The sequence below is a fragment of the Trachurus japonicus genome, unplaced genomic scaffold (assembly GCF_045865225.1).
Source record: "Trachurus japonicus isolate A0001 unplaced genomic scaffold, Traja_1.0 AP030749.1".
NCBI lineage: Eukaryota > Metazoa > Chordata > Actinopteri > Carangiformes > Carangidae > Trachurus > Trachurus japonicus.
In genome coordinates, this window is record NW_028220882.1 from 155,410 (window position 1) to 299,588 (window position 144,179).

Below are 144,179 nucleotides of genomic sequence, written 5' to 3' on the forward strand. Positions count from 1 at the left end.
GATGCATCTCGCTTTCTCTCCCCCGCCCTCCGCCCGTTGTCTTCGTTGTCACTTTGTTGCCGCTCCACAGAGCGCACATGGCTAATAAATATGCACGTGCTGACCATATATGGTTGTGTCTAGGCGTTCCGGGGGAGGAGGTGTGTTCACGTGCGCAACTGTGCACCATTCTTGGATCCAGTTTGATTTATCAAAGAGAAATTGCAGGGAGAGTTGTGCACGCACAGTTTGATAGATCTGAAAAAGGTGTAAATATTTTGGGTGTCTTTTCGCCGTAGGCCTAAGCAAAAAATTTAATAGCAGCAGTTTTACACTGCTTACTTACAGTTTTGATAAATGAGGCCCCAGGCCCTAAGCCCAGAGCCCAGACGCTCACAGCTGCAGCTCCGCGGCGCTGTCCGTGGTGCTGAAGGTGACAGGTTAACTTGACAAACAAACTGCAGCATAGTTCTGTTTGTTTATCATGTGTGTCAGTTTTGTTTATGACTTGATAGTTTAGTTGTTGAGATTAAGAACATCACTCCCTGATCAAACCAGTGATAGGCATGCTGAAAAGAAAAGAGAGAGAGACGCGCCTGGGTATCGCAGCTGTAAAAAAAGAAAAGAAAAAAAGACGACGTGTCGGAATAGCGGTATCAAAAAGTGTCGGACTACCGGCATGTCTAGATAGAGGGATGTCGTAATAGCGGGATGTCTAAATAGAGACATGTCGGAATAGCGGGATGTCTGAATAGCGGGCGGACCCCTTACAAAGGTTAATGAGAAAAAACATTTAAAAATATATTTTTATAAAGACATTTTTTAAGGAGAACTTTAGTCTCAAACAACAAAGATTATAAGTAAATAAATAGGGGCAACTATGCCAATTATTACAGTAAAACATGTTATTTATTAGTTTTTTCATCTATCAACAACAGTTCTAGGGGCTACGATATCATGAGTAAGTAGTCAGCATTCTATATACTAAAAAAGGAGGGAGGGAAATCCAGAGCTGAAGCAAAGGAGCGTATTTAAAAAAAAAAAAAAAGTATCTCCAGCAGCCCCTGGATGCACCAACAGAGGCAGGAGGAAAGACTGCAAAAAAGACGCTCCCTACAGATGCTCTTCCTGCAGGCAGTGGAGACTACAGTCAGGACAGACCAAAACCAACATTTACAACATTATGTTCAGCAACAATTCATCATTAAGTCCCTTTGGTGACAATGGCTGTAAGGTGAAAATCCAGAAGGCTTCCCTTCTTTTTGGTCTCCACCTCTAGGTGGCAACATAACCTGTTAAATTCCACAAAAGCAGAGGGAGGCCATGTCATATCTCATTTTGTTAAAATGGGCTGCAACTGGATAGTCCTCATCCCTGCGGCGTATCGCACTCTTGTGTTCACTGATTCGCTGTTTGAGTTTCCAAGAGGTCTTACCTACATAGGCGAGGCCACACGGACAGTGAATCATGTAAACTACATGAGTGGATGCAAAGGGGATGATGGACGTGATAGGAAACTTTTCTCCAGTGAGAGGATGACAGAACATCAATAGTTTCCATTTGGGAGCAGTCTGAGACGGGTTTGTTGTAGTTGGTTATGCTTTTGTTTAAAACAAAATTTGCATGAACCAAACTATCTTTTATGTTTTGTCCTCTTTTATTGATGAACAAGGGCGGGTCTTTAAAAATGGAGCTGAGCTCTGGCTCTGATTTAAGACCTTGAAGGTTTCATGATGACAGTGTTCACTTCATACAGTGTTTGGATGGGGTTAGGGTCTCTTTAAGCTTGGGCTGCACAATGAATCGAATTTTAATCACGATCACGATTTTGGCTGCCACGATTAAATTAAGATGATCGTCACGATTATTAACATGTAAAAAAAACTTTCTCAACCAATTGATAGTTTTCATGTGACGTCACGGCCCGTATGGAACGCCCCCCTGGCGGTCAAAACAATCCACTTCCCCGCTGTCCGCTGGTTAGGACAAGGCAGAAAAACACACACTGCTCCCTGTTGCTTCAAAAATACCGGTGTTATGGCCCAACTGGTGTCTGATTTAACTGGTTACCTACCGAACAACAGCTGTGCTGCACTTCCGTCCGCAGATTTGTCACAAATTCACAAATCAAGCCGCAGTTCACATGTTACTGCAGCCAATATGTATGTATAATATGCTTCTGTGAGTGAACCTGTTCCGCCAATCTACAGTCAGTCAGCGCCACACTACTCTCACTCTGCACAACACTGCACTATGACAAAGCCTGTCATGTTAAAGTTACGAACTAATGGAAAACACTCTGAAAATACAATAACAACATCGTCCTCGCCGCGCCGCGGTCGGTCCCGACCCCCGTTACCGTGTCGCTGCCGCCGCGGGCGGTGCTGTTGCCGTGTCCGGTGGCGGGCGGTCCCGCCGGGTTACCATCGCCGCCGCCGCCGCCGGTCCCGCTGCTATCGGACCGCCGTCATCGTTGCCGTCGGTAGCGGTGCGTAGCAAAGCTCCGGGGGGTAAAGGGGGGGCAGCTGGTCACCGTGCAGCCCAGCTAAGGGCTCTGGTTTGTGGGTGAGAGGAGCAGGGAGCCTGGGCTCAGTGAGCTGGAGCTCAGACTGTGGAGCTCAGCGGAGCTGCGGTACCAGGACGGTGTTCCCACACAGGAAAGTTACAGGTACATTTCTACCACTTCAGTTAGTTCAGAAACATTATTTTAAGATCAAAAAACTACAAAATGGGGCTTTTAATCAGAAACCAGTTGAGCCATAACACCGGAAATATTGGTTGCAAGCGGTGGAGGATGATGGATTCTCCACCAGGTAAATGTAAACATCGCCCAACTGGAGCTTCGGCAGGGAACTGGTCATTTTAAACAGCTGGTATACAGCAGCTGGTGTTGAATATGGGTCACAAGTGCCCAAAACTTCAAAGTTGTTTTTATATCTTTCTTTCTCGGCTGCTGGCAGATGATTTAAGTCATTACTCGGTTGTTTGTCCATAGAAAGTCCATTGCGGGGCCACTTTGGAATGTTGCTTTTGACCGCCAGGTCCCTGGGAAGTGACGTCACTGAAAGCTATCAATAGTCCGCCAACCACCAGGGGGCGAACGAGAGGTCAGGGCTCCATGAAGCTGCCTAACTAACAAGCGAGCGCATCCTCCCTTTACATGTTGTTTACAGTCCAGAGTGTGTGTCCCGGCCGGTCAGTCGGCACCTTCAAATGCTGCTGTACTGTGTCACCTTCTGCGCCCGGTGTTACGTCTCACTCATAGGCTGTATGGATCTCACTCTGCAGTGAGAGTGAGACGATGTCGGGAGCAGACGGTGACAGACATGACGTGTGTCTGTGTCTGGTCAGTCAGCACCTCAGGCTGTCTACTGTCGCCGTCTCGCTCTGGATCGGATCGAGGTCGGGCTGCGGGGTGGTCTCGAAGCTGGACCGAGACCCCGTCACCCCACGCGGCCGTTTTGGTGTTAATTACATACGTCGTGTAAATAAAACGTTCCGACCGTGATCATAACGGCCGGTAACGGCGATCTATGGCCGTTTTGGTGGCAGCACAGTTGAGCCAGGCCGACCTGCTGGACGCTGCCTGTGTGAAAACACTTGGTCTGTTCATTAAATGTTTTTAATTCGTTCTAAATTGCTGCTGAACCACCCGTGCTGTGCTTTGGTCCATGCTAGACAGACTCTTGCCCACACATCTCTGTGTATCATTGATGGCAAAAATTAATTTTTACCTATAGCCTATTTTGAAATTACATTTCAGAGCCTGTACTTTCTTACTTTTATTTGAGTAAAGGAGTTGAATCAGCAGCTACTTCTACCAGATTTATTTTTTATTTTTTGTTTTTTACACAAGTATCTGTCCGCTACTGTACAGAATGACACCTCTGCACTCTGCAATGACATTTATTTTTCGCTAGCCCTTTGTCTTGGGTAAATTTTATTTTAGGCTATTATTTATTTTTATTTTACGTTTTATTTTGAACTGAAAGCCTTGTTCACATAGCCTATTGTTTGTTTCAAATAGAAAGTGCAATAAAAACATGTTTTATCTAACATAATGTATAATCGTGATTTCAATATCTACAAAAATAATCGTGATTATCATTTTGGCCATAATCGTGCAGCCCTACTTTAAGCCGAGCTCCAGGCTTCATCTCTAAAACTGCTGTGATGTTGGTGTTTGACCTTCAGACAACTGGAGCAGAGGAGGAGGAGGAAGACGGTTTTACCTGAAGATCAATCTGTATTTTAGATGGTCAATGTTGTGATTATTGATAATTTATCCCCTCAGATCAAGTCCAGCAGTGCCAGTGAACAGACAACATGCTGTTTGTGCCTGTGGCCTCAAGGTGGCACTGTAACCCTTCAGTCAAACTGCTGCCTCAGCCCAGAGAGCAGAGCAGGAGGTGATGATGACCACACTGTCTGATCTGGAGTCAGTCTCACTCTGATTGATCCACAGTCCTGCTTCTTCTTGAGCGCAGCCATTTATTTTGTGTGTGTAGTGTTTATTTAATAAACACTAATGTGTAAAAGTTACTGCATGTGTTTTTTTAATTTTTTAATTTGTGTTTCTTTTTAAATTTTTGACTGTCAGACAGACTAGTGAGGACTAGTCAGACCGATGCGTTGCGAACTGATGAAGCCCTTGGATAAGAGGTGAAACGTCTTCCTAGACAAATACGTACATGTCCAGTTGCTTTCAATTCAATTTGTTGCCCAGAAAAAAAATATGCTCAGTGCAGTGAATCACACAGGTTTTAGTTGATGAAAAAGACAAGACACTGTGAGTTGTCTTGATAAAGTCCACTGAGTCAGCCAGTCTGATCTTCTGAATCTTCGGGGTATAGTGGCTGTAAATGTTGTGGTGACCTAGTGGATCGTTAAATATGCAGCTGTGGAGGATCAAAGAACAACAGTGGTTGTGTGAGGACATTAAGTTTCTGGGGAAAAAAACTTTAAAATCACTGCTTAAAGATAACAACATCCTTTCTATTTTCTGCCCAACTACAGGAACCTTCTAGGATCTTCCAGGTCTAGGAGTTCCACTAATCCTGTTATATTTCATTCTGTGGATCTCAGCCGATTTATATCGATCTTCATTTGAAAGATCCAATATCGATTCATAAAATCCTTTAAAATAGATCGATCTTTTAAATGTTTCCTCTGTTAGAGCTGCTCATTAATGCCACTGCTTTTGGGTCGAGTTTTAATGTAAAATTAGTATTTTAATACTGCAAAAGATTAGAGAGTTCCATTTTTGTACAATTTGCAGCATTAGTTCTGTGAAAATCTCTTTCATAACCAAGCAAAATTGGTATTAAAACAAAGGAGAAGGGGGTCGGTCACTGCTCCCAGATCACTGACCACAGTAGAAGACTGTACAATCATCACCACATACCAGTTAAAGTAGTTTGTCCTGTGATCCAGCAGGAGGCGCTCTGAACTTCACTATCAGCTTCATCTGTGACAAGACAAGAGAAGAAAAGATAAACTTCAGGTTGCTCCAAAATACAGTCACTTCAAAACAAGAGACAAAGCAACAGAAACAATGTAAAATGAAAAATACAAGACAACAAATACAACATGTATGAGCTGTAGAAACAGCTTTTTTTGATTTGCTTTTTGCTTTTTTACCCTTTTATCTAACGTCTTCATCTACCTTTTATTTGATATATTTATGGAGTTTTTGACATAACTTGTCAACAGTTTTAAAATCATTTTAACTTATTTTAATAAAAATCTAACATTCATTAGTCATACTGAGCAGACAGGCTGGCCCGTAGCCAAGGGGGATCGGAGGGTTCGTTCGAACTGAAAGTTAAAAGCCGAACCCGGTCTGACCCGCGGGTGTTGGAACCCGGACCCTGAATTAAATTTTAAAAAAGAGAGAGAGAAGCCGAGTAGGAGCGCGACCTGACCGAATTCATTTCTACATATTTTTGGACTGAACTGACGCGTCCGGTCTGTGAGAACTCAAATCTAAGTCCAAAAGGCCCATGCACACCTGGTAGCCCAAAAGAACAGCCAGGCAGCCCAGTCCAGAGAGCAGAGGAGAGGGAGACAGCAACAGGTGTGTGTGTGTGCATGTGCATGTGTGCGTGTGTTATACCTGCAACCTCCAAATGGGAATGGGAGCCTCCTTTCATTTATTAATATCTGACAGTAGCTACAGCCATCATACAGATGAGAACAGGGCAGAAGTGGTGGTGGTGTGGTCTTAAAGAGGCTCATGGTGAAGCAGAGGAAACTGGCCTTGAAAGGCTGGACCAGGTCAAAAGATTGAAAGAAAAAAAAGTTTTGTTTTTTCTCACCAGCCACAGCTCCCCACTAGACCAGTGTCATACAGTCCAGCCATTCTTGCCATTACAAAGATAGAAACCTCAGTCAGTAGCCTACCATTTTTTTTTATCTGAAGTGAATGTTGTCCATTATATTCTTCTCAGAGTACACCAGAATGCTTCATTTACCTCTTAAAATCATAAAAAAATGTTCCCCCCAGACCCCCCCCCCTACAGGGTTTTACTTTATCATCATTTTCAGTTTGCAGGTACCTATGTGTTTGTGTGTGTGTGTGTGTGTGTGTGTGTGTGTGTGTGGGAGAGAGAGGGAGAGAGGGAGAGAGAGATACATTTAACTACATTAAACATTATTATGATTATTGTTATGAAAAAGCTAAGACTTTATTTTTTGCGGGGGGGAACCCCCCCCCCCCTCCACAAGGCTGGCTACGGGCCTGACAGGGCATAAACTCCAGTAACCTACATTAATGTAACAACAGCAACATGAAGCCATCCAGCATCCCGGGCAAACAACTTTGTCGCAGTTTTTTGTTGTTGTTGTTTTTTAGCTACTTCCACCCCAAAAATCTTTATTGAAACAAATTTGAACAACACTGCAATACTGACATAAAATGAACAAGCATAGCCTATATGTAGTAAAGAATAATATTATTATAATTAATTAATTATAATTCAAACTTTATTTGCTTGTCTGGTATCTATGATGTTAGTTCCTTTTGGTGCAATATTTAGGACGTGCAATAGTTATAGACCTTGAAACTTTGTCCGTGCTGACCTTCTCTTCTGTTATAACTATTTTTTATGGTTCCATGTGACATGTGTTTTATGTTATGATTTTTAGCTATATAGCACTGCTATATAAGACACATTTCCTGCAAAGGACAATAAAGTTTATCCTGATCCTGAAACTTTGCTGATTAAATCTCAAAAAAAGATAATGCTGGGGACCTGAACTTAATGTCCCTTTTTATTTGTAAATGATTGATGGGGACAAAGTATTCACCATCCATCTAATTACCTTGCTGTTGAAGCAGGAAACAACACAACAACGATTCACTTCCAGTCATCTTACTCTGCAGAATTGAGGAGCTCGTGGTTGACTGCCACTCTGACCAAGATTATGTTTATAGTGGAATTACTTAATTAACAATATGATGCTAAAGGAATTCATCACCCCAGTGTATTTACTTCTTACATAACTCTTAGATAACTGTACTTTGTGTCTGTTGAAACAGTAGTGTTGTTTTCTGAGAAGCCAGACTGTCTAACTTTGTCACTTTCAAGGTTGGAATAAAAAGTACAACTGTCTTTGACCTGCAGAGGCTGAGTGTTTCCTCGTGTCACTGAAAGATATCTCACGAACATCTGATGTCTTTCAAAGCAGATATTCAAGCAGATATTTGAAACGTTTTCCAGATGTCTGGAAAGTAGCTGTGTTTACCTTCAAAAAGCATGGATCATACTGTCAGTACCAAAATTGTAAATGTAGTATTGAAAAGAATCAAAATCATATATGGTACTGAAGGAGGAAATGTGTCAACTTTTGTTTCATTTATTTCATGAAATATTTCTAGTACAGTGCAACATTACAGGATACAGCATTCTCCCATATGTCATGACCTAAACAAGGTGGTTTTCGGACCTTCTGCTCCTTTTTACTGTCTTATTGTTGTTGATTGTGTGTATGTCTTTTTTTTTATCTTCATTGATGTTTTTAAACCACATGGAGGTTTGCATTTTAAATTTCTTTTATACCTTGGTATGAATGACAATAAAAGGAATTCAATTCTCTTCACACAATGACACATGGGCATGTGATCAGTATTGAACCAATAACTTGATGAGTTCTGTATAACCAAGGGGATTGGTGATTTTTAAAAAAACATCCTGGTAGAGAATAGCTTCAGACATACTGATTTTTTAATCTCTAGTTTAACTTGTTGGACTTCACTGATGTTTTTCATAAATCATGTGTTTATTTCATTAGTCTGTAGTGCCACTGAGTTATTCAATAATTCAGATTCTTATAGTTTATACAATGTTTGCCTTACAGTAATATAGTACACAAACCTCTGTGTCATTGTTTAATAACCCTAACTGTTATTTTTAAGACTCTTTGATACAATGTCTGAGCTCTTGAATATTTTGTTCTGAGTGGCATATGATGGCATAGACAAAAGGTCTGAATCCTTCACACAACAGCACCATCTGTTAGACTCATGTCAGCTTTTAAAAGAGAGTGTAGTTCAAAGTGTGATCCTGTCTCAACTCAGTCATCTATTGGAACTGGGAGAACTTGTTTCAGATGAAGTCAGTGGGCAAACAGACTGAAAATGAGTGAAATCAAGGTAACATTGTCTGATTATAATTGGGATATAGATATAATCTAGAAATATGCAAAAAAAACAACAACTAATTACCAGTATCTGACATATTTGTCTCTAACGATAGTTACTGTACATTAGTGCTGCACGATTAATTGAATCGCAATCGCGATGTCACGCTGTGCTATTATGTAATCGCACAAAAGAGTGCGATTGGCGATTTAAAGTACATAAATGTGCGGCCGCGTGAGCCTGTAAACGGGACTATCCCTCCTGTAGTGTGTGGAGCGGAGCCGCTAATGTGTGCAGCATAACAGACTCCATCGGTAGTCATGTGACCAGCAGGTCTGATCACGTGACTACCCCTATCCCTAAAAGAAAAGCAGATGTGTAAAATCAGCCGATATAGAATTGAAGCTTCAAAGATACAAGGGCAGATTTTAAGCCACCCATTATTTGTGATAATTCAGTCATAATGTGAAAAGCCCTACAAAGTCCTGTTGTTTCATTTTCTTAGATTCAGACTTGTAACAGTTTTACCTGGTGGCCCTCGTCATGTGTCTCATTATGGTCTGTTTCATGTCGTCCTCCCTGACTCCTCTGGTTCCTTCTTCAGACCCATGGTGTCACTGAAGACAACAGGGAAGAAGTTTTTAATAACAACGCTGCCATCTACTGGTTCAGTAATTTACACAACGACTCTGGAGTATTTAAACTATTTTCTAGGATGTAAACACACTCACTTTAGTCCAGACTTGTTGGACCAAAGCAATGTTGCTCCAGGCTTCATCTATAAAACTGCTGTGATGTTGGTGTTTGACCTTCAGACAACTGGAGCAGAGGAGGAGGAGGAAGACGGTTTTACCTGAAGATCAATCTGTACTTTAGATGGTCAATGTTGTGATTATTGATAATTTATCCCCTCAGATCAAGTCCAGCAGTGCCAGTGAACAGATAACATGCTGTTTGTGCCTGTGGCCTCAAGGTGGCACTGTAACCCTTCAGTCAAACTGCTGCCTCAGCCCAGAGAGCAGAGCAGGAGGTGATGATGACCACACTGTCTGATCTGGAGTCAGTCTCACTCTAGTTGATCCACCGTCCTGCTTCTTCTTGAGTGCAGCCATTTATTTAATAAAAACTAATATTTAACAGTTATTGCATGTGATTTTTTCTTTTCTTGGTGGAGTCATGGGTTGGTTAGGATTAGTCTGGATTATGTGTTTTATTTTACAAACTGCAAATCAAGTTAGGGTTAGCACCTTCCATACACACAGTGCAGCTCAGTGCTTTATCATTCAGCTGCAGAAACAAAAACACAGGTTTAGCACCAAACACAAAGAGAGGAGATGAATGTTGGATGATGAATGGTCACTCGCTGCTCCCAGATCACTGACCTCCATTCTGTGTCATAAACTGTAATCTGTCTTGTCTGTAACAGCATCTCTGTCCCGTCTGTCCGTCCTGGGTGATGATCCCTCCTCTGTTGCTCACCCTGAGCTTTCTCCTGGTTTTCCCTGTTAAAAGGGTTTTCCATGGAGTTTTTCCTCAGTGGATGTGAGGGTCTAAGGACAGAGGATGTTGTTATTATGGGATGTAAAGCCTTTTGAGACAAACTGTTTGTAAAAACGGGCTATACGAGAAAAAAGAAGACTGTGCAATCATCACCACATACCAGTTAAAGTAGTTTGTCTTGTATTCCAGCAGGGGGCGCTCTGAACTTCACTATCAGCTTCACCTGTGACAAGACAAGAGAAGAAAAGATAAACTTCATGTTGCTCCAAAATACAGTAATATAACTTAAAACAAGAGACAAAGCAACAGAAACAATGTAAAATGAAAATATAAGACAACAAATACAACATGTATGAGCTGTAGAAACACAAATTTCATTTGAAAAAAGTTTTGTGTTGATTTGCTTTTCTTTTTACCCTTTTATCTAACGTCTTCATCTACCTTTTATTAAATATATTTATGGAGTTTTTTTTGTTTTTTTTTTACATAACTTTGCAACAGTTTTAAAATAATTTTAACTTATTTTAATACAAGTCTAACATCCATTGGTCAGTCTGAGCAGACAGGGCACAAACCCCAGTAACCTACATTAATATAACAACAGCAACATGTGTAATAACCTTATGATGACCGGGTGGTGTATATCTGGACGCCGTAACTTCAGGCTCTGGTTTAACAACAGCAGGCTTTATTGTTGACTCACATGACACTGCATACAGCCTAGTCTGCCTTCATGTTCATGTTACTAACCTAGACTTCCGGCCGCACACACTTCACTCTGCTCCAGCCTCATCACACTAGTATAAGTGCGCGGCACTATATACTACATCCCTCTTTCTTAACATGAAAGCTATACTTCAGCACTGCAGAATGTAACTGACAACTATGACTTAACTTGTATCAACACTGTAATCTTACAGCTTGCACAATTACTTATAAACACAGACTCATGAACTTACTGTTCACTGGAATTACAAATTATATTTCAGTTTCTGTCCCTAATACCAACATGGCCCTGACTACGCAGCAGCATAAGAACACATTACCTTTACTGTGCTAAGAACAGAATAACTTGTTCACAATGTTCAAACATTACATTTCAAATACTTCTGATTACAACGTATCATCCACATTCTTGTCTTTTCTTTTCCTGTTTTTTTTTTTTTTTTTTTTTTTAATACAACAGAACAGAACATCTCAAAATCTGTCATCATGACTGTCCACCATACTTCACTGATGTGCCACAATGAAGTCTTTGAACCTCTCAGGTGGTCGAACAATACGACCACTCTTGGTCTGAACAGGTTTGGGTGTGGATGGCAGAATATCAGTGTTCACTACTGTATCCGCGCCAGGTGTGCTGGTGTGCTCATCATCCAGCATGTCTGATTGTGAGTCCGTCTGGGTGATGAGTGGTGTTTTCCTCAGATGGCGCCTGTTGCGTCTGTATTTCTGTCCAGAAGATGTCACTATGTCGTAGGAGCGTGGTTCCTCTCTTTGTGTAGTGACAACAGCCGGACGCCAACCATGCGTCGTTTCCATGTGAACAGTGCTACCTGGTTGCAACACTGGAAGAGTCTTTGTTCCTCTGTTATAGTACTGTTGTTGCTTCTTGTGTAGAAGTTGAAGAGTCGAGTGTGCATCCTGTGGAACAGCTGGTTGCAGAATCGCGCTGGAACTCGGCAAAGTGCTTCTGAGGACTCTGCCCATGAGCAGTTGTGCTGGGGAATACTGCAAACCTGTCACAGGAGTGTTTCTCAAGGTGAGGAGTGCAAGATGAGGGTCAGTGTTTGTCAGTTGAGCTTTCTTTAGCATGTGTTTCACTGTCTTTACTGTTCTCTCGGCGAGTCCATTAGATTGTGCATAGCCTGGACTGGAGTGAGTGATCTTTATGCCCCATAATGATGCAAAGTTTCTCATTTCCTGACTTGCAAATGGAACATGGTCACACACAATCTCTTTTGGTATTCCAAATCTGGAAAACACTGCTTTCATCTTGTTGATGACCGTGTGTGATGATTTGTCCTTAATGTTCAGAACCTCAGGATATTTTGAGAGGTAGTCCACTATCAACAGGAATGACTGACCTTTAATTTCAAAGATGTCTGCGCCAACTTTGAGCCAAGGGATCTCAGGGATGTCGTGGGGAATCAGCGGCTCTTTCTGGTTTCTGGGCTGAAACTGTTGGCAAGTTCCACAGGCTTCGACCATTTGTTCTATTTCTCTTGTCATCCCTGGCCAGTAAAAGTGCTTTCTGGCCAGTGCTTTGGTCCGCTGCATCCCTTGATGTGCTACGTGTAGCTTCTGTAGCATTTCTTCCCTCATTGTGCCTGGAAGTATAATCCTGTCCCCTGCAAACATCACTCCTTCTCTCACTGCCACTGTGTGTCTGATTGGCCAGTACTTTATCAGGCGCACATTTAACTGTTTCCTGTGTCGTGGCCAGCCGTGTCTGTGTGTGTCTTGTAATAGCTGTAGTGTCTCATCTTTCTGTGTTTCATTCTTAAGTCTCTCAAGAGTCTCAGTGCTAAGGGTCTCTGTAGGCTCCAAAACATAAACAACCTTCTCATCAGTGATGTCATCTGCTGATGTGTGTTGTTCTTGTGTGACTGCTCGTGAGAGCGTGTCTGCGATCAGGAGTTCTTTACCTGGTGTGTAGATGACATTTAAATCATACCGCTGAAGCTGAAGTAGCATCCGCTGCAATCTGGAGGGAGCTGCTCCAAGCGGCTTTCTGAGGATGTTTTCCAGTGGCTTGTGATCTGACTGAACATCGACTCTCACACCATACACATACTGATGAAACTTCCTGACAGAGAAGACAATGGCCAAAAGTTCTTTTTCAATTTGTGCATAGTTCTTTTCCGTCTCTGTCAATGCTCTCGAGGCATATGCTATTGGGCGGCCCTCTTGTAAAAGACACGCCCCCAAACCATCCTTGGATGCATCAGCCTGTATGACGAGTTGTTTCCCCGGATCAAAGAACCTGAGCACAGGTGCATTTATGAGAGCATCCTTGAGTTTCCTCACTGCCTCATCATGCTCATGGTGCCATTGCCACACACTGTCTTTTCGCAGCAATTGTCTCAGTGATGCTGTGATCGTGGCTTCGCTGGGGATATATTGTGCTAGGTATTTTGTCATTCCCAGCATTCTCTGCAGCCCTGCTTTATCAGTGGGTGGGGGCATCTCAGCGATGGCTTTGACTTTTGAGCTGTCAGCTTTGACACCCTCTGCGGTGACCACGTGCCCCATGTAGTTCACACTGCTGACCTTGTACTGTAGTTTTTCTCTGTTGAATTTGACGTTGGCCTCTTTTGCTCGAGCCATCACCTTCTGCAGTATCTCGTCATGCTCCTTCTCTGTGGAGGCAGCGATGATCATGTCGTCAGCTATGATGTAAACACCTTGAATGTCTCCAAAAGTCTCACAGTTGCGTTGCTGGAAAACCTCGCTTGCAGACCTGATCCCAAATGGCAGACGCTTGAACCGGTATCTCCCCCATGGAGTGTTGAATGTGCAGAGCAGAGATGACTCCTTATCTAGCTTTATTTGCCAGTAGCCATCCTTTTCATCTAGCACAGTGAAAATCTTTTTACCAGCAAGTCTGCTCAGGACCTCATCTGTTGTAGGTATGGAGTAATGTTGTCTCAGAATGGCTTTATTTAGATCGCTGGGATCCAAACAAACTCGTAGTTTCTTTTTATCCTTTTTTTCCGTTATAACCAAGCTGTTCACCCATGGCGTTGGTTCTGTCACTTTTGCTATCACATCAGCCTGTAGTAGGTCTTCAAGAGTAGTTTTAAGTCTGTCAGTTACAGCCAGGGGTATTTTCCTGCATCCATGAATGACTGGCGTGACAGTGGGGTCTGTGTGGATGTGATAGTCACCAGCAAACTCACCTAGTCCTTCAAAAACTGTAGGGTGTTGAGCAATCAGCTCCTCTTTCGTTGTTGGACTGCTCACGTCCACTGTGTCCATGTCCATCCTCTTAACCAGACACAGGACTTCACACGCCTCCTTCCCCAAGATAGGTACAGAAGAGTGCCTGGATACAAAGAATGTTAGATTTGCTTGGGCCTTAGGTGTGGAGCATTTGAGTGTAAGTGTGCCTTCTGGCTTTAGTTTCATCCCTCCATATGCTACCAACACCGTCTTTGTCGGCTCAAGCTGCAGACATGTTCTTGTGTTATGCCTAGCTTTTCTTTTCATGGACATGAAAATCTTCAGTGGCAGGACGTTGGCCTGTGCACCGGTGTCCAACTTGAACTCAACAGTCACATTGTTCACACATATCTTTGAGTACCAGGACTTTTCTTCTTTTGAGTCCAGCTGATTAATGTCTACCGTGCCCATAAACAGTGTATCAATTCCAGGATCCAACTCATGCACTTTTTTGTTTACTTGTGTTTTGTTTGATCTACACACCTTTGCGTAGTGGTTTAGCTTACCACATTTGTTGCAGGTTGCTCCATATGCTGGACACTGCTGCGGCTGGTGCGATTTTCCACATTTAGAGCACGTGTTCTTTTGGCCGTTGCTTTGAGAATATTGAGGAGACTGTTTCCGTCCTTTACTCCACTGTTGACTGTCTTTTTGTCTTTGTTTGTGTACAGCATGTACAGCTCTCTCGTGGTTAGCTGCACCCATGGCTTGAATTTGAGCCTTGGCAGTCTCAGTAGCACGACATGTGTCTATGGCCTTTTCCAATGTGAGATTTGGTTCTCTTAAAAGTCTCTCTTTGAGTCGTTGGTCATACATGCTGAACACGATCTTGTCTCTAATCATGTCATTTTCATGAGATCCAAATTCACAGTCTTTGCTCTTTTGTCTGAGCTCAATCACATATTTCTCTATTGTGATGGATTCTGCCATTGGGTGGGCCCAAAACTGATATCTTTCAAAAACTGTATTTTTCTTAGGCAAACAATAGGATCTGAAAGCATCTATGATGTCTTCTACTGTTGCTTTATCATCCTGTGAGATATCAAATGTATTGTACACGTCGAGAGCCTCTTCTCCCAGTGCGTGCAGCAGTATGGCTACTTGGACCTTCTCATCCTTACCATCTGCGCCACTCGCGGTCATGTAGATTTGGAAGCGCTGTTCCCATCGTCTCCAGTTCTCTCCCAAGTTGCCCGTCAGCACCAGAGGTGATGGCAATCTGAACTGATCCATGCCGAGCCGCGATAACTCCCCCGCCGATGTCCGCCGTAGCTTAGCTTCTGTTAGCTTTAGCACCGTGGCTAGCGGTAGCTCCGACGGTCGTCAGCTTCGGCAGAAAGATGAACCGGACCCACTTCTGACACCATGTAATAACCTTATGATGACCGGGTGGTGTATATCTGGACGCCGTAACTTCAGGCTCTGGTTTAACAACAGCAGGCTTTATTGTTGACTCACATGACACTGCATACAGCCTAGTCTGCCTTCATGTTCATGTTACTAACCTAGACTTCCGGCCGCACACACTTCACTCTGCTCCAGCCTCATCACACTAGTATAAGTGCGCGGCACTATATACTACAACATGAAGCCATCCAGCATCCCGGGCAAACAACTTTGTCGCAATTTTTTGTTGTTGTTGTTTTTTAGCTACTTCCACCCCCAAAAATCTTTATTGAAACACATTTGAACAACACTGCAATACTGACATAAAATGAACAAGCATAAGAGTTCATCAGAATAATATTATTACAATTAAATATAATATTGAAATGTAAAAATGAAAAAGGCATAGGGGGATTTTGATGCACGCGCACGCACACACACACACACACACACACACACCTTGTTCAAACTTTATTTGCTTGTCTGGTATCTATCATGTTAGTTCCTTTTGGTGCAATATTTAGGATGTGCAATAATTGTAGACCTTGAAACTTTGTCCATGCTGACCTTCTCTTCTGTTATAACTATTTTTTATGGTTCCATGTGACATATGCTTTATGTTATGATTTTGTTTGCAACTTAGCTATATAGATAGCACTGCTATATAAGACACATTTCCTGCAAAGGACAATAAAGTTTATCCTGATCCTGAAACTTTGCTGTATAAGCCTCAATAAAAAGATAATGCTGGGGACCTGAAGTTAATGTCCCTTTTTAGTGGTAAATGATTGATGGGGACAAAGTATTTACCATCTTTCTACCTTGCTGTTGAAGCAGGAAACAACACAACAACGATTCACTTCCAGTCATCTTACTCTGCAGAATTGAGGAGCTCATGGTTGACTGCCACTCTGACCAAGATCATGTTTACAGTGGAATGACTTAATTAGGGCCACGGGCAATCGCACCGGGCACTGGTCCCAACAGCTATGAAATAGCTGCAGGGACCAGTGCCCGGGCAAAGCCCGGAAATGAAATTAAATATGAATATGAAATTATATATCAAAATGTGCGTCCTGATCGGGATCAGTGTGCTATTACTTTTCTCAACAGTGTACGAATTTTTCGCGACGTAGGTCGCGAAAAATTAGCAAAATTTTTGCATTGAAGTCAATGGGACGGGCGAAAAAAAAAGAGTGAAAAAGACCAATCATCGGAGTTTAACAAATGTCTACTGCTCAGGCATACTTTCACCTAGAGACACCATTTAAACTTTAAACAGTAGACACAAGTCTTGTGTATTGTCGTATTACTCCACGTTTTGATAGGTCATATAATTTTTGATCAATCCCTGATCAATGACCATGATCATTTTTGGAGAAATTATGAGATTATAATGGGTGTGTATTGCACGGAATGTTCGTGTCAGAGTGCGTGACATCATCGGTTAGAGTGGGAGAGAGTGAAGAAACATTCTGTATTTTTTCTCTTTCCAAACTCCAAACGGCCACAATTAACACTCTACACACATAATTTCCGCCACGTTTGTAGACGAGCTCATCCTTGATCTCTTAATCTGCTCAAAATATCAGAGAGACTTACAGAATTTAAACTCTGAGCCTCTAAGTGCGGCCACGTCTGTCTCTGCTCCTCATTGAGTCCAATACAAATATTTTCTGAGAGAAGCAGAACGGCCTGATGTTTTAAAACTGCCAGCGTCGCCAAAATATTTACTGTAGAAACACCAAATCGTACCAAAATTTTCAGGAAGTCCTTAGAGCAACGTTGATCTGTGTTTTGTTCTGATAGGAGTTACCGTTTTCTCACCCTAAGCCTAAATGTGAGACCGGTGCAGAGGCAGAAAATGGCTCTTTTTCTCCACGTTTCTGTCTGTCTCAGCCTGCGGGGGCCCCTATCGCCGTGGTAACCTCTTTGATCCTCAGGCCAGAGCTCGTTAACTTCATAAACAATCCACCTGGCGCTCGTTTAAATGTTTATAAACACAGACACAGCTAAATCAGACTGACACAGGATGCAGCTACTAACTAACTATGTGTCAAGTCAGTCACACACACACACAGACTCTAGAGCCAGCTTCATGTGATTACAGTCACACACACACACACACACACACACACACACAAACTGTAGTGGCAAACGTAGATTTTAATTCCTAAGCCACTCGATTTATTAGCAGTAGGCTGGTACAGCCGGCTCGACTCGTATGTTACTGTCTTGTGTTCCTTAACTACTCACAAACCACCGGAAAGTCAGGTTGTAGTTTTGTTGTTTTATTTCTCGTTGCAGAATCCAGGTATTTCCATTAATACACAGCATTCCAAGCTTCTCCTGGTTTTCACAACGGTCCACAACATCTTAAAGTAACGGTAACATCTGAAAGTGACGGTCAAAAAACCTTTTTTCCCTGTACCTATTACCACTCTGCTAATCCACTTCTTGTACTTTTTACAAGTTCTTCAAAACAAAACACAATGCGCATGTGCAGCGCCTCACGCAGTATGCATGAGCAGCGCCTACTTCAGGTGCTGTGGTAAATTTGACCTCTATGCAATAAAAGGCAATAATGTATAACACAACTAAAACTAATATAAAACACGCTGGAAACTACAGTAAAACTCTAAACTTTCTTTAACATAATATTGGCTCCTACACAAACACACACACACCTTCATGTGATTAAAACACAGTTAACGTGCAACAGAATTTAAACTTAAACCATGATTTAATCTGGTTTTAAAGTTAAACCTTGTTGGTGTCAAATGCGTCAAATGCCTCTCGTGGGAGCAGCTGATAGAGTCCCCCCCAGCTGAAAGCAGCCCACCCCACCAGCCAGAGGGTCCAGGACCATAGGGACTGCAGTGGAGGAAGGCTGCCTTAACACCCTGCACAATGGCACCCAGTACACAGAAGTTAGACAGGACCAGTCAGTAGGCTTGGGCGGTATCCACATTTTGATACCGTCAAACTTACTCCACATTGTACCACGGTATACGGTATTACCGTGACTAATTAAAAATGATGACGTAAGTGGCATTACCAAACATTGGCTTGTGTATTCACCATTCAGAAACTGAATACTAGGGCTAAACATTAGCAGACCAAAATCTCATTGGTCGATTGGTCGCAGGAAAAAAACAAAAACATTTGGAGCCCTGTCTTGTCAAAATTAAGTCAAAATCAATATGACCGAACTGTATATGAAAGGCTATAGGGCTTTTATTTTGAAGGGCCAGATACAGGAAGTCATGACACGCACTCGCTGTATTTTTTTTAAAGTGTTTAAAAGTAGGCTAAAACATATTAAACTAACTCAAAATTCAACCACACGTAAGTGCTACTGGACATATAATTAATTTTAGACATTAAATTACTTTTATTTAATATTTAATCCTTATCTCCTGTATAAGTGCATTGCATTTTTTCATGACGGTATTGAAACTGATACCGTTGCTATTTTTAAATACCTGCAGTATACGGTATTACTGTAATACCGCCCAAGCCTACCAGTCAGCCCATCACCTGGTCCGTTCAACAAATCAGTTTATGCTACTGTGATTTATGTAGCCTAGTTGAATACTACAGTAATCATCATAGTGTATTGGCAGGAAAGACCATTTAAATCTGTATCAAATATCGATTAATGAATTAATCGATAATTTGCATGTTGGTCTTGGTTAAGTACCACCTTGAAAAAAAACCAATGTTTTGTTGCTTAAGCTATTCAGTCATTCAATGGTATACTAAAGTGAAAAAAATGCTTCTCACTGTTCTCAGGTCAAATATTTATATGCGATTAAAATGCAATTAATTGTGATTAATTAATTACAAAGCCTCTAATTAATTAGATTAATGGTTTTAATTGAGTCCTGGCCCTATTACACAAGATAAACACACACACACACACACACACACACAGTTAACCTAATGTGGTTACAGCTCCTCCATATCAGTGCTTATAGAAAGATGATCATGTGTCTGTCTGATCAGCTCTGTCTTGACCTTAAGATCGTGGGTTTGATTCCCATGTTGACAGAGATGGCAAAATCGGCAGTAGCCGTGGCCCATTCAAAATTTCCCGAGAGGAAATTTTCTAGTTAACAATATGATGCTAAAGGAATTCACCACCCCAGTGTATTTACTTCTTACATAATTGTTAATAAATGTTTTCTGAGAAGCCAGACTGTCTAACTTTGTCACTTTCAAGGTTGGAATAAAAAGTACAACTGTCTTTGACCTGCAGAGGCTGAGTGTTTCCTGGTGTCACTGAAAGATATCTCACGAACATCTGTCTTTCAAAGCAGATATTCAAGCAGATATTTGAAACGTTTTCCAGATGTCTGGAGCATCTCTTAAAGTAGCTGTGTTTACCTTCAAAAAGCATGGACCAATTGTAAATGTAGTATTGAAAAGAATCAAAATCATATAAGACAAAAAGAGGACCACGAGGGGTTGAAGATAATTGGTTGGTTGGTTTACTTTATTAATCCCTCTGAAGGGAAATGGATTGTCACTGTACGTGTAACATCCAACACACAATACTACAACATGACAAGCATTGACAACTCAGGCAGTACAATAAGATAATGATGTTTTGGTTTTTATGTGAACTCTTGAAACAAAAACTTACTTGATTCCAAATTCTCTTGGTTTATCATGTGAAGCTGTGGCCCTGAAAATACCAATATCATTAACTGGGCGTTCACACCAAAAGCGACCGGAGCGACCTCGGCGACCAGCTGCCATTCATTTTCAATGTACACTGGCGACGAGGAGCGATGAGGAGCGACCGGCGGCGGGAGCGACGCGATGGGAGCGACGCGACGAGAGCGATGGGAGCGACGCGACGAGAGCGATGAAAGTTGGGAGAGATTGAACTTTATGCAAATGAGCAGCGGCGCGACCGCGGCGACAGCCAATAGCGGACTGGGATTCTCACAGCCGGAGAAATTGAGAGAGCCTGAATGGACACATCTGCAGCACAGCTTGAAAGTCCCGCCCCTTTGGTCGCTTGGTACAAGGGCCTGCTAGAGCTGACAAGCGACGCGATAGGAGCGGCCAGGGCGACTACAGGCAATTTAATCGCTTTCGGTGTGAACGCACAGTTAGATGGAGAGTTAACAGCCTTACATTTTGCAAGTTATCATCAATTTAATAGAAGAACAAACCTAACAAAGTTCCAGTTCCAGTTCTGAATGGCTTTGACTGGAAAGTTTGGACCCCACAGTGACAACACATGGATTTGTGAGAGCATCAGATTCTTTGTACTTACACTGAATGATACACTGAAGGAGTAAATGTGTCAACTTTTTAGGGCTGGGCACCGAACTTCGGTTCTTTTGTGGCACCGACCGAAATGCTTCAGTAGTACCGAGTATCAAAACATGCCTCGTTTTTCGGTGCCAAGTTTCGGTACCCAGAGGTTAATCACGTGCTCAAGATGCTGTCGGTGATCAGCTGTAACATTACGTGGTTGGAGCATGCAGGGTGAACGTCCTCTTTTACCCGCACATGTATTTTTAAGTCCTGTCCAGGGCGTTTGTTTTTTTAAAAATATATAAATTCATTAAAATGTCCGGTTTTCATTGTTTTTCATGTGCTTAAATTGACTGGCGCTTTGCACAGAATGCTCCGGTATTTCGTTGCGATTGACGTAATTCCCGAGAGGCTGCCTCTCCGTGCGGCTCCGCAAAGCGCACATACAGATTATGATCTCGGCTATTTAATGTTATCAGTCCCTCCTGCCTCTTTCTGTCGCCTCTGTATGTGCGGCTCCGCGACGCGCACATACAGAGGGAGCAGACATCGGAGCAGCGTTGCCTCTCCTCGCAAAATGCTGGGGCGCAAGTGTAGCTGTACACAGGGGCGGACTGAACATATCTATGTTCTGGAGGATCACAACACGGCCGGCGGCCACCACGTGACCGTTTTTTTTTTAAAGGCCTACCTGACAGTAATGTTTAGCGGAGACCAGGAACAGTTGTTAACACTTTTTGAATTTTCCCTCAAAAAAAGCAAAAATCTTCGCACATCCACTTCTCAGGCAGGTGCGTCGGAGGGCGACAATCAAGTCCAAATAAGAAAAAGAAGAGTTCCCGCACACTAAGCCAACTTGCAGAATTTTATTGTGCAACGTTTCGGTACTAGACCTTTTTCAAGCAAATGTTTGCGCCACCACAGGAAGCCATCTTAAATAGGAGTGGCTGTGTGACACAAACCAATCACTTTCCCACACGTCTGGATGTGAGGAATTCAAATATTAAATATCAACATATAGACAATAGAAACAGCATCAATGTAGTAGGTAAAGAACAATGAATATACAATAAATATTAGACTGCCGTGACTGGATACATTAGGTCCTAATGGAAGGTAATAGCAAATAATCACAGTCAGAAACAATAAATACGACAGATACAATAGTAAAATAGAAGACAGAGGGACTTGCAATAAAAAATGTGCAAGGATACAATAGAAATCTGAAAAAGTCTAAACAAATCATGCAGGGTCTACCTACATATGTAAATGAGCACAAGACCAGAGGTCATAAAAGTTCAGAAGTCTGGTGATGTGGACATAAACATACGTGGCTGCATCTTCTATAGCTGGACAAAACCCCACCAATAGACATAAAAAGATGTTAACAATAGCAATGTCAACATGAAAATCACAAAAAACAGGTGAACAACATTTCATCACTAAGGGATCAAAGGAAACAGGTAAACAACATTTCATCATTAAGTCCCTTAGGTGCCAGTGTTTGGAGGGTGTCGATCCAGAACACTTCTCTCTGTTTTAATAATTTGTCATGATCACCTCCCCTGGGTGGTAAGGTGACCTGCTCAATGCCACAGAACCGTAAGGAGGAGATGTCATGATGAGAATTATTGAAGTGTATGGCTATGGGATAGTTCGGGTCATTTCTGCGGATACTGCTTTTATGTTCACTTATTCTTTGTTTGAGTTTTCTTGTGGTTTTCCCAACATAAGCCAGACCACACGGACATCGTATCATATATATCACGTGGGTGGACGCACACGTGATAACACTATTGATTGAAAATTTTTTGCCCGTGTGGGGATGGGAGAACTGATTGGTCTTGTAAGTGTTGTTACACTGTGCGCAGTTACCGCAGCGATAATTGCCATTAGGAAGCGGTTGGAGGAGTGTCTGGGTGAGTCGACTGGATCGAACATTTTTATCAAAATTGGCACGAACTAAATGATCCCTTAAATTTCTCCCTTTTTTATTTACAAACAGAGGAGGATCTTTAAAAGTGGATGCCAACTCCGGATCGGACTTGAGGATATGCCAATGTTTCTTAAAACAGGCTTTAATGGTAGTGGAATGTATAGAATGTTGCGTGATACATGTAACAGAAAACTTTTTTTGTTTTTTTACACTCTTTGTGAGTAAATCAGAGCGTGCCTTTCTGAGAGCCAGCTCATATGCTTCATTAATCCACAAAGGTGGATATCCACGCTGTGTAAATCTTTTTTTCATCTCCACTGATTTTTCTTTAAAATCCTCCGTGGAGTGGCAGATCCTCCTCAAACGAAAAAACTGGCTGATAGGGAGACCTTTTTTCAGAGAAGTGGGGTGAAAGCTTGTAGCCAGCAGAAGAGTGTTTTTGTCGGTATCCTTTCGATAAAGAGTTGTGTTGATAGATCCATTATTTTTTATGACCCACATATCTAGAAAGCTCACCTTTTCGTCACTATAATTTGATGTAAATTGCAGATTACTGTCAAAACTATTCAATAAGGTGACGAATTCTGCCAGATCATCTGAGCTTCCATTATAAATACAGAAAATGTCGTCAATGTATCTGTACCACTTTACAATCTTAGAGATGTGTGTATTTATCACGGGGTTGAAAACAAAGTTCTTTTCAAAGAAACCCACGAATAAATTTGCATAATTAGGTGCACAAATAGTGCCCATACTGGTACCTGAAACTTGCAAATAAAAATCATTTTCAAAACTGAAATAGTTGTATTTCATCACAAATGTAGCTAAATCGAGGATGAGAGTGTTGGGAGGGTTAAGTGTACTATCTCGATCTTGTAGATAGAAACTTAGTGCCTCCAGGCCACCTTCATGAGGTATATTGGTGTAAAGGCTCGTGATGTCAAGAGTTAACAAAAGGACATTATCTGGCAAATCATTAATGCATGACATTTTATTAATGAAATCCGTTGAGTCCTTGATGTAAGCTGGCAGGGTCAGAACAAAAGGCTTAATAAAGGAATCAACATAGTTAGACAAAGGAGACAATAGGGAATCTGTCTGCGCCACAATCGGGCGGCCAGGAGGGTCCGTGAGTGACTTGTGTACTTTAGGCAATGTGTATATAACGGGCCGTATAGGATGCTTGCAAAAAAGAAAACCAAATTCAGATTCAGAAATCCAACCTCTCTTTTTGGCGTCTTCCAGGTAAGAGAGTATTTCCTGTTGAAAGGAAGTAGTGGGGTCATAATTGACCTTCTTATAGAATCTCGTATTCGACAATTGAGAGAGGATTTCATTTTTATATTTATCAGCATCTTGTACACATATCCCACCCCCCTTGTCACACGGTTTAATGATAATGTCTCTGTCCATCATCAGCTCATCCAGAGCAGACTTTTCTTTTTTTGTTAGATTGGGTGTGTTGCTGTGTGGTCTGGATGTCTGCTCCATGATGTCATGCTCCACCACTCTACAAAAAGTATTTATAGATGCGTTGTTGGTGTATGGGCAAAAAGTACTTTTGGCTTTAAAGACGGGAGCTTGAATCGCTGGACCCGTGTTGTTGGAGAAAAAGTGACGTAGTTTGATTCGTCTAAAACACTTAAAGAGGTCCACTTTAAGGCCAAATACATTAAGCCCACTATTGGGTACGAAAGACAACCCCTTGGACAGGAGAGACATCTGATCATGAGTTAATTCCTTAGAGGAAATGTTGATTACCGTGTCTTGGAGCTGCTCCGGGTCCGGGGACTTAATGATGAAATGTTGTTTACCTGTTTCCTTTGATCCCTTAGTGATGAAATGTTGTTCACCTGTTTTTTGTGATTTTCATGTTGACATTGCTATTGTTAACATCTTTTTATGTCTATTGGTGGGGTTTTGTCCAGCTATAGAAGATGCAGCCACGTATGTTTATGTCCACATCACCAGACTTCTGAACTTTTATGACCTCTGGTCTTGTGCTCATTTACATATGTAGGTAGACCCTGCATGATTTGTTTAGACTTTTTCAGATTTCTATTGTATCCTTGCACACTTTTTATTGCAAGTCCCTCTGTCTTCTATTTTACTATTGTATCTGTCGTATTTATTGTTTCTGACTGTGATTATTTGCTATTACCTTCCATTAGGACCTAATGTATCCAGTCACGGCAGTCTAATATTTATTGTATATTCATTGTTCTTTACCTACTACATTGATGCTGTTTCTATTGTCTATATGTTGATATTTAATATTTGAATTCCTCACATCCAGACGTGTGGGAAAGTGATTGGTTTGTGTCACACAGCCACTCCTATTTAAGATGGCTTCCTGTGGTGGCGCAAACATTTGCTTGAAAAAGGTCTAGTACCGAAACGTTGCACAATAAAATTCTGCAAGTTGGCTTAGTGTGCGGGAACTCTTCTTTTTCTTTTTTGAATTTTCCCTCAACAAATCAAAAACCTTAATATGTCAACTACAAAAAAAAATTTGGTTTAAGTAATATTTTCTGGTTGCAAAATTCATCTAGGCTTAATAAAGTGACTGCAATGTAGTTATAACACATGCCAGGGTGATCTACCTGTTGACCCTTAAATCTGCTGGTTGAAATAGAATACAACTCAAGATTTGTAATTTTGTAATTTTAATGTAATTTTAATTTTTTTAGAACTGATATTATAAAATTGGTATCGAAAAAAGTATCGTTCAGGAACCGGTATCGAAGTGAGGGTATCGGTATCGGTACTGGTATCGAAAAATTTTGATTGATACCGAGCCCTACAACTTTTTCATTTATTTCATGAAATATTTCTAGTACAGTGCAACATTACAGGATACGACATTCTCCAATATGTCATGACCTAATCAAGGTGGTTTTAGGTCCTTCTCTTCACACAATGACACATGGGGCATGTGATCAGTATTGAACCAATAACTTGATGAGTTCTGTATAACCAAGGGGATTGGTGATTTTTTAAAAACATCCTGGTAGAGAATAGCTTCAGACATACTGAATTTTTAATCTGATTTAACTTGTTGGACTTCACTGATGTTTTTCATAAATCATGTGTTTATTTCATTAGTCTGTAGTGCCACTGAGTTATTCAACAATTCAGATTCTTATAGTTTATTCACTGTTTGCCTCACAATAATGTAGTACACAAACCTCTGTGTCATTGTTTAATAATCCTAACTGTTATTTTTTAAGACTCTTTAATTGTATTTTTCAATGTCTGAGCTCTTGAATATTTTGTTCTGAGTGGCATATGATGGCATAGACAAAAGGTCTGAATCCTTCACACAACAGCACCGTCAGTTAGACTCATGTCAGCTTTTAAAAGAGAGTGTAGTTCAAAGTGTGATCCTGTCTCAACTCAGTCATCTATTGGAACTGGGAGAAGGAGCTCATCTTCCCTCTCCCTTTGTGGAGTTATCTGTAGAAGAAGTATGAGTAGTTCTCATTTTGACCATACATAACATTTATTTTTCTTTATCTTCAGTTAAACTCATGACTTTGTGGTTCATCAATGGAGATTAGAGAACAGTCAAAAGTCATCAAAAGTACATGCATCCATAATCAGTGATCGATGGTCAACACAACATGAGCCTGTTCAATAAGATTTGTAGCGGTGAAGCTGCTCTGGAGGATCAACACCTGACTGAGACCTGACACTGATGGTTTGTGTACGTGTGTAGATGCCAATACAAAATGTAACGTGGTGGTAATGACAGAGCATTAAAGCAGATATCATCGGCACGGCCGTTTCGGCTAATGCTGTGTTCAAGGCAGGCTTTTGAAACCGTAAGTTACAGCTTCAAGTCACAACTACGACTTGGTAGCGTTCCAGGTAACCCGTAGCTCGTGTTTTTACCGTCCTGTTGTCTGTGAAAGTTCCCTATAACGGCCACTCGTAACTTCCGACCCGTGAACTCGTACCAGATCGAACTGGTATGACTTCACAGGAAGGAAAAACACAAAGTACGAGTTTCCTTGAACGCACCATGAGTTAGCAGCCCCCGCCCTTGTCAGGCATCAATTGGTCCTCGTGCTACGTCACCACATTCACGCGCATCCCTTGGCTGCACACACAGCCCTTCATGCCGTTCTCTCCCCTCATTGGATAACACTTGTATCCCACAAGGAAAATTTTCTCCTCGGGTTACAGCAGAGCAGAGTGACGGAGAGACTCGTGTTTAGGCTGAAATACTTCATGTAAGTGATTGCTGACGGAAAATAGGACTATTTAGGACTTATATTAACAAAAACATTCCACTGATATCTGCTTTAAGGCTAGGGATGGGAATCAAGGTGGAGAGGATGAATGACCGTGGAGGAAGTGACGATAGTAACAGGAGGCACAAGTTCCCAAGTGTCTCATTTCATTTCACATTAAATGATGCTATTAGCTCAATGCTCAGTGTCTGGCTCTAAGATTCAATGCATGCTTTCGATGAAGTCGTCTCCAAAGTCAATGATGAGTTTCAAGGCACTCAGGATCAGAGAGTCCACTTCATCCCTGAGCTCGATCTCGTCGCTGTAGTTCTTCACCGGACAGACGCAGTTCATTGGGATTCCCACGGCTGCACTGAACTCACTCATCTGCAGAGAAAAATCAAGCTTCAGCTCAGAGAAAATGTTCAGGCCTCGGTCACTGACAAGACACTCACCTTCTTCTTCAAGAGTTTGCTCCTGTACACGTTCTTCAGATCCTTCTCAACTTCACCACAGACCAGGTCAATGTTGGTCACCATCGCCATCTGAGGAATTCCTGCAGAAACAGGAACCGGCTCAGTTTTCTGTTGGACCTGAACAGCTGACTGAAGGTCATCTGGGTTCTCTTACCCAGGTCACTGGCCATCTCTCTGATGGCCTTCATCTTCTGCAGAACCGAGTCCTTGATTTCTGCTGAGTTTGCAGAAATCACACACACCAGAACGTGGACCTTGTCGTCAGGACAGGGAGTCCGGTTGTATCCTAGGTCTCGCTCTGACAGTGGAGACCGTGCGTTGAACTGGAAAACAAACCCACAATCACCAGCTGAGTGTTGAGGGAGACACTGTGTTGTTGTCAATAGACTGTATGAACATGTGCTCTGCTGCATTAGACCTTAGTGTAACTGTTGGAGACAGTATTTCATGAAGTTAATGAAATGTTTAAAAATTAATAAATAGACATATAAATTTGTGATGATAATAAGAGAGTTAAAAAGAGCTTACGTTTATAAATAAGTTGATAAAAAATGATTTCAGTTGTTATTTAGAAAAAGAACCTTCATGTGAGGACATTTTATTTTGAAAGTGTGTGGTCACATGACCCCCTGGTCTGTTGAGGGTGAACTGTGGGATTGTGGGTCAGAAGTAAAATGCGGGACCACAGAGAATGGAGGCAGGAAGTAATGCCACTGAACACTCAGAGATAAATACACTGCGTTCAAGAGGCGCAAACGGTAATTATGTTTTGGGTTTATATATATTTTATTTGTGGTTGTATACAAAATGCTTTGAGCAGACAGTGGACACTTCATGTGTTTGTTTACGTTGAATTAGCATTTAGCTACAATGGACTCATATGGACTCTCTGTTTTATTTGTAGTTTTCACTGTGTTCTATGATTTAACCAACGTTGGTGGAGAAGGAGAATAAAAGAATGAAAATCAAGACATCAGTATGAAGCGTGGCCTTTTGTTGAACCGGTGTAGCTACACTTAGTGACCACAAATATGTGTTCAGACTAAACCACCAATATACTGCTCACAGGAGACACCAGAGGAACAACAAAAACCAATACAATCTCATCACAGGCACATTATGTTGATCATAGGTCATAAGTCATGCTCAGACCTTCTCACATGATCTAACCATTTGATTGTTCTGTGACGTTACAGGTCGACAGGGAAAAGATCAGATATCAATAGACCGAAAGGTTCAGATCAACACCATCGTAAAGTCAGACAGACTTCATCAATAAACCCCTTAACAGCCTCATCAAGCTGTACCTTACTGAAAACGACTCTGTAACAGTTTTACCTTGTGACCTTCTCTCACATGTCCCTTCAATGCAAGTTTGATGTCATCAGCACGAACTCCACTGTCAGAGCCGTCCTCCAGACCCATCACATCGTTGAAGACAAAAGAGTAAAATTTCTTTGGGTTTCCTCTGCCTTTTCGGATTTTAAAGGTTTCATACTGTGAAACACACACACACACATGCACAGATAGATTAAGTGTCATCTTTACTCTACACTACAGAGTCCTTAAGTAAATGCCTTTGAATACATTTAGACTAAAGTTCCTAATAAATGAAACATTCATTGATATTTGAGTCACATATTAAGTCACGGATCAATCACTGAAGGTCATGAGGTCATGACCAGTGATGTGGCTGATGAGTGTGTGAACAAATGAACTTGTCAGTGAAGGGAAGAATAACGCTTTGATACGACTCTCAGGTTTTCTTACTCTTGTGGTGAAACTTTTGTCGGAGGTGGTTGAACTGGCCAAAGCTGGAATGGTCATCCGTCCCCTCAGGACGTTGCTGACAGAGTTAATGAAGCTGGACTTCCCAGCTCCAACAGATCCGTACAGAAGAACTCGGAGATGAGAGATGCTGTCATGTTCTGGTTTGTACTCCTGCACATACTGAAGGGCCTTCTCTTTGTCTCTGTTGGAAAACACAGTAACACAGTAACTGTACATATAACAGGATTATTCTAACATCAATTGATTAATGAACAAGAAAAGAAACTCTGGTCCCACTGGTTTGGTTTATAAAACAATAACACATGTGTCTCAAAGTTTAAACCAACAAACAAAAAGAAACACACACTGAGTCAACTTAACATGAAACACTAACAAAACCCAGGGACCTAACCTGTTCCCTGGTGAAGCCTTGAGTCACCAGGAAACAAAAACAACTGAGCCCTTTGATCTTTCTGTTCTGACCCTCTCAGTAACAGGGTCCCAAGTCCAGGTCCAGGACCAGGAAGGTACTGCTACTACCTGGAACCAGAACTCTCATGTGCAGCCCTGCTCTCTGCAGACTTCCTCTTCCTTAATGGCTGCACTGTGAGTGTCTGCTTTAAGGTTTATCAGGAAGTCTACTTCAGCTGCAGCTCAAAGTCAGTTAAACCTCCCACAGCCAGATAGGACTTCACTCCAGCACAAAGTAACACAACTCACTGCATCTTACAGCAACACTGTGAAGAACTCATGGGTTGATCTCATAGGTCAGAGTTAAAAAACTAGTACACAGTTTTCTCTGCCTCCACCAGTGATTCATCAAAACTTTAACTCATTTCCCTCAGTGATTCACACAAATGCTTCATACGTGGCTCGATGGTCACAGCAACTCTTCTGTGGTAAACTGAGAAATGGAGTGCAGAGAACAAATCATGCCTATTCGCACATTCTGTGACATAAACTTTAATCTGTGTTGTCTGTAACAACATCTCTGTCCCGTCTGTCCGTCCTGGGTGACGGATCCCTCCTCTGTTGCTCACCCTGAGGTTTATCCTGGTTTTCCCTGTTAAAAGGGTTTTCTATGGAGTTTTTCCTCAGTGGATGTGAGGGTCTAAGGACAGAGGATGTTGTTATGATGCCATGTAAAGCCCTTTGAGACAAACTGTAAAAACGGGCTATACAAATAAAACTGCCTTGCCTTGCCTTGCCTATGATATCTGAAACACCTTTATAAACACACAGCCTCTGCAAAAAACTGAGACTGTCATGATGTCATCACAGTGTTCTTGGAGTTAGATTTGTCTCCTTAATACCTGTTAATTCACAGAGGGTGATTTACAAATATTCCTTGATTTGCACATCTGTTTTGCTATCCACAAATACAAATGTTTAATCTATAACTTGTACTTTAGTTTTTACAAATAGATGTGTATTTGTAAATATAGAATTTTCCATTTGTAAAAACAAAAAAGCCATTTGTAAAACTGAAAATTCTATTTGTGAAGTGTGATTCAGCATTTGTGGATCACCAATCACACACACACACACGCATCTCTTTCCTCAATGTAGTTGAGACATTCTTGTCGAGATCCACAAACAAATAGCTTGTGATTCACAAAGGGCCCGCTCTGATGTTTTCGTAGAAGTGAAGCTCCATGTGGGAGCAGCGACCGGGACCAGCGGGTCACCTCAGAGGCAGCAGCCGGTCTGCTGCGGTGATCGACCGGTCAAGCTGCGTCCTCATCCCGGAGAAACAGGCATCATAAACTAACTGCTTATTAGATATCTAAACGGTTACTTGCTTGCATAAAATAAAAAAATATTAAAACTTAATAAAGTAAGATATTAACAGCACTACAGCAAGAATTAAAATATTATTTCTCAAGATAATCTTCTTTGTTTAAAGTCAATTCAGGTACTTGCCAACACTGCCCCCTACTGGCGAGGAGGGTGGGCCCTTTGTGAATCATGAGCTATTTGTTTGTGGATCTCGACAAGAATGTCTCAAAATTACGTCATTGAGGAAAAAGATACATGTGTGTGATTGGTGATCCACAAATGCAGAATCACACTTCACAGATTGAATTTTCAGTTTTACAAATGGCAAATTAAAAATTTCCAAATACACAATATATTTACAAATACACATGTATTTGTAAAAACTAAAATAAAGTTACAAATTAAAAATTTGTATTTGCAGATGGCAAAACATGTGTGCAAATCAAGGAATATTTGTAGATCACCCTCTGCACATTTACAGGTATTAATTAATCTAACTCCTTAGTGTTCAGTTTAAATGGGATACGCAGCATGTGATCCAGATCCTGTAAAAGAACCTCACCCCCAGCATATTGGCCTCCACGGTTCATCCAGAACTGAGAAGGAAATGAGAGATGGGAGGAATTAGTAAAAAAAAAAAAAAGAAAAAAAAAAGTTAATTAAAACTGTACATCATTGAGTACGACAGATGGTCAGAAATACTGTACACATACTGTAGGTACATAGAAGAGAGTTGATTGTCTTACTGGAAGAGGGTGAGGGAACAGTTTCCCCAAAAAAGACTTTCAGAAAACAGGTGTGGTGGCAAAAGTGTGTCCATACATTTCAATTTTTTGCATGGTAAATAAGGCTGAGAGGGTCCTATAGACCCTTTCAGAGAGTATAAACAAAGACAGGTGTGGCTCATTAGAAAACGCTCTGGTACACTAAATGGAATGGAGCCTTAATTAGTATCCTTGGTAACACCTGTATTTGTTTATACTCTCTGAAACGGTCTATAAGGGACCTTCATGTCTATCTATAGGAGGGAGGACAATGCTCCTGATTAAATACCAGCAACAGAGGTCACAGTGGGTCCAGGGGACCTGGTCTACAACAGAAAGTGGAATAAACCAAGGACAGAAGGCCAAAACAAAGTGCTCTGTGCAATGCCAATGGCCATTCTCCCTTCATGCATGTGTGGTAAGAATAATATGATAAAACTCACCACGCAACATAAGGTCTAAAACCTAAGGTAAGGAGCTGTAAGGAGCTGCTAAGCAGTTAGAAAATGTACACTCCAAGTAAGTGTATGAACTCTTCCTCTCTTCTCTCAGGACATCATCACAATAGACATTATTCCACATAATAATTCTGTGACAGATTACTGACTGTGTCAGGGATTGGTTAATTTTATGTTAACATCTGTATGTTCTTTTAAAGCAGAAAGCCTTTAGAGTAAAGACTCAGATAATTCAAGAGAAGTAAAATCTAAACATGATATAATAATGACAACAATAATACAAAAGATAATAATAATAATTTTTTTTGTGATCAAATGTTTTTTATTTATATTTTATATTTTCTTTTTCATTTGCAGTAGTGACATCAACAGTTATGTCAAATAAGCATTACAACACATACTTACATATACCCCCCACCCACCCTTCAGACCTTAACCATTTAACAATAATAATTATAATAATAATAATAATTATTATAGTAATAATAATAATAATAATGATTATTATAGTAATAATTAATAAACAAATAATGACAAACAAAAACTACATAGATCCGGTAGTCACTGCTTGAACTCTCACTTAATTCTTTGAATATATTGAAATACATTCAAAACTCTTGGTCTTACAATCAAAACAGCATATTAGTGAATAATATAAAAGAAAAAGTCCTTATACATACGTGGCATGTCCATTCCCTTCCTGTTTAAGTTCTGAAGTAAAGTGGAGTCAGTTGTTATATAAAGGTTCCTCCTCTTTTCTAAACCATGTGACTTAAACACACACACACACAGTGAAAGTGAAATTAAATGATGACTTGTAAGCCGGTGGTTTACTGTTTGTGACATGTAGGCAGAGGGAGAAGGTTTGTCTCGTGGATAGTTGGGTGGGATTACTCCTAAATTACAATGTGGCGCTTCCAGCTGTCCTGTTCTTGACTTCACCAAATATCTATAGGCTACCTTTAATTTTTTTTTCTTTTTTTCTATTGAGCATTCATTTTTCTTTCTTTTAATTTTGTGAAGTGAATCAAAAGGGATATTTCAACATTTTGGCAAATTTGCCCTTTGCCATAATGCCTGGGAGTAGGGTAATAAACGCTAAACGCACGGGGGGTGATTTTGGCTAATAACTTCATAAACACAATTTACACAAGACACAAAGACAACAGAGAATGCTTTAAAATAACCAAAAAGTCTTGTTGGAGGGAGACTTTAGTTAGTCAGTCCTCTCGCTCATAGACGGTAGAAAATGTGAACACACTAATGTCAGCGTGTCATGTGCAGTACTGGGCCAGCTTGCTCATAGACGGTAGAAAAATGTAACATCAGCACGTCACTTTCAGCACCACACCACACCAGGCTGGCCCATACACCGGGAAAACTCCTGGTACTCCCAGTGGCCAGTCCGCCCCTGGTATGCACACACAATGCTGACCTGCCCTGCTCCCCAGCTCAGGTGATTACTCATTTTCTTCACCTGTGGAGCCTCACACACTGTGGAAAGGCTTGGCGCGGGCGAGCGATCACTGGTGTTGGCGTACGTGAGCGTGCCCCGCTGCGTACACAGTGGGACAATCAGCCTCCACCTGAACAGCAGGAGCAGAATGCTTGGAGTCACCTTTGACTCGCTGCTGTTCTCTTCAGTCCTCTTCATCATGCTGTTCACATTCTGACATCAGACCAAGACGACGTATAACGACCCATCAAAAGTACCTGGCCATGTCAAGACTTCAAACGGGATGATGAGGGAAGTTACCACTGAGCTTGATGTGTCATAGAGTATCATCAGCAGGTGGAACAGAGAGACTGGAAGAGTGACTACAGGAGCTAAATGTGTTATGATCTTATTATTTAAAAGGAAGCAACTGGGTAAGATGCTTGTTATGCTGGAGTTTTGTTTGTTCATTTGTTTATTCATGGAAAATGGGAAGAAATAGAGTTGGACAATATGCACCCACACCGAAGAATAAATGTAACTGTGCTGCATCTGAAGAACAGCGTTTGGACTTTCGCTGAACACAAACGGTAGTGTATGACAGCATTGAACAAGCGTGGTATGTCAACCAGGTATCAGACTTAGCTGCTTTAATAGTTACAAATACATGGATGCCCTTTGGCCATATGATATGTTACTGAGATGTCAGAATTACTCACATTTCTTTGTGGTATACCCACGACTATTGTTAGATGAAAAAATGACCATTCCATACTTATCCATACTTACTTATTTTTTTATTTATTTTTTTTACATTTTCCATAAATTTCATCTGAAAGTCAAGTCCCTAACTTTTTGGGAGTAGTGTATGTGATTAAAAGGGAAAGGCATAGAAATAACACAATGTGTTGTAAAATTGGTTGAAATGATTTAAACTCAAGTCATTGGGAAATTTTGTTTCATCACTTTTATTTCAGCAGACTTTTTACTCAAAGTCTTGTCAAATCAAAGAATTTAAACTCGGAGCCTCTGAGTGCAGCCAGTTCCCTCTCTTCCTCTCATTGACTGCCATTCAAAAGTAGGAGCTGATTTTCTGAGAAAAGCAGAGTCTTTTTCATTTCAAAATATCTTTTTAAAAGGTTTTTATTTCATGTCAAGTTTTGTTTAAAGACAAATTTTCATTGTGTGACACTAAACTACACATCATATATATTATATATGATTTGTTGTACTTGGCAACATGGTGATCGATGATCTATTTAAACAAACATCAAATCTGTTACAATTGATTTTATCAACTATCAATAAGACAGTCGTGGATACCAGCAGAGGAGCACCATCAGCAACAGACTGCGGTCACTGAACTGTTCAACCACAAGACACGCGAAGTTGTTTGTCCCCCAAGCCATCAGGCTGCACAACTCCTTGAGTGGGAGGAAGAGGCGGGAGGGGGAGTAGTAGGAGTAGCAGCAGTCAAGCGGGTGTGGGGGGAATCTAAAGGCAGAAGTGCTGGAACACTTCTGTCCTCCTTGTTTCTGTTTCTGCTGTTGTGTGTGGTTTTGTCTTTGTCCTCAAGCTAGGTTAACCTCTAGTTATTAGTTATTGTTATTATGTATTTCTTTTTAGATATTTATAATCTGTTTTTACCGTGTGTGACTGATTCTTTTGTGAGCAGTTGACCACAAATTAATTTCCTTCGGGATTAATAAAGTAAACCTATCTATCTATCTATCTATCTATCTATCTATCTATCTATCTATCTATCTATCTATCTATCTATCTATCTATCTATCTATCTATCTATCTATCTATCTATCTATCTATCTATCTATCTATCTATCTATCTATCTATCTATCTATCTATCTATCTATCTATCTATCTATCTATCTATCTATAAAACCACCCCTTCTTAGGAGCACTCTTAGCACTGCTACTACCACTACCACCACCAACCCTCCCGCTATCAATAGTGCTGTGTTTCCATAACCAGTCCTCTATTTTACAGACTGCTTCCTTGTTTCTTTGACAACTCAATAATCCACGTGTGGACTCATGGAACAGAACATCAACATCCATGACGACCTGCTGATATGTTTCAGACCAGTCTCTCCCTGAGGTTGAGTAGTCAACATCTCTGGTGTGATGCATCATCACCAGAACAACTTTCTTATCACCTGTGGACACGAGAGGAACAGAGAGAAGTGTGAGATGGAGGTTACTGTTGGAGAATCATGGAGAGCAGGAGACCCTACTCATTAAAGGGATATTTCGGATCCTTTGACATGAAGCTATATGACATCCCTATTAGCAGTGCTGCTCATCAACAGTGTCTCTCCCCCTACTGCATCCTGTGAGCAGAATTCAAGCCTGGTTTTGGTGTTAACACAGGTAGTCCGGCTAGTTGGCTGGAGTCACAGAAATAAAACGTTTTGCATCACAAAACCGCTGTCCATAAAAAAGTCAGACCTCACAATCGCTTGGCACTATTTTCTTTCCCTATTAAGAAAACAACAACAACAACAACCTTTGTCACGGTGGAGCTGAGAACAGCTGAGTTTTCCTCTGTAAATGTCTACATGTCACAGTCTCACAGTGAGTGCACCATTCATTAATATAAGCCTAAGCTTCAACCTCCAAGCTCTCTGTCCTTAGACTGTCCTGACCCTGAACGTCACACAGGGACAACATGGAGCCGCTTGTTTGGCTGGTTATTATAATTATAATTAATTATAATTGATTTATTTAATGTTTACATCACGTTGAGTTCAACAGTATACTACTATGATTTAAGTAGTAAATATAATGAGATGTAATTCATATCATAATAGTGTAGTGGCAATTCCCCAAATATTGTGTTGGTCACAAAATCCTTAGAATAAGTTACTGCTTATCTTTTGATTTAAAACACGCTAGTTGAACTATTTCCATGTATGACCCATTCTGAGTCACATTAGAAGTCTGAAGTTTTACAATTCTCAAATGTAGAAATTTGATATGCAACCACTTTATAATTTAGCCTTCTGGTACTAATTTCAACAATTAAAATTGCATTTTTTTTATTGTCCTCAATGGTAAACAGAATAATTTATTCATCAATGAAACAAGATTTTCAGAACAAGGTTCCTTCATCAGGTTTAAAATACAAGGCAAGAAAGACGGGCCGGGGAGCGCTATTTCGCCTTGGGCCTCGCATATCTCCCAGTCGGTCCTGAATCAGTCTCTTGGTGCAGTAGCCTACTCTGAACTGCTCTGATGGACTAATTATTTCTCATTCACAGCTACAGACTAAGATCCACAGAGAAATTATATATAGATTACAGACATATAATTGACCAATGACAAACACAATTATCACAATATGACCAAGCTGAAAACAGGTTTATGTGTTACCTGACACCCGAGTCATGGCTGCCTCCACATCTGACCCAACACGAGAGCTGATTGGACAGAAGAGAACAACCACTGCAGCTTCTTTGATGCTTGTCTTCTCCACCTGAAGCTGCCTACGAGTTTCCACCTGTTTCATCAGAGCTTCAGCAGCACCAAAGGTTTCTCCTGTAGTGACGGTGTGGACCTTCACTGTCCTCACCTCTACAAAACACAAAGGAGGGAAACAGTGAAGCAGCAGCAGATTTACATGATTTACATCAGCTGAGACTCTCACTCACCTACATAACCAGACTCTGAAGGTGTCTTGTGTGTGACTGCAGAGAAACAGGAAGAACAGAAAGCATCATTCAGGAGTTCTTATTTACTCTGTTTGATAAACTGTATAACATAATAAATCAAATAAAACTGTGATACAGATTGGGCTGCCAGTCAGAAGAGAGTGTGTTCATGTCTTCAGGGATGAACCCACCTGGTTCACTTATGAGTTTTCTGACACAGTCAAAGAATTTCTTCTCATCATCTGAGCGCTGCTGATAATGTGTCACCAAAGTTACAGCAGCTGCAGAGAAAAAAAAAAGTTGAGACATTATCAATAGTGAATTATTAACATATAAACCATAAACAGTTAGGCTAGTACACACCATTATGGAGGTCAGGTTGAACATCAAAGGATTTTAGTTCCTCCAGCATTTTGTTCTTTTCTGCCATCTGAAACATGAAAATAAAGAATTCAGTAACACACAGACATATTGGCTGTGGATTGGATGTGAAAGTGTGGCACTATCCTGGTGTTTTCTTTGTTTTCTAAGAAGCATTTCTATATAACATCATTATTGAGAAACACAGTTGCAGTCAAAGGTTTGTGGCTTTGTCTATTCTACTAAGTGGTGTTACAAAGAAGCTACTGTAGCTGCTAACAAACTGCCACTTAATACTCATTAGTCATTGAAACATGGCTGTGCTCTGTTTATCTGTCAATTTAATTAAAGATCAAATGTATAAAGAAACACCAGGAACCAAAATTAGGGAGTAAATGGTCTCTGGTATCTAAAGACCTGCGCTCCATATTTACAATTAAAGAAAAGCTCAGGTGATGTTTGTGTAAACAGAGTAACATGGTTCAAAGTGAAACAAAAGAAGAAAAAGATCAAACCTGCCCCTGCCTCATGTAAACAAGGTGAAGTCTTAAATCTGATAGACACAAGTCAAACAGAGACTGTTAATAATCTGGATCCTTACCTTGCCTGTGGTGAAGCTGCAGCTCAGAGTCCAGTGAGGAGGCTGAACGACACAGAGCTCTTTACCTCACACTTTCACTTGTCTTCACATTAATGGACCATGTGACGTCCACCAGCGATATGAGAAACAGCTCTGTGGCTCCACTCCCTGATGCACTCAGCACCCACTCCATGATTAATCCCTCTTACTTAGATATCACACTCAACAGTTTCAAACAGGACACAGTCAAAGTCAATGTGTAACTGTTCATGTGACAAAATATAAAAGTTTATGTGACTTGTGACATAATATAAGTTTATGTGACTTGGTTTGTGGAGAAACAGTCAACCTGTCTGAAAACTTAGTGAAAAACAATTATTAGTATGAACATATAGATTATTTAACTGTTCCCCCTCTCTCTACAGCTGTCCTGTTGGCATAAAAGCCCCCTCAAAAATATGACAACTTTGGGTGGTGTTTAGCTCAGTTGGTAGAGCAACCGCCCCATGTGTTGAGGCTACTGTCCACATTGCAGGCGGCCCCGGTTCGAATCCCACGCAGAGTGGCCCTATCCTGCGTGTCATTCCCCCTCTCTGCCTCACATTTCCTGTCTCTCTCTCAACTGTCCTGTCAATTAAAGGTGAAAAAGCCCAAATATAAACTTTAAAAAGATGTAAAAACTTATTAGACTTATTAGAGTAATTAACATATGGTTCTGGTATTATGGTAGTATAGTAGCCTAGTTACCAACTCATCTCATCTCTTGTGCTCAGTGATATGAAGTGTGTATTTAACACTCAGTGAGCTGCATTGACGCCATTTCAGAATCATTGCATAAGTGTTTAATCTGTGGTCAGAAAGGGTCAGAGGTTGCTGGTGTTGTGGTGGCCTTGTGTTAATCTCCTGAGTAGATAAGTAACATAAAACATGTGTTTGTGAAGCAAAGGTCTGATGGTCTCATAAAACTCATGGATGATGAAAGTGAAACTAAATCAGAAGCTACATAAAGGACCTGGTTCAGCAGGATGCTCTCTGCTGTGTCACCTGTAAAGGTAAGAACTCTCTACCTTCATTATTGTCAGATTACTGTGACACTATAGAGGCCAAAATGTGCAACATAATGATATATCTAATAATCAGAATGACATCTTTTCAATTAAATAACGCATTTCTCATTTTCTTCTTTCTCCTTTCATAGTCATGGGACAACATCACTCACGTAAGTTTAACTTTTTCATATCATTTTCTATTCAATTAGAGAAATTAGGGTTTGGATCTTAAATGTACAGATACTGAACTGGAACACTCAGTTGAAACAAAACATTAGTTTGGTCAATGTGAATTAACAAGATCTGACACAAAAGTAATTAGTAATAATTTGTCTTGTGTATGTAATGCTTGCTGCAAATCCAATTTCCCTCGGGATATAAATAAAACTGAACTGAACAGAATGTTACAGTATATGAACATTATTCCTGAGTCTCTGTGACATATTAGGATGATTTCACAGCTATTTGCTTTAGATTTCTTAAATACTGTTCCTTTAATTTCAGGAAATAGAATAAATGTCTTCTGCCTCTTCAAATGATTCTGTCTGTCTTACTCTCTAGATCATCATCATCATCACCATCATCCTCCTCCTCCTCCTGCTGCTTGTCCTCCTCCCAGTGAGTTAACAAATCAATGTTTACTGTTGTGTTGTTTAAAATAAGCAGTCCTTTAGTTCAGTTTATGTTTACTTTATTAACACGTTTCTGTCAGCCGCCATGTTCGTTTACCTTCCGTTCTCAGTTCTCGTTCTCTACTCTCGTTCTGGCTCTCTCGCGATATCTCACAGTACTAACTATAGTCTACTACATTTTCCTCCCTTGTTTAGAACAAAAGCTGTCTGTAACATAAAAGCTTCATTCTTATTCTTCATTCTTATAAATCTCCAAATAAAGTACATTGTTTCAAACTTTCTAAATCAGGGTCAAAGACGAATAAGGATTTCAACAATGAAAATAAATCAAATTGGCTAAAAATGACCATTTGACCACATTCTATCTTCATTAGAGTGTTCTGTATACAACACAACAACTGATATTCACTTTAAGAAAGGTATAACGCCCGCCAATGTAATCATGCCCACAAACATAATAAACCACAAACGTTATAAAAATATGCAGCTTTTAATGTAATAATCCTGCAAACATAATATATAATGTAATAACGCAATGACTAATGGTCGTTGTGTTGGTTGTTGTTTGATTGTTGTTGTTTATATTTACTAATAGCCTGATACGATGACGCGCTACCTATCACAATCAATCCTAAGCAAATGTTTATTATAGAAGCAAAAGGAAACGCACAATAGTAAACCATATGCATTAGGTTCTCATGTCAGCTGCCAATCTGCAGGGACGGCGCGTGTCATAAGCAGTATGACAAAAATGTACACAAGCAGGAAAGCTGGTGGAAAAAAAGAAAAGAAAGAGGCATCTCTCTCTCTCCCTACCCCCCCCCCCCCCCCCCCCCCCCCCTCTCTCTCTCTCTCTCTCAGTGACACGCTGTCATTCATTCATATTTCAGCACTGACAGCGGCTTGGAGCACTACTAAGACAAAATATCAGCAGTTCACTCTTCACTGATATATCCATGGCACTGTACATGAGGCAGAAAGAGATCTCAATACTGTCTTCTCCCTAAGTAGAACAATATAGAATAGAATAGAATAGAGAATAGAGAATACTTTATTCATCCCTAGCAGGGAAATTCACGTTAGTCCCGTAGCTCACACAACAATGACAAAAAAGATGAACACAAAAATACATTTTAACAAGTGTTATATAAAACGATTGCAGCAGGAACAAATGATCTCTTAAATCTTTCTGTTCTGCAGGTCAGGGAGATGAGCCTTTTGCTTCGGCTGCTCCTCTGACCTGAGAGGGTTTTGTGTAGAGGGTGTTGGGGGTCACCCAGGATGGTCTTCAACTTACACCCCATCCTCCACTTAACCACAGCCTCTACCAGCTCCGCTCCCTCCCCATCACAGAGCTACATTTTTTGATGAGCCTGTCTAGTCTGTTCCTGTCCCTGACCTTGATGTTGTTACCCCAGCAGACAATAGCAAAGAATGTAACACTTGCAATGACAGACTGATAAAACATACGCAGCATTACATTACATACATCAAAAGACCTGAGTCTTCTTAAAAAGAAGAGCCTGCTTTGTGTCTTTTTGTACACATAATTTGTGTGTACGGACCAGTCCAGCCTGTCATCAAGGTGTACTCCAAGGTACTTGTATGACTGAACCCTCTCAATGTCCACCCCATCCATAGTCACAGGCCGTAAGGATCTTTTAGACCTGCCAAAGTCAATAATCATTTCTTTGGTCTTTGATGTATTAAGCAACAAGTTGTTCTTGTTGCACCAGACTGTGAATGCCCCCACCAGGTCCCTGTATTCATCTTCCTGTCCCTTCTTCACACATGCCACTATTGCCGTGTCGTCAGAGTACTTCTGAACATGGCAAGATTCAGATGTGGATGTGAAATCTGCAGTGAAAAGTGTGAAGAGGTAAGGTGAGAGCACAGTACCTTGTGGTACTCCTACACTGCTCACCACTGTGTCTGACATGCAATTCCCCAGCCTCACATACTGTGGCCGCTCTGTAAGATAGTTATAGACCCACAAGATGATGGTTGGATCTACACCCATCTTCTCCAGCTTTCCTCTCAGAATACTAGGTTGAATTGTGTCAAAGGCACTGGAAAAGTCTAGAAACAGCAGTCTCACATATCGCCCAGGTTCATCCAGGTAAGAGTAAATCCGATGCAACATGTAGATGATTGCATCGTCCACCCCAATGTTCTCCCGGTATGCAAACTGCAAGGGGTCCACAGAATGCTGTACTTGAGGTCGAAGGTGGCGAAGTAGTAGTCTCTCCAGAGTCTTCATAATATGAGAAGTCAGGGCTACTGGTCTGTAGTCACTGATTCCTGCTGGCCTCACCACTTTGGGAACCGGCACCAGGCACGAGGTCTTCCAGAGAAGAGGGATCCTACATGACTGCAGGCTCAGGTTGAAGATGGTACGGAGAGGCACAGCCAGCTGGGCAGCACAGTCCTTAAGGAGTCTAGCTGAAACACCATCAGGGCCAGCCGACTTGCCAGGACGCAGTCTCCTCAGTTCTGCCGACACTTCCTCCAGGGAGAGTAGAGTGTCACCGCCATATGGAGCAGGACCACCGGAAGCAGGACCGCCGGATGGAGCAGGACCGCCAGGTGGAGCAGGACCGCCAGGAGGAGCAGGACCACCGGAAGCAGGACCGCCATATGGAGCAGGACCGCCAGGTGGAGCAGGACCGCCAGGAGGAGCAGGACCACCGGAAGCAGGACCGCCGGATGGAGCAGGACCGACAGGAGGAGCAGGACCGCCGGAAGCAAGACTGCCAGGTGGAGCAGGACCGCTGGCTGGAGCAGGACCACCGGATGGAGCAGGACCGCCAGGAGGAGCAGGACCACCGGAAGCAGGACCGCCAGGTAGAGCAGGACCGCCGGCTGGAGAAGGACCACCGGATGGAGCAGGACCGCTGGAAGCAGGACCGCCGGAAACAGGACCGCCAGGAGGAGCAGGACCGCCGACTGGAGCAGGACCACCGGATGGAGCAGGACCGCCAGGAGGAGCAGGACCGCCGGATGGAGCAGGGCCGCCAGGTAGAGCAGGACCGCCAGGAGGAGCAGGACCGCCGGATGGAGCAGGACCGCCAGGAGGAGCAGGACCGCCGGAAGCAGGACCGCCGGATGGAGCAGGACCGCCGGATGGAGCAGGACCGCCAGGTATAGCAGGACCACCAGGTGGAGCAGGACCGCCAGGTAGAGCAGGACCACCAGGTAGAGCAGGACCGCCAGGAGGAGCAGTACCGCCAGGTAGAGCAGGACCGCCAGGAGGAGCAGGACCGCCAGGAGGAGCAGAACCACCAGGTAGAGCAGGACCGCCAGGTAGAGCAGGACCGCCAGGAGGAGCAGGACCGCCGGAAGCAGGACCGCCAGGAGGAGCAGGACTGCCGGAAGCAGGACCGCCAGGAGGAGCAGGACCGCTGGAAGCAGGACCGCTGGAAGCAGGACCGCTGGAAGCAGGACCGCCTGATGGAGAAGGACCGCCAGGAGGAGCAGGACCGCCGGAAGCAGGACTGCCGGATGGAGCAGGACCACCAGGTAGAGCAGGACCGCCGGAAACAGGACCGCCAGATGGAGCAGGACCGCCAAGTGGTGATGGTGAGGGAGAAGAGGCTATATTAAACCTGTTGTAAAACAGGTTAAACTCATTTGCCAGGTCAACATCTCCCTCAGGCTGCCTATTTCTCTCCTTGTATCCAGTGATGGTCCTCATTCCTCTCCAGACCTCCCTGATGTTATTATTTTGTAGTTTGCTCTCCAGCTTTTTCTTGTAGTCTCTCTTTGCTTGCCTTAGTCTCACTTTCAGTTCCTGCTGTGCTGTCTTAATCAAGACTGAGTCACCAATCTTAAAAGCCTACTTTTTCTTATTTAGGAAGCTTTTGATGTCACTTGTGATCCACGGTTTATTGTTAGTGAAGCAACGAACTGTTCTGACCGGCAACACCACATCCCTGCAGAAGTTTATATAGTCAGTGACACACTCTGCCATCTCATCAATGTCAGTGGATGTGTTGTTAGGTGTCTGCGGGTGTAGCAGAACATTCCAGTCTGTAGACTCAAAGCAGTCCCTCAGAGCCTCAGTAGCCTCAGGTGTCCACTTCCTTACTGTGAGTGTAGTTGCAGGTTCCCTCTGCACACAGGGTTTGTAACAGGTCTGCAGACAGACCAGGTTGTGATCTGACCTGCCCAGTGGTGGCAAGGCAGTGGCTCTGTAAGCTTCTTTTACATTGGCATACAGCAAGTCAAGGGTTTTGTTTTTTCTGGTAGCACATTTAACAAACTGTGTGAATCCAGTCAGGTGGGAGGAGAGGATAACATGGTTGAAGTCACCTGATATTATAATAAGTGCCTCAGGATGTTTTGTCTGTATCCTAGCAACCATTTTATGCAGTATTTCACATGGAACATCAGCTGTTGCCTTGGGAGGGATGTACACAAGTATTGTTATGATATGACTGAATTCTCTTGGTACATAATATGGCCGCATTCCAACAGCCAATAATTCAATATCTGGACAACACATCTTCTCTTTGACAGTAATATGTGCAGGATTACACCATCTCTGGTTCACAAATAAGGCCAGACCTCCTCCTTTTTTCTTGCCACTTGCCTTAGCATCTCTGTCTGACCGTATGAGAGTGAAGCCAGGTACATCCACAATGGAGTCAGTGATGTTTTGATTCAACCAGGTCTCAGTAAAACACATCAGGCTGCACTCACGGTAAACTTTCTGAGTCTTCACCAATATCTCCAGCTCATCACTCTTGTTGGTCAGAGAGTTGACATTCCCCATGATGACAGACGGAAGAATGGGCTTGTATCTCCACTTCCTTGCCTTTAAACCTGCACCAGCACGGCAACCACGAAAACGCCTCTTCAACTCAGCCGGAATAGTGTGATACACCCCAGATTTTCTCCACTTCAACGAAAAAAGCTCTTCACTTGAGAAAACCCTTCTCTTCACAGAAGAAATATCCATCAGTAATTGAAAAAATATGATAAAATACAACAAAAACAGAGTAAGAAACTCAGAGCTACCAGACTTTGCTGCTCCCAGTTGAAGCGCATTCTAGAATTAATATTATATATAAATAAATATATAATAAAGACAACGTTTCGAGCGACTGGCTCTTCGTCTTATTTGACTCCGTACAGCAACAATATAATAATAATAATAATAATAATAATAATAATAATAATAATAATAATAATAATAATAATAATAATAATAATGATAATAATGTGCCCCAAAACCCCTCTACAGTGGTTCAGTTTGCAAGTAGGTGTGTGTTTTAAATAGATAGCCTGGATAGTTTTACGCATGCTTCTGTGCGTCTGGCACAAGCTTGCCAGATGCACACATAAGGCATACAACAACCACTTGATTTAGTTTAGTTAAAGGTCCCATATTATGCTGTTTTTCAACTATTTCACATGGTTCTAAGTTGTCCAACCATATAGTATTCCTAGTGTATTGTCCCCAAATCAATCTGCAGCTCTACATCTCAGTAATCTAAGGCCCCGTCCAGACGAATCCGTTTTTTTCGAATCCGGATAAATATTTCATCGGATCGGCCTCGCGTCCACACGAATCCGGCGTTTTCATGGGGTGAAAACGGTATTTTTTGAAAACGGGTCCCAGAGTGAGAAAATTTGAAAACGCCGCCCCAGCGTATTCGTCTGGACGGCCAATACGGATTTTTTCTGAAACAATGATGTCATGCCCCCAGCCGCTCTACCTGTAACCTGAGACACACACACACACACACACACACACACACTGCAGCAGCAGCTGCACACTGACAGTCTATGGACGTAACAACAACAACTGCCGACTACCGTCAGGTCGCTCAGACGCTGCGGCTGAATCACGTCTGTTTAATCATCACTGATCGTCATATTTACTCTGACACGACTCCCTGTCAACATTTAATCCATGTTTGAGTTTGAAGACAGCGGGGGACTTCTTCTATTGAATTACAGCGGGGACCCGTCTTCTTCAGCTGTCTGAAGTGTTTATGTGTGGCAGGCAGCGCTGCAGCGCCACACAGGCTCCACACACATGCCTGCAGTAGGTACTACAGCGTTTTGGGTCGTTTTCAGGTGATCGTGTGGACGCAGATATTTTTGAAAACGATGCCGTGTTTACGGAGACTTTTTTCAAAACGATTAAGAAAAAGATTGGATTCGGTGAAGCCGCGTATTCGTCTGGACGGGGCCGAAAAGTGTCTCTCCAGAGCTCTCCTGCGAACGAGCCATTTCTGTGTCTGCACCTTGAAATGCAAATAAGATGTGTAAACCACGTCCACTCCACAGCTGTCATGGGGAGAGGGTGTGGTTTTCACTACAGGTACCAGTGTTGACATTGGGACAGGGGTTGGGCATTGATTTCCAAAAAAAAAAAAAAAAAATTCTGAGACTGGCATCTTGTCTGAAAAAATGTAAATGTTCTTTCTATTTTTTTTCTTTTTTTTTTTTTTTTACTGTGGCAGAAGGAGAAACATGGAGAGACTCCTACTACCATCAGAAAGTTCTGTGTTAAACTGTCAAATAAAAAAAACAAGTGAAACTGAGGAGCAGCACAAACTGCACTGTTGTATGGACTGATGAGAATATTGAGGTGGTTTTGTGCCAGGAGAGGAGACTTCCTCGTTCAGATGTCTCTCATTCCGTGATGAGGACCGCTGCGCTGATGAGAAGCGGTATCATTCCAATATTCTCTGATCCGTAATTTCATTTTTAATGACAGGCGGCTGTTTTTCAGTCAATGATTCAAAAGGATCATCTGGCCGCCGCGGTACCGACTGCTCCTGCCGTATCTACCGCATCTTCATGTCAAATGACGGACGGGGAGAGAGAGCGTGTGTGTGTGTGTGGATGGGGGGGGGGTCGCTGTTCCAGAAAAGTGTCAGCGGGCGGAGCTCAGGGTTTTCCAGACTGGCCCAGGGGGAGTATAAGGAAGTACCGGGAGGTGGAGTCACTTGAGTTCAGCGCATCCTGACGTCAAGTCTGCCAGCACTTCCAATTCGCCCGTTTGGAGACACGATCTCAAAAAAGTGTAGAAATCAATTAAGGGAGTGAACAGACTTTTTTCACCTCCAGGCGTCATAGAAAGGCCACGGGAACACATAGGACCACTGCTAAACCTGTAGAAAGTGGATTTTGCATAATATGGGCCCTTTCATTTTTTGTTAATTTTCGTTTCTTTTGGATTTTTGTGTGTATTATGGAGCCGTTTTGGCCCATGTTTGTAAGTCTTTTTCCCCCTGGATTATATTTTCTAAAGATGCAACAAGCGAGGTCGGAGTGTGTGATTGAAAACCACCATGGTCTGCTCCCCGTTCACGTATCGCCTCCTTCGGATGCCGAGACTTTGTGTTTATTAGTTTTAAAACATCATACGTAGTAGGCAGCAGCTATTACGTTTGTGGAAAATGTATTACGTTTGCAGGATTATTACATTAAAAGCTGCATATTTTTATAACGTTTGTGGTTTATTACGTTTGTGGGCATTATTACATTGGCGGGCGTTACAAAAGGAATTAACATTTTTCAGTGAATCATATGATTTTTACCATGGAAAATGTCCTTCCTGGGTAACGGGAATGGATTTGAAAATGAATTAAAATGTCCATCATTGTTGGTATTTAAGTTTATAGATAACTATAGTTACAGCTCAACAAACACTTACTGCTCAGAAAACAACATTTTTAGCGAAATTAATGTAATATATTTGGACAAATACTGAAATGGCATCATTAGTTGCTGTCGACCATACAATATTTCATGCCAAAAAGGGAAAATAGATGGAAAATGTCTTAAAATGGTTTACAGTAAAGTTAAAGGGGTTGTTTTTGTATCCTCACCTTAAGAAAACATAATTGAGTATTATTACATGAGAAAAAGCTCCCGCACACTGTCATCACTTGCAGAGGTTTTATTGAACAACGTTTCGGTCCTGAGACCTTCGTCAGGTTGTTCAATTCAATTCTTTCACACGACCCTTCCTGGTGGTGATTACCTCAGACACAGATGGGTCAGGTACAGTTGGAACCTCAACTGCTGGAGCAGTCTCAGCAATCGGCACATCTCCTGTGTCATTGTTGACTTGACCGTTGCAGACTGATGAAGGCTCAGAAACATCAAAGTCCATTTCCACAGGTGTGCGGCGAAGATGTTTGACATTCCTGATCGCTTTTGATCCATCCTCTGTGTTGACCAGTTCAAAAGAGTTGTCAGCAGTGTTTCTCAGTAATACATAGCGAGTTTCTCTGAATGTTGCGTCAAGCTTTCCATTCCATTCTCCATACTGGCAATGTAAACTACGTCACCAACTTTGAAGTCGTACTCTTTTGCTCTGTTGGTCTGGTCAGCATACTGTTTCATTTTGGTTTTGTATTCCTCGTGATGGTTTCTGACATCTGTTACTTTCTCCTTTTCTTTTGGAGTTCCACTTGCCTTCTCCAAGCTTGGACATTTAGTGCGAATGTCTAATGCCTCTGGAAATGAAGTATAGTAGTCTATCACATAGGCCTGGGACAATAATAAATTTTGCTGGACGATATATTGTCCCACAAATTATTGACGATAAACAATATTATTGACACATTTTTTTGAGAAGAAATTAACCACTAATATAATAATAATATTTCATAATAATGCAAGTAGACCCTTTTAAATGCGATAAACTTTTATTTCTCATGAGTATTTTTTTTTAACCATTGTAATTGGAATGACAAGAACTTATATAGCTACTATCCTAAATAAATAAAATAAACAAAAAATAATAAACATTGCAGTGCAGCTCTTCTGTCCAATAACGTTACACACCTGAAGCTCCACTTTTCATTCAAACAAACTAATGTGACTTCCACAGATGTAAGATTTCATCAATGAGACCAGCATTTATCTCCTAAAAAGTATTAAACCAGCCGGCGGTAAACCTCTAAAAACCTGCTGATAAGTTTTCTTAGTCGTTTTCTCCCCCAATGACGGAGGTTCACCGGCCAGTGAGCTGCTGCAGACAGACGGCTGCAGACTGTAGGAAGCCCCGCTCCTCCTGCTCGCTGCTACCACATCAGCTCCAAAAACGTGGGAGGAAATCTCCTAACAGGCGATATGTGGATGAACTGACCACAGACTGGGGGTCTAAACTGTGACTTTCTGGCATGAAAAAATATTAAAACTTTAAAAAGTGACGTGTTAACAACGCGGCAGCAAGAATTACGGTAAAATAGCTTTTAGCTGCTTAGCTGTACAGCTAGCGCTGCCGGTTGCTGCCAAATGCATTCTGGGAAACAAAGATCCTGGATGACTGAGAAGAGGGTTCACTCCTTTCATTCTGCTATGAAACAAACGGCCCAGGTGCTGAGACCGATGCACAGAGTGAAGCCTCTTGTCATCCAGCCTGGTTGGAGGCCAGAGACCAGGAAAACTAATATGTGCGCATGCACATGGCGATTTATCGAGGCCGGAAAAACTATCGAGTTCATTTTCATTTATCGTGCGATTAATTGATTTATTGATTATCGTCCCAGGCCTACTATCACAGTTAGTATTGGTTTTGGATAGAACCGACCAGATCAATACCTATCATAGTCCATGGTGGTAGTTTTAGTGGTTGAAGGGGTTGATCTTTGTGTAGTGGCTGGTTAAGCACACAAGTGGAGCAGTTTCTGATCAATCTCTCCACATCTAGGTCCATGTTGGGCCAGTAGAATTTGCTCCTGAGATATTGTTACGGATCACTCCTTGGTGTGTCCCGTGTCCAATCCTCAGTGCTTGTTTCACCATTGCTTTAGGTAACACAATCCTGTGTCCTCTCAGCACAAGTCCATCATAAGTGCATAACTCTCCTGCACATCTGTTGTAAGGCTGCAATTCCTCTGGAACTGGATTTGGCCATTTTCCTGTCTCAACGATTGTCTTTAGTTGCTTCAGTGAGTCATCCTCTGTCATTTTCTGTTTTATGTCCTCAAGGCTCATGGCTTGTACCTCATGCATCGTCACTGATAAAACTCTGTTTACATATGTTTCCACATATTCGTTATTCTCTGTCTCCGGTAAAGGAAGTCGTGAAAGCGAGTCCGCTACGTTGGACTTTCCGACAATGTGTTCTATCTTGTAGTCATATGGTTGCAGTCTCAAACCAAGTCTCTGTATTCGTGGTGGTGACAGTGTCGCTTTCTCTGGGTTGAACATGTAGATGAGGGTGTTCTACACCATCCTCTTAATAATACTGTGTGTTACCATTTCTGTTGATATTTGGTTTAAATTACCAGGAATAAATAAATGTTGACTGATGATTCTGTGTCTTTACCTCTGTAGGAAGTCCAACCCCTCCTCCTCCTCCTTCTCCCAGTAAGTGATCAAATCATAGCACATATTTCACATGACTTCAACACTCCTGCCTGACACTAAATGACTCTGATGTTTTCTGTTTTCTTGTCAGCTTTCAAAGAGCCTTGGAGGAAAATATCCTGGGGGTGAGTACAAATAATTGTCCATTGTCCACATGGTGACACCGTTTTGTTGCATTTCTCTGCTCATCAACACTGAACCAAAATATCTCATGTAGCGTATTTGTTGGATTGTGATGAAATTCGGTTCAGACATTCATGTTCGCCTCAGTATTAACTGCAGTGACCTCTGATGTTTCCTCTAGCGCAGGGGTGGGCGATATTTTTTTCCAGTGGGCCATACTGACTCCGTTAAAGTGAAGGGCCACACAATTGGAAATAAAATTTGAACATGGAATATTTAGTGCAGAATTATTTTAAACTACCGGTACATAGATTTGGTGGGTTTGATTGTGTTATTCACCAGCCCTCTTTAAACAAATACATGATCATAGGCTACTCATAAATATTAACTTAATTAATATAATAATTAACATAATTAATATTAACTACTCAATTAAGTACTATGATTCAGTGAGACTGTTCTATTTGTGTAACAGATCTGCATCACTCAATGAAGACAATATTAGGCTTTTGTATAATTTTTACTTACAGAGAAACACTGTGTCCACTGTCTGTGTACATATCTGCAGCTTTGTGCACACGCGGAGTAAGGGTTGTCAGTTAATGAGAGCAATGCAGCTCCCTTTGCAAGTTCATCAAAGTCTGGCGTCATTTGTGTTGTTGCAATGCGCAACACAGAGGACAGATGTTCATCCGTCAGCCGTGATCTGTAACGTGACTTGTTGTAGTTCATCACGGAAAATGTTTGTTCACAGACATAGGTGGAGCCAAACAAAACAAGCATCCTCCGTGCATGCCTGCGCTGGTTCGGGAACTGCGTTTTGTTCAATGAGCCATAGAAGCTGTCCAGTGTGGAGGTGCTGAACTTCTCTTTCAGACTCAGATCGCACTGGATGTCAATCAGTTCGAGTTGCACATCTGGGGGCGCTTTCTCGCTGTCGAATGAGAAGGGAGTGGACACCAGCTGCAGTTCTGGTCCAATCTTCTCAAAGTCAGAGAAACAGCGGTGAACTCAGTGTGGAGGTGTGTCAGAGTAGTGGAGTATCTGTCAGTGTGGCCGGGTGGCACATTCAGTGTAGCCAGCGTTGCGAAATGTGTGAAACACTTGTTGTTCATCTGTCGAGAAAACAGGATCAGCTTGGCTTTGAATGCTGTCACATGTGAATACAGCTCATGCACAAATGCATTCTTCCCCTCTAACTTCACGTTTAGGTCGTTTAGATGGCTCAGTACATCCACCCCAAATGCAAAGTCACACATCCAATCCAAGTCTTGCAACTCTGTGAACTCGTCTGCTTTACCTACAATTCCGAGAAACGTCATGATCTCTCCTCTCAACTCCCACGCACGATGAAGCACCTTTCCCAGGCTCAGCCAGCCAACATTGGAGTGGTACAGCACGTCCGTGTGCTCTGCTCCGCTTTCCTCCAGCAGCTGAATGAACTGGCGGTGGTTGAGTCCTCGGGCCCGGATTAAGTTTACGAGTTTTACCACCGTTTTGGTGACATGATCCAGTTGCAGCACAGATTTACACAGGGATTCTTGGTGAATAATGCAGTGTAGGAAAATAAAATCTGAGTTGGGATTGTCATCTTTCACCCGGTCCTGTATCCTCTGCAACAGTCCGCGTTTTTACCAGTGAGGTTCGGTGATCCATCAGTGGTCACGTTCAGTAATTTAGTCCATGGCAGGTTGGATTTCTCCAAACATCCTGACACGCATTCGTAGAGGTCACACCCCCGCGTTGTCCCTCTCATCGATTCCATGGCAAGAAATTCCTCCACGATTTCAAACTCATCATTGATCCCTCTTATGAAAATAAGTAGCTGGGCGGTGTCTTTGATATCTGTGCTCTCATTCAGAGCAATGGAAAAATAGGTGAAGTCGGCTGCTCTCTTTAGCAGTTTATCAGACAAGTCTTCATCAATCACTTCCACACGCCTGGTAACTGTCCGACAAGACAGACTGATTTTTTCAAACTGACTTTTATTGTCAGGGCACAGGATACCAGCTGTCTCAACCATACAGTCTTTCAAAAACTCACCCTCTGAGAACGACCTGCTGTGTTTGGCTATCTTATGAGCCAGCATGTAGCTTACTTTTGTGACTGTCTCATGTATGGCCGTCTGCTTCACAAAAATATTCTGATGGGCGGTTAAATCGGAGGACAATTTCAGGGCCCTTTGTTCTCTCTCCCGCGACGATAGGTTGGTGGCATAGTTGGCTTGCTTCGTCAAAAAATGTCTCTTAATATTATATTCTTTGAAAACAGAAATTGCATTTTGGCATATCAGGCATACAGCCTTTGAACCCACATGAGTAACAAAATATTTAGTCCACTCTGTGTTTTAAAAACACGACATTCCGAATCAACTTTTCTCTTTTCCACAGAACTCATCTTGACGATCATCAAACTGTCGAGGAAGAGTCAAGGAGGGAAGCGCATTTTCACCCACTCTGAATTAAAATAGCGCCCTCTGTTGCAATCAGATGGTATAGCAGTTCAAACTCATATGCTTCTATAATGCGGGATTTTTTTTTTCTTTTCTCCTCTGTGGACGCTGCGGGCTGCACTGAGACAGCCGGCCCGCGGGCCATAAAATGTGTGCTCTAGCACCATCATCAGGTCATTGTCATGTCAGTACTTCAGCTTCTGACAAGTAGAACTAATGACTAGTTCCCATCAGCCCCAGCTGTACTCCCTGTTTCTTAGTTATTAAATGTTAGCATGCTAACAAGCTAAACTACAGGGTGAGCATTATATCTGTTACACATCAGCATGGGAGCTTCATAACCATCAACATTGTACCACACTAAAACTGTAACTAAGCTCAGAGCACAGCTATTATTGTTATTATTGTTATTTTTATTCTCTCTACTTTTAAACAGAAACAACCAAGGAGATTTTGATTATGTGAAGGATTATAAACCTGAAGTCGATGGGGTCAAACATCTCAGAGTTTTGCTCTATGGACCAGTTGGTGCTGGAAAGTCCAGCTTCATCAACTCTATCAGCAACACCTTAGTGAGGAGAATGACCATTCCAGCTGAAGTCAGTTCTACGACCTCTGACCAGAGTCACACTAAAAAGGTACTTGTTTTGTTATTTTTTCACAAGTGCCAGGTATTACCACAGTTTGAACCTTGATCAGTTTGCATTAACACCTCCATAACATCTTAGATACTAGTTCAGGGGTGCCCAATACGCTAGGGCTGAACGATTTATCATTTTCTGATCGAAATTGTGATTTTAAACAACCACTACCACTTCCACTACACCAGTGTTTCCCATTAATTAAGAAAGAAAAATAAAAGTGTTTCACCATCTCTCATCTCTGTCAGTCAGCCCCTCCACCTGCCATCTCTCTCATGTGCATGCATACACGCTCACGCACGCACGCACACACACACACACACACATACCATTTTACCCTTCGTTAATACCAAATTAAGTTGAAAGTGCAAAAATTACTGCACCAGCATGGCAATTAATATTAAAAGCAAATAAATATGTGAATACTGTGCAAGTGGGCCTAAGTTTTCACACATTTTGTAGGATAATTTTAAAGTATAGCTTACTATTCATTTAACAGATATTTTCTTTTGTGTGAAATATTATTTACAATTACAAAGTCTTCATAAGATTAGATTCTATGGTTAAGTTTATCGACTTCAGGGTCCATCCTTTGCTCATTATCACCAAAAGTACATTTTTTATCTAGCTTTTACGATCAACCAATCACAGCTTTTGAAATTATGACTCATACCTAGCAACGACGGTCAACCACACCTCCTCACTAAGATAGGAGTATCTGTCCATTCCTTGAGTTTTCTGAGAATGTTTTACTCATTTATAAAGTCTTAAATAACCTAGCACCATCCTAAACTGATCCGTGGTCCTGAATGTCGGCTGTCTAAAAGTCGCTCAAATGAGCTCTACTGAGAACAAGCTGTTTCTGTGCCTGCACCTTTAAGTAACATGGTTACTGTACACGGCAAAGATCATTACCACTTGACCTGGGTACTTACTACCACCTGTACCCAGGAGAGGCCACCCCATGCATTTATAGCCTCCCCTATATACACAAGGAAGGAGCTCCTCTCAGACCCATTGTAAGCAGCATTAACTCGTGACGTATAACATCTCCAAGCACCTCGCCAGCATCCTGTCCCCTCTGCTGCTGCCTAAACTAACGTGTAAAAAAAAAAGAAAAACAAGCGACATTCGCCCCCCCGCCCCCCAAAGCAACAGGACCATGTTATAAACTAAAAAATTAAGACCATTATCATTAATCTGTCACATTTTATTCATGTGTCTTTCAGTATGAAACCCATAAAATCCAGAAAGGAGCCAGAAGAGATAGGATGTTCTACCCTGTTGTTTTCAATGATATTATGGGTCTGGAGGACGACACTGAAAGTGGAGTCAGGGTGGACGACATCAAACTGGCCATGATGGGACACGTGAAGGAGGGTTACAAGGTACAACTGTCACACCTTTGTTCAGTAAAACAGACATATAGAGGTTGACAAAAACATCAATATCATTACACACACAATAATGGGGCATGGGGTAATGTGGTTATTAATAGCTCCATTAGTATTGTTGTTGCTATCATTGCTGTTATGTCTTATCATTATTATAATTAATACTGATCTCCATCACTGTTCTCTGACACATATCGCTTCCCCTGCACATCCATGAGAACAAACCATTTCCATTTTTCCCTTCTCATTTTATTTTATCTTTCTTTTCTCTTCTTTGGTTTGTTTTTATTTTGTGTTATGTTTGCTCCATTTTATTTTCTGTTGTTGTCTGTGTTTGCCTGATCATCACTTACAAATGTGTTGTTCTATTATGCATCTCCTTCTATTATTTGATGTCACAACCATCACCTTAGTATTAATATTGTTATTATTATTTCCACTTATTCAGTCCTTTTACTCTCTCTCTTTGTGCTTCTTTATCTCTATTCACTTTTTTCCCTCTCTCTCCCTTCATCCGACTTTCACCATGCCTCCTCCTCCTCCATCCCTGCTCTCTTAAACTTACTAAGACTCACACACACACACACACACACTGCTGAGATGCCGGGGAAGGCACACACAGGACGGAGCTGCTAATGATGGGCCCTTTGGTTTGATGGCAAGCAGTGTGGGGGTCAAAAGGTCAGTTATCCCTCAACAAAACATCACCCAGAAGAGGGGGGGGGGGGGGTAGCAGGATCCTCTGGATTGGTCAGGCTCCCTCCACCATGATCGGGGAGAAATATTTCAGGTCCTTTCACTCCTGTCCTGTCTCAGCCTGATTAGTCTGGCCTGACGGAAGTGTGTTGCTACAATTAGCCTGTGATTGGCCAGAACGAGCCACCCGGTGGAAGTCCTGCCTCTGTGTTGCAGCTTTCACAGTCCGCCCGGCAAAGGGAAACATCAACAAACAACAGGAACCAAACCATAGATCTATTATACATCCGTGTCATGATCTGAACAGAGGAAGACATATCCGTCAGCGGTTGCCGACCGTCGTTACACCGCGGACCCAAATCCAGTTTCCAACCAGCAATATTTTGCAAGGAGCACTGTTGCTATGCCGCCAACCACAACGATTGTGACTGGATGAAAGAATTCCAAACGGCCGGAGCCTTTTTGTCTCCGATCGCAGAATCATAGGCGGACCAGCCAGACCCTTCTTCTCTGGAGGAGGGTCTGGCGAGTGAGACTACAGCCTGATTATGGTGCAGCTCTTCTTTCTATCATTCATCCTGTTGCATGAAAAGTGAAGATTATTGTATAACAGTGAAGATATTAATAAAATGGTGGTACATCATATCAGCTGTCACGTTAACATTCAACTTCATTGTAGTCAGTGCTAGGACTTCTGTCAAAGATGTGTGACACCACTGTATCAAACATTGTTTGGTCTTGAGGACCAAACAGCTGGTGATGGGAGCAGCTCCAAACACTAAGGTCATAGCAGAAATGTTTCCTTCATAGTACAGGGCAAGCTGTATAAAGTTCATGTCTGTTACAGCCCCAAAGCAAAAGAAACAAAGGCTCAAATGCAAAGAGGCCAGTAACATGAATTAAGGACCCTAACAAAGGGTCTTATACTTTGAAAAACAATTAACCAGGCTTTATTTAACCAAAAGAATCATATAAATCAAAATCAAATAACTTAAACGGGATGCAGGTGCCGGCTGAACAAAACAAACATGAAACGGAGGACAGAGACTGACCCAACAGAGCCAACTAAAGCTGCCTAAACAAATGATCTACCTAAAGGAACAAGAGAACCAAAACTGAAAAGAGGACCAGCGGTCACCTATACCCCAAACTAAAACAGTGATATAAGAAACACATGGGGACGAATAAACGGAGGGGAAAATAATGACGCTTGGAATGAAACGGGAAAAGGGAGAACGGAAAACAAAACCTCTTCCCACCGGGACTGGGAGTGTGAGTGTGAGTGTGATCAGAGAGAGGCACCTTTCTCCACCTTCTAAATACTCCCGCCCCTATGAGTGGAAACACCGCTCAGATGTGCATCCACACGGAAGGAGCCGACAGAGAGAAAAGACTAGGGACGCGCAGCAGAGGAGGCAAGGGCACACATAATGTCTCATTATTAATTAGTGTTTTTACATTATTTTTCAGTTCAATCCCATGTCTTCATTGTCCAGTGGTGATCCATACTACAACCCTTCACCCTCTCCAGATGATAAAGTCCATGTTCTGGTTTGTCTCCATTCTGCAAACTATGCAGAAATTAAGGAGTCAACTCTGCAGAAGATGAAGGAGATCAGAGAGCTAGCCAGCGACTTGGGTAAGAACAGAGATCAGGGGTGTTTCAGAGACCAGAGTACACAGCTACAGATAATCAAGGTATAACTGAAATAACAATACGGACTTGTTCAATATCCAAATAATCAGAGATGTAATTGATTTGATGGTTGTGCATCATTAGCACCAGATCTCTAGACTAGGCTCTCCAGATGTAAGGATCATGAATATGATCATGTTGGAGTTGACCTTTTGGACTGTGAATGAACTGTTTTTAAGTTGGTTGAAGAAGCCTCTTTTCTGGAACACCTCCATGTGTTGAGTGTTTTATATTTGTTGGGATCTAGAGACTAAACAAAGCTGCAGGTCAAAAATAGACTTATAATAATATAGAGTGAATCTCTGCATATGCAGGAATTCCCCAACTGGCTGTTGGCACCAAAGTTGATGAGGCCTGTGATGAAACTCAAAAGGATCTGAAGAACATCTACAAGAGCAAGTACATTAAAAAAAAGGTGAATCCCTGTCAGTCTTCTCACCAGTTTGTTACATTAATGTTTAATAATTTCAGCTAAGATATGTTGAACTTTACAATCTGTTTCAGAATATTAGCTAAAAACTTGTGAATAAAATCAACGATTGTTTCTTTCAATCTTAGATGAAGGACTTCAGCTCAGCACTGGGTGTTCCAATGAACTGCATCTTTCCTGTGAAGAACTACAGTGAAGAAGCCTCCACTGATGATGATGTTGAAACTTTGATCCTGAGTGCCCTGAGGCTGATTATTGATTTTGGAGACGACTACATTTACAAAATGTTTGATAATCAGTGATCATCGTCCAACTAAATCCCATCAGATAATTGTGTCTGTTCTTCACTTACATTACAGCTCCACAAGATACTAAAAATAAAGTCACATTTAATTCAACACATTTTCATAGTCGTAGTGTAATGCGCAATGTAATTATTGCATTTGCATTGATGACGTGTTGAGTATCAATATTAAAAGATAGTTTATATGGTGGTGCTTTTCTTTCTAAAATTCCAACTAAATTGCACCATCGTTTACAAACAGCTCAGGTGCTGGATTAAAATGTATATAACTTTAACATAGCTGTCTCACCACTGTCTGATCAGCCATAGTTTGGTTAATTAATAAATGGCAGTTGGATCTGCATTAAAGGTAATTATTCATTCAGTTGATCTTCAGATGATTTTCAGAAATTATAGAATTGTTTTGTCTCTAAAATGTGTGTCCAGAGTTGCACATGGAGAAGATTCAGACCAGGGGCCTCATTTATCAAAGAGGGTGTAAAACTGCTACTAAATTTTTGCTTACGGTGAAAAGACGAAAATGGCGTACACCAAAAATATTTACACCTTTTTCAGATCAATCAAACTGTGCGTACGCACAACTCTCCGCAATAAATCACACCAGACCCAAGAATGGTGCACACGTGAACACACCTCTTACTCCACCCCCGGAACGCCTATATACAACTATATATGGTCAGCACGTGCATATTTAATTAGCGCTCTGTGGAGCGGCTACAAAGTGACAACAAAGTGACAACGGAGACAACGGGCGGAGGGCGGGGGAAAGATGCGGAACTACATACACGGGCGATATCGAGCAATAAATCAGTCAGAAAAATGATCTTGCATTTTAATAAGCTACAATAAAAACAAAAACCTCCCAAATCTCAACAAAAGGGAGCAGAAAGAAGAAGAATCTTATGTAATCTGCCCCTTTATCCCAGAATTTTTTTTTTTTTTACCTAGATGTTAAAACAATGTAGGAAGCAGGACGATAGTTACCATTACTTTGCACGCCTTTCCACTACACAGTTACAGCTCTATAGCCTACTGGACTCGGTTTAGGTCATTTTCCATTAGGCTACAGCTGAGTCCTTCACAGTTCCTCCTCAGGGCCGCGTTGTCTCACTCTTTATTCTCTTCTCTCGTCAGCTCCAAACACACGTGCACCTCGTTAACTCAGGTGACAGAATAATAACAGTCTCAGTAGCTGCAGATCAGTGTGTGCTGCTGCCGGTGTGTTTTTAAACTTGGATGGTTTGATCCTTGTCGGACGTCACACATAGCCTAAACAAAAAAGCAAAATCCTCAATCCGCTCTGTTTATCAATGAACATATAGCCTAGTGTTATTATAGAGCGGGTTGGATTGCCAGCATCAACGGTCCACCACTACCACAATTACTTCAAAAAAATCCTACTGTGCTCTTCTAAATGTACTCTGCGCTCCTCTCTCCCTCTCACACTGCAATTCTCTGACTCAGCAACGGTGTCGCCAATTCCTCCTGTTCCTCAGAAAAGGTGTAAATCACGGTACGCCAGGGTCAAAATGGGTGTAAATGTCCGCACTTTTCCCCGTCAGGTTTTGGCTTGATAGAACCCAAATTTGGCAGAGAAAAGTGCGTACGCACAAAACGGGGGGAAAAGGGTGTAAAAAAAAAGGTGTATCCACAATGATAAATGAGGCCCCAGAGGTGACAGTAGTTCAGGGCCTCACAGAACTTGGGTCGTGTTGGTTTGAACTCTACCTTGAATGATGCCAAGAGAAAAAACAGCTCCTTTTGTTATGAGGCCTGAAGTACAAATGTCCATGTTAATTAAGATTCCAGATTTTGGAAAAGCTATGAATGGGAGGTCACAAAGGCACAAAGTGCAGCTAATTGTGGAAACTGTTGGTTTTTGTCTTTGATATTGCAAGGTCCTGCCCACATGCTATAAAGGGCCTTGAGATTATGTGTCGAGTGGGCGATCTTAATATTAATTTAAATCTCTATTTTTGCATTTCAACTTACATTATGTCTTTGTGTTGTCCATGTTTTGTGTTTTTACTTTACTCTGCTGCACATGATGATCCTGGGGAATGCCCAGTCCCAAAGGAATAAAGTGGATGAACTCGAGACAAATGTCCAGTTCCAGCAGGACTTAAAAGACTGCTGTGTGATGGTGTATAATTTGAAATGGCTCAATCATGGTTGTGATTGAACTTCTTTTTACCTTGTGATATGTGGTACTTAGTTAATCCCTTTGAAGACAGTATAGTGTACTATATATATAGTGACCACGCCATTTTGTAGTGGTGTCCGAATATAGTGAGTAGGAAGTAGGGAATGAGTGAGTGATTTCGGACACAGCCAGTGAGCCTGAGAACATCTTCAGGTCACTCACCCACTGACCAGTTGTATGTGTGACTCCATTCATGAATGTTTATTAAAGCTCAGAAAGACAGCCGACGTGTGAATCCTTTCTTTTTAATTCTTATTGAACAAAGAGAACTAATTTTTGCCAACACAGCATTTAGCAATCTGAACGTGAGCGTAGTGTACGCAAAAATCTCATGCCACGTCTGACCTGGTGTATGCAAATTTGAATCAGTGTTTAACATGCAAGATAGACCATGGCGGGGTGGCGTTTAGCTGACTGGGTGGAGCTGCCGCCCCATGTTGAGGCTCAGTCCGCGATGCAGGCGGCCCCGGTTTGAGTCCCGCGTCGGATGGCCCTTTCCTGCGTGTCATTCACCCACTCTCTGCCTCCCCATTTCCTGTCTCTCTTTCGACTGCACTATCAACTAAAAAGGCAATAAAAGCACAAAAAATATACTTAAAAAAAAAAAAAGATAGACCATGGCTGTGTTATATGATAATAAATCTATAAAACTAATGCAGCCGTGCAGACTTCGTGTTGTTAACTGTTCTCATTAGTTAAAAAAAGAATACAGTATACATCCATTTACAAAACCATACTTGGCTTAACACCTCTCTACCTCTCTTCCCTTCTGCACCTCTCCCACTCCGCTCTAATCTAAGGTCCAGTAAACCCATCAAACTCTCATTCCCCAAAAAGCCCACACCGTCTTTGGACGCAGTGGTTTTAGGTTTGCTGCAGCTAATGATTGGAAAAGTTTACAAAACACCCTCAAAGCCCCTGTCCACAGCTCTGACGTGCTCAACTGGTTCGCCTCAGGGGTGTGTCTTGTCGCCCTTATTATTCATCCTGTACACAAACTGCTGTCGCAGTATTTATGAGTCATCATTTATCATAAAATATGCTGATGATTCAGTGACCCTCAGTCTCTTGCAGGATCATGAGGTGGGCCACGGTCCTGTTTTGGATAATTTTGCTGAGTGGTGTGAGGAGTCATTTTTGCAACTAAATGTTAGCAAGACAAAAAATCTGCGGTTTGACTTTAGTAGAAACCGTCCTACCATGCCACTAATGACCATAAAACGGTCCCCAGTCGAGACATTCACCCAGTATAAATACCTTGGGACTATCCTGGACGATAGGCTGACATCTGAATGCCTCCAATTGATCATGCGCCCTGGCTATTGGCCAAGAGGATGTCCCTTTGGGTGGGTTGGCAAGCGCGCATGACTATTACCTGGGAAGTGTGGGTTCAATCCTCGCCCGGGCCCTCTTCACCTTGCCACATTTCGTCAAGTCTGTATTCACTTTTTCTATTATCTGCTGGTTTGGCAACCTCAGTCTAGCTAACAAAAACAGACTAAGCAGTATCATTAAACAATGCCGAAAGATCATCGGCACTGACCTCGATGATCAAGTCAGGTGTGTTCAGAGGGCAAAGGCCATACTGGCAGATCCTGATCATCCTCTGAACAAGGAGTTCAGATTGTTAGCCTCAGGTAGGAGGATGTCCTTTACTAGGAAGGCCAGGTCGACTAGATACTTGAGATAATTCGTCCCGTTAGCTGTTAAATATTTGAACCAGCTGTAGCTGATGATTTGATCTGACTTGTAGGTATTAGGTAATAATTTTTATGATGTATCCTGGTATTTCTCGTACCGTTATGTATTACATACGATGTATTTCTATCTATTTATTGCTACTTTATGTGTTGTATCCGGTGGGTTTATTGTGCCAACTGCTGTTGTACACTGAATTGCCCCCTTGGGGATATTAAAGTTAATCAATCAATCAGTCACTATCTTGACATCACGCACTATCTTTAAACAAAATTTACAACAAATTACAGTTGATTCTTGCATCTGTTGAGTAGGCCTACCTGTCATGTCCCACTGTTTTTTGTTACTGTTTTATTGCAATGTATTTATTTATTAACCGATTGTTCCATATTTCGCACATTCTGTGACCTAAACTGTAAACTGTTTTTTTGTCTGTAACATCTATTGCACGTCTGTCCGTCCTGGGTGAGGGATCCCTCCTCTGTTGCTCACCCTGAGGTTTCTCCGATTTTTCCCTGTTAAAAGGGTTTTCCATGGAGTTTTTCCTCAGTGGATGTGAGGGTCTAAGGACAGAGGATGTTGTTACGATGCCATGTAAAGCCCTTTGAGACAAACTGTTTGTAAAAACGGGCTATACAAATAAAATTGCCTTGCCTTGCCTTATTCAGTAATTTATATAACCTTGTTTTACACCCCCCAAGGTGATATAAAGGCGGTGTGACTGATCGTACACATACGTGCCTCTGAAGCCTCCATCCACCAATGATTGACAAATACTTTATGATGGTAATGGTAAATGGTCTGTATTTATATAGCGCTTTTCCATCTTAACGATACCCAAAGCGCTTTACAGTACACATCACATTCACCCATTCACACACACATTCACACACACACTGATGGCGGAAGCTGCCATGCAAGGCGCGAACCACGAACCATCAGGATCAAGGTGGGTAAGGTGTCCTGCCCAAGGACACTACGGCAGCAACCGGGACAGAGCGGGATTCGAACCGCCAACCCTCTGATCATTGGACGACCCACTCTACCACCTGAGCCATGATGCCACCCTCTACCTTTTGAATGTGGTACTGTCAGTAAAGTCCCTCTTCTTGACCGTCACATGCTGTGAAGGGGGCAGAACGATGCCTTTAAAGTAGAATATATCGGAGGGTGACATTTAAATTACATCTGTTTTCAGCCTCCAGATTTATCAACACCACAACAGTTTTGCACTGAAATCAGAGATGTAAACACCTTTTGTAAAACATGTGGCACACACTGATATTTACACCAGGATCTACACCAGATCCTAATGCAGGTTAGATAAATGAGGGCCAGTGTGCGCTGCATTGACGCCATTTGGTGTAAGTTTTGTGTGTGTATTAGCCTGGGTTAGGGATTGCTGGTGTTGTTGTGCTGGCCTTGCATCAGACTGCTGAGTAAATAAGTAACACACAATCTGGGTGTGGTGTGTTTTTGAGTAAAATGTTAAAGATTTACTGTTAGACTCTGAGGGAGCCTTGTGGTTTTCTTATAAACTACATGGTTGATGAAAGTGAAAGTTAAACAGCATGTATAAAGGACCAAATCCAGCAGGGTAATTGGGTGCTCCTCTCTACTGTGTCGCCTTTGAAGGTAAGAACTCTCTACCATCATTATTGTCAGATTACTGCAAGAAACATACTGTAATTAATAATCAATATAACCTACATATGTATATGTAGAGATTTCAATGTGATTTTTGGTTTAATCAGGTGAAAATTTTAGCATTGCAATAAGTGTTTTTACTCTCATAGGTATTCCTCCTTTCAAGCCATGGAAGGTGATTTATCATGCAAGTCAAACTTTTTTCAATGTTTCAATTATTAGTTTTCTCTATTGTATGTGCAGCGGGGGTCAGTCTAATATGACTTCATCAAATGTACACACTTAACCAAAACACTCAGTTGAAACTAACAACCCAGTCTCATTTGAAATACATTTTAAGTAAATAAACCAGACTTTACACACATCATCATCATCATCATCAGTGAGTCTACAAAAAACATTCTGTAGCATTCGATGCAATCATGAAATAAACAAGTCAACCAAGATTTTTATTTTTATATATGAAAGGTGCTATACAAATAAATAAAGTTTGAAGTTCAATAGAATAACATTATTCATATTCACATGACAACACTCCTGACTGACACATAATGACTGATATTGTTTTCTTGTCAGCTGTCAAAGATTCTTGGAGAACCTTACCCTGGGGGTGAGTACTTTCCGCGTGGTGACAACGTAGTTTTGTTGTGATGAGTTCATCAACACTGATAACCGGCTGAAGTACAGTGGTGAATATCTGCTAAACATCAGCATGGTAGCCTCATTATCGTATCAGAATAAACAGGAAGATTGGGTGCACCCCAGGAAGATTGATCCAAATTAAATAAACAAATAAAATAAACTTAGCTCAGAGCACATCTGTACCTGAATGCAGCCTCACAGAGCTGCTAGCATGGCTGCAGTCTGATTAAATCCATTATCTTTATTTTATTATCTATTTTTTTTAACAGAAACAACCAAGAGGGTTTGGATTATGTGAAGAATTATCAATCTCAACTCGATGAGGTCAAACATCTCAGAGTTTTGCTCTATGGACCAGTTGGTACTGGAAAGTCCAGCTTCATCAACTCTATCAGCAACATCTTAGTGGGGAGAATGACCATACCAGCTGGAGTCAGTGCTGTGATCTCTGACCAGAGTCACACTAAAAGGGTACTCCGCCTTGTTCTTCTTTACTTACACACACACACCTTAACACCTAGTTATTGGTTAGTCAGAAGCTGCATCTTTCAGTAACATACAAACTAAAATTGAAAAACATTAATCTCTATACACTTTCAAATATCATGCACTTAACAGAAAAGGTATTGGTGGTTACTGACAGACACATTTAAAAGCATCTGTTCCATATCCATGTTGGATATGCAACATGAAAAGGGTCACACAGGATGAGATAGATGAAAAATTGTGCAAAGGAGCGTTTTTTTTTTAATATGCAAAACACACGCTGTCCATTTAGTATCTTAGCCTTATTGAATGGCCAATACTCAGCATCTCTGCCCTTGTGTGCAAAATAGGAGAAAATGCAGTCTATTATGAGTAAGCACACAAAGAGGTTTACTAAGCCTGCAAGTCTGTGGTGGTTGTTCACTGCATCTGAATTTAGTACACTTGAAATGGGGATGCCACTCAGCCAAGGATTGTGCACAATGGATGCTGTTATAACAATGAGAAGGAGGCATAGACATTTGTTATTTGTTTATTCATTAGGATCCCCATTAGCCATTGCTTCGTTAAATGAGCAATGGCTATTCTTCCTGGGGTCAAGCACATACAATTACAAATATAGAAAAAACATACAGAGCAAACAAAACAAAAAAACAAAACATACATATAAGACATTACTTGAGCTTATGAAACAACAAAGCAAAAACAACACAACAAATCAAACAAAACTAACAGATAACAAAAGAGGAAACCAAGAAATCAGACACTAGACTATCTCCTCCATAAAAGCAGATTTTTTAAAACTACTTTTGCTTACCACTAATAGAAGCTCAGGTGGAGGCCTATTACATTCTGCCACAGCTCTATACATTGCTGTTCTTTGTGTGAATTTATTGTTTACCGCTTGTCTTGTTTCATGATTATGCCTGTTATTGGTAGGTACTAACTGTGAACATAGGCAATTAGATATATTCTTAAAAAACAGAATGAGACTGCTGGCCAATTTTGAAGTGAAAAGGCGGGGGCCACATGCACCCAGCGCTTCACATGACAGAAATATAAAATGTTAATGCATCAGAATCTCACTGGGCCGTGTGCCAAGTCAAAGTCCAGGGCTGTTTTTTAGTCCTAGTCCTCCCCTGACAGTAAGGAAATGTTCAAGGTTCATTTATTATTGTTCTAAATTTCCTTTCACCTGAGCTGTCCTCAGCTCCCAGAAGTGACAGTAAAAGACAAGTGAATAAAGAGACAGTCCACAGCAGTAGCTATAAAAAGATGTCAGGACAGCACACTTCAGCTTCCTCAAGTTAAAAATGTTGGTGGGCCTCCCCTGTGATGCTGGCCATGTTACAGGTGCAGGTTAGATCATTGGAAATGTGCCCCCAGGTACTTGAAATTTGAGACCACCTACACAGCTAATCGACTGAGTTAGAGAGGTGGCTGTAGCTAATCCTCTTTAAGTCAACACTTACAGTTTGTATTCTGCATTAGGAAAATAGACATTCCTTGCACCATCTGTTGAAAGTTGTAAATTATCTTTAACAGAAAATACACCTAACAAAGCGCAAGGGCATTGAGGGGAAAACTGTCAGGGGAAGTGACATATTTACCCCTATGTGATGAACACTTTCACATGTATACAGTATAAGCAAGCCTGCAAGAAAGCAACCAAAACTAAAAATAAGACCATTTTATTCATGTATCTTTCAGTATGAAACCCATAAAATCCAGAAAGGCAAAAGAGGGGACTTCTACCCTGTCGTTTTCAATGATATCATGGGTCTGGAGGAGGAGGAGGAGAGTGGAGTCAAGGTGGAGGACATCAAACTGGCCATGATGGGACACGTGAAAGAGGGTTACAAGGTACGACTGTCGCACTATGTCCTTTGTTCAGTAAAACAGACATTTAGAGATACATTTTTCATTGAGACTTAAACAAGATTAGTACTACTTCATTGTTCTTAATAAAATGCAGAATGTCTATCTGAATATTAGGACAAAAGCACTTAACCCGCTGAGGCCACAATGACACTTTCCTCTATTTTTATAAATTCGGGGCTGATTTATTAAAGATTTGGGTGTACTTGATATCACCAGCAAAAAATTGTCTAACAGTGCAAATGATTATTATACAAATTTATATTATTTTTAATTTTTTATACAAAACACACGCTGTCCATTTAGTATCTTAGCCTTAATGAATGGGCAATATTGGGCATTTCTGCCCTGAGAAAATGCAGTTTATTATGAGTAAGCACACAAAGGGGTTTACTAAGCCTGCAAGTCGGTGGTGGTTGTGACTGCGTCTGAATTTAGTACATTTGAAAAAGGGGTCCCACTCAGCCAAGGATTGTGTACAATGGATGCTGTTATAACAATGAGAAGGAGGCATAGACAAAATGAAATAACACTTACAGAAGTTTTTCCTCACTTGTGTTTCCATTTTTGTAATGATAAAAGAAAATCATGCTGGGTGAACTAAAGGTTGATTTGCACTCATAAGATACTGAGTGTGTGTACATGCACACACACACCAAAAGAAAATCGCTTAATGCTAATAATGAATTTGACACATTTACATGCTCTTCAACAATCTGTTTTTTCCATGATGTTGTGTACATAATTTGGAAATATTTCCCCAAAACCTCAAGGCCCGTATTCACAAAGTATCTTAAAGCAGAAGTAAGTGGTCCGGTCGTTTTCGCTAATGCTGCGTTCCAGGCAGGCTTTTGAAATCGTAAATTACAGCTTCAAGTCACAACTTACGACTTTGTAGCGTTTCAGGCAACCCACTCGTGTTTCTCCGACCTGTTTTACCGGTGAAAGTCACTATAACGGCCACTCGTAACTTCTGACCCGTGAACTCGTACCAGATCGAACTGGTACCACTTCACGGTCGGAAAAATACGAGTTTCCTTGAACGCACCATAACAGTCCTCGTCCCTACGTCGCCACATTCACGGCGTCCCTTGGCTGCACACACAGCCCTGCATGCCGTTCTCTCTCCTCATTGGATAAAAACTGTAGGATACGATAAATGTTTTCTCCTCGACTCAGAGCAGAGCAGAGTGACTGACAGACCCGTGATTCAGTCCAAACACTCTATAGAAGTGATTGCTGTCGGAAGATATAACTATTTAAGACTTATATTAACACAAATATATCACTTACTTCTGCTTTAAGACTGTAAGTAAAATAAATAAGTAGCTCTCATGCTGTGTTCACATGGAGTCCGTCAGACAGCACACCGGATGTCATTTTAGTGGACGAGAGAACGACGGTAACACTTGGGGGAGGCCGGCAAAGAATACAGTCGGCGGCAACGGCAAACAGCAATACCGTCCAGAGTTAAAATATTTTAATTATTGCCATCCACCGCGACATTACCCTCAACCGGATGTGACATGGTTGTCAGGCAACGGGTGAAACATGGCTGAGATTGACAACGGCGTATTATATTGACATATTGTTGCTGCTGTTTTCATTTCCGGACTCCATGTGAACGCAGCATTTGTGATGTAATTCTCGAAGAAAATTTCCCCTTTTTTAAATTTAAGATCAGATCCAATGAGGTGGTAAAGCACAAAAAGTCCTATTGAATAATGACCATTCACTTGTGACCATGTGAAATTTTAGTTGCACATATTGAGTAGCACTTGGCCTCAAAAACACTCATCAGAGCCCCTCAGTAAAAAGTTGATGACTCATTATTTATTTGGATTTTTACATTATTTTTCAGTTCAATCCCATGTCTTCATTGTCCAGTCGTGATCCAGACTACAACCCTTCCCCCTCTCCAGATGACAGAGTCCATGTTCTGGTTTGTGTCCATTCTCTTCACGCAGCAGAAATTAAGGAATCAACGCTGAAGAAGATGAAGGAGATCAGAGAGACAGCCAGTGACTTGGGTAAGAGCAAAGTGAGCGGGATGTTTCAGAAACAGATTGCAGATAACCAAGTGATAACTGAAATTGCAATATGACCAAGTACAATATCCAAATTGTAGGGAGTTGTAATTCTTTTGATGACCGAAAACTGCATCACTTTGTTGTGCATCATTAGCACAGTTCACAGGTCCATTCTTACAATACAAGACACACTGATAAACTTCACCTTCCCTTTTGCCACACTGCACCTAGTCAGTTTTCTTTTACTTTTGGAATAACCCTAACCCATGTAGCAAAAATATCTTCATCCCTGATTAATTTTACGTCCAGACGGAAGACCTACTATCTGATATCAAGACTCCCAAAAGTTTATTGTCCTAGTATAGTTATAATTCAATCATCTATACAGTACATGTTTACCCACTCGTGCACAATATGTACCCACAATTTTCTTTTGACTATTTGTTACAATAAATGCGCTTTCATTTAAATACCCATTTAGGGTTTTTAACCTCTCCCGCACATACTATTCTTGTTTCATTTTGGTTTTAGTAATTGTTGGTGTTTATGTTGCAAATAAATAAAAACAAAAACAAACAAAACAAAGCACCAGATCTCTCCACTCTCCACACATAAGGATCATGAATATGATCAGTAAGTAAGTAATAAGTAATAATTTTATTCATAGTGTCCTGCACAACAAGGGTTAGAACAAGGTTCAAGCCCACACGTTATCAACTCTCTTCATTCAATTCAATTTCAATTTCACCATATTTAACCAGTGCAGAATTTACTTGAGAAATGCTAAGAGACACGTGGGCCCACGTGGCCATCTCCAATATAGTATAACTGATCATGTTGGGGTTGAGCTTTTGGACTTCACTGTTAACAGCTGTGATACCATCATTTCCTGTAAAGGATACATAAAGGACTATTCTGTTCTATTCTCATCTAATTCAGCCTCTTTTCTGGAATAGTTTTATGTTTGTTGGAATCTCAACATAAAATCAAGCTGCCTGACAAATACGGACTCATAATAACGTGTAGTAAATCTCTCCATGTGCAGGAATTCCCCAACTGGCTGTTGTCACCAAAGTTGATGAGGCCTGTGGTGAAACTCAAAATAATCTAAAGAACGTCTACAAGAGCGACCACATAAAGCAAAAGGTGAATCCATGTCAGTCGTTTTTTTTTTACATGAATGTTAGAATGTAAGTAAATATAATAGATATGTTGAGCTTTACAGTTTGTTTCAGGATATGAGCTAAAAACTTGGGAATAAACTCAACTATCGTTTCTTTCGATCTTAGATGAAGGACTTCAGCTCAGCACTGGGTGTTCCAATGAACTGCATCTTTGCTGTGAAAAACTACAGTGATGAAGACTCCATCGATGCTGATGTTGACACTCTGATCCTGAGAGTTCTGAGGCTGATTATTGACTTTGGAGATGATTTCATTTACAAAATGTCTAATCAGAGTCAGTGATCATCTGCCAAAAAAAAAACTTTCGTATGTCTGTTCTTCATTTATATTACAGCTCCACAAGATACTAAATATAATGTCACATGTGATTCAATACATTTTCATTGTGGTAGCAGCAGATTAGTTTTGTTTACATATTGCAACAGTTTACAAAATAGAGGAAATGTATCAAAACATAGTCATAACAACCTTAAACCAAATTTCCACTGTGTTCTTAAACCATTGGACAATAAAGTATTCTTATCTTATCTTAAAAAAACTTGTTATGGTTGGAGTCTCCATTGCCATGGTTACTAACTACAGTTTGAGCCAGCGCAGTAACATTCAGAACCGTAATCAGGCAATTTGACCGGAACGTCTTTGTGGATGTCCATTATCACTTTTTAACGGACACCCTTCAGCCAATCAGAGAATTCACCCATAGCATGGTATAATGTGGAATAATTAGGAATAAGGATAGCTATATAGAACAATTTTATCGCCCAGCAACCCTCCAAACGCCAATACACAATTTGATCGTCCCAGGCCTACAGCTTCAGACGCACTGAAACATCCCCACAGTGAAACATGGTGGTGGAGTATTATGCTGTGAGGATGCTTCAGTGTGTCTGCAACTGGGAATCTTGTGACTGGGAATCAAATCTGAAGGAGCTGGAGAGATTTCCCAAAGGGGCTGGGATTCCACAGGAGACATGTCAGAGACTTGTTGAAAACTACTAAACAACTTTACGCTGTTATCCAGCAAAAGGACACACAACTAACTATTTGCATCTGAGGGGCTAATAATTTTGACCTTGGTAGTTTTTGGTTTTTGTGAAATTATTACATTTCTGTGTGCAAATTCACTGTTGTTACCCCCTGTACCTCCCACCAGAAAATACTCTGGACCCGCCCCTGCACACCGGGAGTTGCTTTACCATGGAACATATGATTCCATAACACTGTTCACAAACCTCTGATCCCTGTTTGGCATGATCCACACATGAGGTTTGATGACGACTGAAGAGATGATCTTGTCTGTGCAGGTGGAGGTGGTGACAGTCCTCTGTCCCCAGAGTTCCAGACCATGGCTGGATGAAAGACACTGCAACAGAGAGAGAGTTGTTAATTATAAATAAGAACAAATAGTACTGTAATTAGAAGATAACACAGTGAAAATTCATAGAAAACACAGTGCGTTGAGACACATCAGTTAACTGTAGTAATGTTAACGTTCAGTAATCGTAACGTTATGACACCGACAAAGCTGCTGTCACTATGTTAGCTAATGTAACCTCAGATCTGCAGAACTCATTTTACAACACTTTATTAAACATTTAACCTGTAGTTCTATCATGTGTTAGCTCACACAGTAACCTCAGCTACAACAAAGTTACCACAGTTCTACTGTGACTGTTCTATTATGGTGACTACACTCGTGGTAGACAACCCCCCGCCCCGCCCCCACAAAAATGATGAGACACAATACTTACATTTAACAGTGTGATCCTCAGGAGAACTGTCTGTGTTGTTTTCTGTCAGATTCTTCTCATTAATGGTCAACAAATCTTGGGATAAGTTGAGCCTTGAAGCATCCTCCTGTTGGTGCCTTTGTTGTCCAGGAAAAGTAGGACACAACTCTTAGAAGCATTTGAAGGAATCTTTTAAAGTAGATGGACTAATCAGACTGATGTCAGTGACCTCAGAATGAGGAAATGGCTCTAATGAAGGCAGGAGAGGAGGTGTTGTCCAGGGATTTTAAGGGACTTGGAGACACACGGATACGGCATTTTGGGAGGCAGAAAACAGTATTTTTTGGACACAGGTCAGAGTGGGCAAACCTCAACATGCTGCCCCAACATTTCTTAGTGTAGACACTCAAAACAGAACATATGTGAAACAACAATGTCATATCCCCCACTGCTCTAACCTGTAATCTCTCTAACACCACCAGATGTAGACTAGACTAGACGTAACAACAATGGCCATCTACTGCACCTGAAACACGCCATTAAATCATCATCAATTGGCGTATTTAGGCTGGCACATCTCCCAGTCAACATTTAATCCACTTATAATGTTTGGAGTAATAGTGGGCAAGCTTTCCGTCTTCTTCTCCGTTTTGTGTGGCAGCGTTACAGCTCCACACACAGGCCTAACATATATACTGCATATATACCGTAGATGACCAAATAATCGCCCGCGTGCAAATACGCGCCTGTGCTCTAATAGCCGCCGGGGTCCGACCTCATTTGGCAAAATAAACGCCGGTTCAATTAAACGCCCGGGCGATTAAGTGTTTACCATAGTCTTGCACAGAAAACAAAAGTTTTTTTTAACAGCACTTCACCGGCTCTCACCTCTTCTGTCAGCCCCTCCTCTCGCTCTCTCTCTCTCTCGCATGCAGGCGCACACACACACACACACACACACACAGACAGACACAGACACACAAACACAGACGCGCTAGACTGAGGGATATAGGGATATAGATAAATGCGCTAATGTACAGTGTTGAAATTACCGCGATCGACCCCCCCTTCCGTTATCATTCATAACACTGCTCTGATCAGCTCCCTGTGTCGCGGTAACACAGACAAACTGTCTTTTTATTTATTGTCTGATGTCAATAAAGATGCGTCGGGGAAAAAAGTAGTTTTGTTCCAGTGTTCCTATGTTGAAATCCTTGTTCTTTGCATGATGGTCTGGTGCTGCTCATTGCAAAAATAAATTGTAGCCTGTTGCAAATACGCGCCTGGTTCTTATAAACGCCTGGGGTCCAAGTCGATTTAGCATATTAAACGCCCGGGCTAATAAATGGTCATCTACGGTACATAAGTTTCAGTCATTTTCAGTGGATCTGTGTGGACGCAGAAACTTTTTGAAACAATGTCGTGGTTATGGAGATCTTTTTCCAAACGAACAACAAAAAGATAGTTTTGGGTGAAGCTCTGTTGTCGTGTGGACAAGGCCTCAGACTCACCTTAGGCTCCGTCACTACTCACTGGGCAGCTGTGCAGATGTGTGATTGACAAAATGAATACTCAAGTCTGATTGGACACGTGGCCACACTGAAGATACAAAGACAGATGTGTAAAATCAGCCTGATATACAATTGAAGTTTCAAAGATACGGTCATTATACAGTATTATTATTATAAGTCTTATGATGGTAGAGAAAAGTCTGTATCCTGTTGTGACAGTTTTACCTTGTGGCCGTCGTCATGTGTCTCATTATGGTCTGTTTCATGTCGTCCTCCCTGACTCCTCCAGTTCCTTCTTCAGACCCATGGTGTCACTGAAGACAACAGGGAAGAAGTTCCCTCTGCTTCCTTCCTGGATTTTAAGACTTTCATGCTGAAAACAGAGGAAAGTGTAGTTTTAATAACAACGCTGCCATCTACTGGTTCAGTAATTTACACAACGACTCTGATTCAGTATTTAAACTAGTGAAGTTTCTAAGATGTAAACACACTCACTTTAGTCCAGACTTGCTGGACCAAAGCAATGTTGCTCCAGGCTTCATCTCTAAAACTGCTGTGATGTTGGTGTTTGACCTTCAGACAACTGGAGCAGAGGAGGAGGAGGAAGACGGTTTTACCTGAAGATCAATCTGTACTTTAGATGGTCAACGTTGTGATTAATCATAATTTATCCCCTCAGATCAAGTCCAGCAGTGCCAGTGAACAGATAACATGCTGTGTGTGTCTGTGGCCTCAAGGTGGCACTGTAACCCTTCAGTCAAACTGCTGCCTCAGCCCAGAGAGCAGAGCAGGAGGTGATGATGACCACACTGTCTGATCTGGAGTCAGTCTCACTCTAGTTGATCCACCGTCCTGCTTCTTCTTGTGTAATTCCGTTTATTTAATTATATGGATGTTGAAAAGTTATTGCATGTGATTTTTCTTAAAATCAGTGGCAGTTTTTTTCAGCTCAGTGCTTTATCATTCAGCTCTAAAAACAAAAACACAGGTTTAGCACCAAACACACACAGTAAGACAAACCCAGATGAGTGTTATTATTCATGAAACAGCATTAACACAGTCACTTCAGACTTCAGTGTGAAACACACAGGTTTTAGGTTACATGAAAAAGACAAGACACTGTGAGTTGTCTTAATACTGAGTAATCCAGTCTGATATTCTGAATCTTCATTTGAAAGGTCTGATATCGATTCATAAAATCCTTAGATCGATCTTTTAATGTTTAATTTCCTGTTTCTCTGTTAGATCTGTGCGCTAATGTCGCTGTTTTTGGGTCAAGGTTTAATGTAAACATTTATGAGAGAGTTCCATCTTTGTACAATTTGCAGCATTAACTCTGTGAAAATCTCTTTTATAACCAGTTAAGTAAATTTATTTGGTCCTGTCCTACTGTATGTCCAGCAAAAATTTCCTACGGGACCAAATAAATTAACTTAACCAAGCAAAATTCGTCTTAAAACTGAAATATTTCTAAATGAACCAATATAGAATTGAATCAAATTGAATGAAATCAATTTATATCAGCTTCACCTGTGACAAGACAAGAGAAGAGAAGATCAACTTTATGTCGCTCCAAATCACAGTAACTTCAAACAAGACAAAACAACTGAAACATGTCAAATGAAAAATATAAGACAACAAATACAACTTATAACATGTAGAAACACAGTGGTGAGTATGATTATGATTAACGGACTACTGCCCAGTCAGTAAACTTTTACTTCATTTAAAGGAACTTTAAAGGGCAGGACTTGTGAAAAAATAAACCTGTAATTTAACTTTTTAATGCTAATGCGGGATGAAGCGTTCTGCGTTCAAAACCAAGAAGAATGCCTTGAAGAGGATGTGTGCTGCAATTTGTTAACCAAATGTCCTGCGGACGTGATGTCAGATGACAGATGAATGCACGACCTTGACGGCTTTCATCTTGGATACGGGAAGAAGACAAACGCGGTGGACCCAAACTAGTGTTGGGGTAGTAACAGATTCTGCTACGGCCAGCAAACGACCCACCACCGCACAACGTCCACTAAAAAGTATAAATATAATATACTTACGTTACACTGAAACATACATTGTTAGTTTACTTACTTTGTCGCTTGACATGATGCTGTTCACAGCTGTAGGCCAACGTCATCCTGCAGAAGCATGCATGGAGGTCTTGCAGTAAACAGTCACGTGAACAGCGAGTAAAGAAGTGTCTCAGCATCAGCTGCACCACTGTGGAGAGTTCATGGTCCCACGCCGGCGTGGCGGACGGCTGCAATTACTCTAACGGGCGCAACAGACACGTGTTACTATGGAGTCTTATTTCTGATCCTGCCACAAAATTAAGTTGTGTCTTTATCAAATTCACTTTTTGCTTTTTACCCTTTAATCTAATATCTTCATCTACCTTTTATTTACCCAGGGTTTCTGCAGGTCATTAAAAAGCATTAAAAGTCATTAAAGCAGAAGTAAGTGGTCCGGTCGTTTTCGCTAATGCTGCGTTCCAGGCAGGCTTTTGAAATCGTAAATTACAGCTTCAAGTCACAACTTACGACTTTGTAGCGTTCCAGGCAACCCACTCGTGTTTTTCCGACTTGTTTTACCTGTGAAAGTCACTATAACGGCCACTCGTAACTTCTGACCCGTGAACTCGTACCAGATCGAACTAGTACCACTTCACGGTCGGAAAAATACGAGTTTCCTTGAACGCACCATAACAGTCCTCGTCGCTACGTCGCCACATTCACGGCGTTCCTTGGCTGCACACACAGCCCTGCATGCCGTTCTCTCTCCTCATTGGATAAAAACTGTAGGATACGATAAATGTTTTCTCCTGGGCTCAGAGCAGAGCAGAGTGACTGACAGACCCGTGTTTCAGACCAAACACTCTATAGAAGTGATTGCTGTCGGAAGATATAACTATTTAAGGCTTATATTAACACAAATATATCACTTACTTCTGCTTTAAATATATTTGGCTAAAATTAAGGCCTTAAATGGCATTAAAAGGCATTAAATTCGATTTTCAAAGGCATTAAAACATTTATAAAAACTTGATTGATTCATACAGTGAGATTTTGATATCATTACATCCCTGTAGAGCACAAAGAGCAGAAAAATAGGGGGATTATACAGTTAATCTACAGTAAAATTAAACGTGGGTGAAGAAATGGAGAATTTTCTAAATTAATATTTTTAGGTGGTGGCAGGATACTGTTGACTTTCGCTATCGGCAAAAATCGGAATCGGCAGGTCAGGCTTTTTAAAAATCGGTGATCAGCCAGAAAATTGCAGTCGGTGCTCCTCTATTGGTGTGAGAAACATGCAGAACCAAGTAATTGGGTGTGTGTATTTAAGCAATATATCACGACAGGCCGTGGTATATGCTAATTCTACCACGGCTAAGGGGCGTTGTTCCCCCTTAGAGTGGTATAATGAGCATATACCACGGACTGGAGTGATATATTGCTTTTATAAAACTGTTGTCAATACTGACAATATGAAAGAGGGATACGCAATCAATTTCATGTAGTTTTATTCAACCAGAAATACATATTATCCAATAAAATAGCCTCACTGTGAAAAAAATAGTCCAAAAAAAAATTAGCTCCAAGTAGCTCTGTCACTGCTCAGTCCCCTCTACCGTTGTTAACCCTCTGGAGGTGAAAGTTCACCATAAACATTTCAATTACACTACTTTACTACATTTTTTAACATCGTAAAAACATCAGCTGTCTGTTGCTACTGACTGCAACAGTCCGTTGTCATGGATACATGACAACAACTTCCATTCATACCAGTCATACGTGCCTGAGGCGGAGTGATAGCCTACGCTGTGATAAGGCTTTAGAATAGTAGCCGTGGTATATGCTCATTATACCACGGTTAACAACCAATCAGATCGCCGGATTTCACCTTTCCGTTTTATAAGTGTATATAGGTAAGTGTATGTATGCACACGTATAGTATTTGCAGTCATGGGCATTAAAAATGTTTGAAATGGCATTAAAAAGGGCATTAAAAAGCATTAAATTAGATTTGGTGGTACCTGCAGAAACCCTGTTACCGATATTTGTAGAGTTCTTGACATAACTTTCCAACCGCATTGTTAATTATTGTATACTTATTTCTTTCTATGACTCTGAAATCATTAAGAGCTCTAATGGATTTAATGAAATATTGAATTAAAGGGTAGGCATTTAAAAGCTAGATAGCTTCAGCCTACACCTTTTCAATCTTTTTTTTTTTTGCTCAACTGTAAACAATGTTGTGTAAAAGATAGAATAAATCACTACTACTACTACTACTACTACCACCGTTTTAAAATCCTTATAAATTATATAAAAATCTAACTTGCATTAGTCTTGTTATGATTGGATGTTATTACATGTTTGACCGCTAGGCGGCAGTACTGGTTAGTAGTCAGCTTACCGTACCATATAAGAGAGTAGAGCAAGACTGCATGGAGCCACATGTATGTTGTTGAGAACGTGAGACATTAAACTAAGTTACTTGCTATCAACACGGCCTCATCCTTGGAACACGAACATGACATGGTACCAGGAGTAAACTCGAATGGGCGACATGGATTTAAAACCACCGGAAAGTTTGAAACTAACGGGGAATGTCGACGAGAACTGGCGCACCTTCAAACAGCGGTTTCACCTTTATGTTGCTGCTACGGGACTCGAGGCTAAGCCAGAAGCAAGAAAGGTAGCGCTGCTGCTAACAATAGCAGGGCCACAGGCCATAGAAGTATTTAACACGTTCGTGTTTGACAGTCCTGAAGATAATGAAAAGTTGGATGTAGTGCTTAGTAAGTTTGATACTCACTGTTCTCCGAAGAAGAACGAGACGTACGAGAGGTACGTGTTTCGGTCTCGTACACAGCGGCAGCATGAGCCCTTCGATAGCTTCCTGACGGACTTGCGGCTAAAGGCGCAGTCCTGCAACTTCGCAATGCTGAAGGACTCCATGATCCGGGACCAGATCGTCTACGGCGTGGAGGATAAAAAGGTCAGAGAGAGGCTACTACGGGAGATGGAGCTGACGCTGGCAGGAGCCATTAAGATCTGCCAGGCCAGTGAGCTGTCCCAAAGGCACGTGAGGACGTTCAGCGAGATGTCTGCAGTCGCCTCGGCGCAGAGCGACAGCGCGGCAGCGGTTGGAGCAGTGTCGTATCAGCGGAGACGGCACACACAGACCCGGCCTGCACTGCAGGAGGACGTGATGATAAACTGCAAGCGCTGCGGCTCACAGCACAAGCCTAGACAGTGTCCAGCGTTTGGTAAGCAATGCTCCACTTGCCAAGGCAAGAATCATTTTGCTAAACAATGCTTCTCCAAACGGAAAGAGTGGAAGAAAGGAAAAACTGTAAACTTAATAGACGAGCCTGATCTAAGTGACACGTTCTTTGTTGGAATGGTGAATTGTGAAAGTGAACAAATAAATAAACCAGACAATGTAAATGATGTCACTACAGAAGATAAGTGGATAGCTCCTCTAATGATAAATGGGACTGTAGTCACCATGAGATTGGACACTGGTGCTAAAGCAAATCTCATAAGCATGTGTGATGTGAAGGCAATGAAAAATAAGCCACAAATAAAAAGAAAAGAATCTGGACTGAAAGACTACAATGGGCGGCCAATCAAATGTTTGGGCACATGCAGGTTGAGTGTCACAGTTAAAGGAAAAGTGCACCACCTATTCTTCTTTGTTGTGAATGAGGGACGTGAATCACTTCTGGGTGACAGAGCCTGTGAAGAACTGGGGTTTGTGAAAAGAGTGCATCGCATCATCCCAACCATAAACCCAACAAATGACTCTATGGACACAATTGTTCAGAACTTTTCAGATGTTTTCAAGGGTTTTGGTGTTTTGCCCTTCACATATAAAATACAGTTGAAAGAAGGAGCCCAACCAGTTGTGCATGCAGCACGCAGAGTTCCGGCGCCACTGAAAGACTGCCTAAAGAAAGAGCTCGACAGAATGATCATGCTAGGGGTGATCAAAAAGGTTAATGAGCCTACAGACTGGGTCAACTCACTGGTCATCACAAAGAAAAAGAATGGTGAGTTGAGAATATGTATGGACCCTAAAGACCTAAATGAGAGCATAAAGCGTGAACATTATCAAATACCTACACGTGAAGAGATCATCAGTGAAATGTCAGGTGCCAAATACTTCACAAAGCTTGACGCCTCACAAGGCTTCTGGCAGCTGAAACTGGATGAAAGCAGCACCAAGTACTGTACCTTTAATACGCCCTTCGGCAGATACTGCTTTCTCAGACTGCCTTTTGGAATCAAGTCAGCACCTGAAATATTTCACAGAGCGATGGAGCAGATCATCGAGGGCTTGGATGGAGGTCGAGTCTACATTGATGACATCATCATATGGGGTTCCACAGCCCAAGAGCACAACGAGAGGCTGAACAGAGTTATGGAGCGCATACAAAAGTATGGACTGAAACTCAACAAGAGTAAATGTGAGTTTGGTGTTCAAGAGATCCTCTTCCTGGGAGACAAGCTGTCTGCACGTGGTGTCGAGCCAGATAAAGACAAAATACATGCAATACAGAACATGCCAAGGCCCACAGACAAGACAGAGGTGCTACGCATCATGGGGATGGTGAATTTCATAGGTAAATTCATTCCCAATCTGACAGCAAAGACATCATGCATACGAGAGCTTCTGCACAGGGACTGTGAGTTTAAATGGACAGTGAATGAAAAACCCCACTCAGAGAGACTATTCCTTTTATTCTAAGGTTCACGACTCGTATTCAAGGATAGATCTATTTCTTATATCCAGAACACTGTGCATGAAAACTGTGGAATGTATTTATTTAGCTTCAACCTTATCAGATCACTGTCCTCTTAAGATAAGTATTGAAAATACCTCCAGTCCTCTTGCTCCCTTTAGATGGAGGTTAAAACCCCATCTTTTGAGTGATCAGTCTTTTAATGAGTACATTAGTAATGAAATCAAAGCTTTTCTGGAAAGCAATAGAGATTCAGCCTCACATAGCGCAATATGGGAAGCTATGCTAGCATACATCAGAGGCATGATTATCTCTTACACTGCTCAAAAAAGAAAAGAAAAACAAAGTAAACTCACTAGACTGGAACAAACCATCCATGAGCTAGAAAAAGAACACGCACAGACTAAAAACCCTGAAACAACACATCTATTGACACAAAAGAGAATAGAATATTGTAATTTGTGTACTCAAAAGGCAGAAGCAGACATGGCAAGAACCAGATTTCACTACTATGAAAAAGGAGAGAAAACTGGTAAATTACTCAGCTGGCAAATTAAAAAGGAGGAAAACGCAAGAATCATACATAACATTAAAAATAAAGAGGGTGTAAGTATTTCAGATCCCACTGGTATAAATAAATGTTTTGAAGAATACTATCATGACTTGTATAAATCACAGGGTGACATGGACCCCCTCCTGTGTAGGAGATTTTTCGATAACTGCTCGGTCCCTAAACTAAGTGAGGAAAACAGACACCAATTGGATGTAGAAATTACTAAGGAGGAAGTTATACATGCTGTAAATAAGCTACAAATAGGGAAGGCACCAGGGCCAGACGGGTTCCCTGCAGAATTTTTTAAAAACTTTCTGCCCATATTGGTGGAGCCACTTACAAATATGCTCAAGGAATCACTTGAAACTGGCATGTTACCCTACTCTATGGAGGTGGCCACAATAAATGTGTTTTTAAAACCAGACAAGGATGAACAACTTTGTAGCTCCTACAGACCCCTCTCTATGCTTAATGTCTCATTCAAGATTCTATCCAAATTACTAGCATTAAGGCTAGAGTCGGTCATCATTAATTTAATTCATGTTGATCAGACTGGCTTTATTAAAGGCAGACAGGGCTCTGACAATCTCCGAAAACTATTTCACCTCATCCATGATTCCTCCAACAACTCTGAGAATAGACTGGTGTTCTCCATGGATGCGGAGAAGGCATTCGACAGGGTTGAATGGCCGTTCTTATTCCAAACTATGACTGAAATGAATTTTGGTACCAAATTTATAAATATTGTTAAAACATTATATAGAGCCCCCAGAGCACAAATTGCCACAAATGGTGTGCTGTCGAGACCATTCGACCTCAAGAGGGGCACAAGGCAGGGATGCCCACTATCCCCTTTACTGTTCGCTTTGGCAATCGAACCGCTCGCGGTGGCCATCCGTTCAAACTCAAATATCAGTGGGATTCGAATAGGAAATACAGAATACAAGCTATCACTTTATGCTGACGACTTATTAATTTACATATCCAAACCTGATAAATCTGTGCCACAAATGTGTGAAGTATTGAATGTGTACAGTAAATTGTCTGGGTATAGGTTGAACTTTGGGAAGAGTGATGTCATGCCTTTAGGACCCTGTACTCTTACAAATCTCCCTGACTCAGTCACAAGATTTAAATGGAAACCAGAGGGATTTAAATACCTTGGTGTACATATAAGTAAAGACCTTAGTAATATACATAAATTGAACTTTCATCCACTCATGGCAAAACTTAAGGCCGACTTGATTAAATGGAAAGACCTACCACTATCCGTAATCGGAAGGGTTAACATCATCAAAATGAATGTACTACCAAAATTTTTGTATCTTTATCAATCCATCCCCCTGGAATGCCCTTCTAAATTATTTACTGAGATCAACCAGGTAATCACAAAATTCCTATGGTCTCATAAACATGTACGAATTAAATCGTCAAGCCTGCAAGCCCCATTACATAAAGGAGGACTCACTCTACCAGACTTTAAACTATACTACTTAACTTCCCAATTAAGAGCTGTATGGTACTGGTCTCATGAAAGAACACATACAACGTCGTGGATGGACATAGAAAGGTACCTGTTAAAGAACATCCCCCTGAGTGCTCTCCCTTTTATTGCAACACAGGGCAAAGATTTCACATCAAACCCAATAATCAGACATACTATTTTGTGTTGGCAGAAATGCCACAACCTCATGGGTATTGAAAATATGATTTCTGTTAGAAGTCCCTTGTGGATCAGCCTTTCTCCACATGAGTTTATGTTCGACCAGATATCCTGCATTTGGCGAGACCGTGGCATTCAAGTGCTGGGTGACATTTGTAAAGACGGCCTAGTTGGTGAATATTCAGAAATTTGTAAACGCTACAATTTACCCTCCTCACACCTTTTTAAATTTTTACAGATAAGAAACTGGATTAAAGTTACATGTGCTGAATTCCCTAGAATTGGTGACACTCCCTTGGGTAAATTAATACAACTATCTGACTCACCAACTGGGTTGATCTCAAAACTTTATAAAACGATTAATGAATATGTGGATTATAATCATTTGAATCTCAAACAGAAATGGGAAAATGACTTGAATACCAGTTATAGTAATCAAGAATGGGAAACTATCCTTAGAAACTCTCAAACTTTTTTAACTTCAACTAAGCATAGAATGATTCAATTTAACATTTTGCACCGCACATATTATACCCCCGATAGACTACACCACATGTATCAATCTGTAACTTCATGTTGCCCAAGATGTACTGCCAGGGACGGCAACCTGGTTCATATGTTGTGGGAATGTGTGAGCCTTCAACCGTTCTGGCAGGGCATCTTTGGCATCTTGTCTAGGATACTCAAAAAAACAGTTACTGCAGATCCCCTAGTGCTCATTCTAGGGGACTTGGCCAGACTTCCTGGTTTTACTCTGCATCAGAAAAGGCTTATTCTGCTCTCCACGACAGCCGCTAAAAAATGTATTTTAACAAATTGGAAGTCAACAACTCCACCATCTCTAAAACAATGGTGGAATGAAATTTTATCATATTGCACACCCGAGAAAATCATGTACAGTGTGAGGGGTAAACCAGAAATATTCCTCAATATATGGGGGCCTCTGATGAAAATAATCCCCCAAATCGAAGCTTCCATTGATTGAATGTAATCATGTAAAATTATGTATAATCATGTATAATTATGGCACATGTCTCAAATTGCTCTTTATCGTATGTATTTTTCATATCCTGCGCGGTCTGGCGGGGGGTGGGTAGGGTATGGGAATGTGTTTGTGTGGACTGTCTGTCTTTAAATGTTTTGTAAATGTTATAATTGCAAATAAAAACAAGTAAAAAAAAAAAAAAAAAAAAAAGCTTCTTTCTACAAATGACTTTTTTTTTTAAGGAATCTCCTCTTGGCAACTTTTAAATTTTTCCATAATTTATCTAATTCACCATTCCAAAAAGGTTTGTTTTTCTACATTTTTCTTCTTCTCACCAGTATTCCCCGTGCAAGGGTTTTTCACACATTTATCCATCTCTTCATACAACAAATCACAAAATTGTCCATATAATCTGTCTATATTATCCTGGGTTTTCTGACAAAATAAAAGGTCATCTATTAGCTGTTTCAAAGCCAGACAACACAGATCAGAGGACAAAAATGTTGAAGGAAAATTCCTGGGTCTTTTACATAGAGCCACCTCCAGATGAGGGGTAGACTTGTCAAAATCATAGCTGAAATTAGCCAAAAATTTTAAATAAAGCAGAGAGTGATCTGGTAATCTACATTTATCACCCAACAGACCCATACAGTCAGGCCCCACATTTTCAGCAAGTTCATGAGAAGGCAACACCTCAAAATCGACACATGTATTAAAACAGTCATGAGTTGTTATAATATAGTCCACAACTGCCTTCCCCTTCGTTGAAACAGAGGTGAAATTGTCCTTTGCAGGAGACAGTCTGCCATTTAAGACACAACATTTAGAGTATTTCAGAAACTCAAGCAAACTTTCCCCATGATTATTAAACCCCATATCTAATACTGTCCTTGGTACAATGCCATCTATGTCTGTGATACAGTCCTCCTTATCAGAAATACGACCATTCAAATCACCACACACATAAACCGCATCATAGTTTATAGAGTACAGCTGCGCCAACAGGTGACTGAAAAAACCCACAGAGTCCCTCCCTCTCGTCGATCCCTCTGGAGCAGGGACGGACTGGCCATTGGGCAATGTGGGCAAATGCCACTGCGGCCGCCTGGCGATGCGGCCGCAGGCGGCTCCACCAAATAGATAAAGTGGAGCGGAAGGGTTGCATCAATAGGCGGCCGCGGCCGCAAAAAATGAATGAATGAATAGGCTAAATAAATAAAGCGGAGCGGCTGCGTTAATAGGCGGCCGCAAATTATGTCATGGACTAACACAAAACTAACTCTTAATATGTTTCAACATTAAAACTTATTCTACGGGGCGGAGAGGGGGGGTTACTGTAGGTTGTCTCACTCTAAATCACGCACGCACGCACACACTGCTCTCAAGCAGGGACGTGCGTTCAGGGGACTCGAGTTCACCTCCGGCCAGGCAGCGGCCGTAGAAGCCACTGGCCGTCTCGTTGTATTTCAGAAAGGCACAGAGCTGCTCTGTCTCTCCTGCCCGTACGGTGTGTATGCGCAGTATGTTCCCCCAGACTTGTACGCTAAGGGAGGCTGCGTTGCCTCATTGCGTAACTCCAAGTGTGAGCGTCACGTACGTTCACGTTGCCTTCGTGAATTGTAAACAAACAGACGCCCCCTCGGATTTTGCGTCCAGCAGTTTAGCGGGTATTTCAACTGCAGTGATGGATAACTGTACCGCTACCATGATAACTGCATTTGAGGAATAAACAGCAGCTTTTACCTGACGGAAACCAACGCCTGAGCTACGGTAGCTAACAGTTAACTTAGCAGGTTTTACCTATTTTCTCTCTCTCTCCCCCTCTCTTTCTTACACGCACACGCACACGCACACGCACACACACACACACACACACACACACACACACTCTCTCTCTCTCTCTCTCACCCACACACACACACACACACACACGAGTTGCCTGTCATATCTGTTGTATGCCTTGTAATAATAGCTTGTTGAGTAGGCTACAGTTAACATTATTGTTGCTTCGGTTTGAGTGTGGATGAATTGTTTGTTGTGTAATGTGGTGGTCTAATATCGTGATCCTGTTGTTGATGAGTTGGATTTTAATAACAGCTGATCTGTGTAGGCTAGATGGCGTGGGTTGTGATGAGAAGGTGTTGCACACATTTTAAGACTTATCTGTGCAAACCATTGTGCAAACCCCCCCCCATGACCTGAGAAGGCAATGTGGCCTCTCTCTGTCAAAATTGCCAGGGCCTCTTTTTGGTGCCAGTCCGCCACTGCTCTGGAGGCAAATAACATGAAAAAATAACAAAAACATACTCTGTGAAACGATGAACAAAACGCAATCCAATCATGCCATCAATGGTTTTGTCCACAATGTCCACTTTATAGTCTTCAAAAACAGTGTTTTTAACAAAGATCCCAACTCCCCCAGAAGCTCTCGGGGCTCTAATATGAGTGTTCCTATTATGGCCAAACCAGGTATAGCCCTCTAGACAAATAACGGGGCATGATAAGTGTGTTTCATTAAGGGAGATAAAGTCGGGGTTTTTTGATTTCAGTATCAGGGTTCTCAAATCACAATTAGCTGCTGTCCATCCGTTAATATTCCAGTGGACAAGAGAAAAAGCCCTACTTACAGACTGGGACGGGGTTCCTCATTTATTCTTTGAGTGATCAACAGGTGAACGTTTCACCAACCTGCCGTTACCGGTTATGTAGAAATCCTTCCCCACTGTCGGTAACTCACGGAGCAGAGTGCGGAAATTCAGCTCAATGAGACGATCCGCGTGTGACTTTGCTGATCTTATGGAGATCCTTTCAAAGCTCCGGTTCTCCCGCAGTAGATGTTTCAACCGCAGCACCGCAACCTTCTCCTCCACTGTGCGGAGCTCCACCTTGATGATCCCGGGTCTCGGACCACGCTGCCTCAAACGCTCCACTGCAACCAGCTCCGGCATCGGGTCACACCGCAGGCCCGTGGCGAGCAGCTCTCTTACTTTCTCCGTCGCTTCCTCATTGTTATCAGCTGACAATCCCGTAATGATAATGGAGACGTCAGGATCAAACGTGGGCTTCTTAGATGTTTTGTCTTTCTCAATCTTTTGTTCAATCGCATCCATTCTTGCGCTCAGTATTCCCACTTCCACGTCCAGACTTTCTCTAATATCCTTTGTAATTTTCTCCATCTGTTTTTTCATTGATTCCATGTTGTCATCCGCCAGCTTCCTCATTGTGTCACGCAAAGTGTCCACTTTTTTATTCAGCTGTGTTTCAAGCGCTGTTTGCATTGTAGCCATCCCCTCGTGAACAGCTTGGAACTCATCTTGTAAATTAATATCAGAGTTCTGTTTAGACCTAAGTGCCGTCGCCATAGTCTCAGATTTGGTTTACCGGTCTACGGCCAGCCCAGACTTTTCAACACGTTCTCAGCTACAAAAAGTCCTTAGTAGTAAATATTTACTTTTACCATTTGTGTTTTTCTGATGTCTTTTTAAGGGTTTTGTAGAGTTTTTGTCTGATTTCTGCTCGATGCTCTGTTAAGCGTGTTCTCCGGCGTCTGACGTCACCCACCTGCTGACTGCAAGTGCCACCTGCTGACTCATATATTATATGTTGCAGAGTTATGCTGAATGAGAAATGGTTGAAATAACTGACACAGCTAATGTGATAATTCATGTTAATGCATTTTACCTTAGAAAAGGGGGGATGTTATGATTAGATGTTATTACATGTTTGACCGCTAGGCGGCAGTACTGGTTAGTAGTCAGCTTACCGTACCATATAAGAGGTAGAGCAAGACTGCATGGAGCCACATGTATGTTGTTGAGAACGTGAGACATTAAACTAAGTTACTTGCTATCAACACGGCCTCATCCTTCAAACACGAACATGACAAGTCTCAGAAGAGAACAACAGTCAAACACCAGTACCTACATTAGTGTAACATTGACCATGTTTAAACATGAAGCCACAACAACACAGCAGCACTGACATGGAGATACAGGTTAACTGGTCATTGTGGTCATTTTTATAACCAGCTGTGTGACAACATAAAGACAGGACCACAGGAAAAACCTACCAGTAGTTAATTAAACCCTACACAATAAAGAGCCTTTAACATGTAACAGAGTTTATGATTTCTCCAGGTAATCTAAATAAAATGTAATGAACCTCTCAGAGTGCAGCAGCCCTCAGTCTCTCCCCAGCAGCCTGGATGTCTGCAGCAGCTAACTAGCTAAGTTTAACTCGGGCGCATGACGTCTGTCAGACTACCCATTTCTCCGACTCCGATCATACATTTCTTTATTTTTGCGTCATCAGTCCGACCTCCCACTTCTCCGACTTAAGTAGCCCTAACCCTTAACCTTACCCTAAACCTAACCTCAACACTGTAGAATGGGTAGTCGGAGAAATGAGCCGTCGGACTTGTGGGCAGTCGGACTGACGTATGCTCCCCGTTTAACTCACTGCAGTTTAAACAGCTAGCCTAACTTTACAGCAGCTTTTGTTTGGTAGATTAATGACTTACCGTGGGGCACTGGGCCGTAAAGTATACCCCCGCAGCCCCCGCGAGGCGGGGGGGCCCCGCATGCCGTGGGGGCCCCGCCCCCGCCCGTTAAGCCGAGTTTCCACCGAATCAACGGTCTGTTTTTTTTTTTTTTTTTTTTTTTTTTTTTACACTGCAACATTTGTTTCACGTCATGATGTATTTTGGCCATTCAAGCTTCCACAGTCCATAGTTTGTTGTTGTTGTTTGATATTTCAAGAGACTTTTGGTTAACTAACCATGGATAGCTCCTAGCCCCCCGTCATCGCGGCCATCGCCTCGCCCCCCCCCCCGCCCGTCATCACTGCCGTCATCCGCGGTGAACGGCCGCGGGGGGGCCCCGCACGGTTACGTTACGGCGCTGGTGGGGCAGCTCAGCTGTTACCCTACCTGCCACCGGGTCTCCGTCCTCCGCCTCACCGGGAGCTCCGGTGTCGGTGCCGGTGGAGCCGTTGAACAGGTGAGTGTCCGGTAGTCGTGGTTACCTGCTGAACATCCGGTAATGGCCGCCGTCACTTTACCCTCCTCCTCCTCCTCCTCTCTGACTCCAGCATCGTTAACTGACGTCGTTGTTCTAACGGCTGATTAACGATCCAGTTTAACGGCTGTTTAACGGTCTCTATGGATGTTTTTTCTGTGCATCATCCTCGCGCGGGCAGACGACGTTCCCGCTGTTTTTTTTTTCGTTTTGTTTTTTAACCCCACCCCTCCTCTCTTTTTTTCCCCCACAAGCCTACACACAATTAGGCTACAGGTAGAAAATATAGGTAAATAGTTCATCAGAATAATATATAGGCTAATAGAAATAAACATAAAAACATTGTAAAAAAAATAGGGAAAAAAATATTTTAATTCTTAATAGTAGTAAACTGTAGGTAGTAGTAGTAGCCTAGTAGTAGCTACAACTTGTGGGGTGAAAGTGAAATAAATGATGAAATACGTTTAAATAGAGAACATCAACAGCAGAGAAAACAAAACTAAAACACCAGAGCAGAAGACGAACAATAATAAAAAAAAAAAGATTACACAGCACAAAGTAAATTAAGATATAATCATATTATTTATTTTCATGACATGTAATTTATGACAACATTCCTATGAACCAGTACTAGATTCATGTGTCTGACATTTATAATTACTGTATTATAATTTCAGTATATTCATATAGCTATATATCAGAGTTTTATTAGACTTTGACTGTTAGAGATGTTTTCATTTCAAAACATCGGTTGTAAAAGTTTTTATTTCATGTCAAGTTTTGTTTCTTAAAGACACATTTTCACTGTGACACTAAAATAACTAAAATAAAACTACACATCATATTAGCAACATGGTGATCTATTTAATCAAACACAAAATCTGACTGTTTACAACTGATTTTCTGGACACTTCAGATAAAGAAAACCAGCTCTGGTTGAAGGTACTGGGTTAAAGGCTGCACGTAGCTTCAGCTGAGCTTCGTCATTGGCTGGAGAGAAAACACAGACTCTCTCGCCATAGATATCTATGCTCTCTCGCTCCACCCAGAAACGTCCATGTGCATAACAAAACCTGAACAAAACAAAGCAAAAGACCAAAATACAGGCAGGGGTCTGCAGCCCCCACCACACAGGACTAGAAGCCCATAGGTGATGATTAAGACGGATTTCATTTGTATAAGTCTAATGTTTATTTGTTTATTTTTAATTCTGGGCACAAGATGAAGCCAACGGGGTAAGTGTAGTAGTAGTAGTAGTAGTAGTAGTGTAACAAGTAGTAGAACTACCACTATCACCCCCACTAACAACACCACCACCCCTAACCCTATCAATAGTACTATATTTCAGTAACCAGTCCTCTATTTCACAGACTGCATTCTCGTTTCTTTGACATCTCAATGGTTACATGCTGCTATTCCGACATGCCGCTATTTCGACATTGACTTCTAATTGTCAGAATAGCGGCATTAACATTATTTTTTAAGCGTCCCACTATTCCGACATTTTTTTTTTCATTGTCGGAGTAGCGGCACTTTACTATTTTTCACTGTTTCTCATACACAAATACATAGGCCTATTAGAAAAGAAAAAACAAACCCTCCAAGTTTAAAAACACACCGGCAGCAGCGCACACTGATCTGCAGAGCTGAGACTGTTATTATTCTGTCACCTGAGTTTATCCTGCTGCTTTACATTGTTTTAACATAGGTAAAAGAAGAAAAAAAAGATTGTCTGGAATAAAGGGGCAGATTACATAAGATTATTCTTTTTTCTGCTCCCTTTTGTTGAGATTTGGGAGGTTTTTGCCTGATTTATTGCCCGATGCCATGTATAGCTTTCTCCCCCCCCCCTCCGCCCGTTGTCTTAGTTGTCACTTTGTTGTCGCTCCACAGAGCGCACATGGCTAATTAATATGCACGTGCTGACCATATGGTTGTGTCTAGGCATTCCGGGACGGAGGTGTGTTCACGTGCGCAACTGCGCACCATTCTTGGATCCAGTTATCAAAGTTGAGGTGCAGAGTTGTGCACGCACAGTTTGATAGATCTGAAAAAGGTGTAAATATTTTGGGCTGTCTTTTCACCGTAGGCCTAAGCAAAACATTTAGTAGCAGCAGTTTTACACTGCTTACTTACAGTTTTGATAAATGAGGCCCCAGGCCATAAGCCCAGAGCCCAGACGCTCACAGCTGCAGCTCCGCGGCTCATCCGCCACGCTGTCCGTGGTGCTGAAGGTGACAGGTTAACTTGACAAACAAACTGCAGCATAGTTCTGTTTGTTTATCATATGTGTCAGTTTTGTTTGCGACTTAGTAGTTGAGTTGTTGAGATTAAGAACATCACTCCCTCATCAAACTTTACAGAGTTAATTGGCAATAAAAACGATTCTGATATTTTCAGTTCAGGGTTAGAGTTAGGGTCAGTTGATGTTATGATGAACAGAATAATTTTACTAATGTGGTTCAAAGTGGGACAAAAGAATAAAAAGATCAAACCACCTCCACCTCATGTAAACAAGTCTTACATCTGATAAACAGAAGTCAAACAGAGGATGTTAATAATCTGGATCCTTACCTTCACTGTGGTGAAGCTGCAGCAGAGTCCAGTGAGGAGGCTGAATGACACAGAGCTCTTTATACAGAAACCTCACCGTTTGACTTGTCTTCACATTAAAGCAGAAGTAAGTGATATATTTGTGTTAATCTAAGTCTTAAATAGTTGTATCTTCCGACAGCAATCACTTCTATAGAGTGTTTGGTCTGAAACACGGGTCTGTCAGTCACTCTGCTCTGCTCTGAGCCCAGGAGAAAACTTTTATCGTATCCTACAACCTTTATCCAATGAGGAGAAGGAACGGCATAAAGGGGCAGTCCCAGCCGCGTCGCCAGACAGATTTCACTGGGGCACGTGCCCCAGTATTGATCTGCAGTGCCTCAGTAAAAATTTCACCAGTAAAAAATTCACTTCAGAGTTTTAAGTCTACATAGCATAGGCTACGGAATGCGCACATAACTACTTAATATGGTAATTTATTCACGTGTAGCGACTTCAGCTGATTTATACTTCTGCTCAACTTGAAGCTGCAGACAGAGAGAGAGAGAGAGAGAGAGAGAGAGAGAGAGAGAGGCGCTGTGAACGTTAGCCGACAACCATAGTGCGAATTACAGGGGGGTTTGACCCCCCCAAACCCTCCCAATTACGACTTCGACCCCCCTAAAAGAGGTACAAATAACAGGGGGGGGGGGGGTTGAAACATTTATCTTTCTTATTAGTAATCATAAATACTACAATAAACAGTATTTTCCATAGTTATGCCAGGAAGATGCTTGTAGTAAAATTTCAGACACCCCTAGTGGACTAAACCATTTCATTGCCTGAGCCTGACTGGCTCACATCCAAGTCGGTGCCTGCATTAAAAGAAAAAAAAGACTTCACGCCATCTCATGGAGCGCTGTAAATTAATGTAAGTAGCTACCAAGCTATTTAATACACTTACTAACTTTCAGAGTTTCAGAATTATATTGTGTCAGGTGTATGCCTCCTACCTTTTTTTTTTTTTTTGCTAGGAACACCAGGCCTTGCCTGCTCGTCCCTCTCTGGCGTCTTTATGTTGATTTTCATAATGCTGCTTCCTCTGACTCTTTAACGTCACTATTCCTTATCACGCCGCCTGTCAGTCCGTTTGATTTTTCTTATTAGAAATCGATCCATTTTGTGCCCTGTGCAGTCACTCTGGTTAGCGGAGCTATAGTAACCTGCAAGCTGCACTGCCGTCAGGTTGTAAACAAACCCGCATGCTGCGTTGCCAGGTTTGACATTTTCCCCCTTTTGGAAACAACATAATTGAAGTGAATGAGTTGAGTTGAATGAGTTTAATGCATGGTTTAATGTAGTTGTTAGCGTGTTTGTAGTGCAGTGTTGGGCTATTTGTAGCCTATATGTAGCACATTAAAAAAAAAGTTTTATAATTTCATTTTAATAGTCTGTGGTGGTTTAGTTGGGCTTTTATCTTTTTAATAATACAAAAAAAAAAGAAAAGAAATTGGTGACCTCAAAATCAAACTTTGTGAACAGTTTTCTTAAAATACTCTAATATGTTTCTCACTTCTGAATCAATGGTAAAGATGAGATTCACCATAGCTCTGGCTTTTGGGCCTATAGATAGAGTCCTATCTTATCCTTAGTTCCAATATTGGGACCAGTACAGGATGTGAATCTGTCTGGATTAGAGCATGTATGGTAACACATCTGCCATCATCTTTGCTATGTAGATAGTGTGTTTGGTTCTAGTTCAGCATTTTGTGGCTCTGTGTTTGAACAGAAATGAGGGTGTGTGGGGGTCTCACTTGCTGGCAGTTTAGATCTAGAATATTTTGTTGGTGACTGCAAAAGTTGTTTGTGTGGTACATTATGTGCCACATGAACTGTAAAATTGTGTAAAATTTGGTTTATCATCATCTACAGACTGTAGACATGTATAGTTTAAAGCACTATTTATGTTTTTTTTTATTATAAGTAAGTGCTAAAAATGTTTTTGCTCGTGCACTTTGCGCGCTCACATGAATTCTTTGTGCCCCAGGTGTGCCCCAGTACAGTATTAGGTCTAGTGACGCCCCTGGGCAGTCCTCTCTGTGTGTGCAGCCAAGGGATGCACGTGAATGTGGTGACGTAGGGACGAGGGCGGGGACTGCTAACTCCATCAGCTGACAAGAAGTTAGCCAAAACCACCGGATCGCTTACTTCTGATTTAATGGACAATGTGATTTATAACAAGTTCACTGATGATATGAGAAACAGCTCTGTGGCTCCACTCCCTGATTTTATCCCAATATCGCACTCAGCAGTTTCAAACAGGACAAAGTCAAAGTTAATGTGTAACTGTTCATGTGACAAAATATAAAAGTTCATGTGACTTGTGGAGAAGTGGGAAAAAAATAACAGTTGAAATGAAAAAAATGAATGGATCGCAGATTTAACTAAAACATAATTTAACTATTGCAACAGATCTTAATATAAAGTAATTTACATTTTTAATGTATCCTCAAAATGCAGCTCACACTCAGTGTGACGCTACTTTACAACTGTTTAATCTGTGTTCAGCCTGAGTCAGAGGTGCCGGTGTTGTTGTGGGACATTAAACTGCTGAGTAGATGAAAAGATCTGGGAGTATTGTGTTTGTGAAACAAAAGTCTGATGGCATTTATCATAAACCACATGGTTCATGAAAGTGAAACTAAACCAGCAGTTGTACAAAGGACCACATCTAGCAGGATAACGGCTCTGCTGAGTGACCAGTAAAGGTAAGAACTCTTTACCATTGTTATTGTCAGATTAATGTCAGACACAGACTGTACAGTAAGCAAACAAATCAATGTTGGCCCTGTTCAAAGGCAGACATATGGCTGTTCTCATAATAGTTGGAGGAATTTTTTTTTTTTTTGATGTATTGCAGTTTTTCAACATTTCTTATGACGGATATTAGAGCTCACTAAAACAGGTCAGGAAAGGGCTAAATTATGAAAGATATTGATGAAATACACATCATTCATTAGAAGACACCTAACCCTAAGCAACAACAACAACAAAAAATGTAATACCTTTTTACCCATTTTACTTTATCGTGGTGTTTGAAAACAGGGTCCAAAAATGGGCCCTAACAGGAGGATGTTAGTCGTTTTTACAGGATCTGAGGATTAATCTGTGATCAGAGGTCACTGGTGTTTTTGTGGTGGCATTGTGCTAAACTGCTGATAAAATAACATAAAATCTAGGTGTGGCGTGTTTGTGAAGCAAAGGTCTGATGGTCTTCTCATAAATCGTATGGTTCATAATGTGAAAACAGCAGCTAAAGAACCACATCAAGCAGAATAACTGGATGCTGCTCTCAGCTCTGTCATCTGTAGAGGTAAGAACTCTCTACCATCATTATTTTCAGATTACTGCAAGACACAGACTGTAGTTACAATGTAAAACCTGTACTAAGGTTTAAATAATAAACATGATGAATTCAATAAAATTAGTAATTTTTTTTGCGATTTAGTTTTTGCATTCACACATATTTATCCTTTTCTAGCCATGTGGCAACACCTATCAGGTAAGTCCAACTGTTTCATGATCATGAGTTTTTCCTATATTCTATGTACAGCACATTACAGTACATTAATGTATTTTATGTGTTAATGGTTTGTATTTGTCATTTATTATGATGAAAAGACCCCAGGAAGAATAGCTGCTGCGTGGCAAAAGCTAATGGGGATCTAAATAAACTAAACTAAACTAAACAGCAGTTAGATCTAATGTCTAATGTTGTTTCATCACTGAGAGAAATTAGGATTTGGAATTTAAATGAGGGACAGCTGTATTTCTAATTCTGATTTAAAACGATGGGCTGGTGGTACCGCTCGTCCAGTGCTGGTTCTCATGTCTGTGTGTGTGTGTGTGTGTGTGTTTAGTAAAGTATGTATAGTCATATAGTTCCCCGTGATTATCAAAGAGGTTTTTGCTTGAAATGCCCATCCGGATTGAGAATGAATCAAAAATAAATGTTTTCTCCAATTCATTAATTTATTGTTACATTGTTGCATTTTTCCAGTGGCGAGAAATGTAAGCATTGTGATGAGCGTTAAAGATGCTGTGTGAGGTTAGTGAGATGGTGAGATAGCGTCCCTTATTAGGAGGGTTAGGACATGGATGATACATGCTCTGTCTAAACAATAGGCCTATAGTTTTCTCAACTGCTCATCATCAAACAAAGCCACAATGTCTTTCTGTTCCCTGAAGGTTCACACACGTTTCTCTCTCGGTCAGTACGTTTACATGCAGAGCTTAATTGAGCTATGCTCAAATTTCGATTTTGGCGTCTAGTCGGACTTCTGTCATTGTCTCAATTGAGAGAGAGAGAGAGGGAGGGAGAGAAAAAAGGAAGCCCGTACCCTATTCTCAGCGTGAATCCGTCCCAGACTGGCGCGTCTGGTTGGGAACTGCAGTTGAGAATTTATTATTAAGCTACTACGTTGTTTATATTCAGTTTTTTAAGAGGTGACAGAAAAGTCAACAGGCCGGGGCGGCGTATTAACCCGCTGAAACAACAGGTGACGCCGCATGAGGGGCACTCAGTTGTCCAGTTATACTTGGATTAAGGCAATCATTTGGTGCCATCCCCTACTGGCAACTCTTAACCGCTTAGGACATCTCTGGAGGTCTCCTAAATATCTGGGGGAGTAGGAGTGAGTTTAACCAGCACTAGGACTCGGGAAGGGATAATTAATGAATACGTAATTTAAACGTAATAAAGGTAAAAGCCTTGCATAGTTCCTCTTTAAATATACAAACAGGTAGGCTACCGGCTGACATGTGTTTAAAACTTAACAGTTATATATATATATCCCAGTATTTGTTTAGTTTCCACTATAGTCCTGCATCAGATGTAGCTGGTGTTGCTGCCATAGACACACTTGTCTGTTCAAGACTATTCAGGTCAGTTTTATTTACTCAGTGGTAAAATAAAACAAAGGTTAATCTCAGGATACTTTCATATACAACTGTTCTACACCACACTTTGTGAAACTGTTGTTATACTTCTGTTGATGTTTGATTTAAATTACCAGGAGTAACTGAATGTCTTCTGTTTTAGAAACATAGAATTCATAGAATAGAAACATGACTTCAACACTCCTGACTGACACTACTGTTTTCTTGTCAGCTTTCAGAGGTCCTTGGAGGAAAGTACCCTGGGGGTGAGTACATGTAAATTGTCCACATGGTGACACCGTAGTTTTGTTGTGTTTCTCTGCTCATCAACACTGAACCAAATATCTCATGTATTTGTTGGATTGTGATGAAATGTGGTTCAGACATTCATGTTCCCCTCAGGATGATCTGTAGTAACTGCAGTGACCTCTGATGTTTCCTCTAGCGCCATCATCAGGTCATTGTCATGTCAGGGCTTCAGCTTCTGATCAGAAACCTGTACAACTAATGACTATTTCCCATCAGCCCCGACTGTACTCTGTGTTTCTGAACATCGCACCACAATAATATCAGAGCACATCTGGGCAGCCTCACAGAGCTGCTGGCATGGCTGCAAACTGATTAACTCTAATACTGTTATTTTATTGTCCCTTCTTTTAAAAAGAAAAAACCAAGAGGATCTGGATTATTTGATCAGTTATAAACCTGAAGTCGATGGGATCAAACATCTCAGAGTTTTGATCTATGGACCAGTTGGTGCTGGAAAGTCCAGCTTCATCAACTCTATCAGCAACACTTTACGGAAGAGAATGACCCAATCAGCTGGAGTCAGTGGTGGAAGCACTGAGAAGAGTTTTACTAAACAGGTACTTGTTATCTTGATTTTGTTCTTTTTTTTTCACCAGACACCAGGAGATCACTCTCCACTTGGTATTAACATTTTTGTACCTGGACCTGCATCTTTCACTTACATAAATAAAACCAACTTCAAAAAACATCAGTTTCGGGCTGCGTTTAGCTCGTGGTAGAGCTGCCGCCCCATGTTGAGGCTATAGTCCTCTCTCCATTGTGCTATCAATTAAAGGCATTAAATAATGTAAATAATCACTTGGGCGTTCACAAGGGTGATGATGTCACTGGTCATCACCCTTGTGAACGCCCACACAAGAGGTTAAATAGTGAGTCTCCACACCAGATAGTTGGACCAGTCCCAGCCTGGTCAGATGCGTACATGAACTGATGAAGCCTCTTGGATGAAGGTGAAACGTCTTCCCAGACAAATAACTAAGTCCAGTTGCTTTCGATTTAACCTCCTTTGAAATACTATGACCTGGGCAAATGAGAATATGCACCGGCTTGTTATGTGTGGTAGTAGATTACCCCCTACTGGACATTCAGTGTTAGTGCACGTGACTTACGTAGTTCCCAGCTTGCCTTGCGCTGTTGTTAGGGTCCGGGCTTCTTCTTCTTCTTTTTCTATTATATTCCTAGGAATTCTTTCTTTCTTTCTTTCTTTCTTTCTTTCTTTCTTTCTTTCTTTCTTTCTTTCTTTCTTTCTGTCTTTCTTCCTTCTTCCGAGGAAGTCATACTTCCCATGTGCGAAAACTCACCAAACTTTACAGAAACGTCCGACCCCATGCCAGATTTACTTAACTCCAAGGACATGGGCACAATATGTGTTTGAATTTTTAAAAAAAATCCTACCAAAGCAATGGTACATGCTACAGTTTTGCAACTTTCACCAAAATGTCGCCTCAATACTGCTGAAACTTTTGTCCACTTAAAGGGATAGTTCACCCTAGAATGATATTTCGCTCATTATCTACTCACCCTCATGTTGACTAAGGGCTGGAAGAAGTTTCAGAGTCCACCGTCCCTTCTCTGAGTTACAGGGGGTCTTGGCGTAGCAGTGCATGTCCACATAACGGTTGCAAAGGGACACCGGAGCTCTTCGTAAAAAAACACACACAAAAAAACATCCAAATACCTCCATGCTGCTCGTATGTAATGTCTGTCTTGTGCTGAAGCCCCAAATTGCGTAATTGTCCCGAAAAAAATTAAATAAGTCTATATTTTAAGCTTGTTTGTAGCGGAAGCTTCTCACCCCCTGTAACTCAGAGAAGGGACGGTGGACTCTGAAACTTCTTCCAGCCCTTAGTCAACATGAGGGTGAGTAGATAATGAGCGAAATATCATTCTAGGGTGAACTATCCCTTTAAACTCATTACAAATTATGAAGTCCATCACTCTGCTTTTTTTCAATAACTGACATAATGTTTATGACACGTTCATGACTATGTCATGTCACTCTTATGACGATACCTTCAAGTAAAGTGTAACCCAAAATAGTTATTGGTATTGCTAATGAGAGCACACGCAGGCGGCTGCTGAGGGAGAAGGACTTGACCCTGGCCAGCGCTATAGAGGCATGTCGTGCAGCTGAACTGAGTGAATGGCAGTTGAGATCAATGGAGCAGGAGTGATCTCACTTGGACAGTGTCAATGTGATAGGAAAACGCACGTTCAACAGACCACCTGGCACAATTCAAATGCAAAAGTACTTTATTCTTCTGTTAGGAACTTTGTTGCAGAAGGACATCGAAAGTGCAGAGGCAGCAATAAAATGATCCACATACACACATACCACAGATAAACCCAATACAATAATATCACACATTCCTACATACCACACATTAGTGCAAGTACATGCAACAAAGGTTAAAAAGGACACATAAAAAGATAGAATTAGTAAAAAAAAAACCAAGTTAATAGAAAAGGTTGTGGTGGGAGGTAACTGTTGAGAAGTTGGATTGACGTGGGAATGAAGCTGGATGATGCTCTCTTTGTCCAGAGTGGAAGTGACGTGCTGATGGTGATAGGCTGTAGTTGCTGTGTAGTGTGTGTGTTGTATCTGTGGCAATCTGTGTCCCTTTTTTCTAGACCTGAGTATTGTAGATGTTGATGAGTGGCTCCTGTTCTTCACCTATGATTTGATTGCTGAGTTTGACTATTTTGTTTAGACTGTTTCGGTGGGAAATGCTGAATGCCCTCTCTCCCAAGAGATAACAGAATAGACAAAACAACAATCAAATAAATAAATAAGATAAATAATGGAAAATAAAAATAAAGAGAATTAAAAATAGAATAAAGAAATACCAATAAATGTCACCCGTCTGGAGAGCAGACTCCCTTCAAACAGTTCTGAGGGTTGCCCGGTGATAGAGGTGACAGGGATGGATGGATCCATTACGGGCCAGTGACCTCCTCAGGTTGCTGTCCCAAGCAGGATACCCCCCCCCCCCCCCCCCCCCCAAAAAAAAAAAAAGAAGAAGGGAAAAAACAGGAAAGAGGAAAAGGGGAAAAGGAAAAAAAAAGAAAAAAAGGGGGCTACCCACTGTATCCCGCCGGGGCCCCCGTTTTGGGCCGCCTGGCTGCTGGGCCGGGTGCGGGGTGCCCCCTCGCTCGGTCCAGCCTCATCATCCAATATCTCAGTTTATTGTATCTCACTTAACCAAGTCATACACAACTCGAATTAGAATAATGGTCTCTGTTTTATATTATGCTGTTCTATGCTTTATTAAGCTATGTTATGTCATGTTATGTCATGTCATGTTATGTTATGTTATGTTATGTCATGCATGGACACATGCACACACACACATACACACTCACGCACCCACCCACATACACACACACACACACACACACACACACACACACACACACACACACACACGTGATAAGTCTCTTGTCATCTTGTTTGTCTATCACTGTCACTGTCTTGTCTTGTCTTATCTGCACATAAATAAATAATAATAATAAAAAAAAAAAAATGCTGAATGAACCAAACCAGGCTGTTATGTTGAATGTCAGGATGGATTTGATGAAGCATTTATAGAAAGCAGAGAGAATTGTTTGATGAACCTGAAGTTTGCAAAGTTTACGGAGAAAAAAGAGACGTTGCTGACATTTAGAAAAAAGGTGCTCGCTGTGTAGTTGAAATGTGAGTTTGTAGTCCATTGTTGTACCGAGGTATTTGTATGATTCAACCCTTTCTATTGTTTCATTGTTGACAGAGAGTGTGGGAGTGGTGGAATGACCATGGCGTAAGTCAATGACCATTTATTTGGTTTTTGAGGTGTTTAAGTCCAGGCAATTGTCTCTACACCATAGAGCAAAAGACTCCAGTTCATTTTGTAACAGTCCGTCAGTGTTGTTGGTGTCCAAGATAACAGTGTCATCTGAGTATTTGATGTAGTCTATGTTATTCCCGGGATTGAACTTCTGCAGTTGTCTGTGTACAGTGTGAAGAGTAATAGAGATATCACAGAGCCTTGAGGGGATCCAGTAGAGATTGTCCTTGGTGCACTGAAGTGGCTACTCTGTGGTCTACTTGTCAAAAAGGAGAGGACCCAGAGGATCACGTGGGGATCAATGTTCATCTAGAGCAGTTTGCATCCCATCAGGTGTTAAATGTACTGGAAAAGTTCACAAAGACCAGCCTGACAAGGGACTTGGGTTTTTCCAGGTGGGTGAAAGTCCCATGTAGCAGGGTCAGCACTGCGTCATCCACGCCCCTGTGCCGTCGATATGCGAACTGTAGTGGATCAGTAAACACACTAACATCAGCCTGCAGCTGGGTCAGAACAAGCTTCTTAAAGCTTTTCATAACCAGGAAAGTAAGAGCAGTCGGTCGGTAATCATTGTTGTTTGTGGGGTTGCTCTTTTTCTCGACAGGGCAGATGATGGATGACTTCCAGACAGAGGGGATGGAGTCCTCAGCCAGGGAATGGTTGAACAGTGAGCAGAGGACCCCGGCCAGCTGACTGCTGCAGGCCTTCAGCAGGCGCCCGCAGATCCTGTCAGGTCCGGGTGCCTTGTTTGGTTTTATCATTTTCAGTGTCCGTTTGACCTCCTCTGGCTGCAGCTGCAGGTAGACGGTGGACTGAGTCGTGGTGGAGAGCTCTGCAATGAGCTCCTCCCGCTCCTCCGTGTAGTCACACTGATCAAACCTGCAGAAAAAGTTGTTTAGGTCCTCTGCCATGTTGACACAGGCCTCTGCATGTGGCGCTGTCATGGAGGGGTTTGAGAGGCCTGCAAGGCTTTTAACCCCTGGCAATGGCCGTCATCGTGGCCATTGCCTCGCTGCCGCCTCCCTCCGCAGCGGATGGCCGCGGGGGGGCCCCGCACGGTTACGTTACGGTGCTGCCCTCCACCTTCTCCTTATATGCCCTTTTGGCTGATTCTTTATTTTTTTTTCATTAAGTGTAGTTTTTAGGGCTTTAGTTATCCAGGGCTTATTGTTGGGGAACACTTTAACAGTCTTTGTGGGAACAATCATCTCCTCACAGACTGTGATATATGATGTGACTGCCTCAGTGGCAGTGTTAATTTCGTCAGACGAGACGAGACGAAAAATATTCGTCAACGATGGTTTTTTTCATGACGAAAACGAGACGAAGACGAGATGAAATCAATGCCCTTAAACACTGACTGTGACGAAATTTACACGCATTTTTTGTTGACGAAAAAAGACGAGACGAAATCTACTTAATCAAATAAAAACTTAATAAAATGTGTCTGTGTTTTTCGTCACAGACTTTTAAATTACAATCCAAAAAAGTCACTGGATGGATTGATATGCATCCAGGACTGGATCACTGGATACATGTCATGTTTTTCTCCTCCTGCACTGCTGCCGTGTGTGTGTGTGTGTGTGTGTGTGTGTGTGTGTGTGTGTGTGTGTGTGTGCCTGAGTGAGGAACACACACACACACACACTGGTGCTGACTGTGCTAAGTGCGGCGAGTAGGCTACAAACTGGCTATTGGGGGCGGGGGGCGCATGGCCATTGCAGGGGGGGTGCGGGCGCTGTAAACCGGCAGCGGAATCGCTGCGAAGCTCCGAGCAACGGAGATCATGTGCGAGCCGGAGCACCTCCCGTTCACATCATTGCATTTGTCAATCGCTGTGTTTTATTTTGAAAATTAACCGGATTCTCTTGCTGTTTCTTTGTGCGACTTCCTGCCCGGCTTGACAGCATCGCTGGCGGCTCGCGGCCGCTGCGCTGCTGCTGTGAACTAGACTAGAGCGATATGGCTCCGGTGTGAACGACACAATCGTTAACATCAGAGGGCTCCGCTTCTCGGCTACTCACGGCGCGTCTGCGGCTGGTGTGTCCCTGGCGTAGACGCGTCTCCGCGCTGGTCGGTCGCTTCTGCGCTGTGTGTGTGTGTTCATCTCTGTTTAGATACTGACAAATAGCCTACACATAAACGCACACACAAGCTGGAAAGTTGGCTCATCTGACAGCTGCCTGTCAATAATGACATAAATCTTGTGAGATGAGTGAGAAAAAGACTAAAATGAATCTATTGGTTTGAGTAGATTAGTTGTGATTAACATTACTGTCAGTCTGCTTTCAAAGACTAAAAAAAGACTATTGACTAAAACTAGACTAAAATACTTTGGATTTTCTTTGACTAAAACTAGACTAAAATGCCAAGACTTTTCGTCGACTAAAATGTGACTAAACAAAAAAGAATACAAGCTGACTAAATATGACTAAAACTTATAAGGGCATTTGACACAAGACTAAGACTAAAACTAAATTGAAAAATAGCCGACAAAATTAACACTGCTCAGTGGCTTCCTCAAGGCAGTTGTTCTCTGTGAACACCTCCCACAGTGAACAGTCGAAGCAGCCTTGAAGTTGCTCCAGCACATCATTATCCCATAGTTTAATCTGCCTCTTGACTACGCCCTCTGTCTGCAATTTTGTGCGATATGATGGGATGAGGTGGACAATGTTATGGTCTGCAGTGCTGAGTGGAGGTTTACTATAGGCCCAGTAACCATCTTTTACGTTGCCATAACAGAGGTCTATTGTTTTATCAGCTCTGGTGGCACAGGTGACATACTGGTGGAAGGAGGGGAGGGTTTTATTTAGTCTACAGCCATTAAAGTCACCTAGAATGAGCACAGGTGAGTCAGTAGAGGCGCTCTCAAGCTGGTGGACACATGACGCTATGGCCTCTGCCACTCGTGTGACGTTGCCTGATGGTGGGATGTACACAAACACAAGTGCCAGATGACCAAACTCACAGGGGAGGTACTTAGGTCTGCATGACAGCGCAAGCAGCTCAACGTCAGGTGTACAGCGAGAGTCTATGTCAGTGGCAGTCCTGCTCCATGCCTTATTAATATAGATACAGAGCCCACCCCCCGTGCCGCTTCTGACTGCTCAAAGTGTCCCAAAACCATCCAGGGAGAGCTGGGAGTCCGCTATGGTGTTGTCCAACCAGATTTCCGTCAGGCAGATCAGGCTCGCATCTCTATATGCCCACTGACACGAGATGTTGCCATTTAACTCGTCCAGCTTATTACGCAGAGAGCGGACGTTGGCGAGCAGAATAGAGGCGAGTGGTGGGCTCTTCCGTGTATCGGAGAGTCTCTACAGCCTCTGCCTCACTCCCCCCCTTCTTCCTCGCTTCCTCCTCTGACCTGCTCCGCGCAACCCGTGGCAGGCTCCATGATGACTGGGCAACACTTCGTCCCAGTTGGGTAAAGTCATTGGTGCTCTCTGCAGAGAAAATGAGGTGTCCTCCCAGAGCACCGGCTGAGAGTTCGTTTACATGGGGGGCAACCGCCATTCCAACATCTCACTAGTCCGACATAGGCTTCTAATTGTCAAAATGGCAGCACTTTTCTATCAAACGTCCCGTCATTCTGATTCCTATGGTTGGAAATATGGTATTTTTTTCTTTTTTTAAACATCCTGCCGTTCCGACAATTCCTTTATTAGTGTATTTTTTCCCCAAAAGATTTTGCGCTGGTTGGGTTTAGACAATGAAGAAAGGAGTTGGTTAAGTTTAGTAAAAAGAGCAGGTAGAGGCTAGACAGGCAGAGTAGTCCCTGTCTGCGCTCTGCTGCGTAATTACTGCGTGATTGCTGCCAATCACTTTTCAAGGGTCTGCAACAATCTATAGAGTTTTTCCTCAGTGGATGTGAGGGTCCAAGGGCAGAGGATGTTGTTAGGATGCTGTGTAAAGCAGCTATGAAATAGCTGCAGGGGCCAGTGCTCTGTGCGCTTGCCCCGTGGCCCTACTAAGACCATTATTATTAATCTGTCAAATTTATTCATGTGTCTTTCAGTATAGAACCCATAAGATCAAGAAAGATGGAGGAGGGTTCTACTCTGTTGTTTTCAATGACATCATGGGTTTGGAGGAGCATACTGGAAGAGGAGTCAGGGTGGACGACATCAAACTGGCCATGATGGGACACGTGAAGAATGGTTACGAGGTACGACTGTCACACTTTTACCATTGTTTGGTAAAACAAAAACATTTTAGTCAATATTTAACAATATTTAATATTTGATCTTACAGATGTTAGATAATGACTGTTATTGGTTTCTGGTAACTGCTCTGTGGGTTTTAAAAGAGTAGGTTTTTATTGATTGATTGATTGATTGATGCAATTGAACATGTATTCTATAATTGTATTTTGAGTAATGTTGCAGCTCCTTTCTTTAAAGGTATATTGTGTAAGAATTACTCCCATCTAGTGGTGAGGTTGTAGATCGCAAGCAACTCAGTCGTATTTTTTATGCTGCATTCAGGTTAAATCGGTTAGATGGCAGACGGACAACAGCCGCTGCACGTAACGGCATAAACAAGCCTCTATGTAAACAAGTGGTCCGTCAGCACGAGGCAAAACAATACACGTGACAATATGTTGTCATGGCGGGGACGGTGCGTGGCGCAGTGGGTAGAGTGGCCGCCCCATGTAGAGGCTACAGTCCTCACCGCAGGCGGCTCTGGTTCAAATCCTGCGTTGGGCAGCCCTTTCCTGCATGTCATTCCCCCTCTCTCTGCCTCCCCGTTTCCTGTCTATCTCTACTGGGTACTATCAAATAAAGGCAAAAAGCCAAAAAATATACTTTAAAAAAAAAAAAAAAATGTTGTCATGGCGATGTGGTATTGTTTACCTGACCCACGTTTTACCGTCTTTCTATGGACTTCTGTGACTAAAATGACATCTGGTTTGTTAGCGACGGCCGTCCGCCCGACTGCAGGTGAATGCAGCATCAGTGTAACGCTCCATTCCTCCTCACTGCGTTACCGCGGTGACTTTTCACAGACGCCACCTCCACCTGAGCCGACAGCTCCGGTGTCTCCGCTGAGTTTCCGTGGTTTCCTACCGTCACGCTGCCACTGAACGTAAAAACATGGCGACACCACATGGCAGCAGCACCGAGCTTACCCGCTCCATGGAGATATGAATGATATGAACGGCTCATTCAGAGCTGAAAGGAACACTTCACTTTGTTGATGGGGGGATTACTGATTAATGAAAAACAGACTTTTGAACGGAATAATAGATTTTCGTTAATAGATACCAGGAGAAGTTACACAATGTCCCTTTAATATCCATACTGCTGCTGCATGAACAGTGAGAATTATAGTGTGACAGTGAAGATATTAATACACAGACTCAATGAGTTCAAATGATAATGACCAGAGTAGAAAACATCATCTACAGCTTCTCCTGTCCTGTCTGAGCTTCACTTTCAGATGTTTCTATTGGTTCATCACATCAGCCGTCACCAGGTTAAAGTTAAACTCCACTGTGGTCAGTGTTCCTGTCTCTGAACAGTGACTTCAGTCATTAATAATATGTGACATCACTGTACAGACATTTATGAAAATCAGCTGGTGATGAGGTCACAAGAGAAACTTTTTCTTCATAGTACAGACTGTATTAAGTTCATGTCTCATTTATTTGGATTTTCACATTATTTTTCAGTTCAATCCCTCGTCTCCATTGTCCAGTGATGATCCTCACTACAACCCTTCACCTTCTCCAGATGATAAAGTCCATGTTCTGGTTTGTGTCCATTCTGCAAACTCAGCAGAAATTGAGGCGTCAACTCTGCAGAAGATGAAGGAGATCAGAGAGGCAGCCAGCAACTTGGGTAAGAGCAAAGATCAGAGGTGTTTCAGAGATCAGAGTACACAGCTACAGATAATCAAGTCATAGCTAAAATAACAAGTCGGCCAAGTTCAATATCTATATAATGTAACTGATTTGATGGTTGTGCATCATTAGCACCAGATCTCACGACTCTCCAGATGTGAGGATCATGAATATGATCATGTTGGAGCTGAACTTCTGGACTTCACTGTGAATGAACTGTTTAAGTTGGTTGAAGAAGCCTCTTGTCTGGAACACCTCCATGTGTTGAGTGTTTTATGTTTGTTGGGATCTAGAGACTAAATCAAACCGCCTGACAAATATTGTAATATTCTTATAATATAGAACAGCAGTTTCCAACCTTTTTCAACTCAGGGCCTAATGCAAATCTAAAAAATGTTTGCGGCCCACCTCCATCCCCATAAACAATACAGAGGCCAAATAATGTGTTCTCAGAGCTAGAGTTGTCACGAATGAGTAACCACGGTACTATACCAGACAAAGTATCACGGTTCTGGGTAATATCATGATACTATATTATTATTTTTATGAACTGCAATGTATTTGTACAAGTTATAAATACTTATTAACTAGGCCTACTTATAATGTTGTTTGGTGCATGATAAACATAATACTGGTGAAGTAGGAATTAGACTGAAACAAATATTTTTAAATAAGCAATAAAAAACAAATAAATGAAGTTAGAATGTATATGGTTGAAAATAAATAACCATTCAGTCTCTTGCACATTAATTTATGTTTAACATATAAATAATCAACTTAGGATAAAAACAAATCCACTGTCTTTAAAAAAAATCTATTTGACAATAATGCTTCTTCTCCAACATAATAAACCATAGAGGACAAAATACATTGAACAGGAACTGATTCCCTGTGAAAACTATATTTTTATGCATTAGGTGATTTATACTTCTACATCCTTTAACTCTTTATTCCTCAGCCTGTACACGGAGCATATAGCCTGATATTAGCCAATGAGAAAATAACAGAGCTAAATTAATTAAGTGCCACTGACGACGACACCGCGGCAGAGAAAAATGTGACGACGGCAGCTACAGTATACGTCTCACTCTCTTTTTTCGGTTCTCAGTCTTGTGAGCTCGAAACACACCCATCTGTGTTTTTACAATGAGCCAACTACTGTACAGTAGTGCCACAGATTTCTCATTCCCCACCTTCTTTGATTGAGTGTTGCTGGATGATTTCTCGTGAATAAACGGGCAAGAGCCTATGTCACTTTCGGGCTGGGCAATAAAACAGGATATCCTGAAATAACTTTTCCTCGATAGAAATAGACTACAAGACGCGGCCGATACAAAGTTGATAGGTTTCATTCATCCATGTTTTGACAGTGTGTGTGTGTGTGTGTGTGTGTGTGTGTGTGTGTGTGTGCGTGCCGAGCGTACCCGTTTAGAGAGACACGCATCTGTATGGGACAGGCTTTTATTTAATTTAGAACAGACCTTATGCTCAGCAAAAATGGAAATAGTCTAATATAATAAAATGGTTCTGTTGTTTGGCCACTGTTTAAAAGGGTCCATGGCACTGGTCCGACCTTCCATTAGTCCGACCTCCCATTAGTTCGAACTCCCATTGGTCCGACAATCGGAGTAATGAGAGTTCGAACTAATGAGAGGTCCTCATTAGTTCGAACTGGACTAGTTAGCATTAGTCCAACTCTCCATTCTTACCGTTCACTATGCATTTATATCATTATTCATATAGGCTCCACCTGTCAATAAGACACACGTGGAAGAAGAGGTGCAGTTTAACGAGGAGCTGTCATCACGACTTTTACGCACTGCTGCGCGCTCATTAGTGTCCATAATTAAACCATGACACTCATATCAAATCAAACTTACATTACAGACAGGTGGATTGGGTTCTCTGTCTCTCTCTCCCACTCCGAACAGACAGACGGACGCAATCAGAAAGGAAACGGAGGCTGCACATTGATCCTTTTTTCCTTTCTGGGATTAAACGGATCATGTGCAAAACAAGCATTTAATAACATATAACGCTCATTATGCTTCCAGCCTGTCTAGCCTCTACCTGCTGTTTTTACTAAACTTAACCAACTCCTTTCTTCATTGCCTGAACCTAACTAAAGCCAAATTTACTTCTGTTTCCCCTCTCTCAGTCTGCTGTCAGCAGCAGTGGCGGCTGCAGCAGCCTCGCGCCCGTGAAGTGAGCTCAAGCCGGCCAGGTTCAGCCGTGCTCGAGCGGAGGGGGGGAGAGAAAAAAAGTGTAGCTATTTCTTTTACTCTGTACTCTGGGAGGGGGGGCTTTGATTATCAGTTTACACATCTTGATCAGCATTTATGATGGTTGTGCGCCATCTGACATGATCTGGCTCCTTTGTGGGCCGCGTGTGTGTGTGTGATGTGCGTTTCTGTGTTTCTGGGAGCTCTCTCTCTCTTTCAGTAATTCTCGTTATTTTGTTCTCTCTCACAGAGAAAGAGAGAGAGAGAGAGAGAGAGAGAGAGAAAGCTGCATGCTCCTATCAATGGAAGAGCTGGTCAGAAAGTAGCAATGAATGACAGTTCGAACTAACGGGACCACCCACTGGTTCGACCTCCTATTGGTCCGACTTGTGGTTGATTTTGTCGGGAGGTAACGGGAGGTCGGACCAATGGGCAGTTCCCGTTTAAAATAGGTCTGATCGATCCAGAGCAGCATTCATTTACAAGTTTAATCAGCACCAATTAAACTTCTTCTAAATAAACATAAACATTCAATAACTGGGTCAGGTCGGACCACGGGCTTCTTTTTTTCCTCTTCTTCCTCACAGGAGAAATGAGGTGTGCGCTGCGCTGCGGTCACCTCGCTTCTCTCTGACGCGTCGGTGCTCTGTTTGTGATTTGTCTGCTGCCTTGAATCCGCCCTTTATACGTGCGCGTTCACATATTCACAATAAGATAAACCAGGGTTGAGTTACCGAGTTGATAACCAGCGTCGTGGTACCGCTGATCCGGAGTGACAGTGTTGTGAAAATCGCTATGAACTGGTGCTCTGCAATCTCATAGTTTCAAAGAAAATGGATTGATTGATTTTTACTTAACGAAATGAAACAAAAACAATATTATATTAATATGTTGTTGTAACTTTAGAAAATATAATCCAGGGGGAAAAGGCTTACAAACATGGACCAAAACGGCTGATACGCACTACACATCTTATGAACATGATGTAAAGTAGTAACTTTATTTTTTATATATTTTTTAAATGCAACCTCTAAAACTAGAATGAAAAATATTTTACTATGTTCCACCTTCTCGGCTCTATTGAAAGTAATGAGTTTAATAGACATATTAGCAATGACCAATAGGTGTGCTTGTAATAATTGCAGTGACGACAGCTGGACACAATGTAACACATTAACGACACATTAGCATCCTCTTTATCTCTGACCAATGGGTGTGTTTGTGGATACTTCACTCAAGTACATTGTCAGACAAAAGTCCTGCCCCCCACAGTAGCCTACAGTGGGTACTAGTTTCATTTGGACGGTTTCACGTGAGATTCACGCGTGAGTCACGGGAGGCTCACGCGGATTTTTTGTGGAGGAGTAATTGTTTTTGTGGAGGAGTAATTGTGTTTTCACCAGAAGCTGCAATGTGCCCAAACAACCGCCAGGTGGCATCTGTGAGCAGCAGATCGCCTCTATAAGACAGCAGCACGGAGCACTGAACACGAATGGGGAATGCAATATAATAATAATACAGTATAGTTTTTCAATGAGAAAAATGTAACGACGGCAGCTATACGTCTCACTCTCTTTTATCGATCCTCTTGTCAGCTCCAAACACGTCTGCACCGCGATTATGGACCACAGCGTGGTTTTCCACACAGCAGTTAATTAACTCAGTGGGCGATGCTGCCGGTGTGTTTTTAAAATGAGCCAACTACTGTACAGTAGTGTTCATTCCCCACCTTGTTTGACTGAGAGTGTAGCTGGATGATTTCTCATGAATGAACGGGCAATAGCCTATGTCACTTTCGGGCTGGGCGATAAAACAGGATATCCTGAAATAACTTTCCCTCGATAGAAATAGGCTACAAGATGTGTGGATATAGGTTTCATTCATCCATGTTTGACAGACAACACAAACAACCAGTGACAGGGACGGACTGGCCTTAGGGCAATATGGGCAAATGCCACAGCAGCCGCGACCGAAGATGCAGCCGTGCTGATGTGACCGCAAAAAAAAAAAGTCAGTCGGGGTCAGCTGGTTTACAGCCGGCCGACTCTGAAACACTCGAGACACAATAACATTAGTAACGCAAGAAAGGTATAGTTCACTTAGTAGAGCAGCTCTCACTGTAAGCAAAGATTTTATTTCAGTCTGGGATCGAATCCCAACGTGCAGTTTTAGTGAACAATGCATTTTCTCTTATCATCATTATTATGATCACTGATAGCCTATATGTGCGGCTATATATACCGTATGTGTGTGTTTGTGTAATGCAGGAGTGCTTTAAAAAAAACACAGTTGTCTGGACAGTAGGCATTTTTCTCACAACCGACCTCAAAAGCGAGGGCAGGTCCACCGAAGCATCATTCCGGTTTGTTGCCGCTCCACAGAGCGCACATGGCTACTTAATTATGCACGTGCTGACCATATATGGTTGTGCTGTGCTGAGGCATTCTGGGGGTGGAGTATGAGGTGTGTTCATGTCCGCACCATTCTTGGGTCCGGTGTGATTTATCAATGGAATATTGCGGAGAGTTGTGCGCACGCACCGCTTGATCAGTGTTTCCCACAGAAAAAAAATAAATAAATAAATAAATAAATGTGTCCACGTCTCTGTGTGTTTACGTGCGGTGCGCCCGCACGCGAGAGAGGCGGCAGGTTGAGAGGCTGACTGGCGGAGATGAGAGCTGGTGAAACGCTAGCATGGTTATTTAAAACACCATCTCTGATCTCTGCCTGCACATAGACAGACACAGGTTCACATACAGACAGGGGCGCACGGCAAATGCAGCTGCAGCGCTATTAAACTAGAGCAACAGCAACTCTCATATTTAAATTGTGTTTTATATTGATTTCATATATTTCACTGATTGCAATTAGGCTATAGAATGCTAGTGTGTGTTTTATTGAAAGCGAGGCTAGGTGAAAATCGCTTCAGTGTGGTTTATATGCAGCGGTCTGTAGGACCAGCTTATAGACACATCAGCGACACATTAGCACCTTCATTTATCTCTGATCAATAGGTGTGCTTGTGGATACTTCAGCCCTGCCCCCCACAGAACTTCACACAGCGGTTCAGTCAGCTTAGAAAAACCGGTTCTTACAGTAGCTACCTCTCCTCACACTTTTCATAAGCCGGAGGACAAAACTAGGCTTCATTGTTTCGTTTCATTTCGTTAAGTGAAAATCATATCTGAATTATGGAACTAAAAATAAAATAGGCCTATCTTTAAAAAAAGGATCCTATGATATTTATCCTAATTGCATTATTTTTATTCAAATGTGACTGAGACCTTTATCTACCTAAACAGAGGGTAACATGAATAAATATCCTGTTTTGTATTTTTCTGGAAACTGTTACATTATGTAACGTGACCGCGGCACTCTCTCCCCCCTCTCTCCCTCCCGAATTGGGCATATTATGATAAATATAACTGTAGATGAAAACAATAATTGAAGAAAAAAATATTGTCGGCCCGAGGTATAAATGCCCAGAAATCGAATGTTTCATTTGTGTAAGTTGTAAGCTTCAGAAACCATCACACATGGAAAAGTCACGGACTGAGAGACCTGTAGTTTTAATGTAAACAAAGTCATTTACGTAAGAAAAACACAAACGTCTGTGTGAGACCATCTGCGTGGTTCTAGTGTTAACATTGTTAACAGCCTAATGAAGAATGAAGAAAACATGTTACAAATGAACTATGACCGAATTGACAGCAGAAACAGTGTGCACTTATCTCAAGGAAATTTAAATCGAATGCAACTGTAACTTGTAATCTTGGATGAGAGGTGAAACGTCTTCCTAGACAAATAACCAAGTCCAGTTGCATTCGATTTAAATTTCCTTGAGATAACTATGACCAGGAGTCCGGGACAAATGAGAATATTCACAGGCTTAGTGCATGTGCACACGCCGGCCGGAGTCACTCGCAACAATGTAGCTTTCCCTCGATTAAAGTAGTTCTGTCATCTCCCACTTTGTACCGGATAAGAGACAGCACCCGACAGATATGCTAAATGTTTGGATGCAACAAAGTCACTGTTAACAAAATCTGCATCTAGTCTGTCCCTTCAAGAGCAGCTGCTGACAGATGTGCATTATTGCTCCGCTCGTGAGTCCAGCAGCATCGGGTCCAGGCTGCTGACACGGACGGAGCGATCGTCTATGAGTGGATTGTTACATTCACCAGAACTTGCAGAACTCAAACTACTCAAACTTGGAGCCTCCCAGCCAGACTACAGGAGAGATCAAAAATATGCAGGGGACCCCCAAAAGGCTGAGAACCACTGATCCTGTTGAACGTAGGCTACTGTAACCACTGTGAAACAATAAAACAACAACATTGATCTGATTGACCGGCGTAGCGGTCCCTCTCTCCATTCACTCTCTAGCTCTCTCGACCACAGCTGCAAATGAAGTACCTATGACCTATGAACAGCGCCACTCTCCATTGCAGCTACGTTGTGGTCAAACGTGGAATTATCCCAAAATCTTTTGAGCTGCATCTCAGTACGATGCTTCCACCTAGTGGCTACAGTGTGACCTACAATTTCACGCAACGCGTGAATCCCGCGTTACGTGAGGGAAACATCCAAATGAAACTAGTACCCACTGTACTTCACACAGCTGTTTGCTTTGAACAGAAAAACCGGTTCCTACAGTAGCTCTCCTCACACTTTTCAGTTCATAGGCTAAGTGAAGAAATGTCGTTGTGTTTCATGTAATACATTTCACATGTAAGGGGAGCTGAACATACAGCGGGCGCATGGCGTCTGTCCGACTACCCATTTCTCCGACCATACATTTCTTTATTTTTGCAACCATTAGTCCGACCTCCCACTTCTCCGACTTAAGTAGCCCTAACCCTTAACCTTACCCTAAACCTAACCTCAACACTGTAGAATGAGTAGTCGGAGAAATGAGCCGTCGGACTTTTGGGCAGTCGGACTGATGTATGCTCCCCACATACAGCCTCCATTCAGGCATGCGTAAAACACAGATTGAGACCACTTCATGATGTTTAGTTTTTTTTTTTTGTGTTCATTTTCGTTTCTTTTGGATTTTTGTGCGTATTACTGAGCCGTTTTGGTCCATGTTTGTAAGCCCTTTATCCCCTGGATTATATTTTCTAAAGTTGCAACAATATATTCACACATTCTGTGACATAAACTGTAAACTGTTTTCTTGTCTGTAACAACATCTCTGTCCCGTCTGTCCGTCCTGGGTGAGGGATCCCTCCTCTGTTGCTCACCCTGAGGTTTCTCCTGGTTTTCCCTGTTAAAAGGGTTTTCCATGGAGTTTTTCCTCAGTGGATGTGAGGGTCTAAGGACAGAGGATGTTGTTATGATGTCATGTAAAGCCCTTTGAGACAAACTGTTTGTAAAAACGGGCTATACAAATAAAATTGCCTTGCCTTGCCTATAGTAATATAATATGCCTATATATTGTTTTTGTTTCATTTCGTTAAGTAAAAATCAATCAATCCGTTTTCTTTGAAACTATGAGATAGAGTACCTAAAAACTAGAGCACCAGTTCACTGTAGCGATTTTCATACACACACCCAGTCTCGCTTTCAATAAAACACACTTGCATTCTATTACAATCAGTTACCACGTTTACATGATGTTTTTTAATTTGGAATTAATTATTCTGAATTAAATAGTTTGGAATTAAAATATCCTCCTTCGAGTTTACATGGAAATAATAATTCCAAATTGGGGTTTACATGGAAAACACATTAAATAGCCTTTATTTAATTCTGCTTAACGTCTGGGGGTCGGGAAGCGTTCTGATTGGACAGGGGGTACATGTGTTTACGTATTTACGTCTACCAGAAGAAAACAAAGAAAACAAACTCCATTCTCAGTGTGTGAAGTGAACAGAGCTGCAGCCGCGAGCCGCTGCGCTGCTCCTAAACTTTACAACAACTTAGAAGCAGAAAGTTTCTCATCTTAACTGCCAGGATGGCCTATTGGCCTTCCCTGGGTGTTTGAGCCCGGCCGCCCCCGCAGTCAACCACTGGGGGCGGCCAGGCGGGGAAGGCGAAGCTCACTGATAGCCTTCCCCGCCTGGCCGCCCCCAGCGGCGGCGGCGGCGGCCGGGCTCAAACACCCTCACTGCCAGGATGGCCTTCCCCGGGTGTGTGAGCCCGGCCGCCGCCGCTGCTCCGGCGGGGATCCTGGCAGTGAGCTTCGCCTTCCCCTCCGGAGCAGCAGCAGCGGCGGCGGCCGGGCACCGGGGTCTGTGGAGCGGGTTCATGAAGCCTGGTTGTCCAGACCAGCAATCGCTCTGGTCCCGACATGATTCACTCACAACACTGCGGCTGTAACGTTATGTTGTGTGTGTTGTAGCCTACTTTTCATGGTTAAGTTATCACCGCGACACACAGAGCAAAAACAATATAAAACACAAATTTTAAAAAAATTACAGTTGTTTTTGCTCTAGTTTTTTGTTTGGATAAGCTTCATATTTAAAAGTGCAATGTTCAGCTGTCAGAAATGAAAAGCAGCCTCCTCTTGTCATATTTGCAGCAACACTGTTGCTTCAGGCTGTGATCAGCTTTTTTGTAAGCTATCGCTCGTTGCCTACTTTCCATTAAAACAACCTGCTGCTCTTGACTGAAATCAGCCCGTTGTCGCTCCATTCTACAATTAAAGTAGCATCAACAAAGTCACTGTTAACAAAATCAGCATCTAATCTGTCCCTTCAAATTGTGTGTTTGGAGCAGCTGCTGACAGATGTGTAGCTATTATTGCTCCGCTCGTGAGTCCAGCCGCATCAGGTCCAGGCTGCTGGCACGGACGAAGCAGCTTAGAAACTGTTTAAACGAGCGATCGTCAGCTATGAGTGGATTGTTACATTCACCAGAATTTGCAAAAAATAGATATGAGACAATTTACTCAAACTTGGAGCCAGACCCGGCCAGGCTACAGGAGAGATATGGAGGGGTCCAGGACCCCCATGAGAACCACTGATCCTGTTGAACGTAGGCTACTGTAACCACTGTGAAACAATAAAACAACAACATTGATCTGATTGACCGGCGTAGCGGTCCCTCTCTCCATCCACTCTCTAGCTCTCTCGACCACAGCTGCAAATGAAGTACCTATGACCTATGAACAGCGCCACTCTCCATTGCAGCTACGTTGTGGTCAAACGTGGAAGTATCCCAAAATCTTTTGAGCTGCATCTCAGTACGATGCTTCCACCTAGTGGCTACAGTGTGACCTAACGTCCAAATGAAACTAGTACCCACTGTAGGTTGCAGTGGGTGCATGTGGGTTTTGTTTACAAGGGAGTAGCATGCAGTGAGAAGCCGGGAGGAGAGGAGAGGCGGCCGCTATACGTTTTGGCACCGCGGGGTACCGTGGCTACTGTGGGTATTGTGCAACTCTACTCAGAGCACTTATTTACATTAATGTAAAAGACAGAACATCCAGTATTGAACTGAAAGCATGGCTTGCTGATGCTGCCAGTTCAAGGAGCATCCTGACTGAATCCTGTGATCTGCTGGTTGTTGTTTCACTTCTCTCTGACGCAGCACCCCGTGTGTGTGTGTGTGTGCAACGCTGACACGCATATTCACACACTGTAACCCTGCATCTACAGGAACCTTAGTGCATGTTTTTCACGCTGTAGATGAACCAATATATGAGACATGTTACAGTAATGCAGAATAAAAAACAGGAACAGCTCAGTGTTTTCACAGTCAGAGTTTTCTCCTCCACTTTATAATGCGAAGCCTGCAAAGCTAGTTCAGGCAGACAACTCAGGCCGCGCCCATCCTGATCAGCTGATCAGTCACATGCTCCTCGCCCAAATAGGGCGGGTTATTTAAATCCCCCCACCTTACCTGCTCATCCCTGGCTATGCTTCTGCTGCTACTCCGCTGCTGCTCTGCCTTCTCTACTGCTGCTGCTGCTGGAGCCTCCTCTGTCTCCTCACTGACCTGCTGCTACTGGACACTCAACCCTCCGCCTCCAACACTAATGAAAATATTTCGCTGGGTGTCCGGTGTGAGGCTTCTTTACAAATGATGGTTTATGAAATAAGTCCGACCTGGTCAGATTGTCTGTTTTGGGTCAGACTTATTTCATAAACCGCTCCTCATGTTCACCATTATTTTAGCTGCCATCGGCTCCACTCATATCCTCCATCTTTTCCAACTTTCACTTCATCCTTCTTAAAGCAGAAGTAAGTGATCCGGTGGTTTTGGCTAACGTCTTGTCAGCCGATGGAGTTAGCAGCCCCCGCCCTCGTCATGGATCTATTGGTCCTCGTCCCTACGTCACCACATTCACGCGCATCCCTTGGCTGCACACACAGAGAGGACTGCCCCTTTATGCCGTTCTCTCTCCTCATTGGATAAAGGTTGTAGGATACAAGGAAAGTTTTCTCCTGGGCTCAGAGCAGAGCAGAGTGACTGACAGACCCGTGTTTCAGACCAAACACTCTATAGAAGTGATTGCTGTTGGAAGATACAACTATTTAAGACTTATATTAACACAAACATTCACCTGACTTCTGCTTTAGCTCAAACAAACTATAGACGCTCAGCAGGAGGTGCTCCAGCCTACATGCAGCCACAGACGGCAGACTGACAGGCTGCTGTCGTTTTAATTTCTGCTAGAGGAAATGTGACCACAGCCAATAATCGTAATTACGGTGCTGATTTGACATTGGTTAATCACCCAGCCCTATATAATGTATTTGATATCCTTTAAAAAATCCACAAAAATCTCACTATTTTGAAAATGATATGGCGGCCCACTTGCAGTACACACAGGTTGGGAATGACTGATGTAGATATGACTTTCTACATGTACAGGAATTCCCCAACTGGCTGTTGGCACCAAAGTTGATGAGGCCTGTGGTGAAACTCAAAGGGATCTGAGGAACGTCTACAGGAGCAAGTACATAGAGAAAAAGGTGAATCCCTGTCAGTCTCACCAGTCTGTTATATCAATGTTTAATAATTTCAGGTTGGATACAGTATGTTGAGCTTTACAATCTGTTTCAGAATATGAGTTTAAGACTTGTGAATAGACTTAACTATCATTTATTTTAATCTCAGATACAGGACCTCAGCGCAGACCTGGGTATTCCAATAAACTTCATCTTTCCTGTGAAGAACTACAGTGAAGAAGACTCCATTGATGAGAACATTGACACTTTAATCCTGAGGGTTCTGAGGCTGATTATTGACTTTGGAGAGGACTTCATCTACAAAACATTTCATCAGAGTCAGTGATCATCTGATCGTGTGTGTGTGTGTGTGCCAATACAGCCAATGTATTCACACAGTGGTAAAATGGAACAGCAGTTAATCTCAGGGATAATGCGTGGTTTAAATCACCAGGGATAATAAATAATGTATTTTTCTTTTTCCTGTGTTTTTACCTCTGTAGAACCTCCAACCACCCCTCCTTCTCCTCCTCCTCCTGCCTCTCCCAGTAAGTGATCAAATTAATCAATGGTAGAACATTAATCACATGACTTCAACACTCCTGGTCACCACCAAATAACTCTGATCTTGTTTTCTTTTCAGCCTTTAGATATCATTGGAGGAACATATCCTGGGGGTGAGTACATGTAAATTGTCCACATGGTGACATCGTAGTTTTGTTGTGTTTCTCTGCTCATCAACACTGAACCAAATATGTCATGTATTGTTGGATTGTGATGAAATGTGGTTCAGACATTCATGTTCCCCTCAGGATGATCTGTAGTAACTGCAGTGACCTCTGATGTTTCCTCTAGCGCCATCATCAGGTCATTGTCATGTCAGTGCTTCAGCTTCTGATCAGAAACCTGTACAACTAATTATAGCTGCTGCGCAGCGATGGGTCGGGTCCGGGCTACTTTTGGGCAAATTTAGGCAATTCTGAGCAACAAACAGGAGAATAGGAAGACAGGACGGTTGACCTTATAATGTTCAATTTGCATCAGTTGAGGATTGAACCCACAACCTCTGGAACCAGAGACCATTGTCTATCGCACTGAGCTAATTGACAAGTGGCAGTTCAACAGTGGCTTCACAAATTGAGTAAGCCATTCACTGTCGTGTAGGCAGATTTGAAACCACAGTAAAAAGAAAAATCAGTTTTTGAGGTAAAATAATGATATGTATTTGTCAAACATCTACTATGAGTCTAAGATGTTAGGAGCCTTCGCAGATGGTCCAGTCCAAGCTATTTGGATTTTTTTTTTCTGTGATGCCACCATTAGGACAATTGTCTTGTGTTTCATGTTGAGGACAACTGACATTTTGATCTGTCATCATCATTATCATTGCCCTTGCTGGGTCTCGAACCCACAGCCTCTGACACCAAGAACCAACTCTTAACTCACTGAGCTAATTAGCTGGTAGTGAGACCTGCTGTGTAGCTTCATTTATCCACTCAGGTGAGTCAGTGCCCGGGCAGCTGTTGTCAAGGCAGATTTCAGAAAGTCAGAAATTCTGTTATCTAAACAAAAATCTGTTAATACATAAATTGCATCTAGACAGCAAAACAGCTTGCGGACATGTGACATTTTGATCTGTCATCATCATCATCACCCTCGCTGGGTCTCGAACTCACAATCTCTGACACCAAGAACCAGCTCTTAACTCGCTGAGCTAATTAGCTGGTAGTGAGACCTGCTGTGTAGCTTCATTTATCCACTCAGGTGAGTCAGTGCCCGGGCAGCTGTTGTGATGAAATGGCCAAAAGTCAGAAATTCAGTCATCTAAACAAAAATCTGATAATACATAAATTGCATCTTGACAGCATGGAAATGTTGGTGATTTGTTTTTAATGATAAGTGTTTTGCTTCATAAGAGAAAATATGATGTTTATAAATTCCAGTCTCACATTGGCTGCAGTTGTTCCCATGAGAGCAGAATTCAAAATGTTCTCGAAAATTCAGTTTTTGAGATAAAATTCTGATATTTGCTAAACTTCATCAACCATGACTCCAGAATATTCACATTTTTTTTCAGGAAGTTTGAAAATGTATTTATCAAGAATTTGATGGTATATGTTTACAGTATTGTTTACAGTCAAACGTTTTCATGCACTGTAGGCTCAATTTTTGCTTAATCAAAAATCCGAGAAACAAGTTTTGTGGAGGACAGTCTGGAGATGCTCTGTAGCAAGTTTGGTGACAATTGAGCAAAAATTGTGGGAGGAGATACATTTTAAAAGTTTTACAGTTATTGAGTAATTTGTAATAAGTTTAAGTGGACAAAAGTTTCAGCAGTATTGAGGCTACATTGTGGTGAAATTTCAACACTGTAGCATCTACCATTGGTTTGGTAGGAATTTTTAAAGTTTTTAAATTTAAACGCTTATTGTGCCCTCCCTAGGAGGGGGGGGCACATGTCCTTGGAGTTGAGTGAATCTGGCATGGGTTTGGATGTTTCTGTGAAGTTTGGTGAGTTTTCACCCATGGGAAGTATGACTTCCTTGGAAGAAGAAGAAAGAAAGAAAGAAGAAGAAGAAGAAGAAGAAGAAGAATTCCTAGGAATACAATAGTGTCCTGGCAGCTGCGCTGCCCGGACCCTAATGACTATTTCCCATCAGCCACGGCTGTACTCTGTGTTTCTGAACATCGTACCACAATAAGATCAGAGCACATCTGGGCAGCCTCACAGAGCTGCTGGCATGGCTGCAGTCTGATTAAATCTATTATTGTTATTTTATTCTCTGTTTTTAAACAGAAACAACCAAGAGGATTTGGAGTATGTGAATGACTATCAACCTGAAGTTGATGGGATCAAACATCTCAGAGTTTTGCTCTATGGACCAGTTGGTGCTGGAAAGTCCAGCTTCATCGCCTCTATCAGCAACACCTTGAGGAGGAGAATGACCTATTCAGCTGGAGTCAGTGCTACGGACTCTGACCAGAGTCACACTAAAAGGGTACTTGTTAACTTCACCTTGTTCTTCTTTCACTTTACACATTAGACACTGAAGAGAAATATTAACATTCAGACTGTACCTGGATCAGTTTGCATTATCTCCTTGTTAGCTACTGGTTAGTTGATCAGATCATCTGCATCTTTCAGTTACATTTATAAAACCAAAACTCAACAAATCACTTTCAACATCATATAATATATATTATATTCAATAATGTACTTTAATGTACTTTCAAATATCACACACTTCTTCACATCACAGTCCTATGGGCATGCAGTGTGCATCTATCAGGTGTCGGAGAACACGATCAGTTCTACCATGATGTTGTTGTTTGGATATTGATACCGGTGTATTAGATAGATGATGTGTCTAACAACATATAACTCCAGTTCTGGACACATGTGATCTTTTTACAGCAGTACTCTGCTGCTGTCATGATGATGACAGTGATTTAAAAAAGTTCACCCTGTCTGTTTAACTATAACTCCCTTTACATTTGAAGATATCTCATTGACATGGTCAAAATCATTTTTAGTGAGGTCACAATGACCTTTTGATTTTTCAAACAAATCTGAAGAAGTTCAGCCGAGGCCTTGCTGAGAGAATGGGACAAACAAACAGTATACTGTAGAAATGTTGTCAGGGAGGAGAAGTGATTGATCTGTTTTATCAGCTCACTCTTCCTCCTCTGATTCTGTAGAGTGCATGTGATGACATTACTCCTTGCAGTTGTGTCTGTCTTGAAATTAGAGACGATCTATAATTTCAGTGGAAAAAATGTATTGCTTTCAAGGAAGAAACAGGATAATTGTTTAAACTAAAAATAAGACCATAGTTATTAACCTGCCACATTTTATTCATGTGTCTTTCAGTATAAAACCTATAAAATCCAGAAAGGAGCCAGAGGGAACTTCTACCCAGTTGTTTTCAATGATGTCATGGGTCTGGAGGAGAAGACTGGAGGTGGAGTCAGGGCGGACGACATCAAACTGGCCATGGAGGGACACGTGAAGGAGGGATACGAGGTACAACTACCTTTGTTCTGTAGAACAAGAACTTTTTATTGTTTTAGTTAAACACAGGACATCTAACTTTACCTATTAACAGAATAGTTCACCCAAAATTGAAATTGCACTCATTATCTCCTCCCCCTCATGTGGACTAAGGGCTGGGAGAAGTTTCAGAGTCCTCCGTGGCTTCTCTGAGTTACAGGGGGTCTCGGCGTAGCAGTGCATGTCCATATGACGGTTGCAAATGGATACCAACTGTCTTTGTAACAAAAAGACACACCAAAAAACATCCAAATACCTCCATGCTGCACAGCAGAAACTCTTTCTTCATCGTACAGACTGTATTAAGCTCATGTCTCATTTATTTGGATTTTCACTTTTTTTTTTCAGTTCAATCCCTCCTCTTCATTGTCCAGTCGTGGTTTGGGCTACAACCCTTCACCTTCTCCAGATGATAAAGTCCATGTTCTGGTTTGTGTCCATTCTGCAAACTTTCCAGAAATAAAGAACTCAACTCTGCAGAAGATGAAGGAGATCAGAGAGGTAGCCAGCGACTTGGGTAAGAGCAGAGATGTGTTTTTGAGACCAGAGTACACAGCTACAGATAATCAAGTTATAACTTAAATAACAAGATGGACCAAGTTCAATATCCAAATCATAGGAGCTGTAACTGATTAGATGGTTGTGCAACAGTATCACTAGATCTCCAGATTCTCCAGCTGTGAGGATCATGAATATGATCATGTTGTACCTGAGATTTGGCCTTCATTTCATTCATTTTCATTTCATTTATTAAGGACTGCACAACAGGTTGGCAGAATTTGCTTTTGGCACAGAATAGTGGCGCACAGCACTGTGTAGCACCAGACATCAGACCTATACATAAACAACATCAACATCAGACATTTTACATACAGACTATACATTTAGCATAGACAGTTCATTGTGTCTGGAACACCTCTATGTGTTGAGTGTTCTAGATCTAGAGACTAAATAAACATCTTACAAAGATGGACGTGTAATATATTAAGTGAATCTCTGTACAGAAATTCCTCAACTGGCTGTAATTACTAAAGTTGATGAGGCCTGTGGTGAAACTGACAAGGATCTGAGGAACGTCTACAAGAGCAAGTACATCAAGCAAAAGGTGAATCAGTCGTCTCACCAGTTTGTTTCATCAATGTACAATAATCTCAGCTCAGATATGTTTTATAATCCATTTCAGAATATGAGCTGAAAACTCAAGAATAAACAACAAAAGTATTGTTTCTTTCAATCTTAGATGGTGGACTTCAGCTCAGCACTGGGTATTCCAATGAAAAACATCTTTCCTGTGAAGAACTACAGTGAAGAAGACTCCACTGATGATGACATTGACACTTTGATCCTGAGAGTTCTGAGGCTGATTATTGATTTTGGAGACGACTACATCCATCAAATGTCTGAACAGAGTCAGTGATCATCTGCCAAAAAAACCCCATCAGATAATCAACAATCAGATATTCGTGTCTGTTCTTCAGTTATATTAAAGCTCACTTTTAATTCAACACATTTAAAGCTCACTTTTAATTCAACATATTTTCATAGTGGTAGTAGCAGAATAACTTTGCTTAACTGTTGCAATAGGAAACAATAAAAGGACAGTTTACAAAATAGAGGAAATATATAAAAACTTAGTCCTAACAAGCTTAAACCTGTACAGAAATAGCCAACGTCCTGTTTGTCGCGCCGAGTTTCCACGAGTAAGGTAAACAAATTTGATTGGTCGTTATCGAGCAGGCGGGATATTCAAAGCTTGGAGCGAGACCAAGCTCGGTGTATGTGCATGTCTCAGACGTTTGACGGATGACAGATCCAATATCAGTTGCTGATTAATCGTGAGCAACGTGACGCATAATTCATGTGCCTGCATTATCCAATGCGAAAAAAAAAATAACCCTCTTTCACCCCGGATTTACTCGAATTAACCCGAATTTAAATAGAATTTTGCACAATGTTTGGGCTCCATCGTCTGATAGATGAGTTATTACACTAATGTTAAGACCCACAGTGGGCTCAAAATCAATTTTCTTTTTTTTTTTAAACAAACAATATCTCCACACAATTACAAGACTATATTAATCAAAAACAATGTCATCATACCAATTTGCATGATGTGTTGAGATAAAAATTGTGAATAAAAATCAAAGATAATTTGTATGGTTCTTGCTTCTCTTTAAAACACCATTAACACCATTAAAGATTTACATGTAGGCCTATTAGGGCTGTCCCGATCCTGATTGAATCAGCCTATGGACGATGAGAACGGTGTTAAAAAGGAAAACAAAGAAAGAAAGAAAAATCGATCACGGACTTCACGATCGATTAGCATGGCAACGATTGAAGATTCGAAGCTTCGATTTTTTGGGGGTCAGCCCTAAAGCCTATATTTGAAGAGTTGATTCAGGAACTGCAAATGCACATCATAACTGCCTCACCACTGTCTCTGAGCCTTAATTTTGTCATGTTTTAAGCAGAATTAATAAATGGCGGTTGAACCTGCATCAGTGTTAAATATTAATTCAGTTAAAGCAGAAGTAAGCGATCCGGTCGTTTTGGCTAATGCTGCGTTCCAGGCAGGCTTTTGAAACCGTAAATTACAGCTTCAAGCCACGACTTACGACTTTGTAGCGTTCCAGGCAACCCACTCGTGTTTCTCCGACCTGTTTTACCTGTGAAAGTCACTATAACGGCCACTCGTAACTTCTGACCCGTGAACTCGCACCAGATCGAACTGGTACAACTTCACAGGTCGGAAAAACACGAGTTACGAGTTTCCTTGAACGCACCATAACAGTCCTCGTCCCTACGTCACCACATTCACGGCGTCCCTTGGCTGCACACACAGCCCTGCATGCCGTTCTCTCTCCTCATTGGATAAAAACTGTAGGATACGATAAATGTTTTCTCCTGGGCTCAGAGCAGAGCAGAGTGACTGACAGACCCGTGTTTCAGACCAAACACTCTATAGAAGTGATTGCTGTCGGAAGATATAACTATTTCAGACTTATATTAACACAAAAATATCACTTACTTCTGCTTTAATCTGCAGATGATTTTCAGAAGTGACTGAATTGTTTTGTCTCAAAATGTGTCCAGAGTTGTAGGCCAGTGACTAACTGTCAAAAAGGGCTTTAGCTTTTGAGATACCCCTACCGGAGGTATAACAAAACCTAACAATGTTTTTCCTCATCTCTAAGGTCTCCCATATAAGAAATGGATTCTTAGGTTCAAATATTTTACTGCAAACATTGTTAAATTGATACATATTGTCATACACCCCAAACTTAAAAAAGAACAAAAATACGGCCGTATGGGAGTTAAGACATATAAACTCATGTAGATTAATAACACAAGCTCTGACAGCTTTGAAACTTGACATAATTGTGGCCAGGAAGTTCCTTTACCTATTAGAAAAAACTGGATGTGAATATCTTGATGTGTGTAACATATAGAGACCTATAAACACTTGCCTTTAATAAGCGGACATGCAAAAAAAGAATATCTGTGCAGAATATTCTCATTTACTTTGTAGTTGCTCAATCAGGGATTGTCATAGAAACACATATGATGGCTTGTTTGAAAGATGGAGTTGTGCTGAATCCAGTTATACCAAATATGTGAATATAGCATGCATAGTCAGCATAATACATCACCAAATGTATGAGGTGTTCCAAATGAAGGAAAGTGAAACATTGGCATAATCAAGTCTCCACAGCCCATTATCAATGGTGACAAGAATGTTGACCAGTTCAATCTTACTGCAACCTAAGCAAGTAACTTTGGGTAAGTACTACTCTTTTTGTTATTATTATTATTATTATTTCATGATCACACCTTATACAGTTCATATGGAAACAAATATCCAGTAGAATCAGTTAGAACACCTTAAATATATACAGTATATATATATACTGTATATATATATATATATATATATATATATGTACATGTACCCACTTGAATTTATTTTTGGTCCAGTCATTTCTGCATAATGGAAAATAATAGTGTTAGTGTTGTGTATTTCCCTGATAACGCACAGGACACAGTGACTCTTACTACACATGGCACCTTTACTCAGCTCGTGCAAAACCGGAACGTCACATACATATCCCGGCATTTCTTGGTACACTGATAACAACAGCACAACCAAAGTCACAAAATACAAAACTCAAAATCTGATACATCACATCAACCCCATTTTTAAATGAAAGTATTCTTCTGTTACACCATATCACGACTTAAAATATCAGTGCCTTGTATTACCATACAAACGTCTCTAAGTTAATTTAACAAACTCCCTTGTCTTGTTTTTGTTTTTTTAAGACAGGCATAATGTAACAAAGCTATGCTGAACTGAACACAGTAGATACATTATTATTATATTGACCAGCTTAGTCCAACTGTCAACCTGCTTGTAAAGAACAATTAATCTGCACATTAAGGCGGCTTCCTTTCTCTGGCTGAATAGCGCAGCATTGGAGATGCTGCTGGCACCTCTGCACTGTCCATATGCAGAAGATCAGCACCGGCTGACATGTTGTCTTGGAGCACACTTGGCTGGATGTATTAGAGGTTGTACAGTCAATATCCAAATTGAGTCCATCAGTTGTGACACGGGATCTCAATTGATCCCTATGTCTCCTATATGTTATGTCTGTGTCTGTCCCTTGCACTTTGTAGGACACTAGTCCTGTCTGTTGCGCTATCACTCCAGGAATCCACTTCTCTCTCCCCCCTGCCGTATTTTGCAAATACACAGGGTCGGCCAAAGAGAAAGATCTGCTCACTGCCTGCTTGTCATGATAGAACTTCTGCATGTACTGCTTTTTGCGAACTGTGACTGCAGTGTCAGGATGCATCAGGTCCAGGCAAGTTCGCATATGTCTTTTTAGGTCCACAGGCGACTGACCAGTGGTGCAGTTTGGGGTACAGCAATACTGCATCAGAAACACAGAGATCTTGTCCTCAATGTCGAGTGTAGTCTGAGAAAGCTTCTTAATTCCACTCTTAAATGTCTGCACATATCGCTCTGCGAGACCATTAGAAGCAGGATGGCCTGGGGTGCTTGTAGAGTGCAGAATTCCATTATGATGCATTAAGTTCTTGAACTCTGCAGATGTGAACTGCGTTCTGTTGTTAGTTACAACATGCTCCGGATGACCATATGCTGCGAACAGTCTCCTTAGTCTTGTAATGGTGGCTTGTGAGGAGGTGCTGGGCATTCTGAATACTTCTAGCCATTTGGAGTAGGCATCTACAACAATCATGAAGGTGTGACCTAAGGGGCCTGCAAAGTCCACGTGTAATCTTTTCCAGCTCTGGCCTGGAAACTCCCAAGGATGTAAAGGCACCTGCCGAGGCATCCGTTGTTCCATCTGGCAAGATTCATAGGCTTTGCAGACCTGCTCTACATCCGTGTCAATCTTAGGCCACCATACATATTTGCGTGCCAGAGCTTTTCACAACTCCTTGATGACCAGAATGCAACTCTTTCAACACAACTTTTCTGAGCTTCTCAGACAAAACCACCCTGGTGCACAAGAGTACACATCCACGTTCAGCTGACAGTTCATATCTGCGTGTGTGGAAGGGTTTCAGACTATTGTCCACATCATCAGGCCAACCATTCGTAATGTATTTCAGAACCTTGGCTAGCACACTGTGCGTGTGGCACGTGCAACTTGATCAGCATACACTGGCGCTTGCATCAAATGTTCAGTTCATAGAACATGAATGCTCTGCGCTATGGCTTCAGTCCCTACATCGCTTGTGTCAGGTAAGGGAACCCTTGACAGTCTGTCTGCATTGTTGTGTTTTTCTGAAGCACAGTACTCAATGCAATAGTCATAAGCAGAGAGGATGATTGCCCATCTTTGAATCCAGGCAGCAGCCATGGTGGGCAGGCTTTTATGTTCTCCAAAAAGAGTCAGCAAAAGCTTGTGATCAGTGACAAGCTTGAATTTCCTTCCCCATAAGTGTTGATGGAACTTTTTGACTCCAAAAATTCAATGCCAGTCCTTTTATTTCAATCTGAGAATATTTGTTCTCAGCAGGGGATAGCGTCCGTGACGCGTAAGCAATGGGATGGGTTTCTCCTGTTGGCATCTCATGCTGAATGACAGCTCCTATACCATAAGCCGAGGAGTCACAAGCCAGAGTGAGGGGTAGGTTAGAATCATAGTGCACGAAAATCTTGTCACTTGTTAGCAACTTCTTGCACTCCTCAAAAGCCTGCTCTGGTTTCTTCCACACCCATGCCATGTCATCCTAGAGTGGAGCTAGTACAGTGCTTTGGTTAGGCACAATCCATAGTAATTCACTAACCCCAAAAATGCTCTCAGTTCTTTCACACAGGATGGTGCTGGTGCGTCCTTGATTGCTTTTATCTTGTCTGAAGATGGATGAATGCCATGGCTGTTCAAAACATGTCCCAAGTATTCAATCTGATTTTTACCAAACTCGCATTTGGTTTTCTTGACTCTCAAGCCGCTCTCTGTAGCACCTTTAGCAGCTTTTCCAGATGATCTTGTTCAGTTTTTCCTGTAACTAGCAAATCATCCAAATAGACAACAACATCCAGATCTTTCATTAGATTTTCCATAATCCTTTGGAAAATGGAAGATGTTGAACTAACACCAAAAGCCAGTCTATTGTACACAAATAACCCTCGATGTGTATTGATGGTAGTTTCTTCGTCTCATCCTCTAGAAGGACCTGCTGATATGCCGAGACGAGATCGATCTTTAAAAACACAGTCCCGCCACTCAGTGTGGCCATCAGCTTCTCATCATCATCTTCATCAGCATCTACAGTTCGCCTACTCAAAAAAACGCAGTACGAGCGATGCTATTGCCACTTTAATGCATTTTTCTTTAAAACATTTGGAGAGCCCAGCAGCCTACGCCAGGCTGCTTTTTATTGATTTTAGTTCGGCTTTCAACTCGATCCAAACACACATTCTTCTTAAGAAACTGGTGAAGCTGGATGTGAACCCTTTTTTAATCAAATGGTATCATTCTTTCCTCTCCTCGCGGTCCCAGCAGGTGAAATTTAATTCTGTCCTTTCTAATCTTTCCTTAAGCAGTACAGGGGCCCCCCAGGGGTGCGTCAGTTCACCTTTTCTTTTTACGCTGTATACTAATGATTGTGGTAGTTCTCAGCCTAACCAACTTGTGCTGAAGTACTCAGACGACACTGTAATCCTCAGTCTGCTCACCAACATCTTAGACAACCACAAAGCTGCTGTTGATAAGTTTGTTGTTTGGTGTGATACTCACAAACTGTATATCAATACATGTAAAACTGTTGAAGTGATTCTTGACCCACGATCTGTAGGTGACAGTCGCCCTGTCGCCATACATGGTAACGACATCAGACAAGTCGACTCAGTAAAGTATTTGGGCGTGCATATAGATAGTGATCTCACCTGGCACACACATGTGGCAGGTGTGTGTGCCAGGATCCATCAGCGCCTTCACTTTCTCAGGCGACTCCGCCTGTTCGGCGTTAGTTCTAACATCATGAACATCTTCTATTGCGCTGCCATTGAGTCCATCCTGAGATACGGCATTACGTCCTGGTTCGGTAATCTCACAGTAAAAGCTAAATCTCAAATACTCAATCTGGTCAAGACGGCTAGCAAAATCTTGGGTTCCCCTGTCCCACGCTCACCTCAAGATCTGTTTGAACAGGCCACCATTAGGCTGACAAACTCTATTCTAGCAGATCCTACGCACGCACTTCTCCCTGAATATGAGCTCTTAAATTCAGGTAGAAGATATCGAGTCCCTCTGAGCAGGCACAATCGCCTCAAAAACTCGTTCATCCCTCTGTCCATTAAATTTATGAATGAGCAGTTAGTGTGATGTTATGTATGAATGTTTGCGTGTTGTTTGCAGGCACAATCGCCTCAAAAACTCGTTCATTCATCCCTCTGTCCATTAATTTATGAATGAGCAGCTTGTGTGATGATATGTATGAATGTTTGCGTGTTGTTTGTAGGCATAATCGCCTCAAAATTCGCTCATCCTTCTGTCCATTAACCTTATGAATGAGCAGTTTGTGTGATGATGTGTATGAATGTTTGCGTGTCCACACATCTGCCACTAGTACTTTTCTGAGGCATACTGCACTTTAATCATTTTATTGTATGTTTTTAGTACTTCTCTGCTGCTTTTCCCCTGTACTGTTTTTGTCTTTGTTGTGACGCAGCACTGCTCTCTGTCCGAGAGAAATTTCTCCTTCGGGAGACCAATAAATGATTTTGACTTTGACTTTTGAGCTCCTCAATTCGGGGCAAAGGATAGGTCTCTGTGGTGGCAGCCTGATTTACTGTTAATTTAAAATCGCCACACAGCCAAATTGTGTTGTCTCTTTTCACTACAGGCACCACTGGTGCAGCCCACGCACCGTGTTTCAGGGGTGATATTATACCAGCCTTCTTGAGTCGATCTAATTCATCCACTCTTGACTTCATGGCAAATGGCAATGGGCGGCTCTTACAAAATTTAGGGTCAACATCAGAATTATTTTTCCATTATGCAGTAATGACTTGACTAAAAATAAATTCAAGTGGGCCTATTTCTTAAGGTGTTCTATTTCAATCGAAACTGATTCTACTTGATATTTGTTTCCATATGAACTGTATAAGGTGTGATCATGAAATAATAATAATAATAATAATCATAATAATAATAATAATAATAATAAAAAGAATAGTACTTACCCAAAGTTACTTGCTTAGGTTGCAGTAAGATTGAACTGGTCAACATTCTTGTCACCATTGATAATGGGCTGTGGAGACTTGATTATGCCAATGTTTCACTTTCCTTCATTTGGAACACCTCATACATTTGGTGATGTATTATGCTGACTATGCATGCTATATTCACATATTTGGTATCACTGGATTCAGCACAACTCCATCTTTCAAACAAGCCATCATATGTGTTTCTATGACAATCCCTGATTGAGCAACTACAAAGTAAATGAGAATATTCTGCATAGATATTCTTTTTTTGGATGTCCGCTTATTTAAGGCAAGTGTTTATAGGTCTCTATATGTTACACACATCAAGATATTCACATCCAGTTTTTTCTAATAGGTAAAGGAACTTCCTGGCCACAATTCTGTCAAGTTTCAAAGCTGTCAGAGCTTGTGTTATTAATCTACATGAGTTTATATGTCTTAACTCCCATACGGCCAGGCTGTATTTTTGTTCTTTTTTTAAATCATCCCTGGACGCTACGAGTGACAGGCAAACAGCCAATCTACAAACTACAACCAACAGCTGTGTAGTTCGGTTGAAGCACTGTCTCCAAATTGACAACAGAACAGCATGTAGTGAAAACAGGAGCATTGAAGGAGAGGAGATTATAAACTAAAAAGGAGATGCTCGATGGAATCTCCACTTACACCGAGCGTTGTATATCTCACTTGGTAGAGCTTGGTACCTGCTGCGGTAGTGGCTGCCACCAAATTCTCTATGCAGGAAAAACCTTGTATAATTTCAAGAAAGAATACTTTATCAGGATGTATATCGTTATCGGGATATAACATTTTGTTTATATTGCATAGCAGTACAGCTTACTCTCTTGTCCAGTGTTTCTCCAACCATAATACTGGGGGATCGTCTCTACACAGTGACCTTGTTGCCCCCTCAAAGTGCAGAATTGAAATAAGTTGTAGTTGTAGTTAGCACTAATGCTAACATAGCTGATATACACTGTGGAGAGGGCGAGCCATGAGCTTGCAGCGATTGTTCTATACTGGCGACTACACTCTTGTCACATGCGGTGAACTAGACAATCCCACCCCCACAACAAGGATGAGGCACAATACTTACACTGAACTCATTGCGTGCCGCGCTCCTTTCCAAAGTTTTAGTCAAGTGTACCGGCAATTTAGACCATTTTTGACGTTTTTGTAGAGCCACACTGTATTAGGGCTGTCAATCTTCCCCACAAATCAGGTTCGAATTTCTAACCCATCTCATGTTAAATATTCAACTAATATTCAAATTTTTAATGTTTTTTCTATTTTATTTTTAAACTCATTATAGGGGGGGGGGGGGGCAGCGATGACGGTGGCGACAACGACACAGCAGAACGAACCTGCATAGGAGCGTTCCATGGTTACTTGACCAAAAGTCTCTAAATGTTAAACAAAGAGAACTATGGAAAAATACATAACTCATCTTGACGTGGGGGACAGCTCTCCATTCCGACACCCCTCCACTTCGACACCCCGCTGTTCCGAAATAGCCCCACTTCGAAACACCGCTACTCCGACACCCCCTCCTCCCCCCCGCAGCTGTCCAAGGTGCTGAACCGCGTGACGTTGTTTACATTCTGCTTTGTGGCTTGTCTGTGAAACGTGCGCTGCTCAGGGACTGGGCAGATCTGTCCCACTTGCTTTCTCCCCGACTCCGTTGTTGGAGATCTCCCACACAGTAATAGAAATACACTTTTTTTCTTTCTCTCCCCCCCTGCTCCGCTCGAGCGCGGCTGAACCCGGCTTGAGCTCACAGGGGCACGAGGCTGCAGCAGCCGCCGCTCGCACTGACAGCTGACTGAGGGAGATGCTTTGGTTGGGTTTAGGCAATGAAGAAAGGAGTTGGTTAAGTTTAGTAAAAAGACCAGGTAGAGGCTAGACAGGCTAGAAGCATAATGAACATTATGTCATTAATATGAAGTATTTGCTTGTTTTGCAGTTAATTATGCACATGATCCGTTTGACCCCAAAAAGGAAAAAAGGATCAATGCGCACTGCGCGCTGGGGGTTTCCCCCAATAGCCTTTTCGGAGTAGCGGGGTCTTTAGAAAAAATAGAAAACCCCGCTATTACGATGAATGGAAGTCTATTGTCGGAAAGGCGGGGCTTCGGAAAGGCGGGGTGTAACCCTTGACGTGAACCATATGTTGCGGTAAAAAAAAAAAAGGGATCGTTGATTCGGTGGAAACACGGCTTCACAGGCGGGGGCTGTGGGGTTAGGGCACAGAGTAACTTGTGGTGCAACAGATCACAGCTGATCCGTGATCAGCACACAAGTGGTCCGCGAATCGATCAATTAAAAAAAAAAAAAAGGTGTGTGTAGAGTGGGGACGCATACGCGCACCATGGCAGCCGAATGAACGGGCAATTAAAAAAAAACTCTGCTTTTGAAGCTGCAGCTTTACCTTGTGCACAACAACAACAACTGCATGTTGTTTTATCAACATGTGTACTACTCTGAACGTCGCGACGCACTACGTTAATTTGCCTCGTTACGGAAGGCAAACGTTCGAACGTCAGTTTCCACCTTCGAATGTTCTCATTTTGACTAACATTCGAATTGTATTCGAATAGTGAAGTTCGTTCTGACAGCCCTACACTGTATTCTATATTATTGCCACCAACACATACTGTGGCTCATTTGAAAGGTGAAACTTTATGCTTCAAATGGCCACAAACCGTTTGTTTCTACGTGCCTCCGTTCCTGAGAAAAGTCAAGCTAAATATGGCTGGGTTTCAGGACAGCGGGGGGGCCGCCACTAAACAACAATAACACAGACGCACCGTGCCGTGTCACAGCCTCTCGCCGCTCAGTGTGATGGTCTGTCGGCCACAGCGGCTCGGGAACACCGGTCCCACCGGTGGTCACGGTCCTTCTGTGGTACGGGTCGGTGGTGCCGGTCTGCTTTGACCCAGAGACCATCACATTTTACCGCGGGAGGACTTTGGGGAGGACACGGTGTTGCTCCAGATGAAGACTGGGCGGGACTGTCGGCTGAGAGCTTCCTGTTTCAGCTCCGAGCTGCTGGAGCCTCGCGGGTGAGAGCAGAGCAGCTGCTGCATCCACATGCAGAACTCCGTTTGCAAAAGCCGAGTTAGGATAAAAACTTCCAGATCATGAGCTGTCATGAGTTTTTGATCGTCATCTATTTCAGTTCTGCTTGTCGTAGTGTCCCCAAATTTACACATAAGGTGTGTTAAAGTGTCTATTTTCATAATAATAATAAAAAAAAAAAAACGTGAACTCTCGTTAGTTAGTCAAAACGACCGGATCGCTTACTTCTGCTTTAATGGTGTTTAGTAAATCTCAGTGTGAAAATTGACGGTCCTGTCACTATGCCTCCAATTGATCATGTGCCCTGGCTCCTTGGCCACTGGGATATCACTTTGGTTGAATGGCCAGCGCGCATGACTCTTACCTGGGAGACTAGGGTTCAAACCCTGCCTGGGCCCTCCATCATCCTGCCACATTGGGATACGTTGAAAAAAAGAAGCAGATGTGTAAAATCAGCCGATATAGAATTTAAAGCTTCAGTTGGTAACAATTATTCAGTTATATTTGCTGGAACTGTCACTATATTCTGATAGTCAGACATTAAAGGTCTTTGCACATGAGTCCGTTTTTTTCGCATGCATTTTTCTTTTGTGTTCCAAATTTCGGAGAGGGAGACAAAAATCGTCACACAGTGATGAACTTTGTGGTTCTCTCACTTGAAAGAGAAGAAGTGTCCATCCTGAGAGGATCCAATCTGCTGCTTGTAAATGAGCAGCGGAACTATCATGATCAATTCAACAGTTTATTTTAGGATGTCAGTGGTCCAGTTGGATAGATATTGATTATTAGCTCACACATTAAACAGAAGACGGACAATTTCCATGATCCTGAACAGCGGCTGGCGCACACACAGACACACACACACTCAGCGGTGAACAGCGGCTGGCGCACACACAGACACACACACACCCACTCAGCGGTGATCCCCCCTCTCTCCCTCTCCAGCCTCGAAACTCTGATGTGATTGGTCAAAAAGACTTTTCACGGATGCGAAAAACGCATTAAATCAAACCTGTTCCGAAAACTTGACGGACGAAAGTTTCGGACTCGGTGTGTAAACATGATCGACACAACATGAGGTTGAATTTATTTTTTTTGACGTGCGGCAATTTCGGACAAAAAGAATGGACTCAGTGTGCAAAGGCCTTAACACTAGCACCACTGTTGGACACTATATAGCTATAACCGCCATGAGTCGTTCATTGGACGAACTGTATTAAAGCATTAATTAGAGCTGTATAGGTGTTACATTTGTCGTAGCAGTGGGTAGAGCGGCCGCCCCATGTAGAGGCTACAGTCCTCGCCGCAGGCGTCCCCGGTTCGAATCCCGCGTCGGGCAGACCTTTCCTGCGTGACATTCCCCCTCTCTCTGCCTCCCCATTTCCTGTCTATCTCTACTGTCATCACTATCAAATAAAGGCAAAAAGCCGAAAAATATACTTTAAAAAAAAAAGTGAAAGTAAAGTCTGTGACTTGTGCTGCGTTCACATGGAGTCCGGCAAACGGCAGACGGTAAACGGCAAATGCCACTGGACGGAACGGTAAAAACAAACAAACTGTCGGACGGCACGGCACAACGGCAAGACGCGTCACCATGTTGCTATGGCAACGTCAACAGACGCGTACTCACACGTCACGTTCGGTTGAGTTTACCGTCGCGGCAGACGGCAAAAGTTAAAATATTTGAACTCGGGATGGTAAATTGACATGTAGCCCTGTTGTTCAAGCTCACCACATGTAGCTCATAGGAAAAAGAAGACTGTACTGCCCTCGCAGTGCGTGCGCCGATGCAAAGCTACACAGTCAGTCAAAACGTATAGAAGCTCCCCAAAAAACCACAAGACTTGATCTTTTCCTGTCCTTTAAGGTGGGCTTACACTGCACGACTATTCGTCTGTTCACATCTCAAACTGCACGATCTTCCCTCTTCAGTCCTACGTCTCAGATCAGTCTCAGACCCCCACTAATTGCACGTTGTTCTACGATTGCGCTCCACCACGATTACCCTGCGATGAGATTTGTGCTGCTCTATAATTGCTCGATTGTAAACCTCAAATTGACATTGGTTCCTGATGTTGGTTCCTATAGCAGAGTCCATGGTGGAAGATCAGACCGACAAACACACAGACAGACAGCGTGCATCACCTCCAAGGACGGTGCTAGAGAGAGAGAGAGCGGTGCACTCTCTCCAGCCAGCTGACGTGTAGCTCACCTGCGGCTCACCTTCATCACCTCACTTTCATCTTCCGGACGATATTCGATTCGCTACTCGTTGTTGCAGGACAAATTATATATCAAAACGTGCGTCTTGATCAGGATCGGTGTGCTATTACTTTTCTCAACAGTTTACAAATTTTTACGAAAACTGAACAAAATTTTGCATGTAAGCAGGGTTCAAACTTAACTTTTTTGCTCACTGGCCAACTGGCTAGTGAGCTTTAAAAATCTACTGGCCAGAAAGATTTTTTACTGGCCAAAAATTATGTATAGCTGTTTTGTATATTTTTCATTGTGTTGAACTGTTATAATACACTCATAAGCATTTTTAACACATATCATAGCTATTAGCATATTTTTGTGTGGAATAAAGGAGTCAAGTTTGCCTTTTTTTCCCTAAAATGTTTATTTTAGAGATGCACATGGTTAACCGTTTAACCATTAACCTATAACAAGAAGTTGACCGAATAATACTATCAGTTATTTATATATATTTATTTATTAGCTCCTTATGTCGTCAACTCATGGGGGCGTGTCGACATGTGCAGACTTCCACTGCCTTCAGTCATATTATTTAGTAGCTAAAAGTTTCACAGGAGGACTGACACTGTGCACCATGAAGGAAGATCAGACAATAAATGTAGCTACACGGACATAGATGTGCATCACGTGCGATCACCTGTAATAACGGCGCTGCAATAAAAAGAAAAGAAAAAAGACGTCGCAGGTCTCCTGCAGCTCCACAGAGGAGCTGTCAGAGGAGCTGCTGTTCCTCTCTCTTCAGTCTGGTGTTTGGCTGCACTTTCAATAAGAAAAGTTCCATATGAGCGCGATCAGCTGAGCACAATGGATGTGGCATTGATCAGATATCGCAGCGCACATGTTTATTTAAAATTGGAGCGATGTTTTTTTTTTTTGCCGTTAAATAAACATGTGCGCTGCGATATCTGATCAATGCCACATCCATTGTGCTCTGTCTCTGCTGATCGCGCTCATATGGAACTTCTCTTATTGAAAGTGCAGCCAAACACCAGACTGAAGAGAGAGGAATACATACGTGCGCCGCGAGCGTTGTAATCGGTCACAAATCATTGCTATACGGCATGTTGTCATGTTGTGAGCTTGAAGGTCTGCATGACACCGGCTCACAACCCAAGCGTCACAGCCGGGTCGGGAGGAACAGTAACAACAACGAAGTAGTTCGATTTTTTTCACTCGCCAGAGTGGCCAGTCAGCCGGCTTCCTTTACTCGCCAAAGCATCAAAGTTAGTCGCCACTGGCGACTGGCAACTGCTAATTTTGAACCCTGCATGTAAGTCAATGGGACGGGCGGAGAAAAAAAAGAGCGAAAAAGAACAATCATTGGAGTTTTTCAAACGTCTACTGTTCAGGTATACTTTCACCTAGAGACTCCATTTGAACTTTAAACAGTAGACACAAGTCTTGTGTATTGGCGTATTATTCCACGTTTTGATAGGTATTATACACGGGGACAGCTCTCCACTTCGACACCCCGCTGTTCCGAAATACCTCCACTTTGAAACACCGCTACTCCGACACCCCCTCCTCCCCCCCGCAGCTGTCCAATGTCCAAGGTGCTGAACCGTGTGACGTTGTTTACATTCTGCTTTGTGGCTTGTCTGTGAAACGTGCCCTGGGCAGATCTGTCCCACTTGCTTTCTCCCCGACTCCGTTGTTAGAGATCTCCCACACAGTAATACAAATACACTTTTTTTTCTCCCCCCCTGCTCCGCTCGAGCGCGGCTGAACCCGGCTGAAGCCGGCTTGAGCTCACACGGGCGGTTACATGCTGCCATTCCGACATGCTGCCACTCCGACATATCGCCATTCCGACATTCTACTATTCAGACATACCACCATTCCGACATGAAAACGTCCTGCCATTCCGACAGTTTCGTCCCGCCATTCCGACAAGGCTTTTTTTTTTTTTTCATGTTTTAAGACATGTGTACAGATGTGATACAGTCAGTGGAAGCTTAATAAATAAACACAAACACAAAGTCTCGCCATTTACAATCACACACTCCGATGTCAGTTTGTAACAATTTCCCTTACAATAAGGATATAAGGGGAACTGGCACAACGCAGTCCTGCTGCAGGCGGATCTAGGCTCGCGCTACTGGTGCGTCCAGGGAAGCAATGATCAAAGTCGCTACTTAGTCTGAGTCTCTGTATTTCACTGAACTCAAAACGCGCCCATCACAGGCGGCATATAATAAACAATTACACACAGATCAACAGAACCCGAAAGACCTCCTCCCTCCCACTGTCCATTAAGTCCGAGTGGGAATGAGTGTGTGTGTGGGTGCGCGAGCGCACTGTCACTGTCCGTGTCCGTGCCGTGCTGTGTGTGTGTGTGTGTGTGTGTGTGTGTGTGTGTGTGTGCGCGCGTGCGTGCGTGCGTGCGTGTGTGAGTTGACGCGTGGTGAGGGTGAGTGAGAGAGAGTTTGTTTGTCCTACTGTCCACACGGGAGAGACGCCGCGGCTCCGCCGAGGTGACCACCAGTCCTCTCCCTCATCCCGCTTGGCTGAGAACGGGTTGTGAGGTGTCCAAACGGGCCGTTATGATCCACAGGGTAATCCACCAGGAAAAATAATCCACTATGCCGCCTCTCCTCCCCTCTCACCACGTCACTTCTCCATTTAAACCCTCGGTCCCACTAATGCACTTTTACGCATTACGCACACAATTTACAGCAAAAAAGAAACATTCATTCATTCATTAAAGGTCCGCACGTCCCCGTGCGCGAACCACAAGGATAATTGATCATTTCCCTGGCCTAATACACAATGAAAAAAGTCTGCAGCAAACCTGCAAAACTACCCCAGCTCCAATAGACTATGGCCAGGCAAAACCCAGTGGATCACTACAAGTTGTTGCAACTTTTGGGAATTTATTCCTGGTAAAAAGGCTTATAAACATGGACCAGGACGGCTCCATAATACGCACAAAAATCCAAAGGAAACGAAAAGTAAGTTTTAAAAAAATAGCAACAGCACGAAGTAGTCAAAATATGTGTTTTACGCATGCCTCTGTGCGTCTGCAGATCAAATTGTCTATAATTAAACTTGGAGCCAGACCCGGCCAGGCTACAGGAGAGATCAAAAATATGCAGGGGTCCAGGACCCCCATGAGAACCACTGATCCTGTTGAACGTAGGCTACTGTAACCACTGTGATACAATAAAAAACAACATCACTGATCTGATTCACCGGCGTAGCGGTCCCTCTCTCCATTAACTCTCTAGCTCTCTCGACCACAGCTGCAAACTAAGTAGCACAGCGCCAATAATAATAATAATAATAATAATAATAATAATAATAATAATAATAATGCATTTTATAATCGAGATGGGATGTGACAAGGGCGTTGACCAGAGTCAAAGTGCTGTTAGAGGAGAGAGATGGGCAGGCAGGGACGCGGTGATCATTATTAACCTACACATTTAATGACCTTATGTCGGAATGGCGGGACGTTTCCAAAAAAGGAAAGTACCGCCATTCCGACAATGGAAACAAAAATTGTCGGAGTGGTGGGACGTTTTCAATTAATGGAAGTGCCGCCATTACGACAATTAGACGTCAATGTCGGAGTGGCGGTATGTCGGAATGACCCGCGGATACCCACACGGGCGTGAGGCTGCTGCAGCCGCCGCTCGTGCTGACAGCTGACTGAGGGAGATGCTTTGGTTGGGCTTAGGCAATGAAGAAAGGAGTTGGTTAAGTTTAGTAAAAAGACCAGGTAGAGGCTAGACAGGCTAGAAGCATAATGAACATTATGTCATTAATATGAAGTATTTGCTTGTTTTGCAGTTAATTATGCACATGATCCGTTTGACCCCAAAAAGGAAAAAAGGATCAATGCGCACTGCGCACTGGGGGTTTCCCCCAATAGCCTTTTCGGAGTAGCGGGGTCTTTAGAAAAAATAGAAAACCCCGCTATTACGATGAATGGAAGTCTATTGTCGGAAAGGCGGGGCTTCAGAAAGGCGGGGTGTAACCATTATACACACACACACATCAAAACACACAGGTAACATACAAATGCGCACGTAAGCATGCACTCCTCTCCCACACTCTAACACACACAGATAACTTCATGTGATTACACACACACACACACACACACACACACAGGTAACTTCATGTGATTACACACACACACACACACACACAGGTAACTTCATGTGATTACACACACACACACACAGGTAACTTAATGTGATTACATACACACACACACACACTATGTCGGTACAAACGTGTCATATTACGTGCGCACCTATCAACTGGACGTGTCACACCCGCGTGCTTTGACGCCTGTGCAGCAGACAGCGCCTGACGTGTAATGTAGTTTCTAGAGTTGAGCCGGATACTCGGCTGAAACGAGTATCCGGTACGGATAAAGCACTTTTGCCGAGTACGAGTATTATACGAGTAATACGAGTCAATATCTGTGCTCGGAAAAAAAAAAAAAAAAGATTGAATGAAAATCCTCATTGGGTAGCTGACTGTGTCTGCGTTCTGTGATAGGCTACAGCCCCTCCCCTACACACATGCAGGTGTGTTGCTGTGTCCCGCTCTGATCACTCACACAGAACAGCTGACAGCTCTGTCTCTCTCTGTCTCTCTCTCAGTCACTCAGGTCTTCTCCCTTAACGTTTAGGGTTTCTTCAGCTTCAGCTTTGTTATTACTTCAGTCACTTACTTATGAACCAGTAGAGTTCTGGTAAACGTGGGTTCGTTCAGACGTGGTGCCGACTCGCGTTGCGTCTCTGCCTGTCGGAGATTTTTTTTTTTTTTTTTTCCACACACGCTCTCTCTCCCTCCGCCGTTCGTCGGAGTTTTTTTTTTTTTAAACCGTCAGCTGGCGCTAATCAGTTCACGCACTGAGTGTCTGACACTTCCTTGCTGTATTTCTTTAAAAAAAAATAGTAGTGGTATAAATAATAGGCCTATTACAAAACACACACACACTCTCTCTCTCTCCCCCCTCCTCTCTCTCTCATGATCAGTGATACAGAATAATGAGTGATACACAGAGTAGCTGACATTCAGCTGTCTCTGTCTCTCTCTTACTCACACACACACACACACACACACACACACACACACCTGGTGTGGAAATAAAATAAAGTTAAAAATTAAAAATCACACTGATCATTTTTAAAAAAATTAAAGTAAAAAAAAGAAAGTTATGTTGAGTATGAAAACTCTTGTTCATTACATTTTACTTAATAATTGCAACCACATATGTTGTATTCATTGTTGCAAAACTTGTTGTGTAAATGAATAGTTTGTTTGCTATCATGATCAAAACCGTTGATCTGAAGCTCAATGCTGATGCTGTCCTGTAAATAGTTTTCTAATCAGCAATAAATATAACAATTTCTGATCAATCCATATCAATTGCATGCTTAAAATAACATACCGGTTAAAGCCTCGCCCATTTCAAGACAACCCGACCCACTTCTGGGTTAAACCCCGCCCACTTCCGGTTTAGGCCCCGCCCACTCCGAGTACAGATACAGATACAGATAATTCATATGGTTAACAGATACAGATACAGATACAGATAATGCTGTACTCGCTCATCCCTAGTAGTTTCCTCATTGACTTATAATGGCCCCCCGTTCACGCACGCATTAACGGTCGCATGAAGCTGATTGAACATTTTTGTCAGGCGCTCACGCGTACGCGGAAACGACGTGCGCAAACTGTGTCACGCGTGACAAGAAGCTGCGTTCGTATGAAGCAGATTGTGCACGTCTGTCTGTCACTGTTTGACTAATGTTGTTTGGCGTTTACACACGCGTGCGGTCGCAGACTCTATTGCTGCGCAGCCGGAAGTTGATCTGCCCGGTGCACAGCACTACGTGTAACGTAACGCGTAGTGTAACTTAGTTGTTCTGTGTTCCATTTTCATTTTCATCCAGTAGATGGTGCAGTCGATCCAATACGAGATACAGATATATAGGCTGTTGCATGACATGATTTATTTGTTCAATGAAGACAGAGAGAATAATCCGTGTCCCAGCTGGCCACAGCGGCCGGCCGGAGCCACTCTCTCCACACCTTGGGTGTGGACAGAGTGTCCATATGCCATCCCCGGGTCAAGCTGCTGCTCCGGCCCGCTGACCAGGCAGCTCACAGCAGCAGTGGCGGCTGCGGCGACGTCGCTCCCCGGTCCGGGACGGAGCGATCCGCTGTAGGAAGAGGCCGCTGCGAGCTGCCTGCTCCGCGGGGCAGATCAGCGGCGTGACCCGGGGAACTCTGGTGCAGGGATGGCATATGGACCACGGAGCTCCGGCCGGGGGGTGGGGGGTGGGGGGGAGCGGACGCAAACGGGGGGTGTGGAGAGAGTTGCCCCGGGACCTGGCCGCTGTGGAGCGAAGTTTCCAAATATTATAATAACAAAACAATAAAAAAAAGTCAAAGACTTAATTTTCCACGTTATTCTGTTTTTGTTTTAAAACAGAATAAAAACGTTGTTTTTTTGTTTTTTTATTTGGTTTTGAAACGGAAAAACGAAAGAGTTCTGTTTCTGTTTCTTTTACTTTGCTTACACATGGCCTGCAGACACAAATGAATACAAACATTTGTAAGTTAACCTCGCCCCCCCGTACGTAATCAGTTCATTGACAACTGCTGGGACAGCTGGAGATGTGCGTTAGGTTTGTGCACCTGAATAGCTGCAACCAGAGGCTGCAACACATTCCCGGCCGAGGTTTTTTTTATTTTTATTTTTTATTACATTTTATTAATAATTATATAGGTACTGTAACAAAACTGTCCAGCCATCAGGAAGATTGAAATTGAAATATCAATGCAGAATCAGTGTCAACCATGGAGCATAAAAAGACATGACATCACTGAGCCTCCTCCTGTCATTAATATAATTATCTCATGGGTCTTTTCCATGGATGTATTATATAGACCGTTTCAACGGTCAAAACAATAACATTGGTTCTGCGCATGCGCAAACTTTCCTGGTCCTAGTAAACATCCGGTTTGTATGACAGCGCTAGCTAGTTAGCCCGTCTATGACGTGATGCGCGATAATGACTAGTCAATACTTATTGAGTCTGCCGAAAGCTGAGCAAATACGTTATGTGGAGAAACTTAAGGTTTCGACAGATGTTAATTTACCGGACCCGCTCAACAAAATAGAAAGAGGGAGGCTTTTTAGAGAAGACTGTAAGCTGTTACCAACCGTAACATACCCAGACGTGTACCACTACTTGGTCGATACTGCGTGTGTTTATAGCAGAGAGGCTGTGAAAGCTTACCGTAGTCTGGATGCTTACAACTATTTTCTGAGTGGAAAGGTGGGGAAAATTCAGTCCTTCACGGATAAAGATTATCACATCGTGTATGGGGAGGTTGGGGCCAGTCAGACAGTAAGCAAAACATACTCGGCTTGGTTCATCGCTAAGAAGGAGGGCGAGATCGTTAGTGGTCACTGTACCTGTATGGCAGGGCAAGTATAGTAATGATAACAATATAAAGTGTGTTTCCAGTCAACACTGTATATTAAAATACTGATCCCTGGTGATGCTTTTTTAGGCTTGGTGAAGTGTGCAGTCATGTCGCTGCTATCCTGGTTGCAGTAGAGCAGGCTGTGAGAGAGGGACTAAATAACCCATCAGTGACGTCTGAACCATGTGCCTGGTTGCAGACAAAGAGAAAGGTGGAATAAATGTTTGCTTTTTCATCATAGCATCCTTAAAAAAATGATGCGAAGCTAGTTCAGGCAGACAACTCAAGCTGCGTCCATATCAGCTGATCAGTCACATGCTCTCCTCTTCCAAATAGAGCCATTATTTAAACCCTCCAGTTTACCTGCTCATCCTTGGCTATGCTGCTGCTGTCAGTGTTGCTCTGTCAACATGCTGTTGTCACTATCACATTGCTGCTGCTGCTGCCCATAGATTGTAAAAACCCACCTACTCCCCAGCATCCCCTTGTGGGCTCTGTCTCTATTATCCCCTGCTGCTGCTGCTGGTGGTGGTGGTGGGGGGGGTCTGCTTTCATTCCAGTAATGTCTGTCAAAGCACATCATTATTCAGGGAATTAATGAGACAGAGCCTGATGCCAAACGTGCTGCATCCATGCTCAAGAATAGTCTACCTATGTCCTGCTTCAGCTTGCTATGCTTATGCTCAATAATCTTTTTTTTCTTATTTCAGAGTTGTCTGACTGATTTTAAGTTAACTTAAGGATAAAATAGCTGGTAATGACTTTGATCACTGTAAAGGAATGTGGTTGTGTTAAAGCTAATACAGGATATGTGTATTTCCAGATCGAGCCTAAACAAATAACTGAAATAGATTTCTCAAAACCAACGGCACTTATGAGTAGGAAAGACCGACCAATCAGACCATCAGCTGAACCTGCTCAGGTTTCACCGAGCAAGTTCTTTTCAGCTTTGAAGGTAGGTGAAATCCTGCAGGTACCTGTAAGACATTGCAATTAAACTAACAACTGTCATTATCTGCTAATAAATCACAATATTGTATTTGGTGTTATCTCACCATTTATTTGGCATCAATTTTTTTATGTTATTACAGGAACAAGCCCCAGATTGTGCTTTTTTCACAATTCTGAGTGACAGTGACACAGATACTGCATCAGAGGGTGAGGTGCAGGCAGAGTATCAGCAGGCTGGAATGCAGGACAGGAGTGCAGATCAGGCAGAGGCAGCCCATATGTTGATGCAGGTTGAAACCAGTGACACAACAACTGAGGCAGACAAGGCAGACACAGGGACTGGCATGGCAGAGCTTGATGAAGCAACATTTCAAAATGCCTTACCGAGTCCACTTACACGTCTGTATGACGTACAATATGAGTATCTCCCTAGCGCAGATCTGGAGAAACACTTGGATGCAGTAATGCTCAACCTGCCGACAATGTTTAGTCCATCTAGCTGTCAGCTGCTACAGGAGAGTACAGTTGGGCAGGCATTGTGTACTCTCTGGTTTGAGCACAGGAAGGGCAGAATCACAGCTGGTCTCTTTGGTCAGGTGTTCAAATGTAAGACAGCCCAAAGCACAATTGTGTCCAATATCATGGGTTACACAACAACCAAGACCACACCTTCACTTACTTGGGGCAGAGACAACGAAAAACACGCCAGACAGGCATTTTTAACATTAGAGGGTGTAAATCATAATAAACTCGCTGTCAAGGATATTGGCCTGGTCGTACATCCTCAAAACCCACACCTTGGAGCTAGCCCTGATGGCATTGTCCACTGCTTGTTGCCCTCCAGCAGTTTTAGAAATAAAGTGCCCATCAAAATATTCCAATGTGACAATACTAACTGAGGCATTAGGAAAAAAGGACTTTTTTCTTGATGAGAACTTGCAACTAAAAGAGGACCACATGTACTTTGCCCAGGTACAGGGACAAATGGCACTGTGCAAGTTAAGAGCAGCGTATTTCGTTGTGTGGACAACTAAACAGTGCCACATTCAGCATATAACATTTTCTGAGCAGTATTGGGTGCAAACACAGGCAAAATTAGATTTTTTTTACAGGCAACATGTCCTCAGGGAAATCTG

General features: G+C 42.1%; 5 protein-coding genes, 1 long non-coding RNA gene and 1 pseudogene across 6 annotated transcripts; 4 read left to right on the forward strand and 3 right to left on the reverse strand.

The window, feature by feature from the left end:
* Positions 1-10,282: 10,282 nt before the first annotated feature.
* LOC146960052 (uncharacterized) lies at positions 10,283-87,953 on the reverse strand. The gene is made up of 3 exons (XR_015035533.1): positions 87,837-87,953; positions 75,046-75,273; positions 10,283-10,343 (listed from the first exon to the last, which is right to left on the reverse strand). It is a non-coding gene; the product is annotated as an uncharacterized LOC146960052 (long non-coding RNA).
* On the reverse strand, positions 27,119-30,886 carry LOC146960053 (interferon-induced protein 44-like). Its single transcript, XM_085772675.1, has 6 exons — positions 30,831-30,886; positions 29,143-29,344; positions 28,711-28,869; positions 27,527-27,695; positions 27,352-27,452; positions 27,119-27,283 (listed from the first exon to the last, which is right to left on the reverse strand). Exons 1-6 carry the CDS (start codon positions 30,884-30,886, stop codon positions 27,119-27,121), a joined length of 852 nt encoding a protein of 283 aa, XP_085628801.1.
* Positions 50,307-58,048, forward strand: LOC146960054 (interferon-induced protein 44-like). Its single transcript, XM_085772670.1, has 6 exons — positions 50,307-50,334; positions 53,221-53,422; positions 54,655-54,813; positions 56,986-57,154; positions 57,526-57,626; positions 57,770-58,048. The coding sequence occupies exons 2-6, from the start codon at positions 53,366-53,368 to the stop codon at positions 57,941-57,943; spliced, it is 660 nt and encodes a 219-aa protein (XP_085628796.1). The 5' UTR covers positions 50,307-50,334; positions 53,221-53,365; the 3' UTR covers positions 57,944-58,048.
* LOC146960055 (general transcription factor II-I repeat domain-containing protein 2-like) lies at positions 51,232-52,088 on the reverse strand (annotated as a pseudogene).
* On the forward strand, positions 64,410-70,011 carry LOC146960056 (interferon-induced protein 44-like). Its single transcript, XM_085772671.1, has 5 exons — positions 64,410-64,606; positions 66,332-66,484; positions 68,361-68,529; positions 69,575-69,675; positions 69,819-70,011. Exons 1-5 carry the CDS (start codon positions 64,550-64,552, stop codon positions 69,993-69,995), a joined length of 657 nt encoding a protein of 218 aa, XP_085628797.1. The 5' UTR covers positions 64,410-64,549; the 3' UTR covers positions 69,996-70,011.
* Positions 87,954-89,145: 1,192 nt separating the features above from the next.
* On the forward strand, positions 89,146-116,843 carry LOC146960057 (interferon-induced protein 44-like). The gene is made up of 6 exons (XM_085772649.1): positions 89,146-89,159; positions 96,059-96,260; positions 103,549-103,698; positions 105,205-105,373; positions 116,421-116,521; positions 116,667-116,843. The coding sequence occupies exons 1-6, from the start codon at positions 89,146-89,148 to the stop codon at positions 116,841-116,843; spliced, it is 813 nt and encodes a 270-aa protein (XP_085628775.1).
* A 2,456-nt stretch (positions 116,844-119,299) lies between these two features.
* Positions 119,300-122,031, forward strand: LOC146960058 (interferon-induced protein 44-like). The gene is made up of 5 exons (XM_085772672.1): positions 119,300-119,496; positions 120,369-120,521; positions 120,897-121,065; positions 121,553-121,653; positions 121,789-122,031. Exons 1-5 carry the CDS (start codon positions 119,440-119,442, stop codon positions 121,963-121,965), a joined length of 657 nt encoding a protein of 218 aa, XP_085628798.1. The 5' UTR covers positions 119,300-119,439; the 3' UTR covers positions 121,966-122,031.
* Positions 122,032-144,179: the final 22,148 nt, after the last annotated feature.

What these genes read in the sequence shown, in the direction of transcription:
- LOC146960056 (XM_085772671.1), top strand. Translation starts at nt 64,550, where the DNA reads ATGACCATACCAGCTGGAGTCAGTGCTGTGATCTCTGACCAGAGTCAC. An exon ending in ACCAGAGTCACACTAAAAGG is followed by an intron (nt 64,607 to 66,331) that starts GTACTCCGCCTT and finishes TGTATCTTTCAG; the next exon opens with TATGAAACCCATAAAATCCA. An exon ending in ACGTGAAAGAGGGTTACAAG is followed by an intron (nt 66,485 to 68,360) that starts GTACGACTGTCG and finishes ATTATTTTTCAG; the next exon opens with TTCAATCCCATGTCTTCATT.
- LOC146960058 (XM_085772672.1), top strand. Translation starts at nt 119,440, where the DNA reads ATGACCTATTCAGCTGGAGTCAGTGCTACGGACTCTGACCAGAGTCAC. An exon ending in AGAGGTAGCCAGCGACTTGG is followed by an intron (nt 121,066 to 121,552) that starts GTAAGAGCAGAG and finishes ATCTCTGTACAG; the next exon opens with AAATTCCTCAACTGGCTGTA. An exon ending in GCAAGTACATCAAGCAAAAG is followed by an intron (nt 121,654 to 121,788) that starts GTGAATCAGTCG and finishes TTTCAATCTTAG; the next exon opens with ATGGTGGACTTCAGCTCAGC.
- LOC146960057 (XM_085772649.1), top strand. An exon ending in ACGTGAAGAATGGTTACGAG is followed by an intron (nt 103,699 to 105,204) that starts GTACGACTGTCA and finishes ATTATTTTTCAG; the next exon opens with TTCAATCCCTCGTCTCCATT. An exon ending in AGAGGCAGCCAGCAACTTGG is followed by an intron (nt 105,374 to 116,420) that starts GTAAGAGCAAAG and finishes CTACATGTACAG; the next exon opens with GAATTCCCCAACTGGCTGTT.
- LOC146960054 (XM_085772670.1), top strand. Translation starts at nt 53,366, where the DNA reads ATGACCATTCCAGCTGAAGTCAGTTCTACGACCTCTGACCAGAGTCAC. An exon ending in ACCAGAGTCACACTAAAAAG is followed by an intron (nt 53,423 to 54,654) that starts GTACTTGTTTTG and finishes TGTGTCTTTCAG; the next exon opens with TATGAAACCCATAAAATCCA. An exon ending in GCAAGTACATTAAAAAAAAG is followed by an intron (nt 57,627 to 57,769) that starts GTGAATCCCTGT and finishes TTTCAATCTTAG; the next exon opens with ATGAAGGACTTCAGCTCAGC.
- LOC146960053 (XM_085772675.1), bottom strand. Translation starts at nt 30,886, where the DNA reads ATGAGGACGCAGCTTGACCGGTCGATCACCGCAGCAGACCGGCTGCTG. An exon ending in ACAAAAGTTTCACCACAAGA is followed by an intron (nt 28,870 to 29,142) that starts GTAAGAAAACCT and finishes TGTGTTTCACAG; the next exon opens with TATGAAACCTTTAAAATCCG. An exon ending in ATGTGAGAGAAGGTCACAAG is followed by an intron (nt 27,696 to 28,710) that starts GTAAAACTGTTA and finishes TTTGTTTTCCAG; the next exon opens with TTCAACGCACGGTCTCCACT.